Here is a 137786-nt window from a genome sequence, read left to right on the forward strand (position 1 = left end):
TGCCTTCAGTGAATAGGTTATTTATGTACATGGTCAGAAATAACATTGAACATATTTAACAGCTGGAGCCAAATGGGCACTGGCCATTCAGGCAGGATGACCCAACAGTCAGAATGGTTAGGGTTGAAAGGGCTAGTGGGCTGTACCAGCGCAAAGCAGCCAAATATCCACACTGCACATAGTTCCAATTTAAAAAGACACCAAAGGGTAGACAGTGAAACATGACTCTCCCCCTCATTCCATCCCCCAGCTTCCCAGTTCACTTCTTCAAAGGCAGCCCCTTTCACCAGCAAAACAGGCTTTTGAGGCCTGCAGTAAGAGAAAGCCAGGCTCGGTCAAGAAATTAATTTTCTACATTCATGTATCTCCCTTGCAGACTTGACTGAAGAGTTTTGCATAGGGGAGGGCCTGATCAGCATTAAGTAGCAAGAAGAAAGGTCTGTTCTTTCCAGTCCCAGGAACTATAGTTGGAATAGAGAGAGTAGGGAAAAGGTGTGTTAGAATGAGAAGGGCACAGAGGGCTTGGCAAGCTGACAGCACATTGCCTGGTGAGCTGTGCAGAAACCATCTAGGGGCAGCACTTTGGGCAAATCTAGTGACATGAATGCCAACCACGGAGGAGGAACAGTCTTCCTCCCAGTGTGACAAGGAGGCCCCTAGGGGATGCAGAGATAGTAGCTGTGCATAGATCATGAGGGGCCTGCCGGGTTGTGGGTCCAGGATGATGGTGGCAGACACTCAGCGTGTCCCACAGTGTTGGTGAGGCCGAATCAACAAGAGCACAGCAGGGCCTGGCCACAGCTGAAACCAGCTGGAGTAGCCTTGCCCAGCAGGGAGTGGTTGCAGAGTGCCCAGGAGCACTTTGCAGAAGGCAGCCAACGTTGACCTCACTGCAAAAAATCCCTTGTGCTCCCTCAAGCCTTCCAAATGTCATTTTGAGGGAAGCAGACTGAGGGAGATGGAATATTAAAAGATTGAATGTTTTAACCTAAACTTATAGGAACTGTTTAAATTATTGCAACAGACTAAGTTTATCAAGTTGTTCTAACATTAATGGCTTTCCTCCTACTGCCCAAAGGCAGAGGACGTTTTATTTACACAACTGAATGTTTTTTTGGGTAAATCTGTGACTCTGCCATAGAAGTATCAGGTACGTTTTCATATGAAGTGCTGCAAAGACAGAAAATTGTGTCTTCTGGAGATTACAGTTTACTTTTCTGAGCTTAACTCTTAGAGAGTACATTTTTCTTATATCTGCATTTTTTATGGCTTTCCACATATTACCACTATATGCTCACATCTACACCAAAACACTTAGAATATATGAGGAAGTAATTTTGGGTTAGGGCATGAGTAAGGGTGCCACTCAAAGAGTGAAACAAGTAACATTAAAGTCACAAAATGAATGTCCTGGTTCAGGATTCCCAGGGGGTAAAACACTCTATTAAGTAAAACAAAAACAAAACTTTACTTCCAAAATACTCAAAATGAATAAAATATTATTGGAAATATATTATCAAAAATGAGAATTTTGGGATCCAAGAACCATTTTATGGATGGACTTGAAAAGCACCCAGACTTAAGGCTCTTAGGACCCCTCCCAGCAAGCGCTTTTCCTCCACTCAGGAAATCTGAAGCTAAATTAGCTTTCCTGCTCTGCTTTCCCTGTTCTTGTTAGGGTGGGAACAAACATACAACACATTGTAGTCTGGTAGAGGGAATCAGCTGTTCATTGGACAAACAATTCAGTGAGTACTGTTCTGGGACTGGTCATTTTAAGATGCACATTAAGACTCATTTCCTCCATAAGGTTTTCTCTAAGTCCCCACAAATCCCATTATTCCACTTTGTACCCTCATTATTGTCACTGTTCATAAGAAATGTAGTACTTTGCCAAGTACCCTATTTTTGTCCTTTCGTTTTGATGGATGCCCAAGAGCGCAAACTAGTTGGGACAAAGTTCACGACAACCTACCTAACACCCAGCATAATGCGGAGAACAATGCAGACGGTAAGTGAGCGAAATGAGCGAAGCGATGCGATCCCTGCAGTGCCTCTGTGCGTGGCTCGCTTAAACGACGCTGAGAGCTTTAACGGAGCATAGCCATGAAAACTTTCTTTTCTCACGCTGAACAAGGATGCTTTATGATGTACATTTTCCTTAGGTGCTTCCTCGCGGCTGTGGCCCCGTCCTAGGTTTGTCCATTGTGAGGACACACCAGGAATTAAGCGCCTATTTTACAAAACAGAAACATCTAAATTAGTAATGTTGGTGGTCTGCCTAGATCGACGCTTCCACCTCGTTTTCCTTCAGAGCTTTCGAACAGCACAGCCAAGGTGTTGGGGGAAGACGCCTCTGGGACTGGGACGTGATCGCACTGTTGGGGCGACGCTGAAGCCCTCCCCGGGGAGTTCCTCCGTGACTGCTCCCCAAATGAGTAAGACCCGACGAAAGCTGCTCCTTGCTCTTAACGCCTCGACATAAGCAGGGCATTCTGACAGCGGCAAACGGCAAGGACCACATCTTGAACATGAAGGGGATTTTTTTTGAGGAAGAAATCCTCGAAAAACCCAATACACTAGACAGAGCGGCGAGGAAGGCTGGGCGCCGGCGGACCAGCCGCTTAGGTCACAGTCCGCCCTAGCGCCGCGCGCCGGTTGCTATGGACGCCGCCGCCCGCCGGGACTCGGGGGCCGCAGCGCCCTGCTGCGGGAAGGGGTCTGCGGGCGGCGGTGGGACCCCGGCGCAGCGTGAGCCGGACCGGTGAGCGGGGCCCCCCCTGCCCCCACTCCGTCCCGGCTCGGCGTGATGCCAGCGGCGGCCAAACCGGCAGCCCGAGGACGGCGCCCACAGCCTCTTTACCGCGCGCCGGGGACGTAGCTGCGGTCCTGCCGCTCCGCGGCTCCCGACGCGCGTCTACGCTGGAGGAGAGCGGATGTGGACAGCGAGAGGGGCGGGCGCGGTCCCGCGGCGGTTGAGGAAAGAGGAGGCCGGCGCGGGGCTGCCACCAGGGCGCGGAACCAGGTGAGGGAGCGGGCTCGGCGGGACGCCGCGGGCTGGGGCGCCCTCACCAGCGAGCCGGCCGCTCCCCGCCAGCTCCAAGCCGTTCGGGAGAGCGAGACTGAAGTCGCCCGCCGCTTTCTCGCCCGCAGCGTATAGCCGGCAACGCCTTTCGCCCTGCCCCGCGGGAGAAACCACTGGAGGGCCCGGCCTCCCCCGCGCGGCGGCCTGCCCGTCCTGGGGCTATACTCTTGGGCCGCGTCCCGGCACTCGGCCCCGCCCCTCCTGCGCCCCGCCCCTGGGCGCGACCCGGCACTCGGCCCCGCCTCCTCGCGCTCCGTTGCCTGGGCGTGACCCGTGCTCGGCTCCGCCCACTCGCTCACCGCCCCTTCCCGCCTCTTTCCGGCGCGGCTGCCTCCTGACGCGAGGTCCGTCTCCCTAGTTCACGCAGGCTGGCCGTCCCCGGGCCGCCGCTAGCGCCTTGGTCCTCCGCGACCCGCGATGGCCGAGGAACTCTCCGCCGCCACGTCCTACACCGAAGATGACTTCTACTGCCCCGTCTGTCAGGAGGTGCTTAAGACTCCGGTGCGGACCGCGGCCTGTCAGCACATGTGAGTAGACGCCCCTCCCCCGCGCGCGCCGGCCCCGACCCGGCGGCGACCGGCGGGAGGCGAGCCACCCCCCCCCCCGGCCTGTGGAGCCGCTCGGAGCGCAGGCCGGTCCCGCGCCGCCCGCCGCCCGGGAGCTCGCGCCCCGGGCCAGCGGCCGCCCGGGTCCCCAGCGCCCTCAGGTCCCGGAGGCCCCGCTCGGCCGCGGCCCGGAGGAACTGCGGAAGCGCGGAGCCTTCGTCACCTGGCAGCCTGGGCGGGAGCTCCGGAGTCCGAGCGGCAAGGCGTTCGCCCAGCCCGCGCGCCCCGACACGCCCCGCTTGTAAGTTGGCCCCGCGGAGCCGTCCGCCCTCGGCGGGCCCTGGGCCCGCGGCCCGCCTCCCCGACCGCGCGTTGGGGCGCCCGGGGCGAGCCGGCTGCGGCCCTACTGGGCCGACGAGATTTCCGGGTGCGGACGCGGTAGTTTCCCTTTGTTTTGCCCTCTGCGGATTCCTTGGGGCCTGCGGGGTGGAGACGGGAAGGGAGGCCGCTGTTAGGAGCGGACCGGAACGCGGCCCAGCCCCGGGGCTGAGGTCGGACACAGGGCCAGGTGAGGTGGCCCGGGGCCGGCTTGAAGGGTTTATAGCAAGCTTCGGGAGCATTATGGACGGCGAGTGCCCGTGCGGCTTGGGAGCGCCCTCCTTGTGAAGACACGGAGCCCTCTGACAGGCCCGCCTAGTGGTCAGAGTCCCTGGGGAACTTTTAAAGTAGACATACCAGTTCTCAGGCTCCATTCCAAAATAAAAGAATTTCTGGCAGGTGAGGCCTGGAAACCTTTATTTGAAAAAAATACGCTCAGGGTGGAAAATTCTGTGTGCTTGCAAATAGCCGAAAAGTATTGAACAAGTTTGTAAATCCTCGTTTTCACGCCTTTTGCTTTTTGCGGAGGAGACGTAGGTTTCATGATTTTGTAAAGAAAAGGACTGAATTTTGGGTTCTAAATCAGTAATTTCATTACAATCGTTTGATCCCTGATCCTAACTGCGCCACCTTATTCTGGTGGCCGTTGTGGGAGCCTAGAGTTCAGGATAGAAGTTATGCCAGTAACGTTATGTATTTTATTTTATTTTTTACTTTGGTATCATTAATGTACAATTACATGAGGAACATTATGGTTACTAGACTCACCCCATCACCAAGGCTCCCCCCACATACCCCATCACAGTCACTGTCCATCAGCGTAGTAAGATGCTGTAGAATCACTACTTGTCTTCTCTGTTGCACAGCCCTCCCCATGCCCCCCAATTATACATGCTAATCGTAATGCCCCCTTTCTCCCTCCCCTCCCATTACCTCTTCCCTTCCCACCCATCCTCCCCAGTCCCTTTCCTTTTGGTAACTTTCAGTCCATTCTTGGGTTCTGTGATTCTGCTGCTGTTTTGTTTCCTCAGTCTTTTCTTTGTTCTTATACTCCACATATGAGTGAAATCATTTGGTATTTGTCTTTCTCCGCCTGGCTTATTTCACTGAGCATAATACCCTCTAGCTCCATCCATGTTGCTGCAAATGGTAGGATTTGTTTTCTTCTTATGGCTGAATGATACTCCATACCACATCTTCTTTATGCATTCATCTACTGATGGACATTTAGGTTGCTTCCATATCTTGGCTATTGTAAATAGTGCAGCAATAAACATAAGGGTGCATCTGTCTTTTTCAAACTGGAGGGCTGCATTCTTAGGGTAAATTCCTACAAGTGGAATTCCTGGATCAAATGCTATATCTATTTTGAGCTTTTTGAGGAACCTCCATACTGCTTTCCACAATGGTTGAACTAGTTTACATTCCCACCAGCAGTGTAGGAGGTTCCCAATTCTCCACATCGCCAACATTTGTTGTTGTTTCTCTTGGATGATGGCGATCCTTACTGGTGTGAGGTGACATCTCATTGTGGTTTTAATTTGCATTTCTCTGAGGACTAGTGATGTGGGGCATCTTTTCATGTTTCTGTTGGCCATCTGAATTTCTTCCTTGGAGAACTGTCTGTTCAGCTCCTCTGCCCATCCTTTAATTGGATTATTTGCTTTTTGTTTGTTGAGGTGTGTGATCTCTTTATATATGTTGGATGTCAACCCCTTATCGGATCTGTCGTTTATGAATATATTCTCCCATACTGTAGGATACCTTTTTGTTCTATTGGTGGTGTCCTTTGCTGTACAGCAGCTTTTCAACTTGATATAGTCCCACTTGTTCATTTTTTCTTTTTTTTCCCTTGCCTGGGGAGATATGTTCATGAAGAAGTCACTCATGTTTATGTCCATGAGATTTTTGCCTATGTTTTTTTCTAAGAGTTGTATAGTTTCATGACTTACATTCAAGTCTTTGATCCATTTCGAATATACTTTTGTGTATGGGGTTAGACAGTGATCCAGTTTCATTCTCTTACATGTAGCTGTCCAGTTTTGCCAACACCAGCTGTTGAAGAGCCTGTCATTTGCCCATTGTATGTCCATGGCTCCTTTACTGTATATTAATTGACTGTATATGTTGTTTGGGTTAATATTTGGATGCCAGTTACCTTTTTTTTTTTTTTGGTATCATTAATCTACAATAACATGAAGAACATTATGTTTACTAGGCTCCCCCTTCACCAAGTCCCCCCACATACCCCTTCGTAGTCACTGTTCATCAGCACAGTAAGATACTGTAAAATCACTACTTGTCTTCTCTGTGTTGTACAGCCCTCCCTGTACCCCCCACCCACTATACATGCTAATTGTAATGCCCCCTTTCTTTTTCCCCGCCCTTGTCCCTCCCTACGTCCCCATTCTCCCCCGTCTCTTTCCCTTTGGTAACTGTTAGTCCATTTTTGGGTTCTGTGATTCTGCTCCTGTTTTGTTCCTTCAGTTTTCCTTTGTTCTTATACTCCACAGATGAGTGAAATCATTTGGCACTTGTCTTTCTCTGCCTGGCTTATTTCACTGAGCATAATACCCTCTAGCTCCATCCATGTTGTTGCAAATGGTAGGATCTGTTTTTTTCCTATGGCTGAGTAATATTGCATTGTGTATACGTACCACATCTTCTTTATCCATTCATCTACTGATGGACACTTCGGTTGCTTCCATTATCTTGGCTATTGTAAATAGTGCAGCGATAAACATAGGGGTGCATCTGTCTTTTTCAAACTGGAGGACTGCATTCTTAGGGTAAATTCCTAGAAGTGGAATTGCTGGGTCAAATGGTCTTTCTATTTTGAGCATTTTGAGGAACCTCCATACTGCTTTCCACAATGGTTGAACTAATTTACATTCCCACCAGCAGTGTAGGAGGGTTCCCGTTTCTCCAAAACCTCGCCAACATTTGTTGTTGATTGTCTTTTTGATGCTGGCGATCCTTACTGGTATGAGGTGATATCTCATTGTGGTTTTAATTTGCATTTCTCTAATGACTAGCAATGTGGAGCATCTTTTTATGTGTCTGTTGGCCATCTGAATTTCTTCTTTAGAGAACTGTCTTTTCAGCTCCTCTGCCCATTTTTTAATTGGATTATTTGCTTTTTGTTTGTTGAGGTGTGTGAGCTCTTTATATATTTTGCATGTCAGCCCTTTATCGGATCTGTCATTTATGAATATATTCTCCCATACTGTAGGATACCTTTTTGCTCTATTGATGGTGTCCTTTGCTGTACAGAAGCTTTTCAGCTTGATATAGTCCCATCTGTTCATTTTTGCTTTGGTTTCCCTTGCCCGGAGAGATATGTTCATGAAGAAGTTACATAATTCTTGATATAGTCCCATCTGTTCATTTTTGCTTTGGTTTCCCTTGCCCAGAGAGATATGTTCATGAAGAAGTTACTCATGTTTATGTTCATGAGATTTTTGCCTATGTTTTTTTCTGAGTTTTATGGTTTCATGACTTATATTCAGGTCTTTGATCCATTTCGAATTTACTTTCTTGTATGGGGTTAGACAGTGATCCAGTTTCATTCTCTTACATGTAACTGTCCAGTTTTGCCAGCACCATCTGTTGAAGAGACTGTCATTTGCCCATTGTATGTCCATGTCTCCTTTATTGTATATTAATTGGCTATATATGTTTGGGTTAATGTTTGGAGTCTCTATTCTGTTCCACTGGTCTGTGGCTCTGTTCTTGTGCCAATACCAAATTGTCTTGATTACTGTGGCTTTGTGGAGTAGAGCTTGAAGTTGGGGTGCGAGATCCCCCCCACTTTATTCTTCCTTCTCAGGATTGCTTTGGCTCTTCGGGGTCTTTGGTGGTTCCATATGAATTCTTGAACTATTTGTTCCAGTTCATTGAAGAATGCTGTTGGTAATTTGATAGGGATTGCATCGAATCTGTATATTGCTTTGGGCAGGATGGCCATTTTGACGATGTTAATTCTTCCTAGCTAGGAGCATGGGATGAGTTTCCGTTTGTTAGTGTCCTCTTTAATTTCTCTTAAGAGTGTCTTATAGTTTTCAGAGTATAGGTCTTTCACTTCCTTGGTTAGGTTTATTCCTTGGTATTTTATTCTTTTTGATGCATTTGTGAATGGAATTGTTTTCCTGATTTCTCTTTCTAGTAGTTCATTGTTGGTGTATAAGAAAGCCACAGATTTCTGTGTGTTAATTTTGTATCCTGTAACTTTGCTGAATTCTGTTATCAGTTCTAGTAGTTTTGGAGTGGAGTCTTTAGGGTTTTTTTTATGTACAATATCATGTCATCTGCAAATAGTGACAGTTTGACTTCTTTACCAATCTGGATTCCTTGTATTTCTTTGTTTTGTCTGATTGCCGTGGCTAGGACCTCCAGTACTATGTTGAATAACAGTGGGGAGAGTGGGCATCCCTGTCTTATTCCCAATCTCATAGGAAAAGCTTTCAGCTTCTCACTGTTCAGTATGATGTTAGCTGTGGGTTTATCATATATGGCCTTTATTATGTTGAGGTACTTGCCCTCTGTGCCCATTTTGTTGAGAGTTTTTATCATGAATGGATGTTGAATTTTGTCAAATGCTTTTTCAGCATCTATGGAGATGATCATGTGGTTTTTGTCCTTTTTGTTGATATGGTGGATGATGTTGATGGATTTTCGAATGCCTGGGATGAATCCCTCTTGGTCATGGTGTATGATCCTTTTGATGTATTTTTGAATTTGGTTTGCTAACATTTTGTTGAGTATTTTTGTATCTACATTCAACAGGAATATTGGTCTGTAGTTTTCTTTTTTGGTGGGGTCTTTGCCTGATTTTGGTATTAGGGTGATGTTGGCTTCATAGAATGGGTTTGGGAGTATTCCCTCCTCTTCTATTTTTTGGAAAACTTTAAGGAGAATGGGTATTATGTCTTCTCTGTATGTCTGTTAAAATTCCGAAGTGAATCCATCTGGCCCGGAGGTTTTGTTCTTTGGTAGTTTTTTGATTACTGCTTCAATTTTATTGCTGGTAATTGGTCTGTTTAGATTTTCTGTTTATTTCTGGGTCAGTCTTGGAAGGTTATATTTTTCCAGGAAGTTGTCCATTTCTCCTAGGTTTTCCAGCTTGTTAGCATATAGGTTTTCATAGTATTCTCTAATAAATCTTTGTATTTCTGTGGGGTCCGTCGTGATTTTTCCTTTCTCGTTTCTGATTCTGTTGATGTGTGTTGACTCTCTTTTTCTCTTAATAAGTCTGGCTAGAGGCTTATCTATTTTGTTTATTTTCTCAAAGAACCAGCTCTTGGTTTCATTGATTTTTTCTATTGTTTTATTCTTCTCAATTTTATTTATTTCTTCTCTGATCTTTATTATGTACCTCCTTCTGCTGACCTTAGGCCTCTTTGTTCTTCTTTTTCCAATTTCGATAATTGTGACATTAGACTATTTATTTGGGATTGTTCTTCCTTCTTTAACTATGCCTGGATTGCCATATACTTTCCTCTTAAGACTGCTTTTGTTGCGTCCCACAGAGGTTGGGGCTTTGTGTTGTTGTCATTTGTTTCCATATATTGCTGGATCTATTTTAATTTGGTCATTGATCCATTGATTATTTAGGAGCATGTTGTTAAGCCTCCATGTGTTTGTGAGCCTTTTTGCTTTCTTGGTACAATTCATTTCTAGTTTTATAACTTTCTAGTCTGAAAAGTTGGTTGGTAGGATTTCAGTCTTTTTGAATTTACTGAGGCTCTTTTTGTGGCCTAGTATGTGGTCTATTCTGGAGAATGTTCCATGTGCACTTGAGAAGAATGTGTATCCTATTGCTTTTGAATGTAGAGTTCTTTAGATGTCTATTAGGTCCATCTGTTCTAGTGTGTTGTTCAGTGCCTCTGTGTCCTTACTCATTTTCTGTCTGGCGGATCTGTCCTTTGGAGTGAGTGGTGTGTTGAAGTCTCCCAAAATGAATGCATTGCATTCTGTTTCCTCCTTTAATTCTGTTAGTATTTGTTTCACATATGTTGGTGCTCCTGTACTAGGTGCATATATATTTATAATGGTTATATCCTCGTGTTGGACTGAGCCCTTTATCATTATGTAGTGTCCTTCTTTATCTCTTGTTACTTTCCTTGTTTTGAAGTCTATTTTGTCTGATACTAGTATTACAACACCTGCTTTTTTCTCCCTATTGTTTGCATGAAATATCTTTTTCCATCCCTTGACTTTTAATCTGTGCATGTCTTTGGGTTTGAGGTGAGTCTCTTGTAAGCAGCATATAGATGGGTCTTGCTTTTTTATCCATTCTATTACTCTGTGTCTTTTGATTGGTACATTCAGTTCATTTACATTTAGGGTGATTATTCAAAGATATGTACTTATTGCCATTGCAGGCTTTAGATTCATGGTTACCAAAGGTTCAAGATTAGTTTGTTTACTACCTTACTGTCTGACTTAATTTGCTTACTGAGCTGTTATAAACACAGTCTGATGATTATTTCTTTCCTTTCTTTTTCCTCCTCCTCCATTCTTCATATGTTGTGTGTTTTGTTCTGTGCTCTTTTTAGGAGTGCTCCCATCTAGAGCAGTCCCTCTAAGATACCCTATAGAGGTGGTTTGTGGGAGGCAAATTCCCTCAAGTTTTGCTTGTCTGGGAATTGTTTAATCCCTCCTTCATATTTAAATGATAATCGTGCTGGCTACAGTATTCTTGGTTCAAGGCCCTTCTGTTTCATTGCATTAAATATATCATGCCATTCTCTTCTGGCCTGTAAGGTTTCTGTTGAGAAGTCTGATGATAGCCTGATGGGTTTTCCTTTGTAGTTGACCTTTTTTCTCTCTCTGGCTGCCTTTAATAGTCTGTCCTTGTCCTTGATCTTTGCCGTTTTAATTATTATGTGTCTTGGTGTTGTCCTCTTTGGGTCCTGTCTCTTGGGAGTTCTGTGTGCCTCTGTAGTCCAAGCAACTATTTCCTCCCGCAGTTTGGGGAAGTTCTCAGCAATTATTTCTTCAAAGACCCTTTCTATCCCTTTTTCTCTCTCTTCTTCTTCTGGTACCCCTATAATGCGGATATTGTTCCTTTTGGATTGGTCACACAGTTGTCTTAATATTGTTTCATTCCTGTAGAACCTTTTATCTCTGCGTCAGCTTCTATGTGTTCCGGTTCTGTGGTTTCTGTTCCATCAATGGCCTCTTGCATCTTATCCATTCAGCTTATAAATCCTTCCAGATATTGTTTCACTGCTGTAGTCTCCCTCCGGACGTCATCCCGTAGCTCTTGCATATTTCTCTGCAGGTCTGTCAGCATGTGTATGATTTTTATTTTGAATTCTTTTTCAGGAAGACTGATTATGTCTATCTCCTTCTCAGGGGTTGTGATTTTGCTCTGTATCAAATTTTTCTGCTTTTTCGTGGTGATAGAGGTAGTTTGTAGAGCTGGGGCGAGTGACGGCTGGGGGAATGTCCCTTCTTGTTGGTTTGTGGCCTTCCTCTCCTGGGAGAACAGTGACCTCTAGCGGCTTGTGCTGGGCAGCTGCGCAGATGGGGCCTCTGATTCTTGCCCGGCTGCTATGGAGTTTAGCTCCGCAGTTGCTGCAGCATGGCCTGCCTTGGGCCTCTGCTCCGATATGGCGGAGCCGCGTCAGAGGGGAAACGGCCGGGAGGCCATTTATCTCCGTGAGGGGCCTCTGAGCTGCCCTGCTGCACAGGGGGTTAGGTTTCCCAGAATTCCCTGGGATTCCCAGCTGCTGGGCTAAGTGTCCTGGGACGCTTCCATCCAGCTGTGGGGTCCCTGTCCCTTTAAGACTTTCAAAAAGCACTCGCTTTTCTTTGTCCCCGGGGTACTGGCTGTGGGGACCCACTCACAGATCTTACTGTCCTGTTTCCCTAGTTTATATCACCCCACGCATTCACTGTATCTGCACTCTGGTGCGGATGGCTGGGGGTGGGTGTTCAGCAGTCCTGGGCTCCCCTCCCTCCCCTCTCCAACTCCTCTCCTCCCTCCAGGAGCTGGGGTGAGGGGCACTCGAGTTCTGCCTGGCCACGGCTTGTGTCTTACCCCCTTCGCTAGGCGCTGGGTTCTCGCAGGTGTGGATGTAGTCTGGCTGTTGTCCTGTGTCTTCTGGTCTCTCTTTTAGGGAGAGTTGTGTTTGTTGTATTTTCAAAAATGTATGTGGTTTTGGGAGGAGATTTCCACTGCTCTACTCACGCTGCCATCTTGGGTCCGTCTCTTCCAGGTACTCGCCAGTTACTTTTTTACTGTCAGTGTGAGATGAATGATGGTCTGAAATTACTTTATTATTTGGTATGACAAATGCACATTTTTGGAAAAATATTTTGAGATGTCTACGCGTGTGCACTTTTAACCTGTCAGTATTTGTTACATAACTCAGTGCCACTCCCGTGCTTGTGCTGCCAGTGGGTGGAAGGTAGGGGCTGAAGGCAGAGTGGGGGGATGTGTAGGGTTCTTCAGGACAGAATCATTTCAGTGACTCTTTGGGTCATTGACCTCATAGAACTCACTGTATCATTAGCTCCCCTCGAAGCTTCAGCAATTCATTCTAGTTCACGTCCCTGTGGGACATTTTAAATCACAGTAATTTGGCTTGATGGCAAGGCTATGGAAGAGAGTGGAGGTGATTGTTGAGGACCTTTCTTAAATCATCTCCTTGAGCTTGGATGGGACCAGACGAGATGTGGAAATGAAACATAATGTTGATTAGTGGAACCGGCCACTTCGTGCCCTGTCGCACTCCTCCATCCCCTATTTTACCGTCATATCCTCTCTCAAACACACACACAATGGTTCGAACGTTCTGGCTGAACAATGAATTAAAAGAAGGTAGTGGGACAAAAAGGTTTATTTGGAAGGGGTGGTAAGGGTGGAACATGGTCTCAATTGACTGGAACAAGTTTGGTGGGGAAATATAAGTCTGTTTTAAATAATCTAATTTACAGTGTTATTTGCTGCAGTTAAGTTTTCATTGCTCTTTCAACCACAGAAAAGGATTCGCCCACCGACTTACTCCAAAGGAGCAAATTCCTTATCATTAGGATAACTTGACCAAAATAGAAATTCCCATTTAATCCCTGTTCATTCCTGCAAACAGCAGTTGAGTGCTCTCTGTCTGCCAGGTACAGGGAATACAAAGTGCTCTTTCCCTGGAGACTTTTAGTAAGCTAATGGAGAAGACCTGTGTGTAAATGTGTTTGATGCAGAAGAGATTTGGTTGGAAAACTTTATTTGAGTGTTGAGAACAGGTGTCTGGATCAGCTTTTGAGTTAGAGGAGATTTCCTGCATGAAGTAATACTTGAGGTCACAATTGGTGTTAGGGTCCATTGGGAGATGCCCTCATTAGGTTTATAGCAGACGCCAAGGCAGAGGGGGAGTACAGAGGATGACTACCTGGACTACAGAGTTTGGCTGGAGATGGATGAGTATAGTGGAGATGAAGCTTAGAGATAGATATTGGCAGGAACTTTCTGTGTAAGCCAATGTGAACTTTTTTCTGAAAGGTATAGATACCTGTTCAGTCAGTTTTGGCAGAGAGCAGCATGGTCGTGTTTCAGTTTTAGAAAGTTCACATCAGTGGCATGGTGCCGCTTGGTAGTGGTGAGAATAGTGAAGAAGTCATTCATTGCTGTGTCAAAGAGAAATGGTTAGAACCTGAACCGAGGTAATGAAAATGGGAATGGAGAGAACGATTCTTGACATCTTAAGGAAATTGTGTAAGATCTGATGGTTGTATGTCCAATGGCTAAGTCTATATACAGAGATCTGGAATACATGAAGCTAGAGCTACAATGAGTGTGCATGTAGCTGCGGAGGGAGGTGCATGCCCTGAGAGATGGAAGAGGGCCTAGATAGAACAAGGTGCTGGAAAATGTGTTTAAATATGAAGTGGAGAAAAGAGCAGCGTGAGGAGGAATGGACAGGCCAGGACGAAAACCAGAGTAGAATGTGACGGGGGAAACTAAGAATTTTCAGGAAACATAGTCATCAGTGTTAGATGCCTTAGAGTGGTCAGATGTATAATTTTGAAAAACATGTGAAAATGAATTAAGAATATTTAAGTTCAGCAGGTATTCCAAGTAAGGTTTCAGAAGAAGGTACAGACCACTGGCATACCAGTCAGTATTTATCTTTTTTGGTGTTTTCCTTGTAATTTTCAACCAAACCAAACTTCTGTACACTGTCAAAAGTAAGCTCCATCCCAGTGAAAGTCAGATATAACAAGCTGATGCCTTTCTTTGCTCTTAAAAATGGAAATCTAATCTCCTTGCTTGGGGCATCCTTATAAGGAGGCATCTTTTAAAATGAGCTGATGTAAATCAGCTTCCACTTCTCATTGAGCACAGATTCCTGTAATTCTCTATCTACCTGCTCTGGATTATCCAGTATCTGAATTTTCAGTTTATATTTCTTACAGTCTTAATAATTCTATCGGTATCTTGTGAGCAGTTGTGTTCTCAGTATATATTTCCTTAATTTCTTCTTTCCTATTCTTGTTATAATCCACAAGCCAGGCTTATATGGGTTCTTACTGATAGAATAAATGTGCTTTTGGCCATCTTTTTTCATAAGGTTTTTAAGACCTTATCTAAATCCTCTTGACAAACATTTATAAAATGGCATAATTAAAAAACAACTACGCTATTCATTTACATAACAGAAGAGTACCTAATTTTAAGTCCTGAAGACTTACTTGAAATGTATGATTTTTTTTTTAAGAGTTTAAGTTACTTGGGATGATTTTGGTTATAGACTAGGAAAACAAGAGGTGCTGGATTTATAATTAATTAGTTAATACTAAAATCAAGAGCATGTTGGTAATTTTTTTCTCCCAACAACTGTTGACCAGTCTCTTGTTAGGAGAATAGATAAGAAGAGAAGTTCACCAGGCATCTGCTAGTTTAAAGTTGAGAGAAACTTAAGATAACCTTTTAAGTTCTTTCAGGGTAGTCCACTCTCCTAAAGATGCAGACTCCTTTGATATATCAAAATAGTTTTAATAATCTTGATTTACACTCTTTTCTTCCCCCTTCTACTTTGTTTTGAAATTAGCTCTATCTAGCAAATTCATTAGTCCAGCCAAAAGAAGATGAAGAATAGGCAGTTTTTTCAATCTGAGGAGTTGTGCTTGGTGGGACAGAGGAAATAACGGTAAATTAGAGATAAAAGACCTGAGTAACTTCCCTTGTACTTCTTATCACGGTTCATAATCACATTTTTGGAATCAGATGATTAGATTAATGTCATTCTTAGGAGTTAGACTGTGAGCTCTGTACAGGTAGCAACCTAGATTTACTTATGCTTACTGACCTGTTATGTGCATTCAGTATTGAGTAATGAAATATATGGGTTGGTGCTTGGAGACCACTGCTTACTAGCTGAATCACTTGGTCAAGTCATTCAGGGGTGCTGGGTAAGGAGTGGTGAACAGATCGATGTGATCCCTGCCCTTGGAGCTGGCATTGGTGAGACATTTTAATTAAAACAAACACTTGGATAAACATGTGATTAGAAACTTATGGGGGTCGGAAAGAAAGAGAGAGAGGTAAAGTTGGGGGCAGAGAGAGGGAGGTAGAGAAAATAGCAAGGGTACCACATCTAGGATGGCTTGATGGTCCTTCTGGGCTGTAAGTAATGTGTAGATACTTGTGGAGAGCAGTGTTTGTGTGTAGACTATTCTGGGGAGAGGGAGCATTCTGGGCAAAGACCCTGAGGTATTAGGAACTTTTCAGGGCAGGTAGTAGGAACATGCAATCCTAATAAAGAAGCATCTTTTAACCTTCAACCTCTTAGAGGTGTTTTTTTTTTTTTTTAAGTCTTAGTTTCCTTATCTGTAAAATAAAGGAATTTTTTATTTATTTTTAAGAATTCAAAATAATGAATGTAAAGTTTCTGTAACTCTTCTTATTAGCACAAATTAAGTACTCCATAAATACATACTGCTATTTGTATAAATGTCTTGTTGCTTTCCACAAAATTGAGTTAACTTACAAAATATCATTAGTACTAAGAAAGTGTACACATATCACATTATCTTTGCCAACTTTTTTTGCAATTTTTGCTAGTTTAATACAATTATGATGTCTAGAAGTCACTTAAAGTCTGTTTCTTTAGTTGCTAGCAAGGCTGTCTGCATTTTTCCATATTATATGCTAATTTATAGTTTTATTATTCACAGAGTGTGGTCTGGGAACACTTGTGATCATTTCTATGACTACGTTTTAATGGTGTATTATAATTTATTACTTAAACTTACATTGTTTTCTGCTTTAGTTGCTTTGCTTTCATATGCTATCATGTTATACATTCAAATACGAGGTACTGGATTCTCTAAAGTTACAATGCTAGGCAATTTTTTCTATTTGTTGAATCTTTTTAAAAAATGTGTCCATTTTATGGATTCACTTAGCATCTACTGAGATACATGATGTGTGCCTTTGAATCTTAATTTGCCATTCTTATTAATTTCGCCTCAAAATTTCTTCAAGGGAATCCTTTTTCTGTTGCTTTAAAAGCCTTTTTAAAACAACTTAATTTTTTGGGGACTCTTAACTTCCATTACTTTTGCTGTTTTAGTGCAATATAATAGGGCGTGTTAAATGTTTTTTGGGGATATCATACATACACACTAATCTTTCACAGGACCTGAATTCTCTTAAGTCCCGTCAGAGTAGGGATTTTTGTCACTTCCCCCTGTTTGTATACCTAGTGTATGTTAGGTGGGAAGTACTTAATATGTATTTATCAAGTGAATATTCATTATAAAATATGGACATAAGTAAAAGAAAAATCAGGTTATGTTTATTATTTTTGCTTTTTAAGAATAACTTTTTTACACTTTTTATTTTGAGGTCATTGCAGATTCACATGTAGTTGTAAGAAATAATATGCAACTCCTGTGTTCCCTGACCCAGCATTCCCCAATGTAATATTTTGTAAATATAACCAGTGTATATACATTGATGAAGAACATTCCATCACCACAAAATTGCTCACATAGCCCTTTTTATAGCCACACCCGCTTTCACTCCACTCTTCCTCAGCAGGCACTGATGTTCTCGTGTTCTCCATTTCTGTAATTTTGTCATTTCAGGAATCTTACATATTGCATGACTCTGTAAATACAGTAAAAACCATTCAGTTGTACACTTCAGATGGGTGAATTTTATGGTATGTGAATTATATCTCAATAGAGCTGTTACCAAAAAAAGAATTAGGTACCTTAATGTTACATTAATGGAATCATACAATATGTAACCTTTTGGGATTTCTTTTTCATTCAGCTTAATTCTCTGGAGATTCAGGTTGTTGGATGTGTATATCAGCTGTTAGTCCCTTTATTGCTGAGTCTGCACGCATATGCCTTATGGCTGCTACCACATTCTTGTCTGCCATTCACCAACTGATGGACATCAGGAATAGCCAGTTTTTGACTATTACAAATAAAGTTGCTATAAATATGTGCAGGCTTTTATGTGAACATAAGCCTTTAGTTCTCTGAATAAATGCCCCACCCAAAATGCAATTATTGGATCAAAATGGTAGTTGGATGTTTTGTTTTTTAAGAGCATGCCAAATTGTTTTCCAGTATCTGTACCATTTTATATTCCCATCAGCAATGTACGAGGGATCCATTTTTTGCATTCTCACCAGCATTTCCAGTTGTCATTATTTAAAAATTTTAGCCATGTTAGCAGATGTGTTAGTGATATTTCGTGAATTTAATTTCTGTTTCTCTAATGGCTGATGATGTTGAATATCTTTTTTGTATGCTCATTTGCCGTCTGTGTATCTTCTCAGGTAAAGGCACATCTCTTCATGTCTTGCTGGTGTTGTAATTGGATGGTTTCCTTTGTAATCACTGGGCTTTGAGACTTGGTTATGTGTTCCTAATTTTAGTCCTGTGTTTTTTTTTCCAGTGTGTGGTTTGTCTTTTTATCCTCTTAACAGAGTTAAAAGCAGTGTTTTGCACAGCAAGTGTTTTTAATTTTTAGGAAATCCACTTATTATTTCTTCCTTTTTTGGAATGTGCTTTAAACATTAAGTTTAAGAACGCTGTATAGCTCTGTATTGAGAATATTTTTTCCTGCATGTTTTATAGTTTAAAGTTTTACATTTAACTGTTAGCATCCTATAGCTGCTGTAACAAATTACTACAAACTTGTTGGCTTAAAACAACAGAAACTAATTTTCTACAATTCTGGAGGCTGAAAGTCAGAAATCAACTTAAATGGATCCAAATCAAGGTGTTGGCAGGACCTCAGGCCCCAGGGGCCACACCACTTCAACCCCCACCTCTCTCATAACAGAGCTTTCTCTTTGTGTCAAATCTCTCTGCCTCTCTTACAGAGACACTTCAGATGGCATTTAATACCACATAATTTCAGCTAATTTCCTCAGCCCCAAATGCTTTACTTCAGTTGGATCTGTCCTATGGATGTATCTTTGGATGGCCATCTCCCAGTTTATTACAGTTCTTGATCCTTTTCTAGTTAATTTTTGTATTAGGTAGCTGACTTAGATTGAGGATAATTTTTTTGCCTGTGGATGTCCAGTTGCTCCCACATCATTTACTGAAAAGTCTATCTTTCCTCTATTAAATTGCTTTTGAATCTTTGTTAACCATTTTTGCTTTGTGAGGTACATTCTTGCCAGTCTTTAAAGAAGTTTCAATATTTAATAAAGCCCTCTTTTGCATTTATTACTTTATGTTTATTCAGCTAGAATTTTTGCTTCTTCCTTGTGTCCTTATGTTTTGAGTAAATATAAAGTCCTAAGTTAATATTAAACCTGTTTACTTTTTTAGTTTTTAATATAAATGTTTTTTATTTTTTTTGACGGTTTCAGTAGTCTGTAGTAATGTAGCTAACATTTGGAGAGTTTATGTTGTACAGTTTGTTCAATTCATTTATTACGTGTTGTAATTTTGGGGTTAGTTTTGGATTTTCCAAAAGAACAGTTTTGTCATCTAAGGTGGTTTTTGTTTCTTGCTTTTCTGTATTTTATGCCATTAAATCTTTGTATAGCCATTGCCAATATTTTTGAAAATAAGTGCTAAATAGAAATTGTTGTATTTGTTCTACCTTTAAGTAAAAATTCATTCAACATTTAACTCAACATTTTTTGTACAACTGGTATGTCAGACACTGAGGAAGATGCACCCCTCACAGAACACATGATAAGTAGTTACTTCCTACTAAGTAAACACGTGGCTTCTAGGAAGGGGTTTAAAGCTTTTTAATGACTGATTTATGCTTTAGTGCATTATAATTAATAATATAAATTAACCATATTCTATAATTTAGAACCATATTCTATAATTTATACTTTGTTATCCTTTTGGATCATATCATTAAATATTTTAGACAAGAATAGATGTTGAGCTTTTTGAAGCTTTCTTAGGTACCCTTTAAGATGGTAACAATATAAATAAGAAAATTATAAATAAATTTATATGTAGTATATTTTGAAATTTATAGCTTTGTGCTCTGATAGAAAGCTATATTACACAAAGGAGAATTATTTTAAAGTTCGGTTGTGCTTGGTTTGCTAAGATTTATTTAGTAATAAAAAAAATTATTCCACAGGTTTCTGTTAGACCATTGTGCCTGATTTAGGACTTCTGAGTGTATGCTTATAAGTAAAATTAATGAATCTATAAATTTTTTCTGGCTGGCCTTGTGAGTTGAAATTTAAAGCCCCTATGTATCTCATAAATAGAACTATTTGGATGATGTACTGTATTTGGATATACTTTGAAATGGTGTATACTATATTTGGAATTTTGAAAATTTAACTTTGTAGTGAGTTATGTTAAATATGAATTAGTAAGTGTTTTGAATTTTTTCCTTTCTTGTTTATAAACATTTTACATTTTTTATTTAAAAATAATGACATGTTTCTTGGGATTTATTGGAAGAGTACTTTCTAGATTTCACATTAAATATTATTAAGATCTTAATTTTCTACCTGGTCTAAGCACTATATAAGTATGTTTTTAAATGACACTATTAATTTTAAAATGTAGTGTTTTCTGTTATAAAGGCAATACATATTAAATGTAAACAACAGTAAAATGTAAGAAATGGTAAGTCCCCCCTTCATTCCTATTCCCCTTGCTAGAGGTGTAACCCTTGTTAAAAGATTGGTGTATTTTTTTTCCAGCCTTTTTCTTAGGCATTTATAAACATATATGCACTTAAAAAAGCATATATGGGATCATATGATACACATTACACGACTAGTCTTTTTACACTCAACAAACTACCCTAACTTATCTTTGCCTGTCCTTACCTCTCCTTAATTTCCTATTTATTCCTTCCTTTCTTCCTTTAGATGACTTTTTTCTTTTGAGGATTTCAGTGGAGAAAAGCATAAAGGATAAGGAAACTGACTTCCATGTATCTATCACACAAAATTTAACTACTAACTTTTTAAATATTTTAATCAAAATATTTAAAAAATAGGTAATATATTCGCACAGTTCGAAAAATCCAAAAATACAAACAGGTGTAGAAATGAAGTTTCTTGTTGTCACTCCTTGTGTGCTCCCCTGTGGCACAGTATATGTCACTGTTGATTTTTTCTGGACCCTTTCAGATACCTCATGTATGTGCACACATTCTTTCCCCTCCCTGTTTTTACACAAATGATGGTATATTGTATGCACTGAAAACTGTTATATTTGCTTACAGTGTTTTCCCCAGGGAATATAAAACATTATAAATGTGGTTAAGATTTTCTGTAACAGTAATTATAATGAGTAATACATAATTTTTCAGGCCGAATTCAAACTTTTAAATGTGAATGCATCTACAACAAATTAATTTTTTTGGGTATGTACATTTGAGGTACTTCCCCACCCCCATTCTCCTAATGAGCTCTGTGGTTTTAAGGGATGGTTTTGTGAAGTTCGGCGATCACTAGGGATCCGTGGGTTTGCTGTGTTGCAGCAGAGTTGGGTCTTTGGAGAATATCTGAAAGTGCTGACTTTTCTGCATCTGTAATTTCTGTCACCCAAAAGAAAGTGGTGTAGCAAATGAACATTGGACAAAATTTAATTCAGATACATTACAAAGGAGAGAGTCTCATATGGATAAAAGGAGCAATCATAATCTTTTATGCATCTACCAACATTACAATATAGGTGAAAACTAGCAGAATTGTAGGGAAGGATTGACAGACCCACAATCATAATGAGATATTTAAATCCACTTCTTTGAAAGGGGATAATTTTCACTGATGATCACACAAGGGGAAGATCCTCAAAGTAGAAAAGGATTGGGATGTTCAACTGCTAGATCACATTAACAGATGAAAGGAGAGAAAGCATATGATCATTGCAGTAGATGCTGAAAGCATCTGCTGTTATAAATGTCATAGCAGATTAAGAATAGAATGGAACTTTCTTTGATCCAAATTGTGGGTAGTGTCTTTAAAATCTATAGCGGATACACTGAATGGTGAGCTAAGTGTTTTTCTCATCAGGAACTAGAGAAGGTTGTTTGCTTCACCCCTACCATTTAATATTCCATTCCAGGTTTTAGGCAATTCAGTGGGAAAAGAAGAAATAAGATATACAAAGATGGAAGAGGGAGAGAGAAAATTTTCATAATTTGCAGATTACAAAATTACATACAAGACCTAAGAGAAAAACTGACAAACGATGAGTGTACAGAGGTTAGTGGGTACAAGAGCAGTACACAGAAGTCAGTAACATTTCTTCATACCAACAATAATTAGATAAAGATTTCAATAGGAAAAACTTTACTTATAATGTAATAAAAAGTTTATGAGTATTTAGAATATTAGAATAAATCTAATATACAAAGCTTCTATAGGAAAAATTTTATTGGAAAATGAAAGGTCTGAATAAATGCAGAAACATGACATTTATGGATAGAGCTAATTCAGTAAAATTAGGATGCCAGTTTCTCCCCAGATAATTCTAAAAATGCTAATGTAATTCCAATAAAACCTCAACATGATTTTTTTGGTAGAAGTTGGAGAATTGATTTAAAAATTTAGATGAGTTAATGATGGCGAAAGTATTAAGAACATTTGGAAAAAGTAGAACATAAGATAGAACCAATTCTACCAGGTGGTGAAGGGTCCCCACCAGTAAGATGGCAAACTTCCGGCTTCTCTTCGGGGTCCTCAGCTCCCGCCGGCGCCACCTGAAGCCCAATCACCTCTCGCCCCCCGCCCAATCCCAGCACCTAGCCAACAGCCACCAGCCCCGTAGAAGTGACACCTCAATCAATTCATGCCCCTTCCTATATAACCCAGCACCTTTCCCTAATAAAGCGGAACTCTCCGGTGAATTGCTGCTATGTGTCACTCCTTTCCTTTCATTGGTGCCAAAACCCGGGAGACGGGACACCCCAACTGGGCCCCGTCTTCCCCCTGACACCAGCAGCAGCTTGCCCTCGTCCTCTTTTTCCGGCCCTGGCTCATCACACTCACCACTCCTCTCTGGCCTTTAGGTAAGTTTTCCCCCCGGAGTGGGCGATTCTTCCCCGAGCTATCGCAGTGCCATTGACCGTGATCGTCAGGCAAGGCCCTGACGCTCGGGGATGAGGAGGGAACTCTCCCCACCTCAGGCCTTCACGGCTGCGGCGGACCCTCAGGTCCCTCCTCCGAAAGCCATAAATCCCTGCCTCAGGCCTTCACGGCTGCGGCAGAATCTCAGGCCCCCCCTCCAACAGCCGTAAACAAGGTGACTCCTTTGCGGATGAGAACGCTCCCTTTCCCCGCCCCCTTCTGCTTCTGTTCCGTCCTCCGAAATCTGTTCTGTCTGCCGAAAACGCCTAGCGCTAGGTACCTCGTGACTCCGGCACTCTGCCTTCTTCGGGAAGTCTGGGTGACGACCCACACTTCCCAAGAAATTCCGACTCGTATACGAGTTTCCGCAGACCACCAAGGATCATCGGGGACGCCCTTTGTCTCCTTGCCGTCTGCCTCCGGTCCGAGGATCTCCGTTCGTCTTCCCCTGTTTGTCTCCTTCTCTGTCCTTTAGCCATGGGAGCCTCCTCATCCCTCCCTGAAAGTTCACCTCTTGAATGCCTGCTTAAGCATCTGGCTACCCCCTCCCTGACGCCTGATATAAAACCAAAACTTCTCCATAAATATTGCTCCCAGGATTAGCTGACATACCCCCTAGACAATAACAACCAATGGCCTGCAGGGGGAACTCTTGATCCTAACATCACTCGCGATCTTTTTAACTACTGCCAGCGCCTGAAAAAATGGAAGGAGATTCCCTATATCGAAGCTTTCCGCCTCTTCCTCCCCCAGCCCCCTCCCAAGTTCTCCTAGCCTGCAAGCCGCCGCCCCTGCAAAAGCCACCCGTTCACTCCCTTCCCCTTCTTCTCCTACAACAGCCCTTCTCCCTTCCTTCCCCACCATCTCCTCCCTCATCTCACCTCCTCCGCCTTCATCCCCCCACAGATTAAGCCTGAGCCTTTCAGCCCCCCCTTTAACTAAGTCCCAAGGGCCTCCTCCATCTTTGCCCTCATCACCTGTTTCTCCCCTACGTCTTTGCCCTCATCACCTGTTTCTCCCCTGTTAGGGACCGCCTTTGTCTTCTCACATGTTTGTAGGGAGAATGGGAAAGCACCTTCCCCCATGTCTGAACGCAGCATGGGAAAGCACAAGCTAGAGAACAACTGGTGCAGTCCTTAGAAGTTATCTGTCCACGAAAACATATCTTGCCAAGACTCCTCACTCTGAAAATAGAGAGACCTTGAAGATGTGTAGAAACACCGCCCCTGCTTCTAAATATGCCCTTCCCCCACTTGCCAATGTGGCAAGAATAGAGAACAAAGACATTCCATAAGCAATTAACTGGATCCCTGCTGTAGCACAGTTAGTAGAGCATGGGACTCTTAACCTCAGAGTCATGAGTTCAAGCCCAACTAAAGCAGCAGAGGCAAGCAGCTGGGCTGCAGGCTGGCAACACATGGGTCTGATTCTATCTTTATTTTCTTTGCCCCCCTTCTGCACTTCAGGACCTGCTCGACTAAGCACGGCTAGACCGCGTCACTCCCCCACAGACTGAGCCAGAACCCTTCAGTTCCCCTCAGACTCAGTCCCGAGAGCCTCCCAAAATTATCGCCCCCCTCCGGGAGGTAGCAGAATCCAAAGGCATCGTGCGCGTTCACGTCCCTTTCTCCTTAAGAGATTTAGCCCAACTAGAGAAACGCCTAAGTTCCTTTTCCACTGATCCCATGACATACATCAGGGAGTTTCAATAGACCCTCCAGTCTTACAGCCTCACACATCATGACATTTTCATGCTCCTGGCCAATACTCTCCTCCCTGAAGAGCATAGACGAGTTTGAGACTTCGCCCAAACGCACGCTACCGAAACCCACAGGACTGACCCCACCTATCCCTCTGGCCCCACTGCTGTCCCGGAACAAGACCCACACTGAGATTATAACACCGCCATGGGTCTCTGCTCTCAAGATATTTTTACCTCCTGCTTAATAGCAGGTCTGAAAAAGGCAGCTCGTAAAGTAGTCAATTTTCAAAAGCTCCAAGACATAATTCAAAAGAGAGACGAAACCCCTCCGAGTTCTTAGACAGACTCACTCAAGCCCTATTACACTATACCAGCCTGGACTCAGAAACACCTGAAAGAAGACATGTCCTTATGACATACTTCCTAGCTCAAAGCTACCCCGACATTAAAGCTAAACTCAAAAAGTTGGAACAGGGCCCCGCTACCCCACAGACTGAGATCCTAACAGTGGCCTTTAAAGTCTTCCGTAAGTGGGAGGAGGAGAAAGAACGCTGTAAACAAAAGGCTGATCAGGCCAATTTCCAAATGTTGGCCCAGCTGATAAAACCACAACCTGGGCGCCCCTCTACAAACAAGCCCCCCCCAGGAGCTTGTTTCAAGTGTGGAAAAGAGGGACATTGGTCAAGGGCGTGCCCCTCCCCCAGATCTCCTACCACCCCATGCCCCAGATGCCACAAAAAGGGCCACTGGGGGTCTGATTGCCCAACCACCCGAAGGGGAGGCTGGAGGAACAACCCCCATCCTATGCCCGCCGTATTGGGGCTGACAGAAGAAGATTGATGGGACCCGGGGGCTTCTCGCCCGACCATTTCCATCACCAAACAGGAGCCCAGGGTTACTTTAACAGTAGGTGGTCGCCCCATCTCCTTCCTCCTAGACACAGGAGCCACCTTCTCAGTCTTGCAAGAATACCGGGGCTTTACCATGCCTGCCATTACTCCTATAGTCAGGGTAAGAGGTAATCAGATTTTCCCATTAAACCCCCCCCCTTTATGCACAATCCAAGACAATCCCATACCTTTCTACCACTCCTTCCTAGTTATGCCCCAGTGTCCCATCCCTTTACTAAGATGAGACATCCTTTCCCTCCTCCATGTTTCCATAACTATATCCACTCCCACAGCCCCCAGTACTCCCTTTCTGATGGCCCTCATAGCCAACAACCCCCCTCTACCAAATGAAAGCTCCGGTTCTGCCCTCATACACCCTGTATATCCCCAAGTTTAGGACATTACAAGCCCCTCCGTGGCCCTATGTCCCCCTGCCTCTATCAAATTACGTGACCCCTCTCAGTATATCTGTCAGGCCTAATACCCCCTAACCACTTCAGCCCTCATAGGCCTCCAACCCATCATTCAAGCAGACCCACTCACTCCCCATTTAATACCCCCATATTAGCTGTTAAAAAAACCAACAGATCTTTCCGCCTTGTCCAAGACCTTCGCCTCATCAACATAGCCGTTGTCCCTATCCGTCCCTTAGTTCCAAATCCATACAGCCTTTTATCGCAGATCCCTGCCTCAGCATCCCACTTCTCAGTCCCAGATCTCAAAGACCCATTTTTCTATCTCTCTAAGCCCCTGCTCCCAAGATTTTTTCATCTTCACCTGGACGGACCCATACACAAGACATTCTGAACAACTCACTTGGACAGTTTTGCCACAAAGCTTCCGAAATAGTCCCCATATTTTTAGACAGGTCCTAGCTCAGTACCTCAAACAGTTTCATCATGATCCCTCCAAGTCCACCTTATTATAATACATAGACAATCTTCTACTCTGCAGTCTCTCGTGAGAACAGTCTCAACTTGACACTGCCTCCCTACTTAACCTTCTAGCATCCAGAAGTTACCGAGTATCCCCTGTCAAAGCTCAAATCTCTTTCCCTCCTGTCACTTACCTCAGATTCCTTCTATCTCAACAAAGAAAGTCCATTACCTTAGACAGAAAATAGCTCCTCTCTGACCTGCCCATTCCCAAAACCAAGACAGAAATCCTTTCCTTTCTAAGCCTGGCTAGATATTTTAGAGCGTAAATCCCCAACTTTTCCCTGCTCCCTGTTGGCAAGACCCCTATACGACCTCAGCAAGAGCCCCTCCCCTAAAAAACCATTATCCTCCTCACCCCGACACTCCTTTATTAAGCTCCGTCAAGCCCTTGTAGAAGCCCCAGCTCTCCATCTTCCTGATTTGTCGAAGCCCTTCTCATTATACATTCATGAGAGGTCCAGTCAAGCTCTAGGAGTCCTAGGCCAATATTATGGCCCATCCTTTGCCCCAGTAGCTTATCTCTCCAAGCAATTAGACCCCACAGTTCAGGGATGGGCCCCCTGCCTACGGGCATTAGCCGCTAGACAGCTCTTGCAGAAGGCAGCTCATAGACTGACATTCAGGGCGCCCCTTACCATTCTGTCCCCACATCACCTAAAAGATCTCTTAACCTACAAAAGTTTACAGACTCTCCCTCCCTCCAGACTCCTAACCTTACTGTCCTCTTTCCTCCAAAATCCTGTTCACCCCCTTTGCCATCCATACCCGAATCATGACTTTTTCCTCCTTTACTGCGCTCTCGCTTTTTTTTCCCTCATTCCTATTGTCTTCCCCACCACCCCAGCCTCCTTTGTATGGCGATTCAAAGTCAGACAGACTTACACACAGCATCAAACAAAAGTTACTGCCCTCATTGCCACACCAGACTGCCCTCTGAAAAGCTGCTCTGAGCCTTTGTACCTCCACTTTCCTCCCTCCACCGAAGTGTTCACTAGCAGCTACCCTTATTCTCCCTACCTCTGCTTCCTCTATGACCAAAAACAAGCCTATTGCAGGTGATGGCCAGACACCTACAGGGGATGTCCCTACCAGTCTTGTGCCATTCACTACATGAGTAACTTCCAGTACCCACAGTATTACTCCTCCAACCGTTTCATGAAATATCCCAACGGCTCATTCTTATCAATCCCAGATCCCTGGGACTCTTGATGGGCTGCCAGAGTCACAGCCTCAGTTTACTACGGGTGGGGGGGTCCTTGACCCCCCACGGTACCCTTCATATCTCTTGAAAGTATGTTCCCTCTCATTCCCAGATCTCTCAAGTTGCATCAGATAGCAGACATTCCGAAAAAGTCATTATCCAAACTCTTGACGGCGCCTCTTCATCTTCTTATCCCCGCCCCTCTTCCCATTTCTCCTACTCTTCATTACAGCTCATTCAGGACACCACCATCTTTCTCAACCACACCCTGAACACAGCCAGTTGTTTATTGTGCGCATCACTACAGCGCCCACTGCTAGCCGCCATGCCCCTTAATATTTCCAACTACTCCTTCCATGCAGAAAGACAACCCCTCTGCCCCCTGGCAGACATACCCCTATGGGAACCAGAATACGCAGATAATCTCACCATCCACCACTGTGTAGGCCCAACTCCACCCCCCTCCAGCGCACTTCACTGCCTCTCTATCTACACCCCTACCTCAGGCTCTAAGACTTTTACACAACCGGGATACTTCTTTTAGTGTAATGGCAGTCCTTTGAACTCACTGCCTCTCAGCTCCGATACACCCTGCATTCTCGTCACCCTAATCCCACCGTTTACACTTTACAGCATGGCAGAATTCCTTGAGCTCCAACCTCCCTTGCCCTCGTGCACGAAAAGAGCTGCTTTCCTTCCCATCATAGTCGGTATCTCTTAGATCACCTCAGCCATTGGAGCAGGGTTTTTGGGAGAAGCCTTGGGTCACTCTCTATGGGCAGTTAGAGATCTCAACGCCAAACTTGAGGGATCCCTGACATCCACTGCCGATTCCCTAGCCTCTCTCCAAAGACAGGTCACTTTGCTAGCTAAAATCACCCTTCAAAACCGGCGGGCCCTAGATCTGCTTACAGCCGAGAAGGGCGGCACCTGCGTCTTCCTCCTGGAAGAGTGCTGCTGTTACATCAACGAATCCGGCATTGTAGAAACTGACATTACCAAACTCACTGACCTTGCCTCCAGTCTCCACTCTGCTTGTAGAAACTGACATTACCAAACTCACTGACCTTGCCTCTAGTCTCCACTCTGCTTCCAATTCCAACCCATTCTCGTCAATACTAACAAACCCCCTCCTCACCTAGCTCTGGCCCATTGCAGGCCCCATAATAATCATTCTTCTTGCCTGTCTCTTCTTACCCTGTATAATAAAGTTCATCAAATCCCAAGTCAGAAAAATCAAGCTTTCAACCAGTTTTTACTCAGGAACTACCAGCTTCTGGCCACAGAAGATCCCTCACCCTCACGTGACCTCCTCACCACATGCTGAGGTGGACCCCTCTCTCCTCTGGAAACTGTTCCTGGAAACAATGGCCGCAGACGCCTAGCTCCTGACACCCATATCCTCTTAGCACCATTAGAATCAACAGGTCCTCGACCTATAGTTACAAAGAACCTTCATTAATTTCCAACCTGAAGAAGTCCACATCTACTCATCCTTACTGTGGGGAATCCTATCAACCCTTTCCTCCCAATCCTCAAACCCTCACTCCCTTCTATGCCCCTGTTCAGCAAGAAGCAGTCAGAGAGAAAGCAACGTCCACAAACCCATAGAGGAGAAAGGGGGGAATGAAGGGTCCCCACCAGTAAGATGGCAAACTTCCGGCTTCTCTTCGGGGTCCTCAGTTCCCGCCGGCGCCACCTGAAGCCCAATCACCTCTCGCCCCCCTCCCAATCCCAGCACCTAGCCAACAGCCAACAGCCCCGTAGAAGTGACACCTCAATCAATTCATGCCCCTTCCTATATAACCCAGCACCTTTCCCTAATAAAGCGGAACTCTCCGGTGAATTGCTGCTATGTGTCGCTCCTTTCCTTTCAGGTGGTAACATATTATGCAATTTTAGTAATTAGAATAGTACGGTGTTGATTCAGCAGTAGATAAATAATCAGTAGAACATACTAGAAAGCCCAGCAACGGTCCTGCACATGTATTAGAAATTTTATTTTTGACAGGTATGTCATGGCAAGTACATAGGGAAAAGATAGCTTATTCACTACAGTAATACTCGGTAATGGCTTTGCATATGGAAGCTTTACTGTATACTATACAAAAAAATATTTTTCAATAGTATTGAAAAAAAATTCAAGTAAATTCGAAGCTCACATTGCCTTTATGAAGCAATTCATGAATCTGGCAGCATCCCCTCTAGCAAGATGCTGCAAGGAGTTGCAGAAAGTTTATGGTTTTTATAGACGGGTGGGGAAAGTGATTAACAAAAGAAAGGGATTGTTTCAGGCAAGATCACTTTCTCTTAGGGGGAAGAGCAAGGGGTTTTATAATGCAGATTACCTCGTCTTCTTTTAGGTAAAATGGAGAAGACTCATGTGAGATCATCTTATGCATGATGCTGACCTGAAAATTCTTGACAGACTACATTCTGGGAGAGGTTGGAACTGTAATAAGATTTCGATGTTAAGCCCTGGTTTGGTGACTTGGTGCAGCATTAGTGACACCATATTGAGCTGTGTCTTTATTTTTAATAGACTAAAAACTTAAATGTAATGAGCAAAACTTGTTTTAGAAGGGTGCAGAGGAATATCCGACCTTGAATTTCTAAGACTACAAAAACACCTACAGTCGTCTTAGGAAAAGGTAATAAATTTAGACTACATTAAAAATAAAATTTTCCATTTCAGAAGACCACTAACAAGGTTAAAGATGAGTGACAGATTGAACAGTGGTACTTTCTGTTGTTCTACAACAGATTATACCAGAACAGAGCTCACTAAAACTCAGCTGAATAGGACCAGTCACTGAACTACACACTTCTCACAAAATGCCCAGCCTGGCTTCCTGGCTCAGTTTGGTCATGAGCGCTCTCGGAATAGATATTGTGTGGTTCTCGTTTCTTATTTCCATACTTCCCAAGCCTCAGCCATCCCTTATAATACCCTCACCCCTTTAAAATAAATCTTAGGGTAAAGTGTTCATTTGGGACTTTCAGGGTCTTTGTAAATGTTAGTATTTTTATTAGGTTTACTTAGCTCTCTGTTAGTGTCTGTGATGGGGTTGCTCAGTAGTCTACCCCAATCATTTTCCCACAAGCCCCGTAAGTTTTAGTGTGCAGGTTTCCAGGGCACAGAGTTTTCCAGTGTTAATTGCATTTTACTAGAAATGCCTAAAGTATATAAAGCAAGTAATTTATTATCTAGAAGATGAACTTCTAGGTTTTAAGCCATTTTCTCTCAGAACATCGAGCACATCATTCTCCTGTTTGGTCGTCTGTCTTTTACTGCTGATGAGTTTGATACTAATCTGATTCTCTTTCCTTAGTAAGTAATCTGTTTTTTTTTCTCCCTTTCTGGAAGCCAATAGAAGTTGGGAGAAAAAAACATTATTTAAAAATTTCAGTGATCTGTCTGGGTGTGGTTCTTTTAAAATTCACTGTACCAGGAATTCAGTTGTGTCTCATTCTGCAGACATATTTTAGCTCTGGAAGTTTTCTAGCAATTTTCTGTTTTTAAGCCCAGTTGGAAAATAAATTGTGACCGGGTTATTACCCTTGTTTTTATTCTATTTTAAAAACATTTTAATTTAAGTATAATATACATAACAGAAAGTACCCTGACATAAATGTCCAGCTCAATGAATTTTTCCCAAACTGAGGACACCTGTGTATTCGGCACCCATATCAAGCAACAGAACATTACCAGCACTCTTGAAACTCCTAATACTTGGCTCTCTAAGGAGTGCATCCCAGCCTCTTCCAGGATACCACTCTTCTGACTTGAGCAATATAGTTTTACCTGCTCTTTGTACTTTAAATAGAATCATGCAGTTTTATGCTCTTTGCATCTGGCTTCTTTAGCCCAAGATTATGTTAATCCAATTTCATTCTCATTACAGCATACTGTAATTTCATTTTGTGTATATGCCACAATGTATTTAGTTACTCTATTCATGAACATTGGCATGGCTTTTGGCTATTATTGCTAGTGTGGCTGTGAACTCTTTAGGAAATTTCTGATCATATGTGCAATTCTGTTGGGTATGTACTTTGGGGTGGAAAGAGTGGGCTACAGTAGATACTGCCACATCGTTCTCCAAATGGTTGTATTAATTTTCCAGATGGCTGTGTTTGTTTCACTCCCATAGCATTGCACATGAATTCAATACATGTGCAATACATGTTGCCTACATCCTCACCAGCACTTGGTATTTTTCACCTTTTTCATGTAAGTCCTGGTGGATATGTAGTGTTACCTCATTTTACTATCTTAGTGAAATAATAAATGTGCTTTGAAATTTTGCTTTATTTTATCCACTTTTGTGTGTGCATCTTGGCTGTTTCAGTCTTTGAATGTTCTATGTTTATTTTTGACTGTTAAATTAGCAAGCATATTGACTAACTTACCAACTAACATTTACTGTTCTGCTTCATTTCTTTCACTCAAGCTCCGTATTTTCATGCATGGTTATCTCTTTGTGAGGAATTTTGCTGGTATGAACATTGTTAACAGTTTCACTTCCTTATTTAAAGAGGAAAGTAGCTTAATAGTTTGGTGACAGTGTTGTCTTCATAACTTTAGTTATTTCTTTTGGGTAGCTTATTAGACTTGGCTTTTGTAACGTTTTTAAGTCTTGCTTCTTCTGTTTCTCTGATGCTTCTTCTCTGAACGCTCCTTTAAATGTTTATATTTCTCTTGATTGTTTCTTTAGTGCACTTCTGACCTTGTCTGCTCTCTGTATTTACCCCCTTGTTTCCAGATCCAGTTGTTCACTGTGTGTCACAACTTGAGGCTTTTGTGGCTACTTTGAATGTGCACTCATCATTCCTCTGTCATACCAACTCTTCCAACAGTTTCTACTCAGTTAATACGGTCACTTTCTACTCAGTCTTCTTTGCCAGTATTTTTGCTTGGTGAGTGTAGTCTGTCACCTTTTACTCAGTCTTCTAAGTTAGAACTGCCTAGCTTTCTTGTACCCCCACCAGTAATTGTCAACAATTCTGTTGGCTGTATTTTTTAACATAGGAAGCTCCCATCATGGTCACAAATGCTGAGCACTGTGTCTCTCAGGAAGGGATCCTCTGTCCCTCTCTCCTCCCTCTAGGGCAGATCTTATCATGGTCTAGACCTTTCCAGTTAGTCTTGTTTCCTTGCTTTTTTTCTGACTCCTCTCTTCTTTTTTCTCTTGTACAGCCCCTTGATTAAAGAATGCAAACACTGACCAAAACAAATAATTTCAATTAAAGTGTATTATTTAAAGGTTTCAAAGTATAGACAATTAAACTTTCAGTTTTTAATTTAAACCAACTTAGAAATGACAGTTTTTGTAACTTTGTAGTATGCATACTTTGAAGTTATTAAAGGTCGAAATGGTACTCAGACTTTTGAGACACCCTCTCTGGAAGGATTTTAAAAAGTACTGATGCAAATTGCTATCCAGAAACTTAAAGCACATTCTCATATCTTCTCTAATACTGGTTATAATTAGTATTTTTAAAACTAATTTTTAGTGTGACAACTGAAAAATGGTATCTCAGTCTTGTTTACTTTGCATTTTTTTGACTGTAGGTTATGATGAATATTTCTAATGTTGTAATTTATGCTTTTTATTGGTAATCACTTCTAATGCTCCTTTATTGATATTAGCTTCTATTTATGGAGCACTTGACTATTTAAAATATTGATGAGCATTTTACTGCATCACCTATTTTAATCCTCTGAACAACCCCGTCAAGTATACTTTTATCATTTTGTGAATGAAGAAACTGATTTTAGAGGGAAAAGTGAGTTGTCCAGTGCTACATAGTGAGGAAACTCAGATTCTGTGATCCGGTGTGACACTACTACCTCTCAACTTTGATTAGTATAGATGACGAAGATTGGTTTATTTATATTTATAGGGGATTACATTAAGTGTTTACTTACTCTGGGTCCCACATACAGATGACTGTGATTTATCTGTTTCTTCCAAAAGCAAAATGATCAAGTTTGATATTTCATTGGGCTGGGGAAGAAGAAAAAAATTTTTAGTGAGTTTGGTTATAATTAGAATGATGGTTAAAAATGTTGACAACTGGAAGGTTCTTAAATATTCCTCAAATTATGTTCCATTGCACACTACTGTGGGAAATGTTCATATTTCCAGACCACTTACATTTTGGCAACACTTAGTTTTCCTTAGCAGAGAAACCTTATCAACTTTGCTTATTCTAGAATTTCCCAAGTCAGTTTTTATGCTGTTCTGTGATCTATTCATACCTTCTGGGACAGCATTGTGAAAAATCAATCAGTTTGCGACAAAAGCTCATGTGGACCAGTCTCTCTTTTTATAAGGGGATGAAATGCAAATCCAGTGTGGTTAAGTGTGTTGGCTAAGGTCACACAGCTACTATGAGGCGCAGACAGGATGATACCCAGGCATTCCTTTGTACCGTGCTTCCTTTGATAATGTTATGTAATGCTAATGTTTATTTTTCATATACTGTGTTAAAAGTTGTAATGCATGCTTGAATGTAATTTCTTTTATATTCCCATCTGGCCCAGTTATTATTTGTATACTCTGAGAAAGATGTACATAGTTTTTAAAAGTCTGAGATTCATGTACCTGCGAACAGCCTAACTCATTTTGCATGAACACCTATGCATAACTGCTTGTTTGTGTTTAATCATAGAAATGAAAAGAATGCTTTTTCTGTGGTTAACATGTCACATATGTTTGGTTTAGTTTCTGTAGAAAATGTTTCCTGACTGCAATGAGAGAAAGCGGAATACATTGTCCCCTTTGTCGTGGAAATGTGACTAGAAGAGAGAGAGCGTGTCCTGAACGGGCCTTAGACCTTGAGAATGTCATGAGGAAGTTTTCTGGGCGCTGCAGGTGCTGTGCAAAACAGGTACAGCAAGAGAGAGCCGTTACTTCGGGTGGGAATTGGGTAGAAATGGCCAACGAAGCTTGTGACTCTAGAGTTTAGTAGATTATAAATTTATGGAGAGCAAAGACTGAAAGGTTAAATCTTTAAATTTGGCATAATTTCTAGTGTGATATTTTTCTCACAGTAATTGCTCATTGACCACCTACTAACAAACAAACTGGCATTTAAGTCATTTGAACCCTGCTCTGCTACCAATTGAACCCGTGCATAGTTTTTCTGATGGTAGCATCTTTATTGCATTTTTGCACATAGAAATGTGCCAAATGGATTTATGTAGTGAAGGAACTCTAGCAACCCTCTTTGCGTGTGTTTATTTAAGAAATCACAGAATACTTGGCAGAGGACTGCTTAATTGTTAAGGAACAGGTGGGAAAATCAGATATTGGCAAATAACTGGCATTAATTCCCCCATCTGGATTTTATTCCATCATTTGGAGAGTGAGTGAAATGGTGAGGGGTGGTTAGGATTTGAGTATATCCATGTGTTTGTGGATTTATTGCAGTCAGTTTTTCAAACAGTTAATAAAATCAGTGAGCAAAACCACTTGCTGCTTCATGATTCACACAAGTCAGATCTGCTTTTCCATCTCTTTGAGGGAGATGTTAACTGACAGGGCAATGAAGTGAAGCTGGAAAAACACATGAGTGATTCTGGCTCTCCTCCTCATTGAGAAACTGGAAAAGGCTCTAGAGTTAACCTGGAGCTCATCCTCTTCAAGTGCTTTCTGACTGCCAGGTGGCAGCAGTTAAAAATAAAATTCTCGATACTGTGAGGCAACCTCGTAGTAGTACTTTTAATCTTATGTTTTCTGTTACTATTGTTTCAAATATAAAATCATTTGTTAGTATTTTTTTTGCAGTGAATTTACATCTGTAATGGACAGAAATTTATTATTTTTACTTCTTAAAAATTTAATCATTTACTTGAAAAGCTCTTGTTTATTTAAATGGAGTATTTACTATTTCTCTTTTTTCCCCCCTGTTGACAATATCTCAAGTCTTTTGACTTCTATTTTAAGTTAAAAGTCACATTACATTTTAATCAATAACTTACAGATTAAATTCTATCGCATGAGACATCATTACAAATCTTGTAAGAAGTATCAAGATGAATATGGTGTTTCCTCTATCATTCCAAACTTTCAGATCTCTCAAGATTCCATAGGGAACAGGTAAGCAGTATTTATTCCTTTTTTTGACCCTGGCCCTGCCCCACTTCCCCAACAATATTTATTCTTAAAAAGAGAAGTTTTATAGTTGAAATTGTTAGAGAACTATATGATAAGGTGTGTTTTGGTGTGTGTGTGTTTAATGTAAATTGCCTAGTATCAGAACTATTTCATTTGTCTTCAAAAGATTAATCATTTAAGATTGCTTCTGGGAGAGCAACTTTATGATATATTTAAGCTTATGTTAGTTAAAAATTATTCTAAGAAAATCTACATTTAAAAAAATAAAAAGTAGACTTGAGAATCGAAGGCTATTTTCTTTTGCAACTTAAATTATTTGAAAACTCAAGAAAATTCCAACTATTTGCAAACTAGAATCTCTTTTTGCTAAGAGTTGTTTGGATTTTTATTCTCATAGGATGTCACATAATGTAAAAGTTAGAAGTGGTACTACAAATTCTTAGTTCTATTTCAGTCTCAATTTTTTTAAAACTACGTTTTGGCTTGACTTATATCTTACTATCTCTGATTTATGTATATTAAACATTTTTATGAAATGTATTTTATACAGAATGGTCAAAATACACATGTGTTGTCCTAAAAATAGTGACTAAAAAAATACCCAGTTACCCACTAATGCAGTTTGAAAAATAGAACATTCATCAGGACCACCTTAGAGCCTCTCTAAGAGCCGTGCCCTTTGAACCCCAGAGGAAGCGCTGCCCTCTCCTGGGCTGCTCATACCTTGAGTTCCCTGGGCGCGAGCACTGTGCTGTCCCGGCGCAGAGGAGTGTGTGACTCGCAGGCCCGGGGGCCAGCGCACAGGCATGGGGACGCGTGCACGCAGGGTGTTCCACAGCATCTGAGATGGTCCTCCTGGCAAGTTGTTGGTGTTTGGTAACCTAACACTCTGAAGCATTCGGACTGCCCTTGGGCGTCTCTGCTCCCAGTTGAAGCTGTCCTGTAAAGGTCTTTCCTAACTTGCTGATTGCCTAGGCTGCAAAACTGTTTTAGGTTCTCATGCTGCTTGACTTAGTGTCATCGAGTGAATGGGTCACTCCTGTTACGTGATTTAAAAATACAAAATCGCCTTAGGTTTCTTCATCCCTTGTGCTTTATTATGGGAATCACTCAACCCTTTGTTATTAACCCAATGGCTTGTTCCTAAGTACAGGGATGGTGTATGTCTTACTCCACATTGTATCCCAGCTCTTAGCGAAGTTCTTAGTTTATCTGATATGCAAGTACCCCCTGTTAAATGACCGAAGTTTCTTCGCAGAAGACCTGCCTTCTTCCCTCTTATTCCTCACATCCACTTTGATTCCTAATGGCAAGATTCCTTCCCCGAGCTTTTCTCTGGTCCCTCTTGTCACTTCCCTTGCTCACGCCCTCATCATTTCCCACTTGAACTGTTGTAGTGGGCTTTTAGTTGGTGGTCTTGCTCTCATCTGCCCTATGTACTATTGCCAGAATGGTATTTCTGAAGCACCATTTTGATCTCTTTCTCCCTGTCCTTGTACTTTCATCCCTGTACTTTGTCAATGACTTAACATGGACCCATAGCAGGGCTTCCCACCCTGGGTTCAGTGAGCCAGTAGGGGCTCTGTGCACTACATAAACTGCCAAAATTGTGTGTATGTGTATTTTTCTGGAGAGAGAATGCCAAGTGTTTCTCAAAGGGTTCCATTATCTAAAATACAAGAACTGGTATGTAAGACAAAATTCTTTATTCTAAAGCCCTTTCTGATCTGGCACTTGCCTCTCCTTGTAGCCCTTCTACTTCTTGGCTACCCATCAGTGTGTGATGCCTGAGCCATGTTGAATTATTTGTCCCTTAGTCTTGCTGTGCTGGAAGCAGCGTAACATGGTTATAAGTGAAGGTTTGGAGAGAGACCCCTGTGGGTTTGACTTGGGTGTCCCATGGCTGTTTGTGTTACCTTTGGACGGATGTCTGTTCTATTGAGTTTCAGGGGTTTCTTTTATATTTGGAGATCGTCCCTTTGTCAGACATGTGCTTTGCAGTGTTCTCTTCCATTCCACATGTTGCCTTTTCATTCTGGTGATTGTTTCCTTTGCTGGGCAGAAACCTTTTCATCTGATGTCCTGCTTGTCTGTTTGCTTTTGTTGCCTGATTGCAAATATTTCTTTGGCTAGTCTTGTTATGGTGTCTTTTGATGTACAAAAGTATTATATGTTATGTTTTCGTGTGGGTGTGTATATATAGATATATAAATAATTATTTTCTTTATGGTTTTTATTTTTTGTGTCATATTTGAGAAATCCTTTCCCACATCAAAGCTATAAAAGATATTTTTTTCTTTAGCAGTTTAAAAGTTGTGGTTTTCACATTCATTTTGGGTATGTAAATGTGAGGTAGAAATTTTTCCCCGTGTGATTAACCGCTTGCTCCAGTACCATTTGTTAATAAGTCCATTCTTCCCCCTGATTTATGACACTTTGGTCCCGTACCTCTCTGTTATTCTGCTCTGCGGGTGTGTTTGCTTATTCCTCTGGTGTCATTCTATCCTAACTCCTGCAGCTCTTAACAGTAAGCCTCAATATTGGGTAGGGCCAGTGCCCCCATGTTTTATGTACAAAATTGTCTCTGCTATTCTTGGCCCTTTGCTGTTGCATATGAATTTTGGTATCAGACTTTTGGAGTTTCCCAACAGTCCCTGTAAAGAGTTTGATCAGAAGCACGACAGAGGTTGGATTTATTGAAATCATAGATTTGTTTGCAGAGATCCTGGAATTTTCCCACCTAGAAATAAAGCCTAGCTCTCCCATTTTTAAAGAATGTGATGAAGAAGTCCATTTAGGACACATGTAAATAGGTTTTTTTTTGTAGGTATCTTTTCCTATTAAAACCTTAGTAGTTTTTGTTACTAAATAAGTAGATCTTTTTTCCTGTTTCATAATCTGTTACTAGTGAATAGAAATATTATGGATTTTTATGTTAATGTATTTAGCAACATTGCTGATTTATTCTAATAATTGTAAATAATTTACTGGTAGATTCTTTTAGATGTATTTATTAAATAGAGAAAATGATTTTTTAATACAGTTTTGTCTCTGATTCATTTCATACTTTTGCATGAACTAAGTTACTATACAATATTAAATAGCAGGTACCTTTTTCTTGATTTTAGTAATGGATCAAAATTTTTACTATTTAAGTATGTTTATTGTCATTTTTTAATAAAGATAATTTTTATCTGTTCTGTGGTGCCATTACTCTGAATTTAAAATTTCCTCATTAAATGTTCCTACTCAAATCAAAATCTTTTGTGGATTAAAAAAATATATACATCTGGTTCCATTCCCTGATTCAGAGGATTTTTTTGTTTTTGTTTCCATTATTGAATGGTTTTTTGCATCACATGAAATTATATATTTTTTAATTGATAATGTGGTAGATAGTTAGTAATAGATTTTCTGTTGTTGAAACGCTTCCTGCATTTCTGCAGTGAATGAGTAGGCTACCAGTAATATAGCCCAGGCCGAATACAGGATGACTACGAACGATTAGAATGGTGATGCCAGTAACAATGGAAAACAGAATTGTAATGGAAGATGAAAGGGAAAAGGCATTTGAAAAGGGCATTAACTTTGATATTAAGATGTTTTAGATCAGTTTGTGATTGCATACCCCATCAGTGAACCAAGTGGACCATATACTCCCGTATATGTATGCTTGTTTAAAAACAATGCATGTATTTTATAATACTGATAGCTTATGTACATTATAAAACATTCACGATTTAGGTGAGATAAAGATGAAATAGTTGGTATAAAAATAAGTTTCGCTTTACTTAATGGTATATAATGTTTTATTCTTAAAGTTTTATTAAAACTTACTGAAACATTGTTGATTATGCTTTCTAAAGTTTAAAAAACATTTAGTTTACCACTGTGACAGAGTAATTCAAAGATTTGGATTTAATTTCACTCTACTTTGATAATTGGTTTTATTGACTATCCTGGCTTAACAAGGTATCTATCACACAAAAAAAATGTAGATCCAAATGGAAGAAGTATGCATCGATTGAGACTAAAATTTTCAATCTGATTCACTAAATATCAAAAGAGCTCTTGAGATTTTTATCTTCCTTGTTGATGTAAGAGTTCTTATAAACCAATCAGCAGTTGTTAAAGTATTTTTGAAGGGCACATTCAAAATCCAATGATTATATTTCTTTGGAAGATTAAAAAAAATGAATAATTTACTGAGTTTAAATGTATGGATATGAAATATTTAAAAAGAGGTTATACACATGTTTCTGGTAACAAAATCATAATATCCGTTTAACAAATATACTCTCCATAGTTTGAGATTATTTTAAAAAGCAGTTTTTAGTCTCCACATTGTTAAAATGCTGCCTTTACCTGAAGAGGCAGATTGATACCTGCTAGAAAGGTGCAAAATAGTAGGCTCCTATTGGGGTGTGGAAGCAGGGAAGCTTGGCTGTTTGCCCGGCATGGAGTATGTGTGGAAAGGTGCATCATTATATTCACGAAGGGAACTGTCATTGGAAAGGTATCTTTATACCAGATACATCCTGTTCTTTGTAGCTTTATTACGAAAAGCAAACCAAAGAAAATGAAAAAAAAAAAGTTAGGTTATCTGTTACATAGATGCTTAATACTGCTAGTTTTTATAAAGGAAAAATAACCAGTTTTCTAACTTTTGTGATACAAGAACAGACTATGTTGTACAGCCTTTTATATTCTACCTGTCTCATTTCTGATTTAACATTTCTGCTGTTGAAAGGCCTTGTTTTTAGAAAGTGACCACATTAATGACCTTCTGTGACACATAAGTAGCAGCACCCTTTGGGAGTGCCCACTTGTCCCTCAAGATCCCTCTATACTCCATAGGACATGATGCTCTGGCATGGGATCCCAGTGAGAGATCTCATTGTTCTGTATGTTACATGGTGGAAAGCCTAGTTCATTTTTTGGAAAAAAAGGAATAAAATGAAAGTTCAATTATTTTCTTTTTCTTTTTTCTTTAGGTATCAATGATATACACTTTTATGAAGGTTTCACATGAAAAACATTGTGGTACTACATTCACCCGTATTATCAAGTCCCCCCCATACCCTGTTGAAGTCACTGTCCATCAGTGTAGTAAGATGCCACAGAGTCACTACTTGTCTTCTCTGTGCTACACTGTCTTCCCCGTGACCCCCCACACCATGTGCACCAATCATAATACCCCTCAATCCCCTTCTCCCTCCCTCCCCACTTGCCCTCCCCCACCCTTCCCCTTTGGTAACCACTAGTCCCTTCTTGGAGTCTGTGAGTCTGCTGCTGTTTTGTTCCTTCAACTTTGCTTCATTTTTATACTCCACGCATGAGGGAAATCATTTGGTACTTTTCTTTCTCCGCCTGGCTTATTTCACTTAGCATAATACCATCTAGCTCCATCCATGTTGTTGCAAATGGTAGGATTTGTCTTCTTCCTATGGCTGAATATTATTCCATTGTGTATATGTACCACATTTTCTTTTCCATTCATCTACTGATGGATGCTTAGGTTGCTTCCATATCTTGGCTACTGTAAACAGTTCTGCAATAAACAGAGGTGCATATGTCTTTTTGAATCTGAGAAGTTGTTTTCTTTGGGTAAATTCCTTGGAGTGGAATTCCTGGGTCAAATAGTATTTCTATTTTGAATTTTTTGAGGAACCTCCATATTGCTTTCCACAATGGCTGAACTAGTTTACATTCCCACCAGCAGTGTAGGAGGGTTCCCCTTTCTCTGCATCCTCACCAGCATTTGTTGTTCCTAGTCTTTTTGATTTTGGCCATCCTTACTGGTGTGAGGTGATATCTCATTGTGGTTTTAATTTGCATTTCCCTGATAATTAGCAATGTGTGGAGCATCTTTTCATGTGCCTGTTGGCCATCTGAATTTCTTCTTTGGAGAATTGTCTGTTCATATCCTCCACCCATTTTTTAATAGGGTTATTTGCTTTTTGGGTGTTGAGGCGTGTGAGTTCTTTATATATTTTGGATGCTAACCCTTTGTTGGATATGTCATTTACAAATATATTCTCCCATACTGTAGGATGCCTTTTTGTTCTACTGATGGTGTCCTTTGTTGTATAGAAGCTTTTTAGTTTGGTGTAGTCCCATTTGTTCATTTTTGCTTTTGTTTCCCTTGCCCAAGGAGATGCATTCAGGAAAAAGTTGCTCATGTTTGTATTTAAGAGATTTTTGCTTATGTTTTCTTCTAAAAGTTTTATGGTTTCCAGACTTACATTAAGGTCTTTGGTCCATTCTGAGTTTTCCTGTGTGTGTATGGAGTTAGACAGTAATCCAGTTTCATTCTCTTACATGTAGCTGTCCAGTTTTGCCAACACCATTTGTTGAAGAGGCTGAAAGTTCAATTGTTTTCTTAAGCCTTCTTCACTTTGGAGGCCACAACTTCAAGCTATATCCTAGTTAGAAGTCAAAAAGTTTATGAAATCTTGATTCTCCCCCAGCATTCAAAAACTTCATAGTCTAGGCAAAGACAGAGAGGTCTATTCATGTGAAAGTCTGAAGGAACTGGGGAAATGCTATCATGCTGTGGACTTAAGATAAGTCTGCAGACTTCTGTAATTGCCACACTTTCTAACTGAGGAGGTTAATTTTAAAGGATGTGAATAGATCTAATCAGCAGGGTTTTTTTGAAAAGTTAACTAATTCTATCATATAGTTCAAAACTATTTGAAGTTCAGGCTTTTAAAACAAATTCAGACCAGTCACATTAGTAATTCAAGTTCATGAATCTGTAGCGTACTTTATTACTTGAGGTATTAACTGCCCCCCCATGCTTCTTAAGTAATAGGAGTGAAACATCCACATCTGATAACACAGAAACTTATCAAGAGAATACAAGGTAAGCCTTTGAAAATTCTGCTGCTTCAATAAGTAAAATCACTTTGTAATAATAATTTTTTAAATGAAACATTTTTTTTTTTCTCAGTTAAATGATCAGACATAATGCAAGATGCTGCCAGTTTAGAAGTAAATGATGCAGTTGCTGCTTTTATGGATTACATTAAATTAGAAGAGTTTAGCTCTCCTCTTTCACTGGGGTCAGGCTCCTTTGCATGATTTAGGTAGTTGTCAGCATTGAACTGTCTGTCCCTTTCTGAAATTCAGAGGTACTAAAACCTAGTGATGAATGAACCTCAAAGTGTTTTGAAATGTTGATCATTCTGATGATCAATTCTTTTGTGTTTTACTTTTCCTGTGAATTTTATACGTTAGATTCCTAGATACTGGGATGGGTTCAAAATAATAACATTGATGAAAGTCTCTTAAAAGTTTTAAGTTTCTAGATATGGGATTTCCAAACTGGGACACTCTGGGACCATACCTTGTTCGATTGGAGCATTTTAATATTTTTAATTGAATCATTGTAAAACCAAGGACAATTTTATAACTTTTTTGTATGTGGCTGTTACATGGAGGGCAATATCTCTAAGTAGGGATAAATTACTTTAAAATAAATGAATCCTAGAGGATTTTCCCTTCAAGTCAAGTGTCTTGTTGTTTTAAATAAATTTGTTTAAATTGAAAAAAAAAATTTGTTTTCAAGGAATGTACAGTGACATCTGTAGGCCTCACATAAATGCCTTTGCTGTTTGGGTCTAATGAAGCAGTTGGATTTGTTTTTGTTTTTGTTTAGGTCTTAGAGGCACCTGAGATGCTAGGCTGCTTACTGTAAACTGAGATTGTTTCAGAACAGCTGTTATAGATCATTTATTTAAAACACAGTTCTTTCAAAATGGGAGAATCTTTGAATAATAATTTTAAGAGAGACTTAGAGTCATTTGTCAGGAAATTACAAGAGCATAATTTTTATGTTATGATTTTAAACTGTATGTCACTTAAAATCATTTTATAGTTCTTCTGGGCAGCCCACCTTTAAGTGCCCCTTGTGTCAAGAATCAAATTTCACCAGACAGCGTTTACTGGACCACTGTAACAGTGAACACCTATTTCAGATAGTTCCTGTGGTAAGTACCTTTGTTTATGACAGCCTTCTTGCTTAAAGTATGCTGTTCCATTTATTTCACTTCATGTATACAGAAGGGGAGGGTAGTTGATTTACCTTTGGATGGGATATTATCTGTAAGAGAGATCTTTTTCACCAAATATTGATGACTGTGAAGCAAAATGAGATATTTGAAATTCTAGCAAGTCACATACAAAAGGGAAGGTGCTTACTGTGAAGGTGATGTAGGGTGATAGGTTGAAGAAGAGTGAAATGATGGAAGATGAGGTCAGGGCTCCTTCCCAAGACGTGGCCGGGCCTGACTGGCGGGACCTGTCAGTCTCCTGGCCTGTGGGATGCGGGCGGCTGCATCTGGTCAGTAGCATCCATTGTGGGTAGAAGCACTGTCAAGGAGGAGTGAAGTCAGTAGATATTTTAAATTGTATCCTTGCCAAATCTAGTGTATGATGCATAAAGCTAGGATGGAAAAGAGTCATACATTGTTTTTGATGCCATTTTGAGGGTATGTAAGAAGGAGGGAAAGGCTTTTTGCCTGAATGAGGGAGATAGAGTGGCAGGCAGGATCCAACAGTGGGTTAGTGGTCCTGCAACTCCTCGTTTGGAACCTGAGTTTCACAGCAGATGGAGGAGCAGCTGAGCTGGCGGAGATACTTTCTTTTCAACAAAACGTTATAAATATTTTCTTCAGAAATAAAAATAGAAGGAAACATAAATAAAGGATTGAGATACTTCTATACCCTTTTAGTGGCTGTACTAGAAAAAATTGTGAAAGAATATGCCTCAGTAATTATTGATGATACCCTTAAACTCTCTCCTAATAGTAAGGGAGACAAACCATCTACTTTTTGTTTCTGCGTTATATTCAATATAGCACAAACTCTGGCTACAGTCCAATTACTGTAAGTTCCATTTTATTTTATTTCAGTGTGTTATCCATTCACTTTTTAATATGTACTTCATTTAAAACCTTAAAGGAACAACTTATTGTTTACTTCACTTTCATTTCACTTATAAATGAAAATAAGCTAATCATTATATCACAGTTGTGTGGTCAAATGAGATTACATACAGGTTAATGATAACTATCATTACAGTTGGTATTTTTAAAGGCTGGATTTGATGTTTCTGTTGAAACAATTGTGTACAATTGGAGATTTAAGTAATGAAATGTATTAAATCTCTTTTGGTTAGATTAGTATAATCTATCTAAAGGTAGTGTGGTTAGGAAATGATCTAGCCTTGGAATTTGGCTCCTAGAAATGCTTTTCATGTCAGTATATTTGGTAACATAATCCTGTATTTTAATATCTTTAATAATTAAAACTTAAAACAGTAATTAAAATTTAAAACTTAAAAATTAAACTGGTTATTCTGATCATTTTTTATTTAAAACGTTTCTGTTTCTTGTAGACATGTCCTATTTGTGTGTCTCTTCCTTGGGGAGATCCTAGTCAGATTACTAGAAATTTCGTTAGTCATCTAAATCAAAGACATCAGTTTGATTATGGAGAATTTGTGGTAAGTGAATTATTCAAGATGAAGAAAACACCATTTAAATATTCAAGTTAAATTAACTTTTTCATCTAGACTTGAGTTTTGAGGCAAGCTGTTGTGCTGTACTTGGTGGCTATAGAGCAAGTTCTGTTATTTTTATAATAATAGGTGAATTTGGTTTGTAGAAGTGGTGAAAGCTGAATTTATGTCCACCTCTGCTAGGGTGATAATTAGAGAAAGAGCAAAGCCCCCAGATTAACAGAATAATGATTTGTATGAAAACTGTCTAGATTTAAGGGAAAGCTGTGCCTGCTGGAATAGTAAAATTGGTACAATGAATGGAGGAGGATGTATTGCTCATGTAGTTTAAGTTGTTTGCTAAGCCCATTATAATAGATTTCCCTTATTGCATGTGGGATATGTTCCTTTTAAAAATGAAGCACCTTAATTAATGAAGAAAGTTACATACATGAAAATGAATCCCCAAAACAAAACATAGGGCTAATTTCCCCTCCCAGATGTGTAATGATAATTTTAAAGAATTAGATGATTTTTGTTTTATCAGTTGTGAAATTGCACTTTATTCACTGACAGTGAATTAAAACCTTATGCAGCTTGAGATGAATCCTGACAAAAATCACTCTCACTTTCCAGTTTGGGTTATTTAGCACAGGCATGCACAGTTCTGACAAAGGCAAGAACATAACTTAATTATTTTCTCTGCTCTCCAGTGTTGGAGATACATTATTCTTGATAAAGGTTGTCTTACTTTGTGGAATTTGCATTTTTTAATTTTACTCTTTTAAAATAACTATTCAAATGTGTGCAGAATTCAGGTGTAAGCTTATAATTTTAGAATTTTTATGAAGTAATTTTATGTTATTCTTAAATTCTCATTGTTGGAAATGTTACTGTGTCTTGGGAAAAAAAACATTTTGCAAACCACGTCGGCTGTAATGGTCAGATTGTTTTACCTCTCCACAGGAGAATATGCAGCTTTAATTACTTGAGATTATCAGTGGAAAGCCTAAAGTCGACCCATAAGTTACCAAATATAATTTTTTATGTTAATTAATAGTGGTATAACTAAGATTGAGCTATAGTTTTTAGCTTCACATGATGATTCAGAAGCTGTACTTAACTCTCCTAATTCCATAGATGCTTATTTTCTTTAAAATATATTTACCTTCCGACATTCAGCGTTTTTTCGTGGAGATGACAAAATTTATCTCTTATGATTGTGGATTATCCTTACCTGTACTTATAATGAATGACTTAATCAGAAGGCACTGTAATTAATCCTCATATTTCATTCTGTGCTGATCCTCTTTATCAATTATTCATAAGTAAATAAACTGAACTTAATTTTTTATTAAGTGTTTAAATCTTTTATATAAAAGAATAGTATATATATATATAAAACAAACTGTTTCAAGTATGTGTAATGTATTGGGAAAAAGCTTGCAAGAGTGGAGTGTGTTTTTTCAGTTGACACGTTGATGTTACTGTTTTAGAATCTTCAGCTGGATGAGGAAACCCAGTATCAAACTGCTGTTGAAGAATCCTTTCAAGCAAACATCTGAAGACTGCAGAATTTTCTGCATCTTTGTACCTGCAAGTGCCATCTCCTGGGGAAGCTACCTGAAGTCACCTGAATAACTTGATGTGTATATTAATAAAAGTAATTCAGTGTTCTGTTTTAGATTTTTGATTGAAAATTAAAGGTGGGATATCTATAAATTTCATCCTCTTGATAAGTTAAAAAATAAGCTAGGACTTTATCTGTAAAAGCATTAAAAGGATTATATTTCATTAATGTAATGGTGAAAAGGGACTCCCTGTTGTACTTTGTCTTTGTAACATTGTGTTGCTGATGACCTTGGTGCAGTTCCTCCCGTTGCAGCTACTGTGCAGGGAGGCACCCAGGAGCAGATCTTCATGGTGTGGGTGAAGTCTCACAGAGCTGAACCAAATGTCAGAGGTGCAGAATGGAAACTTGAAGGGCTAAAGGAAACAATGCAAAAGGAGGCTTTTTTTTTTTTTTTTTAAGAGGGCATCTCTCATATTTATTGATCAAATGGTTGTTAACAACAATAAAATTCTGTATAGGGGACTCAATGCACAATCATTAATCAACCCCAAGCCCAACTCAAAAGGAGGCTTTTTTAATACAGATTCTAGCTGTGGAATTCAACTATAAGAAAATCATATTTATATAGTGTTCAGTATTTTTGAAGACTAGTGAGATTTCTTTAAAAATTATAACTAAGAAGTAAAAGCTCATTATAAAGATGTTTCCTTTTTGCTCTTAGAAGGAAATATCGAGAGAAAAATGTATTTCTTTGATGAGCAGTTGTTAATTTCAAATCTTGTTTGTTTGGCTGACTGATTCGTAAGCCTCAAGTATTGTAAGCTGAATTTCAGCTCTTTGGCCCCAGGATTTTCAATGACCAGTATTTCAGATTAGCTAAGATGAAGCTTTTATTAGGAACTTTCAGTTGGTAGTATTATATTCTACATATATATTTAAAAGAGGTTTGGCTTCATCTCAGTTTAGAAATTTATGCAGCACTAAAGATGTATATGTACATACACAGACACTTTAGTATGTGTGTGTACACACGTATGCATGCAGTTTGTCAGATAATATGCAGACTTCCTAGTGTTTAAAATGGATAAGCAATGTGGGATTGAAGTATTTGTCTGATTTAATAAATTTTTGTATATCACCAGACTTTTAAAAAGTAATATTTGAATGCTAAGTGGTCTAGTTGACTACTATCACACTTTAAAAATTGAGTTTACATGCACAATTAATCTATTTATATGGTGCTCATTTGTTATTCTCAGAGATAACACGTTACTGAAGCAGTGAAACAGATTCTACCAGCCATTCTGTTTCACCACTTTTTATTGACAGCTGAGTTTCTTCTTAGTATTCATTAATGAGAATCATAAAATAACATGTACCAGAAGGCCCAAACCACAGAACAGAAGGTGAAGAGTAGATTAACATCGTGACATTCCATTCTAATGCACATTGTGCTTTCTTTAAAAAAAAAACTAAAAGAACATAAAAGAAAATCTCTGAACTAGTTTGCTGCTAATATATACATATATTGTATAAAAAGTATATTTTGGTTTTGTTAAATTCCTTGTTGACTTTTCTACAGTGAACATTTTTTTAACTTGATTTAATAAAAATGTTAATTTTGGAAGTGGAGTTTTGTAAAAACCTTTTTCAGTCAAACAGTAATGACTTTATAGGTAGTAACAGTCACCAAAAAGCCATACATCTTAGTGAACATAGGCCTTTGTTCTGTCATTCAGAAGGGTGATGTTCACTATGTGCTTGAACCTTTTCTCTGCAGTTACAGAACTGTATTGTAAGAATAGCTTTTAATGAACTCTTTAAAAAGAGACTTTTGACCATACATTTTCCAGTTTAAAGCAATAACTTTGGTACATTCTTTCAAAGTTTAATATTTCCAGTGTCAAGTTAAACCAGTCTGAGATTCAAGAACTTCTTTAAAGGGAAATGGTAGTAAATATCATCTTGATGAAATGTGTTTTGAAGTTTTTTGGATTTGTTAACTATCATTAATAGCCTTGTATGTCTTTCACATAAACGCATAAGGAAAATATTGACTGTATTTGCTATTATCTGGAAATTACTCAGTATGGAAATGTTTAAAATATCCCTTTCATCATAGGATTAGTAATAGAGATAGGTTTTCAGATTCACACTTCAAATTTGTGAGACAACCTCATTTTTTTTAAAACAAGTATCGATATAGAATCTTATATTGGTTTCAAGTGTACAAGACAGTGCTTTAACAGTTATCCATATTATTAAATCCTCAACCCTCATAGTGTGGTTACTGTCTGTCAGCATAGGGAGATGTTGTAGAACCAGTGGCTATATTCTCTGTGCAGTACTACAATACCCAAGACCAATGTATATAAATGATTGGGAATTTTTGTGCCCTTTATCCTCCTCACCCCCAGCCCTCCACCCCACCCCTCTTCCATAGTAACCACGAGTCACTTCTCAGTGTCTGTGAGTCTGCTGCTGTCTGTTCATTCTGATTATTCATATTTATTTTCCACAAATTACATGAGACAACCTAATTTTTAATGTGCATATAGTTGAGTCAGGATGGAGGAGGAAAACTATTGATACTCTGATATCTAAATTTCACTATAACTTACAGGGAAGCTATTTACCTCAACAAATAAATATGTTTATGTTGTTAAACAGAGTCTTACTTGAGATGTATTGCTTTATTTTTCAATTAAAAGTGGTTTTCTCCCACTTGTGTGTCTAATTAAAATTTTGTCTAGAGACAAACCTGGTAACATTTAGCTCTCATAACTCACCCTGGAAGGCACGCAGGAGATAACCCCTTATTCTGCACTTAAAAAAGTGGAGCAGACAGAGCTACCACATGCTGGTACTGTATGCTGAATTTACTTTCCTATTTTATCTTTATTTCAAATTTTAATCAATATAAGAGCTGTTTTTCAAGTTGCCAGTTGGGGCTTTCAAGCCCAGTTAAACATGGAGAGTGGCCTTCAGTAAGCTGTCAGAGCTGTGGGAACACTTGCCAAATACCGTGTCGTACACTGTTGGCTGGTTGGCATTAACTGTGACCGTCAGGGACTCATGACTTGCACACACGAACCCAGGAGGGCTGATACTCAGAAGAGCAAACCCTTTGTGGCAGTCATGGCACTTCAGGCTTTGTAGAGACGATGTGACCAAAAAACAAATCCATGTAGTAAATTCGTAATAGGAATAAAATACTCATTCCGTGATATCACTTAGTATGCAATTTAATTTTCCAATTAGCCAGTAGTTTTCAAAAAAGATGGGGAGTGGGAATGAAGTACATTAGGGATGCAAAGAGGAACAGCCTGCGTGCCCCCCAACAGCTGCGCTCCAATCGTGGGGCCGAGAGTAGTCATTGAGATTAGAATCGCGTAAATCCCCTTGTGCCCCTCCCCAGTCACGTGTTGCTGGCTCCTCTACCTTCTGATACCACAGATTGCCTGCTTTCATATCGGATTCGAATGGGAGCCCAGCAGATTATATTTGGCTCCTTTGCTCAACATTGTTTTGAGGGGTTTTTTTCTTTTTAATTTCTTTATTAAATTGGTTGCATAAAAGATGTACATTTTCATACTGACAACACAAAAGCAACAAAAATAAGGCAAATGTGCTTCACATATAAACAATCACATGTTAAGAATAGGAAACCTAGCCCTGTACAACAAAAAGATTAGGAAGCAAACTGAGGAAGCCCTGTATTCAGAATATACCCAAATGTGTGTGCCAAAGCAGCACATCCATAAGAGCTCACCTAAATGCCTTGTTTATGATGCATTAATTCCTTAATTATCCATTTGTGAAATGAACATTAAACATGAAATTCAAATTGCATTTATTTTCACAATATCATTGTTAAAATAGCAACTTCATTGAATCTTGTAAATGTTAAAATGTTTCAAAAATAAAAGACCATGTTAATTTTTTTAACCCTATAAATGGGGTTTTCAAAAACTGGATTATTTTACTCTACTAGCAGGGAGACTGGTTCTCAGCCTGCCCTCAAGTAGCATGAACAAAGGACAGCAGACAAGTGTCACTACGGTAACACCCATGCATGTAACAGTGCGCTGAGCCATGTCTGCGTTCTACTTATATAGCAGGTCTATCAACCAGCCAGCAGCATGCAAGCTTACACCTCATGTGACACAATTACTCAATTAACCATACATCTATGAGAAATTTCCAAACCCATTCCCAAATAATTTGAGCACATGTATTAAGTACGTAGGTCGTTTAGAAAAACAAATAAAACAGACCCAGTCTTTGCAATTGAAAAATTTTCATAACATATAAACAATGTTCAGATATAAATTCTGACCTGAACATTTTTTTCTAAATATGATTTATGTAATCAAGGCTTAAAGACAGGTATATGATCTGTACAAACTTACAGTAGTGTATATTCCAATAGAAATTTTCTTCCTATTATGATAATACAGCTCTTTTCTGAGTGAAGATACAGGTTAAGGCTAAAGGTGTAAACACTTTGGAAGACAAACTTAGTGAAGAAATTACCATTTATTTAAAAATGTGTATTACCTCAATAGTCACCTGAATTTTCAAATTTACATGTGAATACATTTACATCTTACATTTCTAGGAAAGGCAGGCACAGGCTTTATGTAAAAAAAGCAAAATTTTAAACCCACCAATTTATTGAAAAAGCCATTACTTTTATTAGAAACAAATAATGCTTCTCAAGATGTTGATAAAAGGTCATAGTATAGACCTAAGTTTCATACAGTGTACTCCTCCCTTTAATTATATTCCAGGAGGTGGGATACCTCCTTGACTATGAGAAGCAGAAGTATTTGATGGACTGTGTAAGCTGGTCTCCTTGTACACGAACCATGCATTTCCTCCCCAAAGTATCATATTCAGAAAGCCAAAGATCACAGATACATTTAGGGATCCCCATACTAGTCACGGAGCCAAAAGTCCACATCACTCCTGGATGCTTACAAGGCTCAAGTTCCTGGACAATACTGTAACCAGTAGCTGCTTTAATATCTGTAAGAGCTTTAGCCCAGGCTGAAGTGCTCACCAACCATAAAAAAGTGGCAATAAGAGTAACAATAAAGTCAACCATGGGAAGTTTTCGACTTTCCCGATATAGGTTCGTATAACCAACATAGAGCAGAAGAGCAGCCATGCAGTACAGGAAGACAAAGACTGCAAACGTAACAGAATTGCGCATGCAGTACAGGAAGACAAAGACTGCAAACGTAACAGAATTGCGCAGAAGAAGAGTAATCTCCAATAAGGGCATAACTTTTCCAATTTATATCACACACATTTGCATTGTTAGGTGCCTCAAATGATGCCTGAGTCAACCTGAATGGATATCCAAAAGTAGCAGTAACTGTTTTGTTGTCATTAAATTTACGACAACCCACTTGAATTTCCGTTTTGCCCTTAAAACCTCCACAGGTGGCAAAAGCAAAGATAGAAGCAATCCACTCGAGGACCTTGATGAAGCCGAGCGGCTCCTTGAGCGGGTTGAGGCTGAGCTGGAAGGAGGACATCCTCTGAAGGAAGGAGGGAGAAAGTCAGGACTCGGGGCGGAGGAGGAGGGGACCGCCGAGACCGAGCCGCGGGAGGCGAGGAAGGGCAGGCGGGGCGGGCTCCGGGAGGCGGGCGGGGCAGGCGGCGGCAGTTGTGTTTTGAGGTTTTTATGTCAGTTTTTGATTCAGTCAACAGCTCCCTATAGTAACGTCTGTTTTGTTCATAACAAAAGCTAATCTTTAATGTTTGTGTGTGGAAACCCTGTTAGATGTATTACAAGTGGTTCTTTCATGTACGGTAGCACTTGTAAGGTGTCGAATCTAGGTGAAAACAAAACTAGTTCGTGTTCCTCTCGGAGCAAGTGCAGAAAGCCAGGTGAAGGGTGTAACCAGGCCTTCCCCTGCCTGCCCTGCCCTTGCCCATAAGCTGTACATAGGATGTTCTCTTTTAAGGGCGTTTTGTATGCAGTGGATTTTTAAGTTTGCAAGAACTATACTTCCCGGGCCTATAGTCAAATGCTAACTGGAAACTTAAAGGGCCACAGTAGGTACAGAAGTGTTAGGCTTCTGAGAGCATAACACGCAAGCCTCATTTGGGTTAGCCTGGGTTTGATGATTCTTCAGTTTGATGCTTGTGTGATTTTGGGCAAATACTTTGACCTCTCACTTATGGGTTGTGAGGACGGAGTGAGTTAATACACATTGGTTGGGATAGAGTCTGTTATCTTTTTATTCATTCAGTACAGAAATCTGCAATGAAGTTTATATCTGGCAGGAAAGTTGGGAAATGTTGTTTTCTTTTAGAATCTAGAACCTAAAGATGGAATAGTAGTCTTTACTATCCTCAACTTTTGCAGGAAGATCTGATACACTGTCTCCAGGAAGTACAAATACTCTAGACAATGAGAAATTCTAAATAAAAAAATTGTATGTTTTTTTAGAATAGTCCTTACAAAGAACCGTCATCTGACAATAATACTTATTAATCATATATGGATGTCCAGGATTTATGGCAAGAAATTTAAACCCCCATTTTATTGAGGTATAATTGACATACAGCACTGGTTTAGGTGTGCAATAGACTTACTGATGGACGTGTTGTGAATTTATTAGCACAATGAATTTAGTTAAATTTATCATCTCTGTAGATAACAAAAAAAAGTTTTTTGTAATGAGAACTCTTAGGATTTTACTCTCAACTTTCAAATAGACCATAGAACAGTGTTAACTATAGTCATCATGTTCTGCATTAGGGCCCATTTTTGTTTTTAATTTTAACATGCTTGATACTTACCTAGATTTACCATGAAAAAACCACTGTGTAGAAGAAAATTTAGTTTGTAATATTAGCAAATTGCATCAATAGTTTATAAATGGTTATCTTGGTCATTTGGTAATCTTGAATTGTTTTAAATAGTTTTTATGACTTTTATGAAAGTTCATGAGTGTTGGTTGAGAATATCACTTAATACCAAGTTTGTTTTTCTGTTTCCAGACAGAATTGATATATTATACCTGAAAAGCATTTTTCTGTTTATGAAATAATTTCAGGCTCATTAGGCCAACAGTTCTGCATTTCTTGGTCTCAAGACCCTCCATTGCACTCCAGTTACTGAGAAACCCCTGTGAGGTTTTGTTATTATTGTTGATGTCATCAGTCTTTAAAACCAGCAAGTTGAGAAAATCACACCTTTTCCAAAATTCTAACAGTTGCTTAAAACCTCAAATTTTGTCATTGATAACAAATAGCTGGTTATTTCCTTGAAGTGACAAGCTCATATCCTGTATGTACCCAACTCTGAATAAGATGATTTGTTCTCAGATGCATTTTCAAGCCAAGAATGTCAGTGCCATGAAAAAGCTAGTTGAGCTTAACATAGTTGTGCAAACACATTTCCTTGAGATAATCATTCCACCTAGTTATGCAGCAATATGCTTTCTGTGAATTTCCTATTTAATTTCACAGAATACTTAAAAGACTTGTCTTAAGGGTTAAATTTTAATACAGTTAAAGATTTCAGCATTTGATCAAGGATATTTTTAAGTAAAGCTGCTTTCCCCACCTGCCATTAGGGCATGGTGGTGAAGAACATAAAAACTCTGTTTGGTACTCCTGCCTTGATTCAGGCTAGAGCAACAACGTTGCAAAAGTTAATACAGGGACTCTCTTGTCCCCTCCTGGCGTGAGCTGGGAGCTCTGTCCTTTCACTGTATCTCTAAATAAAAGCCTGTACCTTGCTCTCCTAAAAAAAAAAAAAAAAAAAAAAAAAGTTAATACAGCCGGGCCAGCAAGCGCCGTGTTCAGGGAAAGGTGTTCCAAGGCCACACCCCCTTTCCAGGGTTCATTGTCCACACTTGGTATGGTCTGTATTTCATAAGTTAAAATTGTTTTAGTACATTCATTGTCTTAATGGTGTCATTTGAAGTACAAAAGTTTTGAATTTGATGAGGTCCATTTGATGTTTTTTCTTTCACAGACTGTGCTTTTGGTGTCAGAAATCTTTGCCTGACCCATGGTCTCACATTTTTTCCTATACTTATTTTAGAAGTTTTAATGTTTTTGCGCTTCCATTTAAGGAAAGATGATCCATTTTAGGTAAGTTCTGTGCATGGTGTGTGGTATGGTGCTTGTGTGTAGAAAGCACCTGGTTATCCTTTCCCCCAGGGGATTGCCTTGGTACCTTCCATGAAAATCTGTTGGGCATAAGCAAAGGATTTATCTTAATATTCCCAGTTCTGTTCCATTGGTCTGTTTGTACTTATGCCAGTACTACACTCTCTTAATTGTAATTTTAGAGGACTATTGAAATACAGAAGTAAAAGTTGTCCTCTAACTTTGCTAGCAAAATAGTTTTGGTTGGTACAGTTCTTTGGCATTTCTGTGTACATTTTAGGATCTATTTGCATATTTCTGCAAAAAAAAATAATCACACATTCTTAAATATAGAAACTCCTTTTAAATAGCAACCTCATTTCACATATTTAATGAGCCCATAATAAATGTAGTGTGTAAAAAAAAATTCTGTCATAGCAATGATCCTGAATATAAGAAAAGTAATTTTCTAAACATTTATATAGTTGGGCTATATTAACAAAAATAGTCCTAGAAAATACTGTTGGAGAACTGACACACTTCTCATCCATGGCTGCCTGTTGCTACTTTTAGAAACTAAGCAAAATATTATGCCGTTTCCTAACATAAATGGTATTCTATGCAGAAAAAGAACTAGCAAACATCCAGAGGTAACCTTAAGCAACGTCGTATGCAGTTTCTTTAAAAAATTTTTTATTTAAAATAGAAGTATTTTCTCTTGGTTATCCATTCATCCGTCTTCCCATCCTGTCTAGCTATCTGTTTGTTGTGGGAAACTTCGTTTTTGTGGTTTTTTAAAGTTTTTGGTACTTCAAGAAGATGCTTTATGGTTTCTGCAGAAAAACAAGTATTTTATATTTGATTAGACATTTAAATTCCCATGAAATCCAGTTTTTGCTTTTGTATGTTAACATAATGTGCCCCGACCCGCGGGACGAACGTGGAGTGTAGCCGGAGACGCCTGCAGAAATGAAACAAGCAAGGGACACAAAGAACGACCAGCAAGGCAGGGTGTCTGATCAAGCTGGCACAGTTTATTGTTTGCAGGCTTAATTTATACAGGTCAGCAAGGAAGGGGTGGGTCAAAAGACAATTGGACCTTAGGTGGCGCCGGTGGGAAGGTGTAGAGGGGTGATTGGGCCTTGGTTGGTGCCAGCGGGAGCAGAGGACCCGGAAGAGAAGCGGGGAGTATGCCATTTTGTGGGTGAGGGCCCTTTGGTCTCCGGCATCTCCTCCCTTGCTGTTTTTTAGGAGGGGTTGGAGCACTACTTAGGGTGCTTTGAGCCACTTATCTTCTGGGTAGACGGTGCCTGTCTTAGGTTTAGAGGTCTTATACCTGGCCTCTGTTTCCAGGAGCTTGCCTCCTTTTGGAGTCGGCCTGGTATATTGAGGGGAGCTTGCCCTAATACTGGATCGGCCTGTACATATAGGAGCTTGCCCCAGTATTTGATCGGCCCTTTTAACCAGAGGTCTTATGTCTGTCCTGTATCCTTGCAGGTATATCCTCTTAATTACCCGTCATTCACTACCTGTCTAGTTGCCCAGGAACATTGTCAAGGAGCAGGACGAGAAAACCTTGACGTGGCTCTTTTTTATTCCCAAGTTACTCCTGGCGCAAGGCTCTATGTAAGGATCTACACCCTGATCAGCTAATGCAAGGCGATGATAATGAACTTGGATGGGCTTTGCTATAAGAGAGTCGATTTGCTGTTTGATTAGCATTGTGAGTCTTTTAAAGGCCCAGGGGCCGAAGGAAAGTATTAGTATTAATCCCAGGAGCGGGCCTAATATGGGAAGAAGGTAGGGGAGGAGTCCATTTAGTCCTGTCCAGAGAGGGTTGTCACAGAGCTCTTTCTTCCTTTCGAGATCGTCTTGAAGAGTCTTTATCTTGTCTCGGACAATGCCTGACTTGTTAGCATAGAAACAGCACTTTTCCTGTAAAGTTAAACAGATACCTTCCTGTTCTGCTGTGAGGAGGTCTAAGCCTCTACGGTTTTGCAAAACTACTTCTGCTAGAGAGTCTATTTGGTCTTGGAGATCATTAATTGTTCCTGAGAGGGCTTGGATGTCATTGATTAGTTGATGGGACAACTTATGGAGGAATGTACGGCTATTCCTGCTCCTGCTGTTCCTGTGGCTACTGCGGTAGTAATCCCGAGGCCTACTAGGAGTGGGATAAGCTGGATGGCTCTTTTAGAGCGTGGATGCCCTGCTATATACTCAAGGCTGGGTATGGGGATAGGTTCTTCTCCTGGGATAATATCAATATCTGGGAGAATACTGGCTTGCACACATAACCCAGTCCAATTTGTGGGTAGGGCGGTGAAGGCCAGGTTTCCTCCACAGATAAAGACTTGCCCAATAGCGGGGCAAAGAGATGAGGTATAATTAGAAACTTGGGAGCAATCTGTGAAAGAGGCAAATCCTACGTTTACATCATCACTATTATTCTGGGGCTGCTTTAGTATGCATAGGGATGTGTTAAATCCTACAAGCTGTACTCTAAAGGATGAGTTAAGAGTACAATTCTGTTCTGGCAGTGTATTGGTAGCGTTAGTGGGAATTGCGAGGGGCATAGGCGTACCAAGGGTCATGCATAGCCAGCAATTTTCAGCAAGGCTGGGATTAGTAGCGTTTAGTGTGCTATGGGTGGCTTTTAGAATATCAGCAGTCTGGGTGTCAAGATCTATGCCACGAGACTTGGGCAAGGTTAGAGGGTGATACTCTAGGGGAGGGTATTTTTCTTTGATAAGATCTTCAATTTTCTTTTGAACTTGGGCTTCTCTCACCTTGTCTGTGGGTCCACCGCCATCAGATATGTAGATCGGTGCTTGCAGTGGCCAGCAAATCTCTTTGCCATTTGGCCATGGCAAGAGGACTGTGCATATTTAGAATGTCCTCGGGGGTTGCTATAATCATACTCGCCTCCCAAGGAACCAATATAAGCATTTTGTAAGATAGCTGTTAGATATTTTTTGCCATTGGCACCGGTGCACTGTTGGACAGTGTGGCAACAGGTAGAGTGTAATTCAGTGGCCTTTTGGCAGGGGTTGGGACAAGGCCCTGGTTTGCCATTAATTGTAGGTATAATTTTGGGCTTTCTTACACATTTCCAAGAAAGGGGCTTCCAACCTACTCCGGATGAATATCCGCCTGCAGAGATATCTGCTGTGAGGTATGCTATTTTGTCTTGGCAGTCTACAGGTTCTCCGGCAGTCATTTGAGGTCCAGCTATGTATTTTGTCCCTTGAGATGTTACTTGTTTATGTCCTCCCAGACTGGATTCTAAATCTAGTATTCCTCCCTTACAATCACAAGGGCTTCCATACAACTTGGTGAGGACTTCAATGTTATTTACAGGGGGTCCCATTCCTCCTAGGACAACAGTGACTATTACAGTAGTGATAAGGGAATGGATAATAGACATGATGACTTTTTAGGGTTCAGTGAAAATAGGCGAGATCACTGGTAGTAGGTCTACAACTGTACTAACAAAGGTTAGGTGGGCTTACCTTGTCCAGTGATGATGAATATTTTTTTTTCCTGAAAGGCAAAGAAAAACTGTTCTCAGGGAGGATTCTCCTCCCTGGAATGTATTGGGCTATTATTAATATGTTTTAAAGGGGTATTAATGGGTTTGACAAGGCGCTCAGGTAACCATCTAGGTCCATTTCCCTGTGTATCATATACACAGGCGTGGCCTCTACCCCAGATAAGAACTGAGTCTGGACCATGCCATTTAAAGGTTAGAGGATCTTTCCATAAGACTTCTTCAAATTGGTGTTTCGTTTCTTGGTGCCACAACCTGTCGGCAGCAGACTTGTTGTGGTTGTCTAATTGTAAAAAGTTGAGCATGAATAGTGCATGATTAAGAAGGTTTTTTGGAGAGCCTTTTATAGGGTAAACAGTGTTGGTTTTAAGCTTATTAATTGTATTCTTTAGTGTCTGATGGGTTCATTCGATTATTCCTTGTCCTTGGGGGTTGTAAGGAATACCCGTGATATGCTTGATTTGGAATTGATGGCATAAATTTTGAAATGCTTGTGCAGTGTATCCAGGCCCATTATCTGTTTTAATAGTTTGAAGTTTATCAATAACAGTAATTCATTGGAGAACATGGGCTATGACATTTTTGGTGGCTTCGCCACTGTGGAGGGTGGCAAATATAAAACCACTGTAGGTATCAATAGTCACGTGAGTATATTTAAGAGCTCTAAACTCAGGGATATGGGTGACATCCATTTGCCAGATTTCATTAGAGAGTAAGCCTCTCGGATTAACTCCTAAATGAGGGAGGGGCAGTGAGGTAACACACTCCGGGCAGTCTTTAACAACTTGCCTAGCTTGTTCTCTGGTGAGTTTAAATAAAAGTCGAAGAGTGTGAGCATTCACATGATGAAGAGCATGGTATTGACTAGCTTTGGTGACTGCATCGGTTGTAATGGAATATGCGAATGTGAAGCGGGTATTTTTGTCTGCAAGGGCATTGCCTTGGGAGAGGGAAATAGGAAGGTCGGTGTGGGCTTGCAGATGTCCAATATAGAAAGGGGCTTGTCTGAGTAATATAAAGGTTTGGAGTTGTTGGAAGAGGGAAACAGCGTTGGTAGAAGGTTTAATATAAGGGACTGTTTCTAGAATAGGAACTGAATATGCTATGTAGGCACTGTCGGTATACAGATTAAAAGGGATTTGGCTCAACATTTTAAAAACTTGTAAGATAGCAAATAATTCTACAAGTTGGGCTGATTTAAAGGGTGATTGAATACTGTAACTCTGTGAGTTTATAACATAGGCAGCAATACCAGAGGAGGAGCCATCAGAAAAAACTAGAGAGGCATTTTCTAAAGGAGTGGATGAGGTTATTTTTGGGAAAATAAAGGGATGTAGTCGTGAGAATTGAAGGAGTTTATGTGAGGGATAGTGATTATCGGTTTTACCTTGGAAAGAAGCAAGGGATATAATCCAATCATCTACATTCTGGGACAGCCAATCTGTTTGTTCTTTTGTATAAGGAATGATGAGCTGATCAGGGTCTCTGCCAAAATGCTGGCGGCTTTTTTCTCTGCCTATTTTTATGACCTTTGCAACTAGTGAGGGGTATGTGATAAGAACTTTAGGTGGGGAGGAGGGCAAATGGATCCATAACAAAGGATTATTTTGCCATAAAACTCCAGTAGGGGTATGTGGCATATTACAGATGATGAGAGCGAAGGGTCTGTCATAGGATAGGAACGTAATATGTTGTTGTTGTATAGCTGTTTCAACAATGTTTAAAGTTTCTTTTGCCTCGGTGGACAGTTTCCAAGGGGATGAGGGATTGGGGTCTCCTTGTAGTATATCAAAAAGAGGTTTTAACTCTCCAGTGGTTAATTTAAGATAGGGTCTGAGCCAGTTAATGTCTCCCAAGAACTTTTGGAAATCATTCAGTGTTTGTAAGTGTGATGTTTTTAATTGGATCTTCTGGGTAGTGATTTTGTTTGAAGTTAATTCAAAGCCAAGATAGTAATAGGGATAGTAATAGGGATAGCAATTTGGAGACCGAAAAAGGTGAGACGGGTGGTCAATTCTTGGCTACATTTTAAGACTTCAGAGTTGGATGCTCCAGCCAGGAGGATATCATCCATATAATGAATGATATAGATGGAAGGCCACCAGGGTCTGAGGGGATCTAGGGCTTGGGCTACAAATTTTTGACATAGTGTAGGGCTGTTTGTCATACCTTGAGGGAGTACTTTCCACTGGTAGCGATGCATTGGCCCTTTAAAATTGGTGACAGGAATACTAAACGCAAAGCGTTCTTTATCTTGGGGATGGAGTGGAATGGTAAAGAAACAATCTTTAAGATCAATGATGATCTTGAAATAATTAGCTGGGATGGCTATTGGAGAGGGGAGACCGGGTTGAAGGGCTCCCATCAAGAACATGGTTTTGTTGATTTCTCTGAGGTCTTGGAGGAGTCTCCATGCTCTTGATTTTTTTAAAAATTACAAATATAGGAGTGTTCCAAGGAGAGGTGGTGGATTCTAAGTGTCCAGCAGCTAATTGTTCCTGTACTAACTTGGTAGCTACTGTAACTTTTTCTTGATTTAAAGCCCATTGATCTACGCAGACAGGAGAGTCTGATTTCCATTTTATTTTATCTGCGTGGGGTACAGGAAAGTCAATGGCCATCATGGAAAATTTATATTCCCTACTCCTAAATGGTCATTCTTGGGTATGACAGTAAGAGGTTCTTTTATACCTTGGCTACTTTTTCCTAGGCCCTGGCCGGGCAGATAGCCTTGGTTAAGCATTTGTTGGGTAATTATATCATTTGGGCTAGCCATGACAAGTTTCAATTGAGATAAAATGTCATGTCCCCATAAGTTAATGGGTAACCCAGCTACTATGTAAGGTTGGACTTGTCCTGAATTTCCTTTTTTATCTTTCCAGATTAAAATTTTAGAACTTTGTTTGGGGTTAGTGGATTGACCAATACCTTTGAGATGGGTTACAGACGTACTGCAGGGCCAACTAGGAGGCCACTGTTGGGCTGATATCACTGTAGCATCTGCTCCTGTATCAACTAATCCTTCAAAGGATTTGCCATCTAATTGTAGGGTTAACAATGGCCTTTCGGTGGTGATTTGTTGTACCCAATAGGCATCAGAGAAGCCAAAGGCAACATTTGATCTGGAATTTGTATTATAACTTTTATGTGTTGACTCTAACGGGAGTAGTAAGAGTTGGGCTATTCGTTCCCCTTTAGATATGGATATCGGGCCCGTTGGAGCAGAGGCTAGGAGGGTGATTTGTCCTGTATAATCATTGTCAACAACTCCTGATATAATATGGAGGCCAACTAATGCAGGGCTTCTTTGTCCTAAAGTTAGACCAAAGGTACTGGAGGGTAAGGGCCCATAGGTTTCTGTAGGGAGCAGCTGGATACCTTGGTCGGGTATTAATATTGTGTTGGTGGTGGAACAGAGGTCCAATCTTGCGCTTCCTGGGGTGGCACGGGAGGGAGAACTGATGTCTGCGCAGGGAGGATTCGCTGCTGTTGAGCTTGGGGAACGAACCTGATAGCCCCTTGGTTCGTGCTCGGTGGTGGGGCCAGGGGCTGGCCCCTCTGGGAGTTTCCCTGGAGTGGTGGGAGGGGTGTGCCTTCAATATTTGTCTTAGAACGGCATTCATTAGCCCAATGTAAACCGCGCCTGCATCGAGGGCAAACACTTTTGGGGGGAGCGCGAGGCGGGTGAGGCTGGATCTCTGTCGGACACTGGCGGGCGAAGTGTCCTGGTTGCTTGCAATTAAAGCAAGTTTTTTGTTTATTGTTATCTATTTTAATGTCTTTAAGTGCCATTCCTATGGCTAATCCAATTGCATGAGAGGTTCCTATGCCTGAGCAAAGTTTAATATAATCAGAGAGACTGCCACAACGGTGAGGTCTTATGGTTTCTTGACAGGTCGGGTTAGCATTTTCATAAGCTAGGTGTTTAACAAAGGCACTTTCTGTTTCTCCTCCCCCCGACTAGTCGCTCAGCAGCGTCTGTTAGGCGACTAATGAAGTCGCTGTAAGGCTCGTCAGGACCTTGGCAGATTTTTGCTAGGGAGGTAGTAGAGGAGCCTTTAGGGGGAAGGCACCGCCAGGCCTTAAGGGCCGCGTTTTGGACTTGAGCTAAAAGGCCTGGGGGGAAGGCTGCTTGGGCCTCATTTGTTTCATAGGGGCTGCGCCCAAGCAGTTTATCTCTTGTCCATGAGCGCGAAGTTTTACTTTCGCTATTGCGCTGCGCAGTCTCACGGCAATTTTCTACAAAGTCAGTACGCAATAAAACATACTCTCCTCCTGACAAGGCGGCTCGAGCTAGGGAAAGCCAGTCATTAGGAGTTAGCCATCAATCGCTCAGGCTTTCAATTAAGGCTAATGTGAAAGGAGCTGTGGGACCATAATTGGTAACAGCTGTTTTTAAGTCTTTTAGGTGTTTAAGGTTAAGGTGGCGATATTTTTGGGCTTTGGCTGGGTTCTCTATATGACTACTAGACTCTTCATTGTCTGAGGGCTCTCCCTTGGAATTCTGTTCTTGGTCTGGAGCATCTGGGTCTTGGGAGTCTGGGGCGTTCTCGTCCTCGCTCTCTTCTATGACCTCTGGGGGGGTTTCTGGGTGGTGACCACGGGTGAGTGGGTGGCCGCGGGTGACTGGAAAGGCTAGGATTGGGCTTTTGGGTTTGATTTTCTTCAGGGGTTTTTTGGGGAGTGAGGGACTCTGCATGGGGTTTAATGATGTTAGTTCGGCTTCAAGGGCTTTGATCTCTTTAATAAGCTGAACATGTTCACGTTTTTGTTGCAAAATTTCTTTAAGTGAAGAGACTTCTTTGGTTAAAGAAATTTTGGCTTGCCGGATGGGGTCAGATAAAAGGGGGAAATTGTGAGGTGACTCTAGATCAGGGATTTGAAATATAGGAACACATTGAGGGGAAATAGGTTTATATGGAGGGGGTCTGAAGTTTCTATTAGTGGCACTATGAAGGGCTGGCGCCGTAAGGCACCAGGGGTCTTCATCTTTTGGGTTTAAATGATCTGTTTGGTGTTCTTAAAGATGTGTGTGTAGGATAGATATTTGGGATTTTAGGGGGGTCAGGTTTATGGTGGGTGTCTGGAGATTTTATACTAGGTTGAGGTTTAGGAGATTCTTTAATAGGAATGGTGGGGTCTTCAGGGATATCTACGGCTACTGAAGGACAGGCAGAGGGCAGTCGGGAGTTTTCCTTAAGGGCTATTTCTCCTGTTTTAATTATATCTTTAATGTCAGGATCTTGAGAATGGACCTCAAGGATGTCGTGAATAAGGTTCCAGTAAGAAAATGCTGAAACAGGAACTTTTTCAGGGCCAAAGGTCTGATAAAAGTCTTGGAGGGCATCACCAACTCTCTTCCAACATTTATGATCGACAGTGCCTTTGAGGGGAAACCAGGGGCAAGTCTCATGGATAAAGGAAAAAAATTGTCTAAGATCTTTTCTTTTAACCCTTATACATCGTGTCCTGAGGGACTCCTTGAGTCCGCTAAGAAATACCTTGTGGGAGTCCAGTGAGTTTCCCATTAGGATGGCTGGGATTTCTGCTCTATGTAAGTTGGAATTTTACTAATTCAGCCACGACTACACCAATGTACTGAACTACTGGAGCTACTCTCATCAGCTCAGACGAGCCCTTGCTTATGTAGGACAGCCAGCAGGTATAATCCGCCTGCTCGGACCCTCTAGGGCAGGGACTCTGTAGTCAGAGTCCCCTGGGTATGCCTTTGAGGTGAATGGCCGTTAGCCCAAAGTAAGCACAAGGTTTTCGGAGAGGAACAACCAGAGGATAAAACAAGGAATAAATCGCGGCAGCAAACTGGAGGGAAGTGATAAAACCAATCGGACTACTAAAAGTGAGAACTCACAAGAGATATTTAAGAGTCTTGCTTGGGGGATTCATCTACTCACCTCCCGAGGATCTGTTTTATGGACGGGTGAGCCGCAGCGATCCTCAATGCAGAGTTGGCATCAGGAGAGAACCCGTGCGATGACTCAAATGAATGCCTGGACAGGGCTATGAGCAGACGTTTCAGCAGGAGTCCCAGGGTGCCCCACGTTGGGCACCAGTCTGCCCCGACCCACGGGACAAACGTGGAGTGTAGCCGGAGATGCCTGCAGAAATGAAACAAGCAAGGGACACAAAGAACGACCAGCAAGACAGGGTGTCTGATCAAGCTGGCACAGTTTGTTGTTTGCAGGCTTAATTTATACAGGTCAGCAAGGAAGGGGTGGGTCAAAAGACAATTGGACCTTAGGTGGCGCCGGTGGGAAGGTGTAGAGGGGTGATTGGGCCTTGGTGCCGGCGGGAGCAGAGGACCCAGAAGAGAAGCGGGGAGTATGCCATTTTGTGGGTGAGGGCCCTTTGGTCTCCGGCAATAATGTTTTGCTTTGAAATTTTAATTAAAAAAGAAAGGACGAATTGAGCCAGGAATTCCACTCCTAGGAATTTACCCTAAGAATGCAGGAGTCCAGTTTGAAAAAGACATATGTACCCCTATGTTTATTGCAGCACTATTTACAATAGCCAAGAAATGGAAGCAACCTAAGTGTCCATCAGTAGATGAATGGATGAAAAAGATGTGGTACATATACACAATGGAATATTATTCAGCCATAAGAAGAAAACAAATCCTACCATTTACCACAACATGGATAGAGTTAGAGGGTATTATGCTCAGTGAAATAAGCCAGGTGGAGAAAGACAAGTATCACATGATTTCACTCATCTGAGGAGTATAAGAGCAAAGAAGAAAACTGAAGGAACAAAACAGCAGCAGACTCAGAACCCAAGAATGGACTAACAGTTACCAAGGGGAAAGGGACTGGGGAGGATGGGTGGGAAGGGAGGGAGGAATAAGGGCGGGAAAAAGGGGGCATTACTATTAGCAGACATAATGTAGTAGGGGAGCATGGGGAAGGCTGTACAACAGAGAAGACAAGTAGTGATTCTATAGCATCTTACTACGCTGATGGACAGTGACTGTAATGGGATATGTGGGGGGGACTTGATAATAGAGGAGTCTAGTAACCATAATGTTGCTCATATAATTGTACATTAATAATACCAAAATAAATAAAGGATAAACACTGTTGTGTTAATCACTATTTAAATATGTATTAAAAGAGGTCACTTTAGTACATCCCTTAGGGAAAATAAAGATTTCTAAGTTAGTTCATATATGTATATGTATATGTATTTTTAACATATACACATATATTTATGTGTATGTATTTATATCTTGTATTGAGTGTGATTCATTACAGATCTGTCGTCTGTGGTCCATTCAGATCTATTTATGACTATTCATTTACTCATTAATTTACCTTTTTTATTGTTCACTCCAATGAACCATATAAATCCCCCTTCTCCTCCCCAGAATACTAAATAGATTAGTCATAGTTTAGCTTAAAGCAGAACTTGATTAACTTTTTTGTGCCTAATTACTATCTCTTCTAGTTTGTTTTCTCTTTAGTGAATGACCTTGTATTGGCTTAGAGCCCAATGACCTTCACAGGGATCTACCATTTTCCTCTAAAGGATCTACCTTTAGACCCTGAAGTGCACCTCAGAAAATCTTTCTCATGATCCCTTGAGGTCTTTCAAGTAGGAGAAGCCAGCCCAAGAGTGAATGAAATTACCTAGAAGCCCGAACTCATCTTCTGACAAAGGTTTAATTACGTATTTTCCTGGACCTCCTCGAGAGCATCGGGTATGCAGGAAGGAATTTAGTCAAACTGAGAAGACATGAAGGCAGCCTTACAGTCATTGGCCTATGTAGTTACTGTGTTCCTGTTTATAGAAGCTCAGAGAGGATTTGGATGACTCGCTCACGATCACAATAGCCAGTAAGCAGCAGACGCAGAAAGGGAACAGTCTTTTACCTCCCAGATCTTAGGACAATTCTATTTTACTCAAACCATGAATTTCCCTTCAGAATCAACTGATTGTCTATATTCTTTTGCTAACTGCCTCTTTTTCACATGCTTTCTGAATTTGAGCATAAAATTCCAGGCATAAATAGGGTACTGAGATTCCTAACATTGTCTCTAAGAGGTTAAAAAAGGAGTGTGTTCTCAGCTACAGAAGTTGTAACATCCCACTGAAGAAATTTGAAAAACAATGAAAAGCATCTAAAAGCAGAACACACCCATAAGCCTGCCCTCTAGTGTAATTACTAACATTTTGTTGTATGTCAGAATATTTTCTATGTGTTTATATGTATATCCTTATATAATTTTCACCAAAGAGTGTTTGTAGCCTGAGTTTTTGTTTATCTCTGTGTCAGACATTTTCCAGTGTCAGAAAAGATTCTATGAAATGTTTAATGTAAATATATTTCAATGCATGGATGTTCTATTAGTCTCCTATTTTGCACATTTAGATTGCTTTCAATGTCTTAAAATACGTGCCTGTGATGATATATTCTATATTTAATCTTGCCCATCTTTTGTCTCTCGCAGCCAAATTGGAAACCAAACAACCTGACTTGTTAGAATTGTGTCTAAGTGAGTAATAAACAAGTTCTGACTGAAGGGCTGTGGACTTCTCCAAAAGTAATGTAAATTTTAAGTTTGTGGAATTTTTGAAAAGCAGAACAAGAGAGCTTAAGCTCTAAGCCATTCCACCTTTGGCTTGAAGCCATCATTTACTGCCTGTCACCTTGGGTAAGTCATTTATTCTGTGTAAGAAGCCCTCAGTCTCCTTATCTATAAATAACAGTCGCAAAGACCTACCTCAGAGTCACTGTGTAGATCAAAACAATGCCTGATAAACAGCAAGCACCCAGTTTCAGCCATGTTTACCTACTAAAGGCTAGTCTCACTATGTCTTTCAGCTTTTTTAAACATCTTACCTGTTACTCATCTTTGTGTTATAGTTATAAAAGTATCTAAAAACAAGAAAATACTGCTTAAAGTGTACCCTGTGTACATGATAAAAACCATTTGTTTCTAAATGGTAAAGAATGTGTGGCTCCACAGTGGGGAAGTTTTCTCACAAAGACATTAATTGGGATATTTCACAACTGGTGAAATTTGGATTCTATGTATTAGATAATAGTGTTATAACATTGTGAAATTTCCTGAATTTGGTAGTTGTATGTATATATAGTTTTATAAGTGAAGGGCCCCCACCCATAAGATGGCAAACTTCCTGCTTCTCTTCCGGGTTCTCGGTTCCCGCCGGTGCCACTTAAAGCCCAATCACCTCTCTCCCCCCTCCCACTCCCAGCACCTAGCCAATAGCCACCAGCCCTGTAGAAGTAACACCTCAATCACCTCATGCCCCTACCTATATAACCCAGCACCTTTCCCTAATAAAGCAGAATTCTCCGGTGAATTGCTGCTGTGTGTCACTCCTTCCTTTCCTTGGTGCCGAAACCCGGGAGACGGGACACCCCAACTGGGCCCCGTCTTCCCCTGACACCAGCAGCAGCTTGCACTCGTCCTCATTTTCTGGCGCTGGCTCCTCACACTCACCACTCCTCTTTGGCCTTTGGGTAAGTTTCCCCTAGAGTGGGCCGCTCTTCCACGAGCTATCGCAGTGCCATTGACCGTGATCGTCCAGCAAGGCCCTGATGCTTGGGGATGAGGAGGGAACTCTCCCCGCCTCAGACCTTCATGGCTGCAGCAGACCCTCAGGCCACCCCCTCCAACAGCCATAAATCCCTGCCTCAGGCCTTCACGGCTGCAGCGGACCCTCAGGCCACTCCTCCAACAGCCATAAACAAGGTGACTCCTTTGCGGATGAGAACGCTCCCTTTTCCCCCTCCTCCTTCTGTTCTTTCTGCCAAAAATTCCTAGTACTAGGTTCCTCATGACTCCAGCACTCTGCCTTCTTAGAGAAGTCGGGGTGACGACCCACACTACCTAAGAAATTCCGACTCATATACAAGTTTCCGCAGACCACCAAGGATCATCGGGGACACCCATTGTCTCCTCCAGTCCGAGGATCTCCGTTCGTCTTCCCCTGTTTGTCTCCTTCTCTGTCCTTTCACCATGGGAGCCTCCTCATCCCTCCCTGAAAGTTCACCTCTTGAATGCCTGCTCAAGCATCTAGCTGCCCTCTCCCTGACACCTGATATAAAACCAAAACTTCTCCATAAATACTGCTACCAAGATTGGCCGACATACCCCCTAGACAATAACAACCAATGGCCCGCAGGGGGAACTCTTAATCCTAACATCACTTGTGATCTTTTTAACTATTGCCAGCACCTGAAAAAATGGAAGGAGATTCCCTATATCGAAGCTTTTCGCCTCCTAGCTCAAAATTCCAGCCTCTGCACCACCTGTTCCCCGCCCCAAGTTCTCCTAGCCTGCAAGCTGTCTCCCTCCCCTCCACACACTCCCAGTCCCTCTTCAATTACCTTTGACCCAGCTGATGAGCCTCCGCCATACAGGCTTCCCCCTTCGGCCCCTCCCCCTCCTACAAACCCTCCGCCCTGTTCTGCCGTCGCCGCTGCCTCCACCTCCTCCCTGGCAGAAGCCTCCCGTCCTCTCCCTTCCCCCTCCACACCTACAAGAGCCCCTCCCCCTTCCTCCACCACCACTGTCTCCACCTCCTCCCCCGCAGAAGCCTCCCGTCCTCTCCCTTCCCCCTCCTCTCCTACAACAGCCCCTCCCCCTTCCTCCACCACCATCTCCTCCCCCACCTCACCCCCTCTGCCTTCATACCCCTTACTGTTCCCCCCCCGCAGATCAAGCCTGATCCTTTCAGCCCCCCTCTAACTAAGTCCCAGGAGCCTCCTCCGTCCTTGCCCCTATCACCTGTCTCTCCCTCACAGACTTAGCCAGAACCCTTCAGTCCCCCTCAGACATGGTCCCGCGGGCCTCCCAAAATTATTGCGCCCCTCTAGGAGGTGGCGGGACCCGAAGGCATCGTGTGCATTCACATCCCTTTCTCCCTAGGAGATTTAGCCCAATTTGAGAAATGCCTAGGTTCCTTTTCCACTGATCCCATGACATACATCAGGGAGTTTCAATGGACCCTCCAGTCTTACAGCCTCACCCATCATGACATTTTCATGCTCCTGGCCAATACCCTCCTCCCTGAAGAGCGTAGACGAGTTTGGGACTTCGCCCAAATGCACGCTACCGAAACCCACAGGACTGACCCCTCCTATCCCCCTGGCCCCAACACTGTCCCCAAACAAGACCCATACTGGGATTATAACACCGCCGTGGGTCTCCGCTCTTGAGATATTTTGGCTTCCTGCTTAATAGCAGGTCTGAAAAAGTCAGCTTGTAAAGTAGTCAATTTTCAAAAGCTCCAAAACATAATTCAAAGGAGGGAGGAAACTCCTTCTGAGTTCTTAGACAGACTCACTCAAGCCCTATTACAGTATACCAGCCTGGACCCAGAAACACCTGACAGAAGACATGTCCTTATGACATACTTCCTAGCTCAAAGCTACCCCGATATTAAAGCTAAACTCAAAAAGTTAGAACAGGGCCCTGCTACCCCACAGACTGAGATCCTAACAGTGGCTTTTAAAGTCTTCCATAACCGGGAGGAGGAGAAAGAACACCATAAACAAAAGGCTGATCAGGCCAACTTCCAAATGTTGGCCCAGCTGATAAAACCACAACCTGGGTGCCCCTCTGCAAAGAAGCCCCCCCAGAGCTTGTTGCAAGTGTGGAAAAGAAGGACATTGGTCAAGGGTGTGCCCCTCCCCCAGATCTCCTACCACCCCATGCCCCAGATGCCACAAAAAGGGCCACTGGGAGTCTGATTGCCCAACCACCCAAAGGGGAGACTGGAGGAACAACCCCCATCCTAAGCCCACTGTAGTGGGATGGGCAGAAGAAGATTGACAGGGTCTGGGGGCTTCTCGCCCTACCATTTCCATCACCAAACAAGAGTCCAGGGTTCCTTTAATAGTAGACGGTCACCCCATCTCCTTCCTCCTAGATACAGGAGCCACCTTCTTGGTCATGCGAGAATACTGGGGCCTTACCACGCCAGCCATTACTCCTATAGTCGGGGTAGGAGGTAAACAGATTTTCTCATAAACACCCCCCCCTTTTATGCACAATCTAAGACAATCCCATACCTTTCTCCCACTCCTTCCTGGTTATGTCCCAGTGTCCCATCCCTTTACTAGGACAGGACATTGTTACTCTCCTCCACATTTCCATAACTATATCCACTCCCAGAGCCCCCAGTACTCCCTTTCTGATGGCCCTCATAGCCGACGACCCCCCTCTACCCAATGAAAGCTCCAGTTCTGCCCTCATACACCCTGTAAATCCCAAAGTTTGGGACATTACCAGCCCTTCCATGGCTCTATGTCCTCCTGCCTCTATCAAATTACGTGACCCCTCTCAGTATATCTGCCAGGCCCAATACCCCCTAACCACTTCAGCCCTCATAGGCCTCCAACCCATCATTCAAGATCTCTTAAACAAAAATTATCTCAGACTCACTCACTACCCATTTAACACCCCCATATTAACTGTTAAAAAAACCAATGAATCTTTCCGCCTTGTCCAAGATCTTCGCCTGATCAACATGGCTGTTGACCCTATCCATCCCTTGGTTCCAAAACCATACACCCTTTTATCGCGAATCCCTGCCTCAGCCTCCCACTTCTCAGTCCTAGATCTCAAGGATGCATTTTTTTCCATCCCTCTGGACCCCTTCTCCCCAGATTTTTTCGCCTTCACCTGGATGGACCCATACACAAGACATTCTGAACAACTCACTTGGACAGTTTTGCCACAAGGCTTCCGAGATAGTCCCCATATTTTTGGACAGGTCCTAGCTCAGGACCTCAAACAGTTTCATCATGATCACTCCGAGTCCACCTTATTATAATACGTGGATGATCTTCTCCTCTGCAGTCCCTCGTGGGAACAGTCTCAACTTGACACTGCCTCCCTACTTAACCTTCTAGCTTCCAGAGGTTACCGGGTATCCCCCGTCAAAGCTCAAATCTCTTCCCCTTCTGTCACTTACCTCGGATTCCTTCTGTCTCAAAAAAGAAAGTCCATTACCTTAGACAGAAAACGACTCCTCTCTGACCTGCCCATTCCCAAAACCAAGACAGAAATCCTTTCCTTTCTAGGCCTAGCTGGGTATTTTAGAGTGTGGATCCCTAACTTCTCCCTGTTGGCAAGACCCCTATACAATCTCAGCAAGGGCCCCCCTGAAGAACCATTATCCTCCTCACCCCAACACTCCTTCATTAAGCTCCGTCAAACCCTTGTGGAAGCCCCAGCTCTCCATCTTCCTGATTTGTTGAAGCCCTTATCATTATATATCCATGAAAGGTCCAGTCAAGCACTAGGAGTCCTAGGCCAATATTATGGCCCATCCTTTGCCCCAGTAGCTTATCTCTCCAAGCAATTAGACCCCACAGTTCGGGGATGGGCCCCCTGCCTACGGGCATTAGCCACTGGGCAGCTCTTGCAGAAAGAAGCTCATAAACTAACATTCGGGGCACCTCTTAGCATTCTGTCCCCACATCACCTAAAGGACCTCTTAACCTATTAAAGTTTACAGAATCTCCCTCCCTCCAGTCTCCTGACCTTACTATCCTCTTTCCTCCAAAATCCAGACATTTCTTTCCTACCCTGACCCCCCTGAATCCGGCTACTCTTCTTCCTCTACCCTACTCTCCTTATACTCCCTCTCATGATTGCCTGGAAGCCCTTCACAACTTCCTTCTGTGCCACTCTACGATCTCTGAAGGAGCCCTCTCACACTCCGACCTCATCTGGTTTACTGATGGGTCCTCCTTTAAACATGAGGGCACCCACTACACCGGATATGCAGTAGTCTCCCTCGAAGATGTCATCGAGGCACGAGCCCTACCCCCCGGTACAACCAATCAACAGGCCGAACTCATTGCAGCCACCAGAGCTTGCACTCTGGCCCGCGACACGTCTCTCACACTGTACACTGACTACAAATACGTATTTCACATTCTCTTGTCTCATGTGGTAGTATGGAAAGAACGAGGCCTCCCCACCACAAAAGGAAATTCCATCACTAATTCAGCCTTAATAACTAAACTCCTAGAGGCTTCACAACTCCCACACCGACTGGGCATAGTCCACTGCAAGTCACATCAAAAGGATGACTCCCCCATTGCAAGAGGTAACAACAAAGCTGACAGAGTAGCCCGGTCAGTTGCCCTATCAGAAGACACACCATACAACAATCCATCTGCCCTTGTGGTTTTAGCCTTATCACAAGACACCCTCTGTTCCCAGAACAAAGAGTCCCTCTTCTGCTTCTTACACCATCTGTTCCATCCTAGCCCCCAATCCTTGATCCATTTTTTATAATCCTTTTTTTCTCTCTCTCCTGAAGACAAAACCCAACTTGACCAAATCACATGCAGGTGCACCATCTGCCAACGCACTAATCCTAATACCCCCCTCAAGGCCCGACCCTTCACAGCTCATCAAGCAAGGGGTAATGTCCCCGCCGCAGATTGGCAAATAGACTTCACTAACATGCCCCCTGTACGGCGTACCAGATACCTACTCATGTTAGTAGATACATTTTCAGGATGGGTTGAAGCTTTCCCCACCACTAACAAACGAGCGTCTGCGGTTGCCTCTATCCTCCTCACCCAGATCTTTCCTAGGTTCGGGACGCCCACTTCCCTCCAATCAGATAACGGCCCTGAGTTCACTGCCCAAATTATCCAGAACCTCTCCAAGTTGCTCTCGCTCCCCTGGCATTTGCATTGTCCTTATTGACCACAGGCTTTGGGAAAAGTAGAAAGAACTAATAGGACTCTAAAGGACATCCTGACCAAACTATCTCTAGAACTACACCTTGACTGGGTTTGCTTACTTCCCTTAGCTCTACTCTGCATTCGGGCCCTCCCAAAGAAACCTTCCTTCTTGTCACCCTTTGAGATCATGTACGGCTGCCTGATTCTACCCCCGGGGCTCCCTTCCCACAAAGGACCAATTCCTCCCAATATGGCCCTTCTGCTACTCTCTCTCCTCTGAACTGAATTGTGGAAATATCAGGATTGACTCCTTCCTGATCCATCCGCCTCCCAAAATCCTCCTGTCTTACAGCCCGGCCCACTAGTGTTTTATAAGCTGCCAAAGGATCAGCCCTCTCTCACCCCAAAATGGGTTATTCTCTGCACCCCCTCGGCCACCAAGCTCTCACTGCCTGATAACTCTGTCACCCCCTGGATTCATATCTCCAGGTTGAAACCAAACACCCAGGACTCACCTTCTCTGGACACCCAAGACCCATCAGTCACAATCCAGAGTCCTTTGGATACAGGCCAAGACACTGTCTACTCTACCATGCCTCATCCCTCTGATCCCTTGAAACTCCGCATCTCCCATTCACCCCTTTTGCCATCCATACCCGAGTCATGATTTTTTCCTCCTTTACTGCTCTCTCACTTTTTTCCCTCATTCCTATTGTCTTCCCCACCACCCCAGCCTCCTTTTTATGGCGATTCAAAGTCAGACAGACTTACACACAGCATCAAACAAAAGTTACTGCCCTCATTGCCACATCAGACTGCCCTCTGAAAGGCTGCTCTGAGCCTTTATACCTCCACTTTCCTCCCTCCACTGAAGTGTTCACTAGCAGCTAACTTTATTCTCCCTACCTCTGCTTCCTCTATGACCAAAGACAAGCCTATTGCAGGCGATGGCAAGACACCTATGGGGGATGTCCCTACTGGTCTTGTGCCATTCACCACATGGGTAACTCCCGGTACCCACAGTATTACTCCTCCAACCGTTTCATGAAATATCCCAATGGCTCATTCTCCTTATCAATCCCAGATCCCTGGGACTCTCAATGAGCCACCAGAGTCACAGCCTCAGTTTACTATGGGGGGTACTTGACCCCCCACGGTACCCTTCATATCTCTCAAGAGTATGTTCCCTCTCACTCCCAGATTTCTCAAGTTGCATCAGATATCAGACATTCCTAAAAAGTCATTATCCAAACTCTTGTTGGCGCCTCTTCATCTTCTCACCCCCGCCCCTCTTCCAATTCCTCCTACTCTTGGTTACAGCTCATTCAGGACACCACCATCTTTCCAACCACACCCTGAAAACCGCCAATTGTTTCTTGTGTGCATCACTACAGCGCCCACTGCTAGCCGCCGTGCCCCTTAACATTTCCAATTACGCCTTTCACGCAGAAGGACAACCCTTCTGCCCCCTGGCAGACATACCCCTATGGGAACCAGAATACGCAAACAATCTCACAATCCACCACTGTGTAGGCCCAACCCCTCCCCTCTCCAGTGCACTTCACTGTCTCTCTATCCACACCCCTACCTCCGCCTCTAAGACTTTTACGCAGCCAGGACACTTCTTTTGGTGTAATGGCAGTCTTTTCAACTCACTGCCTCCCAACTCCAGCACACCCTGCATTCTTGTCACCCTAATCCCACAGCTTAAACTTTACAGCAGGGCAGAATTCCTTGAGCTTCAACCTCCTTTGCCCTTGTGCACAAAAAGGCTGCTTTCCTTCCCATCATGGTCAGTATCTCTTTGACCACCTCAGCATTGGAGCAGGGTTTTCGGGAGGAGCCTTGGGTCACTCTCTATGGGCAATTAGAGATCTCAATGCCAAACTTGAGGGGGCCCTGACGTCCACTGCTGATTCCCTGGCCTCTCTCCAAAGACATGTCACTTCGCTAGCTAAGGTCACCCTTCAAAACCGGCATGCCTTAGATCTGCATACAGCTGAAAAGGGCAGCACCTGTGTCTTCCTTTGAGAAGAGTGCTGCTATTACATCAACGAATCCGGCATTGTAGAAACTGACATTACCAAACTCACTGACCTTGCCTCCAGCCTCCACTCTGCTTCCAATTCCAACCCATTCTTTTCAATACTAACAAACCCCCTCCTCACCTGGCTGTGGCCCATTGCAGGCCCCATAATAATCATTCTTCTCGCCTGTCTCTTCTTGCCTTGTATAGTAAAGCTTATCAAATCCCAAGTCGGTAAAATCTCTAATCAAACTTTCAACCAGCTTTTACTCAGGAACTACCAGCTTTTAGCTACAGAAGATCCCTCACCCTCATGTAACCTCCTCACCACATGCTGAGGTGGACCCCTCTCCCTGCTGGAAACAGTTCCTGGAAACACTGGCTGCAGATGCCTGGCTTCTGGCACCCATATCCTGTTGGCACCATTGGAATCAACAAGTCCTCGACCTATGGGTACAGGGAACCTTCATTGATTTCCAACCTGAGGAAGTCCACATCTACTCGTCCTTACTGTGGGGAGTCCTATCAACCCTTTCCTCCCAATCCTCAAGCCCTCACTCCCTTCTCCGCCCCTATTCAGCAGGAAGCAGTCAGAGAGAAAGCAACGTCCACAACCCCATAGAGGAGAAAGGGGGGAATGAAGGGCCCCCACCCTTAAGATGGTGAACTTCCTGCTTCTCTTTCGGGTCCTCAGTTTCCGCCAGGGCCACCTGAAGCCCAATCACCTCTCGCCCCCCTCCCAATCCCAGCACCTAACCAATAGCCACCAGCCCCATAGAAGTAACTCCTCAATCACCTCATGCCCCTTCCTATATAACCCAGCACCTTTCTCTAATAAAGCAGAATTCTCCGGTGAATTGCTGCTGTGTGTCGCTCCTTCCTTTCAATAAGAAGCTGCCAAACTGTTTTCTTGTTCTTAGGAGATACATCAGAAATATGTGCAGTTTGCTCTCAAATGGTTATGCTAAAAGGAAAAATGTACACTTACACATATAAAAAATGTGGCAAATATGTGTTTTGCTTTTGGTGTTAAATCCAAAAACTCATCACCAAGACTGAAGTCTAAGGGCTATTGCCTATGTTTTCTTCTGGTAGTGTTATGGCTTCAGTTCTTATATTCATCTTTAATCCATAATTTTTGTGCATGGTATAAGTTAGGGGTTCAGTTTCATTCTTTTGCATGTGATTGTCCAGTCTTGCCAGCACCATTTATTGAAGAGGTGGCCCATTCCTCGTTGTATATTCTTGGCTCCCTTGTCATAATTAATTGACCATATATGTGTGGGTTTATCTGTGGGCTCTTTATTCTGTTCCTTTGATCTCTGTGTCTGTTTTTATGCCACTACTACTGTTTTAATTACCATAGCTTTGTAATATAGTTTGAAATCAGGGAACATTATGCCTCCAGCTTTGTTGTTCTTTCTCAAGATTGCTTCAGCCATTTGGGGCATTTTGCAGTTCTCTGCCAGTTTGGGGATTGTCCTATTTCTATGAAAAACGCCATTGGAATTTTGGTAGGGATTGCATTGAATCTATAGATGCCTCTGCTTTTGAATGTATAAAATAAGAAACTCTTACAATATTAGGAAATTATTACTTGCTTCGTCTCAAATTAAATGTACCCTGTACACATGATAAAACCATTATCTTTAGTTTTTTATCTTTTATAAAGTTTAAAAGGATATCTTTATCCTTATTATCTTTAGTTATTCCTCATGGCTTGGTTTTAGTGTCACATATCTTTCTGGTCTTCATGAACTGGTCCCAGTTCTGTTAATGCTCTGAATTGTTGGCTCCTTGGTTGCAATACAGTGCTTTAAATTTTTTTCTGATCAATGCAGAATAATTTAATACTACTATGTGCATTGTATTAGAAACCACATTTTAATCAAAATTGCTCAAGTACATGAGCACTGATGGCCATTTATGTCAGTTATAACTACTAAAATTTTTTTTTTCATAATTTAAGACCTTACTTTTATCTCTAGTGAATATCCTTTTAAATTTTGGTCCATTGATGCCACTTACGTGTTCGAATTTTTTTTTTTTTGAGAGGGCATCTCTCATATTTATTGATCAAATGGTTGTGAACAACAATAAAATTCTGTATATGAGGTCAATGCTCAGTGCACAATCATTAATCCATCTCAAGCCTAATTCATGTCAGTCTCCAATCTTCTGAAGCATAATGAACAAGTTCTTACATGGTGAACGAATTCTTACATAGTGAATAAGTTCTTACATGGTGAATAATACTAGGGCATTCATCACAGAAACTTTCGGTTTTGATCACGCATTATGAACTATAAACAATCAGCTCAAACATGAATATTTGTTTGATTTTTATACTTGATTTATATGTGGATCCCACATTTCTCCCTTTATTATTATTATTATTATTTTTAATAAAATGCTGAAGTGGTAGGTAGATGCAAGATAAAGGTAGAAAACATAGTTTAGTGTTGTAAGAGAGCAATTGTACATGATCATGTGTGTGCCTGTAGACTATGTGCTAATCCGAGCTAGACAAGGGCAATAAAACATCCATGGATGCAGAAGCTTTCTCTCAAAACAGGGGGGGCGGGGGTTGAGGTTCTAAGCTTCACCACTGCTGTTCCCCGATTTCTCACCTGATGGCCCCCCTGCGACTGTGCCTGTCTTAGGTTGTTCCTCCCTTGAGGAATCTTACCCGTCTGTGGCTAACCAGTCATCTTCTGGGGCCATACAGGGAAATGTAAAGTTGGTAAGTGAGAGAGAAGCCATATTGTTTGAAAAGGTTAGCTTTTTACTTCTTTGCAGATTTATGCCCTGTGGCTTCTATGCCCAGCACTTGTCTCGAGGTGTCTTTACCACCTGGAGGAATTATGATGCTTGGTAAATTCGATATGAGGCACGAATTCTATTTAAGGGTTATAATTAGGAAGGAAGAAGAAAAGCTATAGAGGTAGCATATGGAAGAAAACATGGGAGGATTGATTATTTCTTTGACATATCTTCTTGTAGAGTACCTTAAGCATATATAGGTTTTAAACTACTAACTAACTTGCACACACATATTAACATAATAGGAATACGGTGACATAAACTAAGCAAATGTATAATTACCAGCCATCTCCAGTGAAGCCAAGAAAACCAGTTAGGCATCCTAGGCATTTGTGAAAATTTGTCTATGATATGATGGATATTGTCCAACTGTACTTGAACAGTCTGAGAGAAATCAGACAAATTAAAGCAACCCATTTCTGGGATCTGTTCACATCCCATATGTTCTTTTAACCGTAGATAGTCTATAGTCATAAGATTATGGAGCACTACAACTTGCACCCCTCCCAACTCCTGGTTGAGTTCCAACAGTACAGATCCACTCAAATTTGTTGTCTCACTGTATGCACATGCCAGCCTAGACATCTCCCTCCTCATTCCAGTGGCAAGTACAGGAAACAGTGGGATGGATGCAGCCACAACTGCAGTATCGCCCGGATCCCTGTGGAGGCTTTTTGATGATCATCCCCTGGCACGAGTCCTCCAGAGAGTGCTGATGCCGTAAGCTCCTCCTCATATCGTATCTTAGTTCATTTTCTGGGTAGCCAAGCTAGGCCTTGATCTTCTGCATAAAAAGAAACAGACCTTTGCCCACACGTTGACATGCCCTCTATACCACTGTGTAGAACTCATTGGAGGTCAGCACACAGGAACTGCTTTTTTTATTTTTTATTTTTATTAAGAGAAAGGAATATTATCAGAAAAGAGTACCTCCATAGCCGATCATCTGACCTCCTTTAAGTGATCAAAATTAAGGATATTTAAGGCATGCGTTAATCTTTGATTTACCAATAGTTTTATCCTATCAAGGAGTAATCCCCCTTTTCTTTCTTTTTTTTAAAATCTTTAATCTACACTTACATGAAGAATACTATGTTGACCATGCTCTCCCCTATACCAAGTCCCCCCTAAAAACCATATTACAGTCACTGTCCATCAGCATAGCAAAATGTTGTAGAATCACTACTTGTCCTCTCTGTGTTGTACAGCCTTCCCTCTCCTTTCCTCCCTCCCCCCCATGCATGCTAATCTTAATACCCCCTTTCTTTTCCTCCCCTTATCCCTTCCTGCCCACCCATCCTCCCCAGTTCCTTTCCCTTTGGTACCTGTTAGTCCATTTTTGGATTCTGTAATTCCACTGCTGTTTTGTTCCATCAGTTTTTCCTTTGTTCTTATACTCCTCAGATGAGTGAAATCATTTGGTATTTCTCTTTCTCCGCTTGGCTTATTTCACTGAGCATAATACTCTCCAGCTCCAACCATGTTGCTGCAAATGGTAGGATTTTCCCTCTTCTTATGGCTGAGTAGTATTCCGTTGTGTATATGTACCACACCTTCTTTATCCATTCATCTATCGATGGACATTTAGGTTGCTTCCAATTTTTGGCTTTTGTAAATAGTGCCTTAGTATATAGGTGCATCTGTCTTTCTCAAACTTGATTGCTGCGTTCTTAGGGTAAATTCCTAGGAGTGGAATTCCTGGGTCAAATGGTAAGTCTGTTTTGAGCATTTTGATGAACCTCCATACTGCTTTCCACAATGGTTGAACTAATTTACATTCCCACCAGCAGTGTAGGAGGGTTCCCCTTTCTCCACAGCCTCGCCAACATTTGTTGTTGTTTGTCTTTTGGATGGCAGCCATCCTTACTGGTGTGAGGTGATACCTCATTGTAGTTTTAATTTGCATTTCTCTGATAATTAGTGATGTGGAGCATCTTCTCATGTGTCTGTTGGCCATCTGTATTTCTTTTTTAGAGAACTGTCTGTTCAGTTCCTCTGCCCATTTTTAAATTCGGTTATTTGGTTTTTTTTGTTTGTTGAGGTGTGTGAGCTCTTCATATATTCTGGACGTCAAGCCTTTAATGGATCTGTCATTTTCAAATATATTCTCCCATACTGTAGGGTTCCTTTTTGTTCTGTTGATGGTGTCTTTCACTATACAGAGGCTTTTCAGCTTAATGTAGTCCCACTTGCTCATTTTTGCTGTTGTTTTCCTTGCCTGGGGAGATTTGTTCAAGAAGAGGTCACTCATGTTTATGTCTAAGAGGTTTTTGCCTATGTTTTTTTCCAAGAGTTTAATGGTTTCATGACTTACATTCAGGTCTTTGATCCATTTTGAGTTTACCTTTGTATATGGGGTTAGACAATGGTCCAGTTTCATTCTCCTACATGTAGCTGTCCAGTTTTGCCAGCACCATCTGTTGAAGAGACTGTCATTTTGCCATTGTATGTCCATGGCTCCTTTATCAAATATTAATTGACCATATATGTTTGGGTTAATTTCTGGAGTCTCTAATCTGTTCCACTGGTCTGTGGCTCTGTTCTTGTGCCAGTACCAAATTGTCTTGATTACTATGGCTTTGTAGTAGAGCTTGAGGTTGGGGAGTGAGATCCCCCCCTATTTTATTCTTCTTTTTCATGATTGCTTTGGCTATTTGGGGTCTTTGGTGTTTCCATATGAATTTTTGAATTATTTGTTCCAGTTCATTGAAGAATGTTGCTGGTAATTTCATAGGGATTGCATCAAATCTGTATATTGCTTTGGGCAGGATGGCCATTTTGACGACATTAATTCTTCCTAGCCATGAGCATGTGATGAGTTTCCATTTGTTAGTGTCCCCTTTAATTTCTCTTAAGAGTGACTTGTAGTTTTCAGGGTATAGGTCTTTCACTTCTCTGGTTAGGTTTATTCCTAGGTATTTTATTCTTTTTGATGCAATTGTGAATGGAATTGTTTTCCTGATTTCTTTCTATTGGTTCATTGTTAGTGTATAGGAAAGCTACAGATTTCTGTGTGTTAATTTTGTATCCTGCAACTTTGCTGTATTCCATTATCAGTTCTAGTGGTTTTGGAGTGGAGTCTTTAGGATTTTTTATGTATAGTATCATATCATCTGCAAATAGTGACAGTTTAACTTCTTCTTTACCAATCTGGATTCCTTGTATTTCTTTGTTTTGTCTGATTGCTGTGGCTAGGACCTCCAATACTATGTTAAATAACAGTGGGGAGAGTGGGCATCCCTGTCTGGTTCCCAATCTCAGAGGAAATGCTTTCAGCTTCTCGCTTTTCAGTATAATGTTGGCTGTGGGTTTATCATATATGGCCTTTATTATGTTGAGGTACTTGCCCTCTATTCCCACTTTGCTGAGAGTTTTTATCATGAATGGATGTTGAATTTTGTCAAATGCTTTTTCAGCATCTATGGTGATGATCATGTGGTTTTTGTCTTTCTTTTTGTTGATGTGGTGGATGATGTTGATGGATTTTCGAATGTTGTACCATCCTTGCATCCCTGGGATGAATCCCACTTGGTCATGGTGTATGATCCTTTTGATATACTGTTGAATTCTGTTTGCTAATATTTTATTGAGTATTTTTGCATCTACATTCATCAGGGATATTGGTCTGTAATTTTCTTTTTTGGTGGGGTCTTTGCCTGGTTTTGGTATTAGGGTGATGTTGGCTTCATAGAATGAGTTTGGGAGTATTCCCTCCTCTTCTATTTTTTGGAACACTTCAAGGAGAATGGGTATTATGTCTTCTCTGTGTGTCTGATAAAATTCCAAGGTAAATCCGTCCGGTCCCGGGGTTTTGTTCTTGGGTAGTTTTTTGATTACCGCTTCAATTTCTTTGCTCATAATTGGTTTGTTTAACTTTTGTGTTTCTTCCTTGGTCAGTCTTGGGAGGTTGTATTTTTCTAGGAAGTTGTCCATTTCTTCTAGGTTTTCCAGCTTGTTGGCATATAGGTTTTCATAGTAGTCTTTAATAATTCTTTGTATTTCTGTGGAGTCTGTTGTGATTATTCCATTCTCATTTCTGGTGCTGTTGATTTGTGTTGATTCTCTTTTTCTCTTAATAAGTTGGGCTAGAGGCTTATCTATTTTGTTTATTTTCTCAAACAACCAGCTCTTGGTTTCATTGATTTTTGCTATTGTTTTATTCTTCTCAATTTTGTTTATTTCTTCTCTGATCTTTATTATGTCCCTCCTTCTGCTGACTTTAGGCCTCATTTGTTCTTCTTTTTCCAGTTTCGATAATTGTGATGTTAGACTATTCATTTGGGATTGTTCTTCCTTCTTCAAGTGTGCCTGGATCGCTATATATTTTCCTCTAAAGACTGCTTTCGCTGCATCCCACAGAAGTTGGGGCTTTGTGTTGTTGTTGTCATTTGTTTCTTTATATTCCTTGATCTCTATTTTGATTTGTTCATTGATCCATTGATTATTTAGAAGCATGTTGTTAAGCCTCCATGTGTTTGTGAGCCTTTTTGTTTTCTTTGTAAAATTTATTTCTAGTTTTATACCTTTGTGGTCTGAAAAATTGGTTGGTAGAATTTCAATATTTTGGAATTTACTGAAGCTCTTTTTGTGAGCTAGTATGTGGTCTATTCTGGAGAATGTTCCATGTGCACTTGAGAAGAATGTATATCCTGTTGCTTTTGTATGTAGAGTTCTATAGATGTCTATTAGGTCCATCTGTTCTAGTGTGTTGCTCAGTGCCTGTGTGTCCTTACTTATTTTCTGCCTGGTGGATCTGTCCTTTGGGGTGAGTGGTGTGTTGAAGTCTCCTAAAATGAATGCATTGCACTCTATTTCCCTCTTTAGTTCTGTTAGTATTTGTTTCACAAATGCTGTTGCTCCTGTGTTGGGTGCATATATATTTATAATGGTTATATCCTCTTGTTGTACTTAGCCCTTTATCATTATGTAGTGTCCTTCTTTATCTCTTGTTACTTTCTTTGTTTTGAAGTCTATTTTGTCTGATATTAGTAGTGCAACCCCTGCTTTCTTTTCACTGTTGTTTGCCTGAAATATGTTTTTCCATCCCTTGACTTTTAGTCTGTGCCTGTCTTTGGGCTTGAGGTGAGTTTCTTGTAAGCAGCATATAGATGGGTCTTCTTTTTTATCCATTCTATTACTCTGTGTCTTTTGATTGGTGCATTAAGTCCATTTACATTTAGGGTTGCTATTGAGAGATATGTACGTATTGCCATTGCAGGCTTTAGATTTGTGGTTACCAAAGGTTCATGGTTAGCCTCTTTAGTATCTTACTGCCTAATTTAGCTCGCTTATTGAGCTGTTATATACACTGTCTGGAGATTCTTTTCTTCTCTCCCTTCTTATTCCTCCTCCTCCATTCTTCTTATGTTGTGTGTTTTGTTTGTGTGCTCTTTTTAGGAGTGCTCCCATCTAGAGCAGTCCCTGTAAGATGCCCTGTAGAGGTGGTTTGTGGGAAGCAAATTCCCTCAGCTTTTGCTTGTCTGGGAATTATTTAATCCCACCATCATATTTAAATGATAGTCATGCTGGATACAGTATCCTTGGTTCAAGGCCCTTCTGTTTCATTGCATTAAATATATCATGCCATTCTCTTCTGGCCTGTAGGGTTTCTGTCCAGAAGTCTGATGTTAGCCTGATGGGTTTTCCTTTATAGGTGACCTTTTTCTCTCTAGCTGCCTTTAAAACTCTTTCCTTGTCCTTGATCCTTGCCATTTTAATTATTATGTGTCTTGGTGTTGTCCTCCTTGGATCCTTTCTCTTGGGGGTTCTGTGTATTTCTGTGGTCTGTTTGATTATTTCCTCCCCCAGTTTGGGGAAGTTTTCAGCAATTATTTCTTCAAAGAGACTTTCTTTCCCTTTTCCACTCTCTTCTTCTTCTGGTACCCCTATAATGCAGGTATTCTTCCTTTTGGATTGGTCACAAAGTTCTCTTACTATTGTTTCATCCCTGGAGATCCTTTTATCTCTCTCTATGTCAGCTTCTATACGTTCCTGTTCTCTGGTTTCTGTTCCTTCAATGGCCTCTTGCATCTTATCCATTCTGCTTATAAATCCTTCCAGGGTTTGTTTCACTTCTGTGATCTCCTTCCTGACATCTGTGATCTCCCTCCAGACTGCATCCCATTGCTCTTGTATTTTTCTCTGCATCTCATCCCATTGCTCTTGCATTTTTCCCTGCATCTCTGTCAGCATGTTCATGATTTTTATTTTGAATTCTTTTTCAGGAAGACTGGTTAGGTCTGTCTCCTTCTCAGGTGTTGTCTCTGTGATCTTTGTCTGCCTGTAGTTTTGCCTTTTCATGGTGATAGAGATAGTTTGCAGAGCTGGTACGAGTGAGTGACAGCTGGGAGAGCTTTCCTTCTTGTTGGTTTGTGGCCTTCCTCTCCTGGGAGAAAAGTGACCTCTAGTGGCTTATGCTTGGCAGCTGTGCGCAGACAGGGCTTCAGCTACCTGCCTGGTTGGTTTGGAGTTTATCTCTGCTGTTGCTGTGGGCGTGGCCTGGCTGGGGCTGCTCCTCCAAAATGGTGGAGCCCCATTGGATGGGGAGTGGCCGGGAGGCTATTTATCTCTGTAAGGGGCCTCTGTGCTCCCTGTTGCCCACGGGGTTAGAGTGCCCGGAGATCCCCAGATTCACTGCCTCTGGGCTATGTGTCATGTCCTGCTGCTTTAAGACTTCCACAAAGCACTCTCCAAACCAAAAGAACAACAGCAACAATGAAAGAGAAAAAAAAAATTAAATAAACAATTTTTTTAAAAAAAGGGAAAAATGCGTGATTTTCTTTGTCCTCAGGCGCCGGTCTTAGGCACCCACTCACCGGTCTTGCTGCCCTGTTTCCCTAGTATTGGGATCCATGTCCCTTTAAGGCTTCCAAAAAGCACTCACCAAAAAAAAAAGGGAAAAATGCACGATTTTCTTTGTCCTCAGGTGCAGGTCTCGGGTACCTGCTCACTGGTCTTGCTGCCCTGTTTCCCTAGTATTGGGGTCCCTGTCCCTTTAAGGCTTCCAAAAAGCACTCACCGAAAAAGAAGGGAAAAACACGTGGTTTTCTTTGTCCTCAGGCGCCGGTCTCAGGCATCCGCTCACCGGTCTTGCTGCCCTGTTTCCCTAGTATTGGGATCCCTGTCCCTTTAAGGCTTCCAAAAAGCACTTGCCAAAAAAAAAAAAAAACTGCTCCCATTTCTTTGTTCTCCGGCGTCAGCCTCAGGCACCTGCTCACCGCTCCTGCCGCCCTGTTTCCCTAGTATCCAGGACCCCACGCATGCACTGTGTCTGCACTCTGGTCCGGAATCCTGGGGCTGGGTGTTCAGCAGTCCTGGGCTCTCTCTCCCTCCCTGCTGACTCCTCTCCACCCGCCAGGGGCCAGGGGGAGGGTTGCTCGGGTCCCGCTGGGCCAGGGCTTGTATCTTACCCCCTTCGCGAGGCGCTGGGTTCTAGCAGGTGTGGATGTGGTCTGGATGTTGTCCTGTGTCCTGTGGTCTCTATTTTAGGAAGAGTTGTCTTTGTTACATTTTCATAGATATATGTGGTTTTGGGAGGAGATTTCCACTGCTCTACTCACGCTGCCATCCTGGCTCCGCCCTGATGTGTTTGAATTTTAATCTTGATATTAAACATATTAGCTACTACTTCAAGATTCATTTGCAAATTTGCTAAGCAAGGCTTTGACCTTATTGTAGAAGAGCTCAGCCAGCCCAGGAGCAAACCATTAAAGACTGCTTTAGTCAGGCTTCACCTATTAATCAATAGTTGAGTATGGTTATTAAACCATCTGTAAACATGCCTCAATATTTCTAGTCTCCAGCATTTGTATATTATTCATGAGACTAACAATTCTTAATCTGCCTGTCCAGTACCTGTGTTAAAATAGGGAATGCATTTAGTTCAACTTGACTTAGTGAATATACAGCAGCTCCTTTAATTACTATTTTCTGTTCTGATGGCTCACATGCCAGCTACTCTAATGTTTTGCCAAGCAGCATGATTCCGCCTGGTAATTTCCAGAGTACACTTTCTCTCTGTAAGTGTGGGGTGCTGTGTGGTCTTCACTTGTGACAGATGTGTTAATTCCGTAGAGCCAGAAGTTTTTCTTTCATTTGTCATTTAGACCATGGATGTTCTGGAGGCCATTCTGGTTCTGAAGAAGTATTTCTTGGATAAAAATCAGGAGTAGTTCGATCCAGATACAGTTTCTTAAGTACTATCAGGTGCCTATTGAGGGCCTATGGTGTCAGCACGCTGCTCTGCAGGGCAAACCTGAGTACCAATGGTGATCTATTTCAGGCTTCTTTTTTTTTAACAACCCTGCTTTTTTATCAACCCTGCTGCTCATCATGTGACGTGGCCTAAAGTGATGATATGGAGGCAAGTTGATCTGAGGTTTGTGAGTTACGATGCAGGAAAGGGCATGCGTATTTGGTAACAGTTTTGAGTTGGATTTGAGACACTCATCATTTAATCCCGTGATGGAAATGAAGTCAGTGTAGCCTATATCTTTATTACTCTAAGCCTGGGACTTCTGGTTTATTCGACTCTTGCTTTGCCTTTATCATTGCTCCAGGACTATTTGCAATAGTTGATAACGTTACACATTTAAGAGTGATTATTGTCATAATCATCACAGACCAATACTCAGCCCACCTTAGAATATGACCCAGCTGGGTTCTTCTAGTCTGTACATCTTGGGTTATCAGCTCAAGTCCAAAAAAATTCCTGAGGTGAAGCCAGTGGTTGGTTAGTGTGTGATCAGTTCAAAGGCACTGAGCCAAGAGAGAGAAACTATGGTGAGCTGGGTGAGGATGCCAGTCAGCAGAGGCAGGCGCAGAGCAAGGGGAGAAGGAAGTATGAGTACACATGGTGTGGGTTTGGTTTGAGCAACACTTCGCAGAAGCAGGTCCTTAGAAAACAGTCATGACTTCTGCTCCTTTCCTGCCACTCGCAGGTTGGACGTGAAGCTTTCCACCCAAGACTCCCAGCAAACAGTTGTCTCTGTCATCCTTGTTGTGGGGTGACACTTTCACCTTATATTGGGATGTCATTTATCTGGATCTTGAGCTATGAATTCATCTGAAGTAGCTATTTACTTTTATTTATATATCTCAAGCTTCAATTCTCTATTAACTATGGTTATGTCACCCTTGCTAGTTAAATGTTATTTTCCTTAGTAGAAAATAAGGTTAATAGTAGAAAAGGTGGAAGTCAGGGTTTGTATCCCAAGAACTTATTTCTTAAACGGAGTTCTCATGTTAGTACTTGGTTCATTTCATTGTGCTGAAATACTGTTTTCTCTTGGCATCAGGACTCTGTTCTCGGGTTCTCTTAGGTCCTTTCCTGCTCCATCATCTGCTGGTTCACCTTCTACTTAACATCAGCACATAAATGTTAGAGTTCTTCAGGGCTCAGGCCTGGCCCTTTTCCTCCCTGTGTACTTTATCCCTAATCAAGGAATCTTATCCTTCTTTGTGCATCACAGATCAGAAAGGTACAGGTTTAAGTACTATCCTTATGTTAACCAGTCTCAAGTCTTCATCCACTCCTCTCCTCTGAGCACCAGGCCTGTTATCCAGTATTTGCTCAGCGTCTGTCTCGCAGGCACCTCAAACTCGTGAGGGCTCAGACCAGACTCTTCTCCGCACACCTAGGTCTCCATGTTCCAGAGCCCAGAGTCACATACCTCCCAACACTTGCTTATGCTAGAAAGCCCTGGGAGTCACCCTGGTACCCCTTTTCCTTCCCTTACACATCCAGATCATGGTCACATCAGCTGATTCCATCCCCTCATCACATCTCTTTTTCACTCTTGCTCAATTTTCCCAGCCCATTTGTCACCGCTGCCCCTACTGAAGACTAGGGCACTGCGTCCACAGGTTCTGTTCGCCTGAAGTCGCCATGGGCATTCCCACCGGAGTCTTCGCAGGGGCTGTTTTCTCATCCAAGCACATCCCCACTCCCCTGCCCCTCCCCTTGGAGCTGTGCGCTTCTGTTCACTGGAGAGCTCGCTTCTCACCTTACTTGCTCCAGGCAGCCCTGACTGTGTTCCCAGAACACCCATCTGCACCTGCCCTGCAGACCAGGAAGTTTGGAGGCTGTGGATGGGCTGCTCATTTGTTACTGCGAAGCATCTAACGTAGTGGGCAGCTGGTAAGTGTTTCCTAGGCCGTTTCATGGCAGTGAGGAGACATGGTATCGACTGTCCCTTCACTGAGCTACTAAAATGTGAGAGGGATGGTCTCCATGGGGCTTCTGGAAGTTGGGTTAATTCAGGTAATTATTTATAAGAAAAAAACCTGAAGGTTTAGAAAGGAAAGATAAAGAATGAATTATAAATTAGAAGAAGCTGAAGAGGAGAAATATGCTACCCTTACATTTATTATATATTCTATAATTTTAATGTACTCCCGGGCCTATTATTTTGCTTGACTCTCACAATAATAGGGACAGGGCCAATATCATTCCCATTTTACAGATGAGGAAACTGAGTTGAGGCAAATGAGACTGGGTGACTGGCCCAAGGTTATATATATACCAGCTTGAGAATGGGTAGATCGAGGGCTAGAACCTGGTCCCTAGTTCTTAACCCAGTGCTATTACTAGCACACTGGCTGCCCACCAGACGTTTGCCCTTGAGCTTGGCTGGCTGCCATGAGACATTTACGAGCTCCGTATTCCCTTTCGTCTACATGTCTGGGTCTCCCCTCCAAGGAGACCTGCATCCAGGTCTAGGGAGATTTTAGCCGCCACAGCCCTCAGTGGTCTGTTCTGACATGCTTTCCCTTTATCTCCCAGAACTGAGACCCAGGGACTTTTAGCTTGTACTAATTTCACGAATGATTTGTATTTAACAGAATCATGCTACACCTTGGACAGACAATATTGTGCAGAGAGGTTCCTGCCCACATGACATTTTACAGTAGTGGGCGAGACCACACACACACACACACACTAAACTAAAACTGCAGCAGTGACAAGCTGTGCAGAAGAGAGGTACATGATGCTGGGGGCACAAAACATTTTATCAGGGAGGTAACAGGAAAAGATCCCAGCTGAAGCAGGCATTAACTAGATGCAAATGGGGGTGAAGAACTAAACCAGCCCTTCCAGCACTGCCAACTCCTTTCAAGATTCTAGAAGTTTCTCAGACCTCCCCACAGGATGAGAAGCTGGTTTTTATGATCGAGGAACTACGGCGCCATTAACCCAGTAACGACGTAGACGGATTTGCAATGTGGCTCGGCATGCATGCACCTGAGCCGCATTCGCCTTTGGGGCGCCCCGGCGGACGCCTTCGCAGGGGTCGCCCCGCGCGGATGCGCACCGGCGGGGAGCAGAGCCCCTCCCCACGAGCACCAGTAGCGTCCCCGTAGGTGGCTCCTGGGGACACGAGCGCCCTGCGATTGCCCCGGGTCCGAGCGGCGGTGCTTGTCGCGTTAGAGTGACTATGAAATGGGAAACTCCAGGACAGAGGACGAACGCCGAGCGGCCAGCTTGCGCGCCCCCCGGGAGGGCTTCCGTGCTGGGCTCTACCGGAACGGTCTCTGAGAGCGGCCCGGCGGCCCGGGAACAGGGCAGGGCCCCGCCGGGAAGGTGTTCCGCGGGCCGGGGCTGCCCCACCGAAGCCGGCCATGAGCTGGCCCAGAGGCACTGGCTCCGCGCTGGGTCCCTGGGCGCGCGCCCGCATCTCTGGCACGTAAGCACGTATCGCCACCCGCCGGACGACGAGTCTGTGGCCGCGGGCAGGGCGGGCGGCTGAAGAACCGCAGCGGAGCCGGCCCGGCACGTTGCGAGGCGGTAATGCAGCCTGACAGCCGCCAGGGGGCGGCCTGCACCGTGCCTTCCGGAGGACGCGCCGGGCCAGTGGCGTGGCTAGGGCGGGACCGGGGCGGGGCGCGCGGCTGGGTTTCGTCTCCCTCCAAAGAAGGGCAGGCGCGCACGCGCAGCAAGTGCAGGCGTCCGCGCCACGTGGGCCCCTCGGAAGCCCCCAGCTAGACTCGAGGGTTCCAGAGCTGGCCTGGCTCCCCGCGCGGCTGAGGGGCGGATGAAGGGCTTGAGGTTGCTCCTCTCTGCTCCGTGTGCTGAACGTGCTTACTTCCGAACCTAACCTGATAAAATGCTACCCTGCGCTGCTTATAGAAATACACGTATATAAATTCATACATATTTTATATAAATATGGCTTATATGTTGTAAAATATATAACACACTCTGATGCATCATACCTAGCATACATCAGGTGCCCAATGTTTGCTGAACTGACTGAAGGGAAACAAAGTGTCTAGAAATGAAAGGTGCAGGTTTAGCAGCAGAGCAAAAATGCAGCTTAACCTAGAGGGTAGTAGTGTAGAGGAGGATGGAGGGCCATGGGGTCATAGTGTAGAAGGTCATGGAGGGTCACCCAGGTCATAGGGAAGAGGGTTGTGGAGGGTCATAGTGTAGAGGGACAAAAAGCACTAAGGGAGAAAGAGGACACTGACTTTTCTCCCTCTTCTCAGAGTAGACTTGTGGTTGCCGGGGGTCCGTGAGTTGGGGTTCTCTCCCCAGTTTGCATGCAAACTGACACCACATCCACATACCTTTCTAGTGATTTTTTGAACACCAGCTCTTCTGCCATGACTGTGAAACTTCAGGAAAAACAAGAGTGTCATGAAGGAGATTGCTCAAGGCAAAGTTTATGAGGGTAAACATGTCGTTTGAGCTCCTATTTCCAGTACAAGCACAGAACAGGTACTTAATGAAGACTGATTACAAATTCACCTACCCAGAAGTCCAGGTGCCAGTGAACTAGGTGAATGCAGGGAATTACTGGAGTAATTAAAAAGAAATGTGTTTATAGTAAGCCACTTATTAAATATCAAACAAATGAAAATAACATTTTAGCAAAATTGTCCTTCCTCAGACCCCAGTAGGCTAGAAACTGTGGCTATAGGGCAAAGGGCACCACATCATCTTGCCTTCAAAGGACATCAGACCTAGTGGGGAACATGGCATGTCCATAAAAACACAGTCAAACAAAAGTATGCCAAAGAGAAACCCTGCAGAATCCAGAGGAGGAAGGGATCACTTTGTGGATGTCAAGGAAGCTTCACGGAGGAGACTGACGCTGCTGTGGACTTGGGAAGGGGAATCCTACTTACGTAAAAACAAGGTGGGGGAGCACACTTAGGGCAGAGGGCCAGGAAAGAGACTCAGGAAGGTGTGTCCAGGAGAGGAGAGGACAGAGCAGGAATTTGTGCAGGGAGTGGTGCAAGATAAGAGTGGGCACACGGAGGGCAGAGGTGAGGGCCATGGAGGCCAAGCTCCAGGGTGTTCTCTGCCTCAGACACTGAAGGTCTTTGGAAGGGTAATGACCAGAGGAGGCTGAACTTTAAAAGATAATGCAGTGTTTATTAGTTTGGGTGTGATAAGCGAGTTAGTGGTTTATTTTCTTTAAAAAAAAAAAAAATCAAACACCATTAAATAGTCTGTAGTTGTCATGAATATGTAAATGCTCAAACCTATTACAGCCAATAGTTTATCATACAATTATAGTTGGATGACAAAAGTAAATACGAGGATCACACGCTATTTTAAGAATAAGAGGTTATTGGGGAGTAAATGGTGAGTTAAAAGGAAAAATGACCGTGGCTGAGGGCAGGGCTCGGCAGCCTGCAGGGCAGCCTTTGCTATGCACGGTAGGTATCCCAGGGCAGCTCCTCTAGTTGCAAGGGCTCTGATTCCAGATCTTCAGCCAGCAGTGGCACAATCCTTTGGCCAAGACAAATGGTGTCCATGTTTCACTTGGGTGATGGAAAAACATCCCCACTGTATATAGCCTGGCAGCTCGTCAAAAGGTTGAACACAGTCATCACGTGACCCAGCAATCCCACTCCTATGTGTGCACCCGATGGAAGGGAAAATATACCTACAGGAAACCTTGTATGCGCGTCTTCAGGAATTAGCAATAGCAGCATTATTCATAGTGGCCCCAAACTGGAAGTGACCCAGATGTCCATCAGCTGGTGAGGGGTGAGTACAATGCTGCATATTCATACAATGAAATACTACTTGGCAATAAAAAAATGAAGTACTGATACATCCTGCATTATGGACGGACCTTGACAGTATTCACTGAAAGAAGCCAGACCCAACAGAGCACTTGCTGTACGATTCCGTTTGCTTGAAATGTCTGAGCAGGTGAAGGCAGGGATGGGAAGGAGGTGGACTTTACCAAGCAGTGGGAGATTGTGTGAAAATGGAAAGAGAGACGTCTTGCCAGTGGGTTTCACTCCCAGACAAGTTCACTATGGATTCAGTGAGACCAAAGAAATGACAGTAGAACGTTCTTGAGGTGAAAGGGTTATACCCAACTTTATTCCCACTGTGGCAGGTCAATCACTAGACTCCCATCCACTCAGAGCGAGTCTGCACACAGCAAGCCGGTCCCTGCCTCTGGGCCTCTCTGTCCGCACAGTCATCTCAGTCTCTGTCCTCGGCGCTGCCACCACTCCAGCCTCTGCTCTGCTCTCCTGCAGCCTTGCAGCTGTTCCACCATGTTGCCTGGAGCACTGGGCAGAGCTCTTTATATATAGAATCAATAACAACGCATTGCCCACACGCGTGTAGTGAGTTAGCCAACCAGGGCCTGGGGAGAATCGTGGCCACAGGAACCTTCACTTTATCCACAGGAGAACTAAGGAGTCCAGCGTTTCTTTTTGGGGTGATGAAATGTGATTCTGCTTGCGCATGTCTGTGAATATGCTAAAAGCCATTGAATTCTATACTTCAAAAGGGCGAATTGTATCTCAACATGTGAATTATATCTCAATAAAACTGTTACCAAAATATAAACATCATAGTACTAGAGAGGTCTTCAAGAGATCACCTAATGTGGTTTAATCAGGTAGATGTGCATCACGTAGCTGATTTGCTGAGTGCCTGCTGGGGCTGGGAGGGATTTGGGTGTGGTGCTGGGAGAGCTGTGAGGAGGGGCCCTGGGCTCCAGCTGATCAGAAAGAATCCCTGGAGGAGATGGTGCCCAAGCCGAGGGGTGCAGGGTACTCAGACTTGCCAGGAGGGACTCAGCCTGGGGGTGATTCTGGCTGTGCACAGAACCATAAATACTTGGTGTCATTGGCATGTATCCCGGCTCTCAGAACAGGTCCTGGCACTTAGGTGCTCTGTGTGTATTTACGGAAGGGATAAAGGAAGGAAGGAAGGAAGGAATGTAGTGTGGGGGGTGGATGAGGCAAGAGCAGAACGGTGGCTGAGGCAGAGGGCGAGCCTGGGTCTGTGGAGGTCTCACCGAGTATTTGTGGAGCACCTGTCACCTGCCAGGTGTTTTGCCTGCAGCTGGGATACAGAAAAACACTGAGGCAGGGTGGCTACTCCGGTGGAGTGCGGGCAGGTTGGAAAAGAAGGGGGAGAAATGAGTATCCGCGGAACCGGGCACCGGAGAGATGTGAGAAGGAGGCAGTGCGCCCCGAGCGGAGCCGGAGAGCCTCCCGACGGGGACGTGAGGGGCGCTGCGAGGCGTCCGGTATCCCCCTCCTCTGGACGCTGTGCTCCCCGAGCCCTCGCACGGCGTTCTGCTGCAGCCGCGCCGGGCCGGTGTGTCCCTTATGCGGGCTGCCAGCTGCTGCTCGCTCGGGCTGCGCCCCGGGGCCCAGGCCCCGGCCAGCTGGTGTCGGGACAGCTTGAGGAAGGACTGAATTACAGTGAGATTTAGAGTCAGACAGCCCAGCCATTTGCCTCAGACTGTTCTGAGAGTCATTTTCCCTTTTTTCCTTAGAAATTTAACAGAAACTGTAGTGTAATACTAATTTTATCCTTCAGTTCTGTTTTTGGCATTCAGAAATAAATATTAAGTGGCTGATATAATAAGACAGGCCCCATTTGGGAACAACAGAAAGTTGATTTGTAGCCCAAATTTTCAGTGGCCTGTATAACTGAGAAGAGGTAACTCAACAGGCTGCTTTCATTTATTCATTTTCCTAACAGGCATTGTTTTACAGGATCTCTAAATCTGAAACTGTGACTTCCTACCCACGATTCCCTAAATTCTGTCCTAGTTTCAGAAAACTGTCTTCTGACAGGCACCTCCTCCCCAGGCCTCCTCCTGGGAGGGCACCCCTCGCTCCCACCCCCTCACCTGGGCAGGTTTCTGCGGGGCAGGTGGCGCTGCCTCCACGATGCTCTGGGCTGACGTCCGACAACTGTCTCCCACGAAGCCGGGAGCCCATGAGGGCCGGACGTCATCTGCCTAGCCCACCGCTTTATTCCCAGCGCTGAGAATAACGCAAAATAGGGGCAGGAAATCTGTGGATGGGGTGGTTCTGAGCCTTTTAGGGCAGTAAATGGATCTGTCCTTTTTGTTTTCAGAAAGAGGTTCCAGAAGCTGGTACAGATGAGAACGTGAGAGCCAGGACAAAGGACCTCCGCCCAGGCTCTGGTTCGGCTGCCAAGGTCCCGCCTCTCTCCTTCCCTTTCTGTCCCACCTTTGTTAGAACCTGCCGCACCTTTAAGCGACCACCCCCACCTTTCTCCTTGCTCTCACCACCCAGATTCTCAGACGAGAGGATTGTGCTGACAATTTCCATCTCTTTTCATCTATTCCTCCCTTAAACTTTATAATCTGGCACCTGTTCCTAAATATTTCCGGAAAATTCTCCATAGGCAGCTGTACCCTACATGGTCTCTGTTAACCTCTTTGAATCTAACCGTTAAACAGGCAGCAGAGTGATCATCTCAAATGAAAACTGGACCCTGACAATTTCCTACTTGAAGCTTCTGAGGCTTGCCCTGGGCTTTAGGATGGAGTTGGAGCCTTTTTATCACAGCCATCCCAGGCGGGCAAGCCTGGACCCTCTGCTTCCCTCGGCTTGAGCCTTCCCTGTTAGGCATCAGGCTCTTGTGGGGACCCATTGCTTCCCCTTGATGGCACCTTTTTCCTTCTTTACTGCAATTCCTTTGCTCTGGCTGCCTTCCGTCTAAGACATCTAAGCTCCTTCCCCAGCCCCTGCCCAGCTAATTCCCACTCATGCATTATTAGTCTTTTAATTTTTTTAAATCTATGTATCTAGTCTGTCTCATAACTCATCACTTGCCCACTGATTTTAATGTCACCTCTAGCAAATAGTGGATTCTTATATTTGGTCTAGTTTGGCGTCTTCTATTATTGATCTATTTATTCCTGTTTCTACTATTATAAATTTCAAATGCCTTTCAATATCTAACATCAAGGAAGGCAAGTCTGTACTTTTTTTTTTCTTAGATAGCTACTGACACACACCCTCTTTCCTGCAATTCTTTTTTGGTACTTTCTTGACTATTTTCAGATGTTTTTATTCCCAGGTGGGCTCTAGACTAATTTTTTCAGTTTCTCCCTCTTCCAAAAAAAAAAATTGAGATTTAGATAGAAACTTTACTGTAGTTATAAATCATTTAGAATGTATTATTTTGTTATTATAAAATCAGAAAGAGGAAAGCAAGGGAGTCAGTGATTGTTGATCTATAATTTTTATAATTTACAATCACTATATGCTTTGGTTTTTGATATGGTATAACTGTTGATAAAACAGTTTATTGTTAGGGAAAATTATCCAAAACTTGGGAATTGGCTAGAGATCTTTGGGTTATCTTTTAGTGGAGTGTTGGGCACAGTCAGAACACTCTTATTTTATAGACTGTGTCCCTTTGTCTCCTGTTGACAAGGTGAAGTGAAATTGCAGACTGCTGGGAGTGCTTGTCGATAGAGATGCAACTGCTATTGTCAGTCGAGATACAATTGACTTCTGCCCTGCAGAAAGTTAACCTCAAAATCGCATTTCATTTTCCTAGATAATATTAATCAGTTTTGGAACTATTATTTATTTCAGCATTCCTGATTTCCATATACATATACATATATGACTGCTTTTCAAATTCACCTTGAGACTGATTCTTACATCTTACTGGTTTTTTATTAATTAATTGAATAAAATCCTTGACATGTGCATGTTTATATTTACATGAGAGTCATAGTTTCACTTTTTTGAACATTATACTTTAGTAGTATTGTGCCTTAACAGACTATGTGGGAAATGTAATTAAAGCAGAATTCTTTTGACTACAGTCTTTAAAGGAATGAATCTATAAATGTCATATTTGTTTATAAAGTAATTCAATTGTAAGGAAGCCAGCAGGCTTATAGACCTTAAATCCTGGAAAGCTTATGATGCCCATCCCTTACCTTAAAAACAACAGCAATGTTAAAGAAAACTTTTCAGACAATTTAGTCATGAGCAGATATCAAAATTTTATGACATTCTCCCATGCAAAAGAAGAGATCTTTAGGAAGATAATTCAAAGATTTATTCTTAGTAGAGCAAGAGGATATTTTATAGAGCAAGAGAATATTTTAGTGATCATTTTAAGATCAAATACATATATTTAAAAAGTTTGGTGAAATGGTACCTGATACCCCAATGGGTAGGTGGGGAACTCAATTCCCTGAACAAATCTTAGTCCCATGAAATTTCATCAGCAAATGGTTTGTGCATTTTGTCAGGCATGTCCATTTCTTCCCAGGAGGATATTTTTTCCAAGTCCAGGTCTGGGACAAATGTTTTGTTTACACTAGCCTTACAGCTTAGTGTAAGTATGAGAACATGCACTAGAGTTCTGAATTTTCCTTGACTTCTTCAGTGCTTCCAACTGAACATTTCTAATTTCAAATACTTTTAAAACAATTTCCTTCTCTGTTAGGTCCCAAGCAAATACAGTCCAACTGACAACAGGTGCACAGTTAAGCCAAAAAGCCCCTCTCCTGCTTCGGAGGTGACTCTTACTGGCAGTTTCTTGTGTGTTTATTGGGACACTTGCTGGGCATGGACCAATAGACCTGTCTGCAGCCTTTATTCATCTTTCTCCTCCTCAGCTCTGGAGATGGCCCCTCCAGCCCGCCCACAGGGGACTGTCCCATGGTCCTGAGGGAGGAGCTATGGCGATTTCTCCTTTCCTGTGACTTGTCACTACTCACAGTGACAAAGATGGGCTTGTGCAGGGCTTTTTCAGAAAACCAGACAGTAGGCATTTCTGATGGAGAGAGGAAAAGCCTGGAGAGATGACCCTTGGGGAAGTCTGACTAGCAGAGGGCCGGAAGCTCCCTGGCAGAGTGCAGAGCCCAGCCAGTGTTCTGGGAGGCTAGAATCAGCCAAGCTTGCAAAATCTTGTAGGAGCCTACCACTGAGACTCCTTTACCTTCCTCAGGTGTTTGCCTGGGGCAGGGGAGTGAGGCTGGCAGGGTGGCAGGAGGATTGGGAAGCCCTGAGAGGGCAGGGAGAGGCCAGCTGAGGCTGGACATGTACGCAGGGCCTAAACCAAGGCTGCACTTGCTGTGGGCACAATAGGACCAGTTACAACTTCAGGCCAGTGAGGTTTTGAGACCTTTGAGGCCCACGTCTGCCCCTTGTATTTGGAGCCGCATGCCACATCCTTTCAAACATACTAAAATGTGTAAAGTGTACTGACATTCCACATTACACAAATATAGTCACCCCTAAAATATTGGGTGTGTTTTTATAATTCTGCTTTTGAAAATATTTGATGGTAACTTAATTTTTTATTGCCTCTCTTCATAATCATGTTTCCTTGAGATTTCTTGTAAAGTGAGAAAATATGATCTGTAAAATTGTTTTCAGATGCAAAAATATTTATGATTATTAAATGTCATGACAGATGAGTTTGACATATGAGACTGTATGTTTAATTAGACATTTATTGATTTCACATCTGTAGCTTTATTTAATTTTGAGCAAAATATCCCCCACCAGGTCTGTCTCAAGCATTTTTGTAGACAGCGTTGTTCAGGCTCATTGGCCCTAGGCCCTGTTTCTATGGCGCCTAGTTGGTAAAACAGTTTGCTTACAGCCGTCTAGCTTGATGGCTGGGGCAGTTTCCCAGACCTGTAGTGAAAAATCTGCCTGTCCCTTCCTGAGAATCCAGGGTGACGTGTGCCCAGGGAAGGAGGGGGCCTGTGGAAAGAGGCAGCGCCTTCCCCTAACACTTATGGGCGGGCCCCTCTCTCAGCCTGTCTGCCTGGCTCGTAGCCTCCCGTGAGGCAGGGCAATAACTGCCGTAGTGCAAAGGAGCATGTCTCACAGACGCGCCTGCAGAAGCTCCGAGGATTACAGCATATCAAGCCACCTCACTGTGCAGGGCGGATTTTAGGGCCAATCGTGAATATGCAGGCTGCTTTCGGCTGCTAGTCCTCAGACCTGAAAATGTCTGACTCTTGTAGTTAAATCGTCACGCAGCCCCCACCTAGGATGATACTTGGGTCCGTGATTGCTCCTTAGCTCTGTCCCCTCCCTCACGTGCAGACAGACCCACAGCCTGCCCTTCCAGCCGCCCTGCGGGAGGCAATACTGGCTTCATCTGCCCGTCCAGGCGGGACCCTGCAGGGCCCTCCCCGGGCAGCCAGAGGCCTACATCATGACGCCGGAAGCAACTGTTTCTGCTCTTCTGTCCTCCCCAGACGAACGGTGACGCTGATCTTGCCTCCATCACCCGCACCTTGCAGTTCTGTTCGCACGGCGAGGTCAGCGATGCGGGGCGTGGAGCCCAGGGCAGCGATGCGGGGCGTGGAGCCCAGGGCAGCAGCGGGGCTCCGCCAGGGCGGCTGGGGTTACCCATCCCCGCTGAGGCCCCCACCACTTGGGTGAGGAGTTGGTGCTGCTGCTCACCATTGAGGTGGGGCTGGGACCCCCGGGTGCAAGGCGCTGGCCACGCCGGCTCCCCAACCAAGGGAAGGGCCTGCAGTTAGGAAGGATGGGGACCCCTCTACCCCCATGGCCTACAGGCACTCCGGGGACCGGTCAGCTTTGTGGAAACCAGGCTCAGTGGGGTCCTCTCTGCCCGGACCACCCTAGAATCCATCTTGCCTTTTGAGTTGGCTTCCCCAGACCCAGAGGAGCGGCGTCTCGCGCTTAGCCTCAGCGCCTGGCGTGCCTCCCCGTGGGACGCCCATCGGCCTCCTTCCCGGCCGCCGCTTCCGAGCAGGGCCATGCCCTCATCCTGCCCGCGGCCCTGTGAAGGCCCTGGGATGGCTGCGCGGCTGTGTCAGCCCCAGAGCACCCCGGTTTCCTCGGGGACCTTGTCCGTGAGCTCCCTGCCCACGTCTCTGCTCCACGGCCTGTATTCTAGGCACTGACTTTATGTGCACAGTCCTTACACACTGACATGTCCATTTTCAATATTTCTGTGTCATGCATCTGAGAGTTCAGCTTCCCTGTGCTCAGGCAGCTAATAAATTGTGAAGTTCTTAGCTAAGCATTCAGACTCCAGTGGTTTTGAGTTTATTTTTTTCTTCACATTGTAAGGCCACAGTTCTCAAAGTGTGGTCCGCAGACCCCTAAATGTCCCCGAGGGCCTTGCGGGGTCCATAGGTGAAAGCTATTTTCATAGTAATGCTGATGTTTTGGCCTTTTCTCTGTCTACTGTGTCAACGGATGATGGTGTCCAGCAAGTGCAGGCCACAAGGCCGCAGCCACGTCTCACCTGGAATGTCCAGGTCAAGCTGTGCCAGCAGATTCCATTAAATCTAGACCTTCAGTGAGTATCTTTTTAATGGTCTGTGTGGCAAAATGGGAAATTACATGTAAAGCTCTTCTGTTGTATTTCAAAATGTGATCTTTGTCTTGAGGAAAACGTGTGTTTGAGAGGAGAGCTGAATTAGCTGCTTTTTTTCATGGAACCACTCTTACTTAAAGAACAACTGACACACCAACTGTGGTTGTCAGGAATTTGGCAGGAATTTTCTTGCAAACAAAGGGAGTGAGTCAAAAATGTCAGGGAAACTGAGTGGCGGTGTTTATGGCCGATGATAAAAATTGGGCTTTCAAGAGAAAGTTAGAATTTTGGAAATCTTGTACCTGCCATCATGAGTTTGACAGTTTCCTAAACACTTAAAAACTTTTCTGATGAGATTGGCGGTGATATGAACAAGGAGATTTAGCTAATAAAGTATATTAAATGTGTTAACTGTTGGAAGATCTAGATTTTCTAAAAGACAAGTGAGGTCACAAATTGTCCGTAAGTAAACGATCCATTCAAAATGCAAGATAAGACCAATGGATTAATAGACAATGAAAAGTTCACTGAAGTGGTTGAAGGAACTACAGCTTGTTGAGTTTGAGTGTAATGTTTAAGAACAGTCACACTTATTTAATGTCTTGCCAGTGGGTTTCAGCTCTTGGCAAGTTCACTATGGATTCAATGTGACCAAGGAAATTGACAGCAAAGCGTTCTTGGGGGTGAAAGGGTTATACCCAATTTATTTCCAGGTGGCAGGTCAGTCACTAAAATCCCGTTCACTCAGAGAGAATCTGCATGCAGCAAGCCAGTCTCTGCCTCTGGGGCCCTCTGTCTGCATGGCTGTCCTCTGGGCCCCTCTGTCCTCATAACCACCTCTGGGCCCTTGTGGGCCCCTCTGTCCGCACAGCCATCCCACACAGCCATCCTCCAGGCCTCTCTGCACAGTCATCTGCACAGCTGTCCTCTGGGCCTCTGTCCTTGGCACTCCCACCACTCCAGCCTCTGCTCTGCTCTCCTGCAGCCTTGCAGCCCTGCCACCATGTCATGCCCAGAGCACTGGGTGGAGCTCTTTTTATAGAGTCAACAGCCATGTATTGCCCACAGGTGTGCAGTGAGCTAGTCAACCAGGGCCAGGTGAGAATCCTGGCCACAGGAACTCTCATTTTATCCACACTCCACCCCTCCAGGATTCTCTCCTCTCAATCTCTATGCCCTTAGTCCTCTGCAATGGTTCCTGTGTGTCTTGCCAATGGGTTTCAGCCCCGGGCAAGTTCGCTATGGATTCAGTGTGACCAAAGAAAATTGACAGCAGAACGCTCTTTGGGGTGAAAGGGTTATACTCAACTTGATTTCCAGATGGCAGGTCAGTCACTAGAATCCCATTCACTCAGAGCGAGTCTGTATGCAGCAAGCTGGTCTCTGCCTCTGGGCCCCTCTGTCCACACAGCCATCTTCTGGGCCTCTCTGCCCAGCCGTCCTGCACACCCATCCTCTGGGTCTCTCTGCCTGCACAGTTGTCGTCTGGGCCTCTGTCCTCAGCACTGCCCCCACTCCAGCCTCTGCTCTGCTCTCCTGCAGCCTTGCAGCCCTGCCACCATGTCATGCCCAGAGCACTGGGTGGAGCTCTTTTTATAGAGTCAACAGCCATGTATTGCCCACAGGTGTGCAGTGAGCTAGTCAACCACGGCCAGGTGAGAATCCTGGCCACAGGAACTCTCATTTTATCCACACTGTGCAAGGAAGCTCAAACATAGTTCTCCAGCCTGTCCAGCAAAAAGTCTTGCAGACACACAGGCTGGACTCATGACTCTGTCTCTGACCTCTGCCTCTTTGGTCTTAATGGCTGGAACTGCTACTCTGGTTTCAGTTGTTGCCATAGCTCCAGTAAGATCCTATTTGGCTTCCCATCTAATTTCCTTCCATCTACTCCTGCCTGTATCAAATCAACCCACATCTGGGTTCCCGTAACCCTCACGAGGCCCCTCAAATTCCTCCTGTGAGTAACAGGTCTTATTTCTTTCCAGTTCTCGTTGCTTCAGCTACTGTACGTGTCACCTCGCATTTTGTAATCGCTGCCTCAAGGCAGGCTGCACTGTCAGGGAAGACAGCTTTCCCATCTCTGATCCCGACAGAACAATTCCATCCACCCCTAAGTCCCACAGCCACCGGCTCAGCCTGAGTACAGGGGTGGGCCATAGAGCGCTCCCCGACCTGGGGAATTTTAAGTTGCTGGGTCTTTATTTTCTTTACAACCACTGGGTGTGCTTTCAATTCAGGAGAGGCCAGTGCCACTGGCACCACCCCTTCATCCTTCCCCAGCTCCTCCATTTCTGGGGCTGATGGCACTTTTCTCTCCACTCCCTCAAGTGCCTTCTCTGCTACAGTGCCTTGCAACAATGCCTGCTCAGTCTTCAGAAGCTTTCCTACCTTCACCTCAATGCTTCGCAGCTGATGTTCTAGTGCCACCTCCATCTGTGCTTTCCTCAGGAGTTCATCTTTTTTCTTGATGGCCTCTTCCTCCTTCAGAACACCTGGCAGCACTGCCGTCTCATCTCCAATGACACCTTGCTGCCCATGCTCTTGTATCAATGCCATCTCTTTCTTCAGGGAATCCACAGAAGTTTGCAGCTCGTGTTCTCGTGCTGCCATTTCTTGGGTCTCTTCTGTAGACTTTTTAAATACTGTGAGAAGCAGCAAACCCACAGTCCCCGCTGCCTCATGGGCACTCTGCTTCTCAAAGGATCTACTTACTATATACCAAGGGCCACCTCTACAGCCTCAGGTATCACCTCCACTTGCCTCCAGTCTTGGGGTGGGGCCCAGTCCTCTAGGAGGCAAGCCACCTCACACCACATACCCATTGGGGGACAATACACTGTCTCCCCATTCACAGGGGCAGCGCACTGAAGCACCCCTTCCATAAAGGCAGCCTGTCTTTTTCCTTGGTCAACAACAAATCCTGCTGACTACACCAATTGTCTTGCCAATGGGTTTCAGCCCTGGGCAAGTTTGCTATGGATTCAATGTGACCAAAGAAATTGACAGCAAAACGTTCTTGGGGTGAAAGGGTTATACCCAACTTCATTTCCAGGTGGCGTCAGTCACTAAAATCCCATTCACTCAGAGTGAGTCTGCAGGCAGCAAGCCAGTCGCTGCCTCTGGGTCCCTCTGTCCACACAGCCACCCTGCACAGATGTCCTCCAGGTCTCTCTGCACAGTCATCCTGCACAGCCATCCTCTGGGCCTCTGTCCTCAGTGCTGCCACCACTCCAGCCTCTGCTCTGCTCTCCTGCAGCCTTGCAGCCTTGCCACCATGTTGTGCACAGAGCACTAGACAGAGCTCTTTTTATAGAGTCAACAGCCACATATTGCCCACAGATGTGCAATGAGCTAGTCAACCAGGGCCAGGTGAGAATCCTGGCCACAGGAACTCTCATTTTATCCACATCTAAGAAGGCTATTAAAATACTTTTTCAATTACATTTCTGTTTGAGGCTGAATTTTCTTCATATACATTAATTGTGGCAACCTACTGCAGCAGCCTGAATGCAGAAGCAGATCTGAGAATCAATTCTACTGTCTTCTATTCAGCCAGACATTAAAAGATTTGCCAGAATATAAAACTGTACCACTTTCCTCACTATTTTTGTTTTTTAAAATGTACTTACTTTTCATTGCAACATATTATTTCTGTTAATATATAATACATACAAAATTTTGATGAATTAGTACCTAAAAATTTTACCATTATCTAAATAATTGTTAATAATTATTATTTAAAAATTTTCTGTTTTGATTTCTAATAAATATAATTGATAGATAACTCAAAATTGGGGGGCTTTCTTCATTATTCAGAATGACAAGGAGTTTTCAAGACAGTTTGAGGACTCCCGTGGAGGCACATGTGGCAGGACAGGAGCCGAACTCAGCTGGCAGAAAGCTTTTCGACACTTTTGAACACTGTTAAGCTCCATGGATCTAAGAATTATTCTGAATAAATGTTCCTTAGGTACAAAGGAAGTTTTATCCAAATGATTTTAGTGCTTCAAGTGAGTTAAAGAAACTTTTTGACCATCTACGTTTCCTTCTAAACGGCACAGAAAGTCTGCCCGTTTCAGCTGCAGTGAAGGAGTTACGAAGGCTCGCCCCTGCACCTCTGGGGTCAGCGCCCACTCTGCACAGATGTGCTGCTCTCAGCCTTTGCATGACTGTTGCTAGGCCGAGTATGGAGTGCTTGGATAAATGTTACTTTGTACCAGGAATAAGTACTACTACCCCCCCAGCTTTTTATTCATTTTAAACTCGAAACTGTGAATTAGGTAAGAAAACTGTTTTGTGTGATTTATTTAAACAATCCACAGCCAATCACAGTGAAATGAGTCATGCATTCAATCTGCTCTTTCTCAGTAATTCTTGTGGTTAAAGTGGCCCAAGTACAATGTTACTTCGAGTTAAAAGCTGCAGCTGAGAAAACAGACTGCCAAAAGGAGAATGTCCTTGCCTCTTGCTTCTGTCCAGCAAATTCTCTCCCTCGAGGCAGCAAATGCTTAAACAATGCCACCGCCCCTCGTGTCCTCTAGGAGCACAGCGAGGGAGGGGAGTTCCTCCCCCAGGCCCTGTCCAGTCTTGTGCTGTGCATGGCCCTTTTGCTCTCTATCATTGCAATGTAGGTAGTGTTGTTCACACATTCTTTGGAAAGTTTGTGCCATTTTAGCCCATGTCTGTGTGGCTTTTCTCACCTGGCACACACTGTGCAATAAACAAAACAAAAGAAAAGCGAATGCATGGAAAACAAGCTAAATGATGCTCAGTATTAGGCGCATAGAAGGTACCACGTGCTGGATGTTAAGGCAGATTAATTGTGGAGACTACATATAAGGGGCCTATAACTATTACCTGAGCTGACCCAAATCTCCACTGATATTCTCAACTTACACACTTTTTAAGAGAGGCACTTGTGTGATTGAGATGTGAGCTGAATTAGCTGCTTTTTTTCATGAAACAATGTATTTACTTAAAGAATGACTGACAAACTACTTTAAGGTATTTGGCAGAAATCTTCTTGAAAATGAATGCAATGAGCATACGCTGAATACATTTATATTAATGAATGTCTTTTTTTCCCTCCAAAATAGCTGATTTTAGTTTTGCACATTTCAGTAGCAGTCATGGTACCATTGTAATAAAAAAAAAAATTGACTTCGTGGTCTTTTAAAAATCACCGAATCCCACTGTCTGGAAGTACACCTTGTCACTGTGCATGTAAGTCTGGTTTAGCCCACCCAAATCATGGAGCAGTGCCCAGGAAACCCGTAATAGTGTATCAGACAAAGCCCAGTGGGAAATACAGTTTCCCCTGCTATCCAAAAGTAGAGCCTTCCTATAAAAACTTTCATAAGCTGACATGGCATAAAGTGAAGAGACGATTATCATTAATTTACATGGAACATTTTCTAGCAGTCCCAGACCCAAAAAATAACCCCTCTTAGGCTTTTTTGATGCCTTAGGATACAGCTTGTGAACGGGTGCAGAAAATGAGCAGAGAGAAGGCGCAGATGCTCCCAAGACCCGCTCAGAATTACAGGGCCGGACGCTGGGTGCAGTTCCCGGAGAAGGAGCTAGGCGGCGCCGTTCCTGTCGCCGGAGGCGAGCTGCCTCACTTACGGCTCCTGCAAACGGAACACTGAGTGCTTTTGGCCTTTTGCCTTTTTTTTGTAAAAGTGAAAGTCCTCTTCGGATTTTTTTGTGGTAGTAATAACAAGCACCGATGTAGGTCCTTCCTGAAAGCAAAGTAGCTTAAGACAAACCTTCAAAAAGAGGGGACACCTCCATTAATTTTTGCTGGACAAAAATATGCAGGACAAAACGTGACTTTATTGGCCTCTAGAATAATTTTATGTGCCCAGTGGCGATGAGATAGTGCATAAAAGCAATTCACAGACAGACACTGATTTTCAACAGTTCATTCCCATTTCATTCAATGAATGTTTGCCGAGCACATATTAAGTGCCATATACTGAGTTAGACAAATTTCAGTGAGGCTGGTTTCCAGTTAATTACCTGGGAGAGGCAGATTCACATACAAATAACTAGAATCTTGGGTAATGAGTGCCACACGGAAGTGCAAGCAGAGCAGAGAAGTGCTGACTCCCTTCCTCCAGGGTTTGCAGGCAGTACAGGGCAGTAAGTGGACGTGAGTTTAAGGGAGTTAAAACTCTTGAACAGCCCCATGAAGCAGACATACAAGGAATGAGTTTAAGAGCAACCTCAGATGTCACTATTTCTACTCCAGAGTCAATGGATGCCCACTCTAGACCTGTTATAATTTGGGGTGGCTTCTTAACAGCACCAAGCTGGCTGAGCTAGATTAGGGTTCCCAAACTTAACAGGCCACTAGGCAATCCTCCTGCAGTGGTGGGGGAAGCTTTGTCTCACTGTACTGTAGCAATTTCTTTCCCACTGGTTTTTGTTTGGGCTTGCTCCCAGCATAATAGCTCCCTAAATAAAGCCACTCTCAGCATATGAAGTAGGATTGTCCTCTGGAGGAACAGAAGTGTTTCTAACTGCCCCAGCCAGTTGGCATCTCAAAATATGATTTACTCCTGGTCCTTTGATAGTTTTCTGGTATCAAAGATATGACTGTACTGTCACTCATGTTGGACAAGAACCACAATAGATGGCTTCGTTGTCTTCAGCCAGAGGGGGAGGGCTGACAGTCAAGGCGATTGTATTAAGTGGTAGTAACTTCAGGGGAAAATCCCGGGGCAAAATACCTTTGAAACCAAAATCTGGCAAAGGGAGAAATAAAGTGGGAGAAACCCATTAATTTCTTACAAGCAGTCTGCTTCTGCTCCCTGTGTGTCTAGCAACCCAGCTGCAGAAGAAGAGGCTTCACCCAATGTCTTCAGTCCAGATATGCCCTTGCTCCCCCTTGTAAATCACCTATTGATATGGAGATGCACTGAGGCCAGGCGAGTGATTCTGGAAATAGTGCAGTCTTACCCACAGTGGCAACGATAGCCACCCCCAGTGTGGCCCCAGGAATGGGTGATGGTGAAGAGTCTGTCAAGTGGGAGAAGCGACAAGGGAACTGTGGTGGTTCATTTTCTATGTCAGCGTGGCTGGGCCACAGTGTCCAGATATTTGGTCAGATGCCAGTCTAATTGTCACTGTGAGGGTATTTTTAGATGATGTTAACATCTGTGGATATTAAAATCAGTACTCTGGGTAAAGCAGATTATCCTTCTTAATGTGGGTGGGCCTTGTCCAACTAGCCCAAGGCCCTGAAAGAAAGACCGAGGTCCGCAGAAGAGGCGGGATTCTGCCCTCAGGAGCCTGTGTGCTCTTCTCTCAGCCCCCTGCCTGCTGGGCTGCCCTACAGATATTGGACTTGCCAGCCTCCACATTATGTGAGCCAATTCCTTAAAATAAGTCTCTCCATCTCTGCATGTACCCTGTTGGTTTTGCTTCTCTGCAGAACCCTGACTAATACAGTAACTTACCACAACTTTGGAAAGTGGGCTAAGAGGCAGGCCAAGAGACAGTCATTCGGGGAAGCTTAGGAGATGTGTGAGAAGAATGTGGTCCAGCCCACTTAACCCCAGGGGAGGTGGATGTCGCGACCTCTCCTCTCCTTTAGCCAGCGGGGCTCCTATTAGGCGTGTGCTCTCCTTGCTACCCAGGGACTCCTTCAGTCATCACACCCCCATTCTTTCCCTTTTTCCTAGATCCACTTAATTTAATTCAAATTAAAATATACATACTTCCCCAATATGTTATAGATGTGGTTGTAGGATTTCATGAGGAGCTTATATTGTGACACTCATGAAATAACTTACAAAAGCTTTTTTTTGGTAGTGGGGGGTGATGGAGAATCAGGTGAAGGAACAGGCATTACAAGAAGAAAGTATGAAGGTTTTTGGACCTTTTGTTGTGTCTCTGCATCGTTTCCTGCTAGAAAGCTTTTTACACTCACTGTCTGCCACCCTTGGATCTAGGATATACTCATATTCCACGAGGACCCTGTGAGTCATGCTTCTCAGAGAAGTGTGTTTCCCTGATGGTTCCAGGGGCTCTCAGAGCCTCCCTGAGGCCTGGACTCCGGCTGCAGGTGTGTTAGACCAGGCAAGTGTGAAGAGTGAAATATGAAGATATTACTTAACTGTAGTCAAAACACGTATTGGAGCTGGGTTTCAGCCACCCCTCAGTGACGGTCCGAGGTTGTCCACGTGCTCTAATTAAGATCCACGGCAGACTCCATGAGTCCAGGAACTCTCGTTTCCCACCTCCCTGCTCTCTATTTCCAGACTTTCTGTGTGAGCTTCCTGTTCCAACACAGAATGCAATCAAGGGTCTCAGTTACACATCTCAGCTCAAAAAGCAGATGTGCATAATAAATACCTGAATTTTTCTGTAACTGTAGTTAGTTTGGGTCCCTGCCACACACATGGGAGAAACTGAACAGCAGCCCCTTCAGATTCCCATCTTTTACCCTTGGACTTGTGCCAAAGGTTAGTAGCCCAGGGCCCCATCTAGCCCTGCAGTCAGCCATCCTCTCAGGCGGCCCCTGGAACAGCCGTCCTATCTGGGGCTTGTCTGACCTCTCAAGCAGCTTGCTACAGAGGTGATTCACATTCCTATTCCCATGGCCCTTGAGGCCTGCCGGCTTTCTCTGAGCCCCTGTGGCCCTTGGCCTCCCAGGAGTCAGTCTTACTGTCGTTTAGCAGGGCCCTGTCTGTCCTCGTAGCCCCACTAGGGAACAGGCCCATTGGGGTTTGGGTCCCAAAACCACCTGCAGATCCCAGGGAGCAAGTAAGGAACTGGCCAGACCTACTTTTAAACATGCTTTTCATTGTTAGAATATTTAATTACCAAAAAAAAAATCCAGAAGATTAAAGAGCTGAGCCTAAAAAATTCTAAAATATCACAAGGAAACAGACCAGCATTTCTAATTTTGGAATGGAAAGGCCTTGTTATGTAAGATTCAACATGCAAAAGCCATAAAAGAAACAATCAATAAACTTGAATACATGAATATTTAAAACATCTCTATCTAAAAAGATCCCATAAGCAAAGATTAAAAATAAGCAAAGGTCTGCAGAAAGTTTCCCACACATGTAACAAAGATTTCTGTCCAGACTATATAATTCAATAATACGAAGCCAGCAATTCAATTGGGAAATGGATGAAAGGTAAGACCCACAAGGCCCTTAACACCACGAGCAAACAGCTGACGGACGTGGAAATATTCCTTTACCTTGCTAGTAGTAGGGGAAATGCAAATAACGGGACAACATTTTTTACCTATCAGGCTGGCAAAATATTTCAGTGATTGGTTAATACTTGGTCAGACCTACCGTTTTTAACTTGCCCTTTTAATTCATGTCCTGTCCCCAGAGGGTGGGAATGACTGGCCTGTATTCGCGAAGCAGCCTCATGTGACCTGTGTTTATGCTACCCGTCTTTTCATATCCTTTCTATTAGCACGGAATGGGGCAAAGACCAGTCTCGAGCGGGGAAGGAAATACTGAGGGGAAAAACTGATATTTCAGAAACACTATCTGCGTCTCACTGCAGTTGGGGGAGGAACTGTGGGACCTGAATGAGGGAGTAGGTTGTCTCTCAAGGACAGTCATCTCAGGAAAAGAGGGGGGAAGTGAGGAAGCATGGAGAGCTGGCCTGGGGGTGCCGGTTCGCCAGAAAACCAGCCACCATTCCTAGCCTCCTTCTCTTACTCCCACCTGGGTTTGCTCAGAGGGAACTGGCAGGAGTGCGGTATGTTCCAAGTGTTCTGTTCCCTTCTGTCTGATCATCAGATATGCCAGATTTCTAGGCATACTGTGGACTCTGTAACTCAATACATTTTTATTAAATGAATGAATAAAAGGCATCCACACAGCTGGATATATTAAAGCAGCATAGGGCTGGATGAGCAGGAGGGGCTTCACCAATGTGTACTCTTTGAAAGACTGAAATTAAAAAATAATTTGATGTTTTCTTTTGCTCAAGTGGCATTTAATAATCTAGGGACCAGTTAGAAAACTTACTCCATCAACAGGTGTCAGCCAGGCACTTGGTTATTGAATGCTGACCTAGGAAAAAAAAAACCGACTGACGTCTCTAGAGCTGTGCGGAGGATCCTGGACTTTAGCTCCTTGATTGGAGAGATTGCTAGGCAGCGAGCTGACCTGCAAGATGGATCATTTTGTTCAAAGGCTATAAGTTATGATGTTTGCCTTTTAAAAAGTAAACGCTCCTCGGAATTGCATGGGCTGCACCCCTGACGGAAGGGACGGCATGCGTGCGCAGCGGCCGCCCTGGCTGCTGCTCTTAGCGGCGCTTCGCGTGGCTTCTGGCTTGGTAAGGAAACGATGCTTAGAAAAAAATTGGGGGCGGTTGATCCTGACTGCTAAGGAACAACCTTTTAAAGAATTCCAAGAGCTGATGAAATGAATGCTGCTTTTTGGAGAGCGGGGTCAGCAGAGCGGAGGGAGGAGGCCCCGGAGAAATGTCGGGACATGGCTATGAAGTTATGCTTTTCTTTTGGTTTCATTGTGTCTGATGAGTTTTCTTTTGATAAGATAGAAAATGGGAAATTTGAAAGTCATTCCATTTTTACTCCTGAATGAAAGTCGTATTGCTGTGACAGCGACGTGAGCCAGGAGCTGGAGCACAGCAAATGTTTGGAAAGTTTGTAAATTTCTCCTCTGCTTCTTCATCAGTTTACCATTTTTCTACAGTGACAGGGAGTTTGCACCACAAACCAACGCAAGGTTTGGAATGACGGTTCAAATGGCTTTCGTTGTGATTTTGGAGTAACCGTTATTGTGTTGAGCAGATATGTTACTGAGCTGCCGTTAACCTGTTAACATCCTGAGCAGGAACTGCAGCAATGAGAACAAAAGAAGAACCAGATACACCATACACAGTGAGAACACCATTTAAGTCAGATTAAAACCATAATTATGAACAAATAGTTGATGTCCTTTTGCAGTAGGTGCACTGGCATTTCTCTGTGTATGCCAGTGTGGCTACAGTGTGGCACAAGCAAGGCGCTTATGTATATTAATATACGAAGGAGGGTGACCATCCAGTCAGCTCATCCTCACTGCTTGCCATACATTTGAAAAGATTCTAGTGTTTAGATATTTAAGCTGCATTCAAATAAACTGGACCTTACATTGTGTGACATTTAATTACAGTTTACAAAGTGCTTTCACAACACATCATATGACCTCTGCAATACCCACACTGAAGCAGGCTCCGCCGCCTTCACAGACAGTCTGACTGTCAGGGTGAACTGACTTGACCATTGGTAGAACCAGGAATATAAGCCAGACCTACTGTTTACCAGTCCATAAACTTTTTTAGTACACAACACTCTGAAACAGCTCAGGTTTACCTAATTTCTCCCACTGAGCATGTGGTCTGGGTTTCATTTGGTCACTTACAAAGAGCTTATTTTCAGAAGGTATCTTTCTTAATTGCAAAGTATACCCATTGATTTTTTTCTTCAACATTTGGTGTTGTCTTTGAAGGCAGTCTTGAGAGGAATATGAAAGTAAACCATGGTAAATGAGACCTCAGTGTTACAAATTACAATAATATTCAACATTGGGAATAAATTATTAGGTTTTTCAAATATTGCTCCATGAATTCTTTAGAAAATCATGTTTAAAGTGAACATGTCTTTTAGGGCTGGAGTTAGGTTTGCCTTCTTTTCAATCTGTGAAATTAGTTTCTTATTTCTTGCACTTCAAATTCACATAACAGGCAGTTTGATTTTTTTTTCTTTTATATGACATGGGAAGACCCTTTGGTCAGAAGGTCATCTTAGATCCAGCTGTCTGGGATGTGTGCCAGAGAGTAATGCATGGCACAGTGAGAAAAAAATCCACAAGTGGCTAGATACAAATTGGAGCCAAGAAGGCCATTTATGTCTTGGGCATCCTAATAATATCTTTCTTATGTGTTTGCTTCCCAGCCAACTCCAGAAAACTTCGGTGAGTCTACTTTGAGTTTTGCTCTAAGTTATAGTAAAAGAAAGTTACAGGGATGGCAGAACAGCAGGATGAGGGCTTAGGACACACTGACCATCCAACATGTTGCAGAAGTGCACTGACCTTTGATCAGACGTTGGCTTCTCTTGATTTACTGAGGAATGCTTTACTGTTCCTGCTCCAGGGCTCCACACACTCAGCAGAAAAATAGATGATGGTATAGGAAAGTCCAAACACAGTGACTTGCACATGGACATTCCATAAATGCTTGCTATTATTGTTTTTGCTATTTTGTGTCCAATTAGACGGACTAGATGTCTATCCTACTTAGTTGTTTACTTAGTGATTTGGCCATATTATCCACTCCTTTACAACTTAAAAGTGTAATTTAAATTAGTAATTTTGCTTGGGAGTTCCAAGGTATGCTACTAGCAAAGGATATACATATATGGGTAGACTGGACTGGTTTGACCATATTTAAACATTTGCTTCCTGCTTTATCAAATCACCTATTGTACTCTTCCAAATTAAGCTTAATATTATACAGAGTGGCCAATTTCTTATTTCTGAAGTAATTTGGCATTCAAGGGGCATAGACAGAGCAAGAGTATAGATGCAAAAGCCCCTTGGGCCCAAGCCTGGCTCAGGAGAGGTTCTCATCAATCAATATATATCAGAATCTCATAGTCACTTATCCGAGGCAAAAGAACCTTTTATTTATTTTTATTTGGTAAATGAGAAAGATTTCCTTCTTTCATAAGAGCAATGTCTAATGTGCTTTTCTTTGCTACTTGAAAGATGTAGATGGTGGACTTGACCAGGATATATTTGACATCAATGAAGGTCTGTGAATTTTCCTTTTTTTACATTTTTTATTAAGTGAGGAGCTTGAGTCCAGTTTGCTAACATGAATTTCTATCTTCCCTCCTAGATTTCGGACTGGATCTTTTCGAGGGAGACATCAGACTTGATAGGGTCAGTTGGAACCCTCCTGCTTGTCTCCACAAAGCTGAAACAGAGTCTGAGGATGGTTGGAAGCCTGGGCTCTGTTAGACCCAGCTCCCTCGAAGGGCACAGGACCTCGGTGACACACTAGGGCCTCAGGAACTCACGTGCAGCACCTTCATCACCATCACGCAGATCTCAGTGTGTTAGAGCCACCACCACTCACCAAGCAGATCTCAGTGTGTTAGAGCCACCACCGCTCACCATGTATGCTTTGGTCTTGCTGATCTGATTGATTGCCATTATTGGGAAAACGTGATGTTTCCATGTGTAAATAGAAACTCACTGATTCAGTCTAGATGAAGCAAAGTTAAACTGAATTTTAAACATCTTCCACAAATGAGACTTTATCATAAGACACAGATTTGTGACCTCCACCCTTACGGCTAAAACCTAGTGCTGCCTGGGGCTGTGCAGACAGTCCTGCCTGTGCCTAGCCTACAGGCACACACATGAACTTAGGTGCTTTAGTGGGGTTTAAGGGGGCTTGATGTTCACCGTCAAACACTACCAACATCCCTCCACTCCACCTTGGGCTCAGGACCAGAGCTGCATGTCCGAGGCTCCAACCTGGGCCTGCTCTTCTCTCCTTGGTCTCACCTTGTGCCAGGGCTTTAAGTGTTGCTCTGTGCTGATGACTACAAATGCATAACTTGAGTCCACCCCTCCTGCTGGGCTCCAGGTGGCCTATCCAGGTGCCAATTTGCCACTCGCCTTTAAATGTCGGTGGGACCCTGAAACAGAAGGTCCTGAACTGAGCAGATGTCCACACACACCATCCTCCCCAGTCTGCCCTCTCTGTAAAGTCATCACCGTCCCTCCCCGACTCCACCAAGTAAACGGAAGATCCGGGAGTGCCCTGTGCTGTCTCCCTCTTGCTCATCCCAGCATCCCACCCACTGGCAAGTTCTATCATTTCTATCTCTAACCCATATCCTAGAGAATCCACTTTTCTCCTAATTTGTCTCATTTTAAATATGGTTCTCCTATAATCTTTTCCACCCTGTCACTGTCCCCACCCCATAGACAAGCAGCCCTTCTAACAGGCAAGGACCCCCTTTCACTTCCCGGCCTGAAATTCTTCAGCAGCTCCCCACTGCATTTAGGGCAGTGTCTGGGGTGGGGGGTCAAGGGGGACCCTCAGCTTTCCTGACCTGCAGAATTTAGCTCCCACCTATCTCTCCTCTCCTTTTCTCTTTTCTCATCCCTTTCCTTTACTGACTCAATAGGCTACTGACCTCAGGACAGGCTCAGAACACACCAAGCTTGTTCCCACCTCCAGACCAGAGAAACCCCCATCTGTCTCTGTCCAAGATCTTCCTGAGGAGCCTTCCACCCTGGCTCACTCTTTTCATTCCCAGTTCACCTGAAAGGCCATCTTTCGAGGGTCCTGCCCAACCCCCTCCTGCCTCTCCCCTTGCCACCCTCCCTTTTTGTTCCTCTGCTTTTACATTTTCCTGTTGAAACCCGTTTGTTTTCTCACATACTGGTTGTCCTCCACTAGACCCTGGTCACTTTGTTACCGGTGGGCCTCTCTGCTCTTGAACAGTGTTCATTTTGTTGACAGGATGAGTACATTAAGGAGTATTAGGTTTCTACTATAAAAATTTCAAATCCTTTAAATATTTTAGAAACTTTGGCTTAACTCACATGTAGCTTTTTCTGGTATTGTAAGACCAAGATTACTGATGATCACTTTCTTGTATATTTTTAATCTCTAGTATAGGTAATTGGCCTATAAATCTGTCAGTGTTTATATTTAGTTTCCCTACAATCATTTTTTTACATGATTTTGCAAGATGCCTTCATCAACTTTATCAACAAAATTAATAATAGAAATTAGTGATTTCCTCCTGGAAACTTTGTTATAATATGATATTATTTTGACATACTATATTATAATATGATATGATAAAAGTATAGTATGATAGTGTGATAAAGATATAATATGATAAAAGTATACACACATGCATGTAATTTGTTTAGGCTGGCTGGGAGAGCTTTAAACTTAGTTTATTTCTAGATTAACCACTGATTGTTTCATGAGTTTTCCATGACTTATTTAATTAATGCATTCACATTTATTTTTGACAGGCACAAAATAGAAATTCCATAATTGGAGAGAAATACAGATGGCCTCATACCATTCCCTATGTTCTGGAAGACAGCTTGGGTCAGTGCACACCTCAGCCCTCCAGAACTGTGTGTTAGCAAGTTCTATCATTTCCATCTCTAACCTATGCCCCAGAGAATCTACTTTTCTCCTAATTTGTCTCTATTTCAAATATTGTTCTCTCATAATCTTTCCCACCCTGTCACTGTTCCCACCCCCAACAGCAGTGTGGTCTTTAATAGGCAAGTTCACCCTTTCATTTCCTGGCTTGAGACTCTTCAGCAGCTTCCTATTGCTTTAGAATAATAACCAAATCGGCCCAGTTTCCCAGACCTGCATAATTTAGCTCCTGACAGGTTATGATTGCCCTATGTCTAAGGGCAGGCTTCCCGTGGGTAAGTTATAATTCCTTGCCCAAGTGCCAGATCTGAGGTGTCCGGGGAAGGCAGATATGGAGGTAAAAAAGGCAGGGAGAGAAATGAAGGTCAAGGCTCTAGGAATCGGAAGGCGCTAACAAGGGGAATATAATCCCAAACAGCTGCTTGCTTAACTCCTGGGCTTGTCCAGGCACTGCGCTGTCCCCCAGAGCGTGGGGATTTAGATAACCTGAGCCCAGGTGGGGCCTTTCTGCATTCATGGTGCAAAGGTGATTACGGCCCTCTGTAACAGAGGCACGTGGTGAAGGGAGCTCTGATCTCAGCAGAGGGTAGGCCTTTACTTCCACTTATGTTTCCTTATTCGATTCTCTAAGCACTTCAGTGCAGGCTGGAAACTATCCCCATTAAGTTTGGGTCGAAGGTGCTGCTTCTACCCTCTGCCCTAAAACAGTCCTGTGGGGGTGGGTATCATTATGCCTTTTTTTAGGAAGTGTTAGATTTGAAACAGTGATCCAAATGTGCTATTTACCATATGGGAAATTGGAAACAAATATTTGACAACAGGAAGTTACTTACATGTGTTACAGCCATATAATGTAGCCATTAAATGATAAAAACAGTACTTAATGATGAAAGATTTTAATGATATATTTAGTGAAAAGAATAGTTTATAAATTATGTACATTGTAACTTTATTTAAAAAAATATATGTAGGTTATGTATGTCTGTATTCATAAGCAAAAAGCATGATAAGGATAGTTGAACATTTTTGGGTGGTAAGATTTCATAATTTCCTTCTTTTTGTTTATATGCATTTTCTAACTTATTTACAGTAAACATGTGTTATGTGTGTGGCATTGAGTTCTGAGTGTATCTCACAGATCCGTGGGTTTTAGGGCCTCCCTGTGTGGGTCCTGTTCTTGCCTCTAGACAGAGGCACTTGGAGTGGTCGCTGAATGTCTGTGTGGTGGTCCCGTAGCAGGGGAGAAGGAAACAGACCCTAGATAAACTCTCATTTTACTTGGAACTTCCTGATGATAATAGTAAAGCCCCAAATGTGAACTGAATTAGCAAAGGTTATACAGCAGTGTAAGTGTTTAGGATAGGGGAGAAGTTAGGTGTGTCTGGGTCCAAAGTCCAAGTGCTTCCTGCCTGGCCATACCACCCGCCACCCCCTGACAGCCACCATCCTTCGCCAGCACCCAGCCCGCTCGCCAGCGTTCCTGATACAGCCCCTCCCCCAGGTTGTCCTTTGCCTCTTTTTCCTGTGTGTCTTTGTCCCTCTCAGGCCTCTGCCTTTGATCTCCTTATCTACCCACCTCTTAGCACTGTTCTTAATTCCAAAGCAATGGTTCTTAACCCCATTTTGTGCCCTGAACTCACTTTCAAATCTTATGAGGGCTCTCCTGAGCAAATGCACTTTGCAGAGATACGCACATAGATCTTCACACACCATTCAGCACATGCACAGACCCCTGATCTTGTGGTCCTCGGAAGACAGCCCTGTGAGGCTGCACGTGCCCACAGCAGCTTCTCAGGCAAGGCCTGTGGCGGGGGTAGCTCGTTTTGTTGTCTGTGAGCCAATGAGCTTGTTCTCTGAGGGAAGGAAATACTGTTTGTGCTGTTCAGTAATACACCTCTCGTGGCTCCAGGGAAGTTTATATGGGGCGAAGGCAGGGATCTGAAGAGTAATCAAATATTTGCATATGCTATGTAATTGGTGCTAAATACTAAATTTCATAAAACGCTGAACATTCATGAAGGGACCGCTCATGATAAACAATATAGTGCGGGCCCATTTTCCGTGGGAAACTTTTCAATGGTGATCACTTTAATAAGAACGTTTTTGCTTGTTTTTTCCCTCAGAAATGAATGCTAAGGGAATTATCCTTAATGCATTTGAGCGCTACCGCCTAAAAACATGCATCGACTTCAAGCCTTGGACTGGAGAAGCTAACTACCTCTCAGTCTTCAAGGGCAGTGGGTGAGCTTCGCAGTGTCTGCTGAGGGCTCTACTGGGAACTTCTGCAGCCCGCACATCAGAGTAATTGCCTCAGACCCTGACCTTGAGGACTCGTGGGGGCTCCTTTGCTTTTGCTGGAGGTTGAAAGATGTACCCCATCTGCTGGTCTAGCAATAACATTAATATTTCCACACGTGTGACCAGGCCATTGGGTTAGGAAAGGTGAGCTGCATGCCATCCGTCCTGCAGCTCAGAGAACTGCAGCATTCCAGGTTTACATTCTCCTTATTTCCTTCAGTAAAACACGTGTGTATGTGTGAGTGTTTGCACATGTGTATATTTGAGTTTATTTTAACCTAATGATTCTTTAAGTTAAGCAGGTGGCAGTGTTACTGCCTGGAGCTCAGCAATTCTGAAAGGTTTCAGCCCCTACAAAACCTTATGAGCAGTCATTGGTGTACTGAGCACCATCTGAAAGGCTGAAATTTCCAGGAAAAATTAGGATTAGGCTGATGGAGATGACCTGCTCCTGTGTACTGGTGCCAGGGCACACTGTCCAAAGATCATCTGGTCTGGAAGTTTTTCAAACACCACTGGGCTATGAGAGGGATGTTCAGTGGACAGATGCCAGGGCGGAGAGAGCTGAGTGGGCTGGGCACCGGGGGTTTGTCCCTGACCTCTAGCTGTACCACTATAACACCCTCCTCCCCTTCTGCCAACCCTCCTGCAAGCTGCTGGTCTTTAGTGGGAAACAGGCAAGTCAGGAGGCAGGAACTCTCCATCGGGGCCGGCTGTGACAGGATAGCCACCGTTCAGCACGAGCTCCTCCATGCACTGGGCTTCTGGCACGAGCAGTCGCGCTCCGACAGAGATGACTATGTCAGGATAATTTGGGACAGAATTCAACCAGGTACTTTCTTTTGTTTTCTTCCACTTTTTAAATTAAAGAATGAATTTCTAAGCATTCATTCAGGCCCCTCCTGCCATCTATGCCTCTGTCAATAATGGAAAAACTCTGGTGTCCTCCATTCAGCTTCAGCTGACATGCGATGAGCACCTGAAGGTTGTTGGGGCAGCCGCGTCTGGGAGCCCCGGTGCGCCCAAGCTGGGGACGACCTTAGAAACGCAGTTTTTCAAAGCACAATTTATGGAGCATATCCCACGATCTGCTCACAGGTGCCATGTGGAAAGGCATCTGTGGTCCAATTTGTTTGGGGAAACCCTTGGCTAAAAGACCTTAAACTTACAGTTATTTACATGTCTGTACTGTTCAAAGCCTTTGTTAGATCAACATGAATTGTACATCTCCAAGAGACAAGCATTTCCCAAAGTGACTTGATTGTGGTCTTTTTTTTTTTTTTTTGAGTTTTGGGTTTATTGCTCTGTGGACTCTGTGGCAGCACTGCTGTCGTGAACAGCCTGCACATTCTGTGGCTCTGGGTCCCAAGTCAGAAAGGCCTTAATGACCATGTGCAGCTAGAGCTCACATCTTCTGCATTTTCTCCACAGTGACTCTTTGTTCCCCATCTGTCCTGCCTTTGCAGGGGGTGGAGGAGGGAATGGCCCTGCTATTATGGGGGTCCTGTGAGGCTGCTGGCCCCCCGACATCATGACCTTATCTGCACAGCTCAGTGGTGTTGAGGTGGTCTGGTGATCTCAGCTTGGGTAAAAGGTGTCTAGAGAAAAAACAGTGTGTAGCCTGACTCCACACCTCACTCTTTAGGGCTCCCAAATCCTTATTTTTGGTAGAAACTTCTGCCTAGATTTGGTAACACATCTATAAGCTTCAGAGATCAGAGCCACCTCTCTGTCCACACATCATCATCTGAATCCCAGCTGAAATCAGTAGCCCATGAGTAGGATGCAAAGCAGCCTGGTGTCTTCTCTAAATAAATCTATTTTAAATACCTCTGCACACATTCCAGTAACTATGAAATCCTTGGCTCGGTCGATTCTTCTAACGACTCCTGTCTGTGTTATCATTCCCGGGTGCCTTCCCACCACACCTTCCCAAGTCCCGCGTAGCATCTGATGTGGCTGCCCCTGCCCCTCCCGCATAGCCTGCTGATGGCCTGCCTTCAGAATCCTCCTTTCTGTTAGCAGTTCTTAGAACCTTATGCCAAATGCTAATGTCCAGTTTGGGGCTGCAGTGGATCCTTAGCTCTGCTGAGCTTGGCTGCTGGTATCACAATTGTAAGCTTGAATATTATATTATGAGAGGAATACAGAGCACATGCTTGAAGTGCCCCAGATCAGTTGTAACAAAGCTTGCTTTGTGTTTATTATAATCTTCATCTCTAAGATCTTTTATTTATCCTTTAGACAAAGAGCACAATTTCAACACCTATGATGACCAAGTATCAGACTCCCTGAACATCCCCTATGATTACACCTCGGTCATGCACTACAGTAAAACTGCATTCCAGAATGGAACAGAGCCAACAATTGTAACAAAAATCTCCAACTTCATGGATGTGATTGGCCAGCGAATGGACTTCAGTGAATATGACCTCTTGAAGCTGAATCAACTGTATAACTGTTGTATGTGTCAGGGTCTTTGAAATGACTTCTGTTTCTGCTCTGGAGGAAAAAACTATGCTCTGTGCTGTTTGCTGAGCATTGCTGGGTTTTCTGAAAGTATAGTTTGGTGATTGTTTGATAATTACAGTGTGACAGTTGAAGTTTGGTGTTGAGGGAAAAAGAGCAAAATAGCACCAGATCCCCATCTACAACTCAGAAGTAGGTTTTCCTTCTCACAAGTTCCGGTCTTCAGCTCTAATTGCAAATTGTATCCTCCAGGAACCTGCCCCACACAGGCTTTTCAAGCTGTTATTAATTCAAATGCAGAAAATTCGACATTCAACACTCTTCAGCCAAAACGAGGGGTATGGTCATTGCACAAGTGGGATCAAATGACCTGGGTCTGTAGTTTAATAACCTGGAGTGCCGGAGGAGTGTGGACTCAGCTTTCTATAAGCGGATAATTAAATAAGAACTTGGGGCGGGCAGCTTATTGCAGTCTATAGACTAGATCAGTGTCTGGGTTCCACAGGTACAAAGAGGTCTTCAAGCCGCCAGCGAGGAGTCCTGGCACTTGTGTGATGAGCTCCATGCTCACGGCTTAGGGTGCCATACAGGCTGAGGATCGGTGACTGTGTGTCTGTCTGTTTGCTTTCTCAGCCTCATCCTTGAGCTTTATGGACTCGTGCGATTTTGAACTGGAAAATGTGTGTGGTATGATTCAAAGTTCAAGCGACAGTGCTGACTGGCAGCGGGTTTCCTGGGCCCCCGGGGGCCCCGGGAGTGATCACTCCAACATGGGCCGGTGCACAGGTAACAGAGGGAGAGACCCCTAGATTTTACACTGGGGGCTTCCAGTCCTTTCCTCTGTTATGAAATGCTGGAATTTTATTTCTCATTTCTATCAGAATTATTAAAGTTACTCCATTAGGTTGCTGCTGAAGAATCAGTTCTGTGCCCTCTAAGAATGTGGCTAATTTCTGCTTTCACCGTCTGTCTGCTTCTCTTCTTCATCATGAAGCCTCCGCCTGTCTACACCCACAGCAGGAGGGCACCGAGCTGTGGACTCTCATCTCTGAGGGGTGGGCTTGCTTTTTCAAAGCTTGTAGGATTCAAGGCACCTTCTGGGAAATAGCGCCAGGTTGAGAATTCTGGCGTTTCAGATTTTCAGCTGGTTGTGAGTCCACGCTCCTGTTACCAATATCCTTAAAAGGAAGACAGAAAGTACTATATATTTAAGTGTGTTCAGATGAGTATCCATTTCCATTGTAATTTTGAGTTAAACAGTCCTTTATTTGGCTACAACCACTAAATTTTATGTATTTGCTCATTTTTGGCAACATACATGTGAAACTATATTTCAGAACTCAGGACCATTGCATGCAATTAGCCACAGTCCTAAGTATTTAAATACAGTTCCTATTACAGATGTCAGTTTTCAAAGTCAGAGCAAAATGCTGGCTCCCTGGTCTACTTCCCCGTCACTCTCACCTCTCCTCCTCCCTCCTTCCCTCCCCGCCTCCTCCCAGCCTATGTAGGGCTGATATCCACTGTCCAACTCTCCATTTTGAAAGAAAATGAATTTTATTTGAAATATATTTGACAAATACCACCGTTTAATGTAAGGTGTACAGCATGTGAATTTGATATATTTATATATTACAGTAGCCTGGCCATTATAGTGATAATTAGCTCCATCATATCACATAATCACCATTTCTCCTTAGCAGTTGGAATAATTAAGATCTAGTCTCTTAGCAAGTTGGGTGAATTGCAGTATTGTTCTCTGTGTTCACTGCTCCACGCACTGGATCTCCAGGACTTATTGAGTATTTGTGGCCAGTTTGTTCTCTTAAATAACACCTGTCCTGTCCTCCCACCCCAAATAAGAAAAGGATGGCTGAGGCAGGGGTTACAGTCTGATTTAAATGAAAAGGTGCCTTTCTTTTTCTGAAATGCAGAGTTGGACAGTGGATATCAGCCCTACAGAGGCTGGGATGAGGGGTGGAGGGAAAGAGGGAGGAGGAGAGGGGAGGGCTGCGGGGAAGCAGGCCCAGGAGTGACATATTGCTCCGACTTTGGAAACTGACATCTGTAGTAAGGACTGTGTTTAAATACCTGGGACTGTGCTCTGCATACAGGTACTAAGTGGAACGGTTGTGCCCAGAAGACACAGATTCCTCAATCTTGTGTCTGTTTTCTCTCAACTCTGTTTTTGTCTTCCTAACAGGCTCTGGTTTCTTCATGCATTTCGACAGCAGCTCTGTCAGTGTGGGGGCCATAGCCATCCTGGAAAGTAGAACACTGTACCCCAAAAGAGGATTTCAGTGCCTGCAACTTTTCTTATACAATAGTGGAAGTGAGAATGACCAGCTGAACATCTACATCCGGGAGTATTCTGCAGGCAGTGTGAATGGTACCTTAACCCTTGTGGAAGAAATAAAAGGTATAGTGTCCATGCACGTACGTGAGGCAATCTTCACTCTCGGCGCACCAGCCTATGTCAGGGTAGGGGCTGTGGGCTCATTACTTGTCAGCTTAGGATTTGGTCCTCCTTGGTTTATGCTGGAGTGAGGAAGCTAACATGATGGCCCTTTGTGTGCTAGAATCTGCGACCTTAGGGCAGCCTCTGGCCCTGAGGAGGTCTGTTCTTGGCAAGTAAAGAAAACATAGCAAAAACTAGCTTAGGCAAAATGGGGAGAGTCGCTGCTCAAAGCAGTTAATGTGCAGTGGACGAGGGCAGATCTGGCCCCAGGCAGGCCTGACCCTGTCCCTGAACACGGGGGCCTTTCGTGTCACCTTGGATGGGCTTTGTCCACAAAACTGGTCCCCTGGTGGGCCCACACCCCACTTGAGGCCATGCCAGTGTGCTGCCAGCCGGGGAAGGGGCTCTTCCTGTACCTGCTCCTTTAAGGAAGAAAGCCCAGTGAAGGATTCAGAATGGTATGATGTGGGCTAAATGCGATTTCTGGAGGGGCTCCTGAGTGGACAGGGCCACAGTGAGCTCGGGTGCCCACCCTTTGTTCCAGTCACATGTCAGACAGGCGGGGCATGCTGACCGGAGGTGAAGGGGGTTCCCTGGGGAAGAGAGAGGCTGGGGGCTGGCAACTCTGTCACTGTGTGCTGCATGTGGGAGCCTCTTGGTTTACATGAATTGAGTAAAAGTTCTTATAAAATTGATCTATGATGTGCTGTGCCCTTTCCCTGCCTCATTTTTAACAGAGAGAAACAATCTGAAACACAGACGGTGTTTTCCTTTGTGAACACCTACAGAAATGAGGTTCTTAACTTGGGTTATACGTGTGTGTGTATAAAAATCTTTATATATCCTGTATGTATAAATTGATCCTTTCCATTAGCAATCTGTGGTGTTTTACACGACAATAGCACAATTTAAATTTAAGCTGATAGTACTGATAATAATCAAGTAGAAGTTCTCCTGAAAGGTCTTTATTCAATCTGGAGCTCCCATGGACAACAGCATTTTCTGTAATTTGGATATTTCTAACATTTTCAAGCACTTGTGTTTGACACCAAGACCCGACATATGTAAGTCATAAGTCACTAGTCTGGCAAGAATTCTCGAGCTGTTCTCTACCAGGGGGCACCTAACATTTTAAAAATGTACTGCTTCTTATTTGGGCATGTGACAGAAGAAAACAAAATGTATCGCCTTTGCTGCTAGCCAGGGGTAGGGGAGGGCAAAGGAAGGGAAGGCAGGATGAGGAGAGGGGAGGTGATACCGAATACCAGGTAAGTGTTTATAATCTTGAGTCACTGCTAAATGATCTAAGGTACAATGTAGATATGGGATTTTTAGGGTCTGGTTGATCCTGTTAGATTTGTTGATCTGAATTTTAGCATGTGAGGGAAGTGTTCCACTCAAAGTGTAAATATATTAAAGGGGGCTTTGGTTGAGTGTCACATGGGTCTTGGGTACAAGTGCAGAAAATCGGGCTTGCTTGATGAGTTAACACAGAGTGGGGTGCTAAGTGACATGCAGTCGCTTGCTCACCCATCTCTGGGGAAGGATGGCCTGTCTGATAAACAACTAAGTAAGCGTTCAAATGTTCCAGAAGGCAGTCTGACCCCGCAGAATACTTTGAAGTCACTGGGGCTGGGCTGGAGGAGTGGGGAAAAACCTCAGACTGGTGACACCAGTGACTCTAGGACAGTTGTTTGTCCCTGAGGGTTAGAACTCCAGTGTACACATGATTCATAGACCTCTGCCTTCTTTGCAACAATGTTTTCTTTGCAGATATACCCACTGGAAGCTGGCAGCTTTACCATGTGACCTTGGAAGTGACCAGCAAATTCCGAGTGGTCTTTGCAGGGGTCAGAGGCCCTGGAGCATCACAGGGTGGCCTGTCTATGGATGACATCAATCTTTCAGAAACACGATGCCCTCACCATGTCTGGCACATAAGGAATTTCACACAGTTCATTGGCAGCCCAAATGGAATTCTATATAGCCCTCCATTTTATTCTTCTAAAGGCTATGCCTTTCAGATTCACTTGACTCTGAGCCATTTGACTAATGCAGGCATATATTTGCACTTGATCTCTGGAGCCAATGATGATCAATTGCAGTGGCCATGTCCTTGGCAACAAGCCACGATGACACTCTTGGATCAAAACCCTGACATCCGGCAGCGTATGTCCAACCAGCGGAGTGTGACTACAGACCCACTTATGACCACTGGTTTGTGACTCATTTTCTCTATTGCTGATACACAGTCGTTGTCCTGGGAGGGATGGATGATCTGGGAATGAGGGACCGCATGGTGAGGTACTGGGATTTTGTGCCCCAGATCTTAGGAACAGAAGATATTTAGCAGATGTGGACAGAGATTCCCAGGCAGCAGGCTGTCAAGAATGTCAGCAGGGACTCCAACAAAGAGCCAGTTGCTGACTGTATTCCTGGGAATTGACTGTTCCTGCACCCTTGGTGCTGTACAAGGAGTGTTGTTTTAGGGTCTGACCCAAGGTTTGCTTCTCATTAGCTAGTGACCTTGAGCAAATAATCTCTTGGAGGCCCAGTATCCTCAGCAGTAGGACAGGCGCAGTCATAATAGCCCCACAGACTGGCTGTGAGAATTGGTACAGACGGAGCATGCAAGCCTGGGACAGGGCCTGGTACGGACAGGCCCCCGGACGCAGAGGCCTCCTAACCCATGCTGCCTGGGGCCAGTCCCTGGGGTCGCCAGTAACAACTGCTTTGCGTGGGGAGAAGGACGGGGTGCTGGTCCTCTGGAGCACCGGCAGGGGTGGGGAGGGGTCATGACTTCCTGTTGAAGAGCCCCAAGACCTGGCCACATCTCTCCCCGCCCAGAAAGGAGCAGCAGGCGGACACACCAGCCATGATTACGCTTCTAACTTGAATAATCTTTTGTCCTCTAGGCACCTGATAAAGGGAGAAATGGAATGATGACAAAGTGAATATTTTGCCAAGTCTGAATTCTACATATTCAAAAATGGGTCTGAGTGACATAGGGAAAAACCTAATTTTTAGGGAAAAATAGATTCACAAGGACGGTAGGGACTTGAGGTTCAGAATTTCTTCGCTTCCTTCTAAAACGCTTCTCCCTGAATGGCCCTGGGAGCCGCAAGGGGCGGGCGGGCTCCCGCCTTGCCCTGGGAGCAGCCCTCTCACCGTCCCCCACTGCCAGACTCCCCTCTGCCAGGGGCACAGTTCCGTTAACGCGACAGATCGTTCTGTGCCATATCAGAAACGCTCCTCGCAGCTTATTGACTTAGTTACAGGACTGCACTGGCTCAGAAGGCCACTGAGGGATGCTTCCGACGGGTAGGGGGCAGTCCACACGGGATGGCGCCCCCGGGGAAGCCCTGGCACGCCCCACTCACGCTCGGCACAGGACCTCCCCGCCTGGCAATCGCATTTCTTTAAGACATAGCAGTGAACGCGCCGCGGTGACTTGCCAGGGAACACACCGCAGCTCAATAGCCTCAGTTCCGTTATTTTCAGCTCTATCCTAATTGTGTTCCACGTTGTTCTTTCCAACCACGAAAAGTATCATGGTGCTAAACACAATCCATCAATATAATTTGCTTTTTCAGATAATGGAACCTATTTCTGGGACAGGCCATCCAAAGTGGGGGCAGTGGCTTTTTTCCCTAACGGAACTCAGTTTAACAGAAGCATGGGTTATGGGACCAGCGCCTTTATAACCTATCAGAGGCTGAAGAGCAGAGACTTTATAAAAGGAAATGACGTTTATATCCTCCTGACAATGGAAGGTATGTGGGTGAACACAGCTCAGTGTGAGCTCTTTGTGTTGCTATTACAGCCATTGATGATTTTCTATGTTCTCCTGCCTTCCATTTTTAGTGTATTAAATGTGGGAGGAAATGGACAAGTGTGAGGGTTGCTTTTTTTTTTTGGTATGAATCATTAACAATAATAATTTTAATTTAAATAGTGAGGGTTCTGGGATAAAGAATTTAATGACCACTACCCAGAGCAATGGTGGAGACCTGTAGGCCAGGAAACTTCTTTAGAAAGAAGTTAAAGTATAGCCATTATAACCAAGGGTTACACTCTGGGGTTCCAGAAACAAAAATGTCATCAGGGCCATGAAATTAAACTGAAATGGGTATGTTTATCGTCTCCTTCAAATGTGTATATGCGTGCACACACACACACACACACACACACACATGTATATATATCTTATCTTACATGTATGTATTATATATATTGGCAGTAATAACCATATGTTGTCTTTTAAAATTTCTTAGCCATGCAGCTATTAAATACATTTCCCAGTAATACTGGTGGTTTCCTTGTTGTATGTGGTAGGATTTTTAACTCCTTGACTATTAAAGACCCACTTGCATTTCATTAAACCAGAATCTTGTTTGTGATGAAAGGTGGTGCAATTAAAACCCATGAAGACTTGATTTCAGTGTCAATTAGAATAAATCTAGATGATACTTCTTGGAAAAAATTATTCAGGAATAACTATGATTGAGGGAGAAAATATTTTATGTAGCACAGAAAAAGTCACATATTCCTCAGTTCAGTGTGACCTTGTTTGGATGAGAAGTGGCAGGAAATACAGCAAAGAACAGAGCCCTGGTCGGAAGGGGACCTGGTGTCTCATACTGAATATCCAACCACCTGCTCACCAAGCAGGACACCTGTGGCCTTGGGCAAGTCCCTCTGCGGCCCAGCTTCTGGGCTTCGGTTTCCTGGCCTGTTCCTGGAGGGTGGGTAACAAGGACTCAGCCCCTCTGAGCTCAGATAGGCCCAGGCAAGCCCCACGTTCACATCAAATGCTTGTTCAAGCCCAAAGTGGTTTCCATCCACGTTCTCCCGCTGCCCTCCTCAGACATATCCCACCTGAATTCCACACAAATGCAGCCAATCCCAACCTCTGGCAACAGTGACCTTTGTTCAGACGTCAAATGTGAGAACGATGGGATCTGCGTGGTCCGGGACGGCAACGCCGAGTGCAGGTAAGGGGCCATTTGGACGAGGCCACCCCGTACTGTGCTTGGAAATCTTCCTTCCTACCAGCTAGGATTAAATACTGATTAATACATGAGGGAAATAACCATTCATAGGATTTTAGTTTTTGCCCTGCATTTGGGATTTGGATGGCCTTAAGAACTAAAAATTATTTATGAAACATAGCACGTATAGTCTAACTGCTGATGATTTACATGTCCTAAGAATGCACAAGAGAAACCTTCATAAGATTGCATATCAATGATATCTTAATAAAAAAAAAGAATGCACAAGAGTCTGGGGTAGTTAAGTGCGACTGTGTGCATTTTCTAGGTGGAGATACTTAAGTTCTGAGAAGAGCTTGGCCAAGGGGTGGGTTGGGGGATGGGACACGGGACACTGGAAACCAGATTCTCTCTGTCACCCAAGCAACCTTCCTTTCCTTGCTGAAGCTGCTGCTCTGAGCGTGACATCAGCCTCATTCCACTGCCCCTTTCCAGCCACCCTGCCCGTCCCCTCTAGTCCCTAGTTCTGAATGCCAGTGTCCCGGAATGTCGACCTCACGCCTTTAAAGGTGAAGGTTTTCAGGCTGAGACGCCAGCTCTAACTCCAGTCACGTTCTGATGTGCAGGTGCTCCTCAGGGGACGACTGGTGGTACTCGGGGCAGAGGTGTGAGAAGAGGGGCTCCACCCGGGACACCATCATTATCGCCGTGTCCTCCACTGCAGCCGTGTTCGCCCTCATGCTGATAGTCACACTGGTCAGTGTCTACTGCACCAGGAACAAGTATCGTGCAAAAGGAAGTTCACCTGGGGCGGATCTGACACTGGAGAATGTAAGTGGACTCTGGTATTTGGTTATTCAAAACCTACTGAACAAATCAAGAGCAATTAAGACTTTAAAAAATATGTTTAAAAAGCATGTTCTCTTCCTTCCCTGTGCTGGGGACAAATGCTTTGAGACTGAGAGGCCCTATTACCTTCCTGTAAGTCAGTGGCTCTTAAACTGTGATCCATGGAGGCTTTTGAGGGGAGTTTCTTGTTCTCCCAGAATTGTACCCAAAGTCGTGTGTGGCAGGGCATATTTCCTGGCATGAGGGTCTGGGGCCCTCCTGGAAGGCGCAGCTGGTTTTTGCCTCCAAGCTCCAGCCTTCCTGGTAGAGGGAAGGGTGACCTCGTTTCTGTTCCACAGGCCTTCTGGTGGGCAAGGTACAGGCTTGTAGGAGGGTGGTACTGGCACATCTAAGCCTTTTCCATTAAAGAAGGTTCCAGCTAAATCTGCCCTCATGTGCAGTGAATAACTGTAAGGCAAGATTTGCAAGTAGAGGGTTTAAAGCCTTGCCTCAGAGGGTTCCTAAAATGGCATCAGACTCTTGAAACGACCCCATCTCAGGCGGGGTTCCCCAGGAAGCAGACTTTGAGTTGGGTATTTGCATGCAGACGCTTACTGGGGCTGCTCCCGGGAACCCTGTGAGGGAGCGAGGGAGGCTACACCTGGCAGGGCGAGGCTGGGCTGTGACTCGGTTGCCATCCACAGTCCCATATGTCAGTGATGCAGCCTGCACGGCAGGGCGCTCGGAGCCGGAAGGCCCCTTAGATGGGTCATGAACTGAGGCAAAGCCATTGTATGTTTCACATCAACAGCCACTGCATTGGGGCTGTGCCGACTAGAGGGAGCAGAAGCTTGGGCAGGGCTGTGCCAGGGCAGGAAGGCAAGTCCCACACGAACATCCTCATCTGCACGGGCCTGCCCATGCAGGGTGCTTGGCAGCTGCTGCAGCCCAGTGGGAGTGAGCGCAGGCTGAGCGTCCTGTGCGGGTTCCTGTTCTCACTCCTGAGAGAGCCCCAAGAAAATGCAGAAAATCAGAATGTCACTCAGAAGTGAAACTTTAAAATTCTTCCATTTTTACTTCATTCAAAATAAGAGTTTCTGAAAATCACTGGTGAAATGAAAGAGAACACATGCCTGATCAGATCACCTCTGAAGCTGAGAAGACAGCGAGTAGTAGTAAGGCAAGAGTGTTTTTCTTAGGAAAAATGATTATTCAGTACATGCTGTATCTCAAGGCCATGTTTGTTAAGTGACAAATTGCTATCAAGACAGTATATTTGCTTGCGATGTTGGTCAAAAGATGGGCAGTGATAAAGAACAGAAGCAAATAGCTTTTTTCTCCTGTACCTTCAGTCATAGTTTCTCAACATCAGGAAGAGGTTTAGAGCTAATCATAAGGCAACACATGAGTCACTTCACAAGCTTCCTAAAAAAACTAAAAATGTATCAGGCTTTCTTTTTTAAAACAGATATTTCTAGCTTATTTTATGACTCAAAATAAAAGGGATAGATGGCCAATGGCTGGGTGGGTCAGCCTGGAGGCACGGTCCCCTGGGGGACTGCCCAGCACCTGGGGAGTGGACGAGGGAGGTGGCAGAGCTCGTAGGGAGGGGAAGACCAGTCTGCCGGGGGTGGGGCTGCCAGGGTTTTCCTCTGGAAACTGAAAATGTCGGCACAATTTTAGGGGCTGACTTACCAAGGACAAATTGGAAGGAATAAAACAAAGTGATAAAATGAAGGGAGAGAAAAGAAGGAAGTTAAGTCAATAAAAGGGAGAACTATCAGAGTATCCAGGAATTTTTAGGGCCATTAAGTGGGAACAGACAGACAGTCAGACACACACACCGTAATACGACAACAGGACTGGTTTGCCTCTGGGTTATTTAAATATATTTCCCAAAGCAAGAAATTGACTTACAGTTTTTGGGGGGTGCACTTCTACTGTTAATTCAGTGATAACAGAACCTCCAGGTCTACACCAGGTCTTAAATCAGAATGACCTTCTGTCTGAGGGGAAGAGTGCACTCGCCCTTGTGTTTCAGCATCTGAGTAATGGGGCAGGACAGATCTGCACATCTCTGGAGTGGAGCTTGGTCTGCCAGCTGGACAGGAGGCCAGGAGCTGCTGATGGCCCTTCATTTAAAAATGAGGCTGTTGCACTGTAATTCATTTAAATGACAGATCTTTAAATTTAGACATTAAGTCACCAATTGTTCTTTCCCCTTTTAGCAGCATACATTTTGAAGATTAACTCAACAATACGCCAGCGAATGAAATTAAAAAGCATTCTTCATCATGAATTTCACCCAAAATAAGTGACAGCTACTTCATTCTTCTATAAATGGATCTACTGTAAATAGCTTCTCTATAAATACTACAAATCATTATTTTGCTAAATGGCTAACTGGTAAAATGTTTGTGCTTTGTTTTTGAAGAGGGGAAGCAATTCAGGCCTCTCTGGAAGTGTAACTCAGAAGCTATAGGAGGGGGTGTGACAGCCAGAGACAGATTTCGGCATTAACTATCCTTCTCTTTGGGAGCCAAGCATGGTAGGCTCACGGGCGATTCCCTAGACACCCAACGGAAACACCCAGTGGGAATGATCTTCCAGCAGAGTCTCTGCCTTTCCAAGCTGCCCTATCTGAAGTACAGAGGGGCAGCAAGAAGCCCCCTTTCTCCCTGGGGACATGTGCTCCTCTAAAACTGGCCACACTCTTGTCATCTTGCATAAACCCTTTAGGTAGGGAGCTTGGTTTGGAATTTGAAGGTACACCTGCATTCAGCAGGACAGCTTTGAATGGCTGGAACAGTGGTTCTCAAAGCTTTGGGTCTCAAAGCCTTTCATGCTTAACATTATTGAAGGTCCTAGGGTGCCTTTGCTTCTATGCACCCGGTTTATCAGTACTTATCTTACCAGAAATTCAAACCAGGTCAATTTAAAACCATGCATTTCCTAGTCACTTAAAATAATAAGCCCAATACATGTTGACAAAAATAGTATTTTTCATGAAAAATAACTATCACCCAAAACAAAAGAAAATTCAGCAAAAAGAAGAGTGTAGCTTTATAGTTTTTATAAATTCCTAATGTCTGAATCAATAGGAAACAGCTGAGTTATGTACATGTGTGCATTCAGAGTGTTGTGATATATTATCTTTATTGAAGGATATGAAATAAAGCTAATTTGCACAGATATTAGTTGGAAAGTGAGATGTATTTGAATAATTTTTCAAGAAATTGTGGCTATTATTTTTGAATACTTTGTTGAAAGTTGATAAATGGCAATTTATTAAAGGTTAGCTGCAATTGAAATCTGAAACCACATGAATGAACTTTTATACTCTGTTGTAACTCTGGGGGAAATTCCGGGACAAAATAACTTTGAAATCGAAATCAGTCAAAGCGAGAAATAAAGTGGCAGAAACCCGTTTATTGCTTACAGGCAGTCATCCCGTGTCTCTCCAGACCTGGCTGCTGAAGAAGAGAGAGCTCCACCCAGCCTCTCCATCCAGATAAGCCCTTGCTTGCCCAAGTAATTACCTATTGACATGGAGATGGACTACCTCTCTTCACCCCTTGGAAACACCTACTGGTATGGAGATACACTAAGGCCAGGAGAGAGATTCTGGAAATACTGCAATTTTACACACATCTGTCCAGTAAAATCCACTGGTTATCTTGGATTTTGGTGGATATTTCTGCAGTGTATGATTGTGTGACACTGTGCACACATCTTTAGAAAATACTGGTTCACTGGCTTAGGCTGGGTTTACAGCTTTGGCACATTTTCTTACATAGTATCAAACATAACATTGGTTAATATGGAAATCGTTAAGGTGATAAGTTGTCAGGCAGAACCAAACCGAATCAAACCTCTGCCCTAGAGCAAAGAGGACAGAAGCTGTCCTGGTGGACATGTGATGCTGTGCTTTATCCCAAGAAATCTGCTCACTGGTTGGTTCCTCTGGCTTCCACCTCCGAACACCATGAATTTCCTGGGTAAGGAGAACAGTTAAGGTGTCTTCTGTCATGTTAATGAGGCGACTGGACAGCACTGAAAGACAGGGGCTGGTTGCCGGGGAACCAGAGGGCGGGAACTTTCAGTCCTACCCTCTGATTTCCAAGGACTAGGGGATGGAAGAATGAAGCAATCATCAATGGCCAATGATTTAATCAATCCGGCCTATGCAGGGCAGCCTCCATAAAACCCCAGAAGGCCAGGGTTTGGAGAGCTACAGGGGTGCACATGGGGAGGTACGGGGAGAGCGGCTCATCAAGGCCAGATGCTCTGCACACGTTGCCCAAACCTTGCCCTGCGCTTCTCTTCCAACTGGCTCTTCTTGAGTTAGATCCTCATATAATAAACTGGTAATTTAAAGTAAAATGTTTCTCTGGGCTCTGAACCACTCCAGCAAACCGATGAAACCCAAGGAGGAAATCATGGGGAGCTCCAGTCTGGAGACCATGTGTCAGAAGCAAGGTGACAAGACAGACTTGGAATTGCCACCTGAAGCAGAGTCTGGTGGGGGAGGTAGGGCAGCCTTCACCCTGTGGGATCTGGTGCTGTCTCCGGGGAGGTAGTGTCAGACTGAGTTGAGCTGTAGGACACCCACCACCCCACATCAGTCTGGGAGTGTAATTGTTAGTATGGGAATGTGAGGTAAGAGTTCCACTCGAAATTTCACAGCGACTACAAAGGAACCCCTCGGACTGAGCAGCTGCGTCACCGAGGAGCTTGCTTTACCTGCCTATCTGAGGACCAGTCCTGACACCTGAGGCCTTATCTCTCCCTTTAGCTGCCCTTGGCTGAAGGCTTGGGGCCTGGGCTCTGGGTCTGAATTCAGGGAGCCCTCTGTCCCTGAGGGATGGCTGAGTGGTTCCCCAGAGAAGGTGGGCTCTCCATGACCTGGGGATGATTTTAATTTTGTTTGTTATGCAATTATCAGAAAATGGTGACGGAAAAATTAAATCTCTTTGTTGCAACCATTAGAGTAAGAACACAAGTAAATCCAAAGAGAGCATGTAAGATTTGAAAATGCTAAGAAAGGGAAAATAAAAATCCCAGATAAGTAACTCCACACATTATCTAAACTATATACTGAGGTAGTTATAGGAAAGATGTACAAATACAATTCCTTTAAAAAAAATGCTCCTCACAGTTGGACTTAGTAATTGGAAAACATGTAAAAAATGGCATCATTTAAAATATTAAAAGGGAAAATATTGTGCCTTCTCCCTCCCTTTCCTGTTGTGACCCATGTGTGCCCTTCCTGAGCCCAAGGAGACCTGTTTGTGTTGCACACGCGTGTGTGGCTGGGAAGGGAGAGGCTCTGGAGACACTCTGATGAATGGCTTTAGGTCAAAGGTGTCCTCCATCTGGGAAATGACTCAGGTGTCATAAACCTGCATAACGTGGTTTGACTCCAGAGTAGCTGGCATTATGAAACACTTCTTTATAGCACTCCACGCAGGGAGTGGTGCCACCGTCAGGGTGGCTCTGAGGGCACTCTGACCGATAAGGCTGCCCTAAGGTCAGCCAGGTGCAAGGGTGCCCACCTATCTGTTAGCTGGGCCAAAGGGTCCTCACTCACAGGGGGGGCTCTTGGCTCTGTAGTTTGGCCTTATTTCATGATTGGATCTTCAGTCTCCTCTGAACCAGTCTAATACCAATATTCAGGTAACCAAATAAAAAGGATAATTTATACCAGTAAAGAACTAATATTTCTCTCCTTGGAAGCTCTAACAGTCCCAACAAACTTCTCTTTTCTGCCCTTAATCTCCCTCCGTCTGTGTCTGCTCTTGGCTGCGGCCACCCCCGTGTTGGTGTGTTGGTGTTCTCAGGGCTATAGCTTCCCGGGTCAGGGGCGGAGACCCTGCAGGAGGGAGCAGGGCAGGCAGGAGAGGCTGAGGAGAGACGCCCCGTGTGACACAGCAGGAATGTGTTCTGGGAGCATGCTGGGGGAGCCCACAACTGGGGACACTCAAAGCTAGGTGGCTTGCAAACACACAAGCCCCCAAAAAGGGCTTCCCATTTAAAGAGAACCCATGTAAACAGGCCACTTTCTCCAGGTGTCACCACTGGGCTTTGATCTCCCAGCCAGTAAAGCTGGAGCTGGGGTTGGACCAGGACCTCCTGGCTCAAGAGCCCATATGCATTTAGCCACTGCTGCCTGGCAGCCTCTGGGGACCGAGAAGGACATCGCCTGTCTCTGTGGCAGTAGAGTCACTGCTGGTTGTCCCCGACATCCCAGTGGAGTTCCAGGGGTGAGAAAGATGAACTCCAGGAGCAGTTGAAACTTGACCTTTGGCTGTGCAACCCAAGGTTCCTTGGGTTATGAATAAGCAAGTGACAGGGTCGCCTGAGCAAATGGGGACTTCACTGGCTTCACATTCTGACCTTGGGGAATCCTGGGAAGGCGAGGTGTGAGCTGGCCCAGGAGGGGCAGGAGTGAGAGACGGACCGCCACCGGGGCTTCCACCTCTGCGGCGGCTTCGTCCCATCCATCCAGCTCCCTCTCTGGGGTGGGGCTCGGTGCTGATGCCTCGGTCCTCACAGCTCCGCACACAGTGCGTACGCTCCTGCCCGCAGCCGCCTGAAGCCCCGGTCCGAGGGGTTTACCGCCACGGTCAGGGCGTGTGGGGTTTCTGGGCTGGGGTAAGGCGCTCCGACTGGCCCTTTTTGGCTCACGTGAACAAACTCCTGCGGCCAGGGGTGTGTGGTGACACGGCCCCGGACAGCCCTGTGCCCATGGTGCCTGCTCCGTGCTAGCCACAAGCACCTGACGCTGGAATGGCAGAAAGGAAAAGGACTGTAGTTCTTCAAAGGCAGTCATGCAGGAAGCCAGCTTCCATTCCTTGACCGGCTGGCTGTGGGACTGCACTCCTCTTTTCCAGTCGGAAAAGCACAGGCACTGGGAGCGAGCTGGGACAGTGGGTTCCTGCCACCTACTCCTCTGCTGGACGCCATCAGCCCTGCCATCAGAACCGCTCTCCCCATCTCCCTACCCCAATCTCCATCCCCCACCCAGGGGCTACCCTACCCCAGTCCCCATTCCCCCCCACCCACCCAGGGGCCGCCCTACCCCAGTCCCACCCCAGTCCTCATTCCCCACACAGGGGGCACCCTATCTCCCATTCATAGGTTGCTGCTCTATTCAATATTTGAATTTCTAATACTTAATTGTGTGTTGTTCTTTCCATTTGTTCTTAAAAACTGCATATTAAGATTTGTAGAAAATTTTTTTAAATTGCTTAATTTGACAGACATTGTCTTATTAAAAAAAGAAAGCCTCAGTTAACATTAAAAATTTCTGATGACAGTTGAGAAGTAAAAATGATTGTAAGTAAGTAAAGGAAATAAGTATTTTTAATTTTGTAGGTTTTAAGTCTGTTATTGGAAAATTCAAAGGAATCTATCAAAATTATCAGAAGGTATAAGTTCTAATTGTATATGTAAAATAAATTTTAAGATTATTTGTGCATGTGAATGAAATAATGCTAAAATATGAATGGCAATGAAATGATGATTTGGGTGTGGCACCCAGTGCCAATCTGTGTACAGTGGGGAGGGGCTCCCCGCACCAACAGGCCATTTTCTGGACACAGGACAGGTTCCTAGACTTCAGCTTGACTCCCACACTGTGTGCCTGGGGACCGCAGCAGACCCCACAGGCTGAGGGCTCAGTCCTACAAGACTGCCCCCGGCCCCACTGCCTCCTTCAGGCCATGGTCGCGGTCTCAGGCGGTCACCTGTGCTTCCGACTCACCCACCATAGGTGGCGGGTTCCAAGGACCCTTCCTCCTTGTGTTTGATTAATTTGCTAGAGTGGCCTGCAGAGCACAGAAACACCTTCCTTTCTAGATACTGGTTTATTGTAACAGATGACTGAGGAGCAGCGGATGGAAGAGGCACACGGGGCGGGGCACGGGGCGACGCCCGGGACCTCCGAGCCCCTCCAAGTGCGCCGCTCTCCTCACACTTCCGTGTATTCCCTGACCCAGGGGCTTTCCAGACCCTGTCCTTTGGGGGCTTTATGGAGACTTCATTACATTTGCACCACGAAATCTCAGGCCGTTGGTGAAGGAACTCAATTTCCATCCGCTCTCCCCTCCTCAGATGAAGGGGAGGAACCTTGGGTCCCAGCCCTCTAGTCACACAGTCGTTCCCCTAGGGACCAGGCCCCATCCTTAGGTGCTTTCCAGACAGCACCCCATTAACACAGACCCTGCTGTGGTGGGAAGGGGCTGGCTATGAATAAAGAGACACCCATTTCCCCTTGATGGCTTTGAAGTGATTCCAGGAACTGAGGACAAGAGACAAATTTGACAAAAGATGCTCCTGTTGCTTTTACTGACTCTGGAAATTTCCAGTTTTGGAGTTGTGGGCCAGGAACCATTATCAAAAACCAAAGATATATGAATATATTATGAATGACCAAACATATTTTCCTATAAATCATGATATCACAGATTCCTTTTTTTTTATTTGTGAAAATACTGTATTACTGAGAATTAACTCAGGACACACAACATTTAAGAAAATCATCAAATTCTAACATGAAAAATAAAAAAGGACAACAATGGACAGCTAGGTAATATTCCCAGTTGAGAATTTTAAATAAGAAAGACAATAATTCCTAACTGAATATAATACATAAGTTTATACATCATTGATGGAAGTTAGAACAGAAAATAGAACTTGATGACTTGGTAGTCACCTGGAGGACTAAAGAACTCAATATGAATTTATAAATATGTATATATTTACATAAAATTGTACTATCATGTTTGAAATATTATTGAAAGTAATAAAAACCAAAACATTATAGTACTGGGTAAAAGAAGATAAATTGCCTGGAGGATTCTATTCCATTGTTCATATATTATAAACTTAATGTGTGACAGAACAGCAGCGCTACGACACCCAGGGAAAGAGGCTACTGGGAGTTTGTATTCCACACAGCTTGCTTCCCAGCCTCCTGGTCTCCAGGGCTGAGTTTCTCCATTCACGTGGCTTAGTGGACGGAAACCCGTGTCTCTCTCCCCACAGGCACGTCACTGTGCTCCTCTGTCTTATGTTTGGTGAGAAAGCAGTAGTATCTTGGGGGGCAGGCTTTAGTTAGGAGAGCTAGGCTGCACGCGTCAGCCCAGCTTCCACACAGGGACACACTGGGGTGTTGGGCACTAACTCAGCTCTATCAGAGCAAGTACTTTTTATTTGCTGTTTCTTGCAACAAATTTCTTGGAAGCCTGAGCTAAGAGGGGAGTCTTGGATGGATGTGGCTGATGGGGAGGATCTGAGAATTCCTGATTCTCTGACTATATAACACAGTGAAAACTCACTACAAATTCTTCCTAAGATGTCGCTCAATAAAGATCATTGTGGTGACTGCATATTAGGATAGGGACAACTTAACTTAGATTTTTATTAATCCTATAAACTGCAATGAATTTGAAACTGTTCAGAGGTTTAAACAATAAAACATTTATGAAAACAGTAAGAAAACAGAATAGCATATGAAACATGTTTCCCTATCTTAGACAGTAAAATTGAGGTCTCATTAAGAGTAATCTTAACATAATAAAGGCTATACATAACAAGCCTGCAGCTGACATCATGCAAGCTTAAAAGCTGTTTCTCTAAAATCAGGAATAAGGCAAGGATGCCCACTTGCACCACTCCTACTCAGCACTGTATCTGAAGCCCTAGCCCCGGGCAGTCAGCAAGAGGAAGAAATGAAAGTCTTCCAAATCAGAAAGAAGTAAAACTGCCTCTGTTTGCAGGTGATATGATCCTATTTATAGAAAGCCCTGAAGACTCCACCAAAAAGCTATTAGAATAAAGAAATTCAGCAAAGTTTCAGGATACAAAATTAACAGACAGAAATCAGCTGAGTTTTTATATACTCACAGCAAAATATCTGAAAAAGAAACAAAGAAAACAATCCCGCTTCTAAGACATCAAAAACAATAAAAAATTAAGGAATAAATTTAACGAAGGAGGTTCAATATTTATATATTGAACACTCTAAGAGTTTAATCAAAGAAGTGGAAGAAGACACAAGTGAATGGAAAGACATGGATCATAAAAATTAATATTATTAAACTGTTTCTACTCCCCAATGCTGCCCAAAGATTCAATGCAATCCCTATTAAAATTCCAGTTGCATTTTTTACAGAAATAGGAAAACAATCCTAAAGTTATATGGAAGCATAAAAAGACTGCAAACAGCCAAAGCAATCATGAGAAAGAAGAACAAAGC

At 43.4% G+C, this 137786-nt stretch overlaps 3 protein-coding genes and 1 long non-coding RNA gene across 8 annotated transcripts; 3 read left to right on the forward strand and 1 right to left on the reverse strand.

Annotated features, from left to right (window-relative positions):
- The first annotated feature begins 3355 nt into the window (after positions 1-3355).
- RNF138 (ring finger protein 138) lies at positions 3356-49212 on the forward strand. Of its 3 annotated transcripts, XM_073212723.1 has the most exons (7): positions 3356-3612; positions 34016-34181; positions 35277-35392; positions 42222-42278; positions 43293-43404; positions 44814-44921; positions 46412-49212. In XM_073212723.1, exons 1-7 carry the CDS (start codon positions 3503-3505, stop codon positions 46478-46480), a joined length of 738 nt encoding a protein of 245 aa, XP_073068824.1. In that variant the 5' UTR covers positions 3356-3502; the 3' UTR covers positions 46481-49212. The 3 variants fall into 3 exon arrangements, with proteins under 3 accessions (XP_073068824.1, XP_073068825.1, XP_073068826.1); XM_073212724.1 differs by lacking the exon at positions 42222-42278; XM_073212725.1 differs by lacking the exons at positions 34016-34181; positions 35277-35392.
- A 1929-nt stretch (positions 49213-51141) lies between these two features.
- Positions 51142-52127, reverse strand: LOC108390782 (synaptophysin-like protein 1). The gene is given in 3 exon segments (XM_017650042.3): positions 51142-51423; positions 51425-51698; positions 51742-52127. Coding segments are annotated over 3 exon segments (720 nt in total). The 5' UTR covers positions 52035-52127; the 3' UTR covers positions 51142-51270.
- Positions 52128-94048: 41921 nt separating this feature from the next.
- LOC118969844 (uncharacterized) lies at positions 94049-99262 on the forward strand. The gene is made up of 3 exons (XR_005057686.2): positions 94049-94135; positions 98187-98369; positions 99174-99262. It is a non-coding gene; the product is annotated as an uncharacterized lncRNA (long non-coding RNA).
- A 10012-nt stretch (positions 99263-109274) lies between these two features.
- Positions 109275-131890, forward strand: MEP1B (meprin A subunit beta). Of its 3 annotated transcripts, none has more exons than XM_037004748.2 (15): positions 109275-109603; positions 111228-111246; positions 112042-112086; positions 112175-112218; positions 114343-114421; positions 116605-116722; positions 117433-117611; positions 119024-119242; positions 119882-120034; positions 121452-121667; positions 123480-123923; positions 125300-125479; positions 126574-126700; positions 127324-127528; positions 130967-131890. In XM_037004748.2, the coding sequence occupies exons 1-15, from the start codon at positions 109511-109513 to the stop codon at positions 131000-131002; spliced, it is 2157 nt and encodes a 718-aa protein (XP_036860643.1). In that variant the 5' UTR covers positions 109275-109510; the 3' UTR covers positions 131003-131890. The 3 variants fall into 3 exon arrangements, with proteins under 3 accessions (XP_036860643.1, XP_017505530.2, XP_036860644.1); XM_017650041.3 differs by lacking the exon at positions 130967-131890 and adding an exon at positions 129757-130949 and having other exon boundaries at positions 109276-109603; XM_037004749.2 differs by lacking the exon at positions 130967-131890 and adding an exon at positions 129754-130948 and having other exon boundaries at positions 109280-109603.
- The last annotated feature ends 5896 nt before the right edge of the window (positions 131891-137786 follow it).

The sequence above is a fragment of the Manis javanica genome, chromosome 9 (assembly GCF_040802235.1).
Source record: "Manis javanica isolate MJ-LG chromosome 9, MJ_LKY, whole genome shotgun sequence".
In the NCBI taxonomy this organism is placed as follows: domain Eukaryota; kingdom Metazoa; phylum Chordata; class Mammalia; order Pholidota; family Manidae; genus Manis; species Manis javanica.

What these genes read in the sequence shown, in the direction of transcription:
- RNF138 (XM_073212723.1), top strand. Translation starts at nt 3,503, where the DNA reads ATGGCCGAGGAACTCTCCGCCGCCACGTCCTACACCGAAGATGACTTC. An exon ending in GCAGGTGCTGTGCAAAACAG is followed by an intron (nt 34,182 to 35,276) that starts GTACAGCAAGAG and finishes AATAACTTACAG; the next exon opens with ATTAAATTCTATCGCATGAG. An exon ending in ACTTATCAAGAGAATACAAG is followed by an intron (nt 42,279 to 43,292) that starts GTAAGCCTTTGA and finishes ATCATTTTATAG; the next exon opens with TTCTTCTGGGCAGCCCACCT.
- MEP1B (XM_037004748.2), top strand. Translation starts at nt 109,511, where the DNA reads ATGGGCTGCACCCCTGACGGAAGGGACGGCATGCGTGCGCAGCGGCCG. An exon ending in TCAGTCTTCAAGGGCAGTGG is followed by an intron (nt 116,723 to 117,432) that starts GTGAGCTTCGCA and finishes CCCTCCTGCAAG; the next exon opens with CTGCTGGTCTTTAGTGGGAA. An exon ending in GAATCAACTGTATAACTGTT is followed by an intron (nt 119,243 to 119,881) that starts GTATGTGTCAGG and finishes TTGCTTTCTCAG; the next exon opens with CCTCATCCTTGAGCTTTATG.